General features: G+C 31.1%; 8 protein-coding genes across 12 annotated transcripts; 4 read left to right on the top strand and 4 right to left on the bottom strand.

Moving 5' to 3' along the window:
• Positions 1-19701: 19701 nt before the first annotated feature.
• Positions 19702-46328, top strand: LOC103498465 (inositol hexakisphosphate and diphosphoinositol-pentakisphosphate kinase VIP2-like). 2 transcript variants are annotated; one of them, XM_008461068.3, is made up of 31 exons: positions 19702-19934; positions 20098-20259; positions 20337-20396; positions 20710-20756; positions 21284-21367; positions 22460-22523; positions 24283-24436; positions 25701-25771; positions 26019-26123; positions 26375-26467; positions 30371-30445; positions 31656-31741; positions 34973-35179; positions 35268-35367; positions 35450-35520; positions 35891-35972; positions 37096-37251; positions 37360-37402; positions 37701-37783; positions 38144-38206; positions 38288-38362; positions 38473-38598; positions 38778-39019; positions 39248-39292; positions 39956-40022; positions 40728-40799; positions 43220-43464; positions 43561-43618; positions 44411-44578; positions 45236-45310; positions 45842-46328. In XM_008461068.3, exons 2-31 carry the CDS (start codon positions 20155-20157, stop codon positions 46103-46105), a joined length of 3186 nt encoding a protein of 1061 aa, XP_008459290.1. In that variant the 5' UTR covers positions 19702-19934; positions 20098-20154; the 3' UTR covers positions 46106-46328. The 2 variants fall into 2 exon arrangements, with proteins under 2 accessions (XP_008459290.1, XP_008459292.1); XM_008461070.3 differs by having other exon boundaries at positions 19703-19934; positions 20098-20232.
• Positions 46329-58969: 12641 nt separating this feature from the next.
• Positions 58970-65537, top strand: LOC103498467 (ATPase 11, plasma membrane-type-like). Its single transcript, XM_008461072.3, has 21 exons — positions 58970-59282; positions 59402-59521; positions 59771-59869; positions 60121-60258; positions 60422-60556; positions 60672-60851; positions 61032-61238; positions 61335-61454; positions 61548-61667; positions 61843-61965; positions 62055-62159; positions 62267-62411; positions 62572-62736; positions 62959-63197; positions 63327-63359; positions 63461-63542; positions 63681-63841; positions 64163-64348; positions 64432-64614; positions 64699-64877; positions 65123-65537. Exons 1-21 carry the CDS (start codon positions 59229-59231, stop codon positions 65217-65219), a joined length of 2871 nt encoding a protein of 956 aa, XP_008459294.2. The 5' UTR covers positions 58970-59228; the 3' UTR covers positions 65220-65537.
• Positions 65538-65552: 15 nt separating this feature from the next.
• LOC103498468 (uncharacterized) lies at positions 65553-69591 on the bottom strand. The gene is made up of 10 exons (XM_008461074.3): positions 69238-69591; positions 69101-69162; positions 68558-68701; positions 68313-68423; positions 67969-68173; positions 67401-67459; positions 66880-66932; positions 66572-66794; positions 66286-66394; positions 65553-66015 (listed from the first exon to the last, which is right to left on the bottom strand). The coding sequence occupies exons 1-10, from the start codon at positions 69500-69502 to the stop codon at positions 65753-65755; spliced, it is 1494 nt and encodes a 497-aa protein (XP_008459296.1). The 5' UTR covers positions 69503-69591; the 3' UTR covers positions 65553-65752.
• Positions 69592-69879: 288 nt separating this feature from the next.
• Positions 69880-74147, top strand: LOC103498469 (protein CLP1 homolog). The gene is made up of 11 exons (XM_008461075.3): positions 69880-70214; positions 70512-70860; positions 71067-71135; positions 71267-71362; positions 71499-71740; positions 71853-71991; positions 72107-72163; positions 72539-72673; positions 72882-73117; positions 73663-73707; positions 73813-74147. The coding sequence occupies exons 2-11, from the start codon at positions 70651-70653 to the stop codon at positions 73898-73900; spliced, it is 1317 nt and encodes a 438-aa protein (XP_008459297.1). The 5' UTR covers positions 69880-70214; positions 70512-70650; the 3' UTR covers positions 73901-74147.
• A 1091-nt stretch (positions 74148-75238) lies between these two features.
• LOC103498735 (probable polygalacturonase At1g80170) lies at positions 75239-78626 on the bottom strand. The gene is made up of 8 exons (XM_051090059.1): positions 78498-78626; positions 78161-78316; positions 77487-77657; positions 77338-77358; positions 77022-77229; positions 76732-76813; positions 76529-76637; positions 75239-75496 (listed from the first exon to the last, which is right to left on the bottom strand). Exons 1-8 carry the CDS (start codon positions 78624-78626, stop codon positions 75239-75241), a joined length of 1134 nt encoding a protein of 377 aa, XP_050946016.1.
• A 6094-nt stretch (positions 78627-84720) lies between these two features.
• On the top strand, positions 84721-89416 carry LOC103498470 (serine/threonine-protein kinase PBL34). Of its 2 annotated transcripts, none has more exons than XM_008461076.3 (6): positions 84721-85377; positions 86098-86432; positions 86530-86665; positions 87183-87322; positions 87406-87529; positions 88495-89416. In XM_008461076.3, the coding sequence occupies exons 1-6, from the start codon at positions 85152-85154 to the stop codon at positions 89004-89006; spliced, it is 1473 nt and encodes a 490-aa protein (XP_008459298.2). In that variant the 5' UTR covers positions 84721-85151; the 3' UTR covers positions 89007-89416. The 2 variants fall into 2 exon arrangements, with proteins under 2 accessions (XP_008459298.2, XP_008459299.2); XM_008461077.3 differs by having other exon boundaries at positions 84722-85377; positions 87186-87322.
• A 1566-nt stretch (positions 89417-90982) lies between these two features.
• On the bottom strand, positions 90983-98214 carry LOC103498472 (translation factor GUF1 homolog, mitochondrial). Of its 3 annotated transcripts, none has more exons than XM_008461078.3 (12): positions 97759-98214; positions 95168-95909; positions 94751-94907; positions 94584-94638; positions 94418-94485; positions 94231-94335; positions 94076-94147; positions 92672-92785; positions 92218-92358; positions 92080-92139; positions 91486-91692; positions 90983-91340 (listed from the first exon to the last, which is right to left on the bottom strand). In XM_008461078.3, the coding sequence occupies exons 1-11, from the start codon at positions 98083-98085 to the stop codon at positions 91527-91529; spliced, it is 2007 nt and encodes a 668-aa protein (XP_008459300.2). In that variant the 5' UTR covers positions 98086-98214; the 3' UTR covers positions 90983-91340; positions 91486-91526. The 3 variants fall into 3 exon arrangements, with proteins under 3 accessions (XP_008459300.2, XP_008459302.2, XP_008459303.1); XM_008461080.3 differs by having other exon boundaries at positions 90983-91308; XM_008461081.3 differs by having other exon boundaries at positions 95168-95922; positions 97759-97907.
• Positions 98215-106767: 8553 nt separating this feature from the next.
• Positions 106768-110598, bottom strand: LOC103498474 (homeobox-leucine zipper protein ATHB-20-like). The gene is made up of 3 exons (XM_008461082.3): positions 110149-110598; positions 109177-109559; positions 106768-107332 (listed from the first exon to the last, which is right to left on the bottom strand). The coding sequence occupies exons 1-3, from the start codon at positions 110276-110278 to the stop codon at positions 106931-106933; spliced, it is 915 nt and encodes a 304-aa protein (XP_008459304.2). The 5' UTR covers positions 110279-110598; the 3' UTR covers positions 106768-106930.
• Positions 110599-117014: the final 6416 nt, after the last annotated feature.

Genomic DNA, 117014 nt, shown 5'->3' with positions numbered 1-117014 from the left:
GTGTGCTTCAACTGCAACATATGAGAGTACTCCTTATTGCATGTCTATAGACTTCTCAGATGAGGATTTACTGTTGGGATCCAAACTTCATAATAGACCCTTATATGTTTCTAGATATGTTCGAGAACAGAGAGTTGACTGGATTCTCATCGATAATGAATCAACTGTCAACATAATGTCGAAGTCGACTATAAGGCAAGTAGGCATCTTGATGGATGAACTCTCAAATAACAAGTTGGTAATTTAAGGTTTCAACCAAGGCAGCCAAAAAGTAATAGGTATGATACGCTCAAAACTCACAATTGGTGACCTAAAGGCTAGTGCATTGTTTCATGTTATAGACTCGATGACCACTTATAAGTTGTTACTCGATAGTCCTTGGTTTCATGGAAATGGAGTTGTAACTTCGATATTGTATTAGTGCTTTCAATTTTATCTAGATGGCGTAAAGAAGGTTAAAGACGACTCTAACCCGTTTTTAGATGCTAAGACTCACTTTGCAAATACAAAGTTTTATTTAAAGAATGACAATAGCCCAGAAGCAATGCCGTAGAAATTCCTCTTGTAAACAGAGAAGATAATTTATAGTTGAAATCACTTGCAAGCAGGGAACCATATAAAAGTACAGAAACCTTTAACTCTAAAAAGGGTGAAGCATCCACGAGCACCATAAAAAGTATGATCTTGATGTATGAAAAGACTTCAAATCCACCGATTTTGCACTATGTCCCTTTATCAAGATGCAAGAAAGGCGAGTCACCATTTGTAGAGTTCCCAAAAGGCTTCAAGGTTGGTGACATTGAAGTTCTAAAAGAAAGCTTCACTACACCGCTACCAAAATATCTAAGTAAGAAATAAAGATAGACATGACAGAAGCAAACTTGCCTCAAAGGCGGATGAAAGATGGATTCGACCCTAAGGCTTACAAATTGATGGCAAAAGCAGGTTATGACTTCACAGCTCACACCAAGTTTAAGAGCTTGAAAATTCATGAACAACCTGAGCTCTCCTTAACTCAAAAGATGTTGTTACAGGAAGGACATGCTATAAGAAAAGGACTCGAATACAAGTTGTTAGAGTCAATCCGCATAACTAGAAAGAGGAAGGAAAAATTGGTTGACAGCAATCATATAACTATAGAGGAGGTTAATAGTATGGAAAAAAAAAGGGTGACAGTTAGAGGACCTCAGTATTTGACCGAATTAGACCGCATGTTTCACGCACCCCAGTATTTGAAAGACTAAGCATGACAGAGACAGAAAGAAAAGATCACCAGTCAACATCTAGTCTTAACCAACGATCGACCTTTCAAACGCTAACTCGACCTTTAGAAAAGAGAAAAGCACATATCAGGCCTCGACGACTACAAGACCATCAGCCTTTGAAAGGCTAAAAATGGCTAAAATGAAAAATGTACAAACACCCCGTGCTCCAATTTTTAATCGTCTTGAGGATGGAGGTCCACATGTCAAGACTGGTTCTAGCATAGTTACAAAAAAGAAGAAATCAACATCTCACGTGTCAATTTGGCACTAAAATTAAGCATATAGTCGTCAAGAATTGCCATGTAAGGAATTTCCTTGTGAGGCAAAGGGAGAGGGAGAAATTAATAGCAACGTTCCTTCCCGAATGAAAGAAAAACTTTTGTTACTCTCAATACAAGTCAAGGTTCGTTGAAGGTGAAAAGACATGATATTATACTAACTAATCCTGAAAAGGAAGGCTCATAACAAGAAGAAGGTGAAACCTTATGTCATCACATCATCATTATTGAGGAATCAGAGATTGAAACTCCTGAAGAAGATGCGGAAGATGTCCCACAGAGTTTAGAGGATGGTGGCCAATCTATCGTAGATGAGCTAAAAGAGGTAAACCTTGGTATAATAGAGGAACCACACCCAACTATCATTAATGCATCTCTCATTAGTGAAAATGAGGGTAAGTACATAAGTTTGCTTACAGAGTACAGAGACATTTTTGCTTGGTCGTACAAGGAGATGCCAGGACTTGATCCATTCATGATACATCCATTCATGAAGAAACACGAACAATAACCATTTATTCCAACAGTAATGTCATGCCGTCATGATATTAGCAAATAGGTATTATTTGAGAATTTTTTTCAAAAAATTAAGTCATTACATATTTTGGGCCAATAAAATGGATATTCTATACAATTAAGGTTGACCGTCACTTCATGCTCTAGTGATAGGCTTCACCCATAGTTATTTTGAAGAAAAACTTTGTTGCATGTATATCTATGATGGAATTTTGATTATGATTATACAAGTTAGCAAGGTTCTTTATTATATCATAGTTCTCGTGGTGAATTATTCCAAAAAAGTATATATCATATATGCAGGGGCAGATTTATTAAGGGGTCAGCGAGGGCACGTGCTCCCTTCACATTATCGATTATTGTATTTTAATATTAATTTTGAAGTGTTAGACTATAATATATATTAAACAATGCTTTTTTTTTTTTTGAAATTTTGGTTCTGGTGCAGTGGTTGTGCCCTCATTTTGTAACCTCTAAATTAGAGGTTTGAATTTTATGAATTGCACATCATTTTAATAATTTTTATTCCAAATATCAATATTTTTGTTTCCTAAATATCAAATTTGTTCCTAAATTTGACAAAATTTATTTTATTCCAAACATCATTAATTTCCTTTTCCCAAATATCAAGTATCTTTCCATTTTTTATTTCCTTTTTATCAAAGAATCATATAAATAATGGATTCTCGTGTGATACACTTTTAATCAAATTTGATGTTTGAATTTGAAATTTGTTCGAATTGAATCCTTTCAATTTGTATATCGAACCTATACTTACGAAGTAGTTTTAACTTATTGATTGACAGTAACCCTAGATCTCTGCCCTTGATAAATGAATCAATACTTTCTACTCGAGCTCCATCATGTACTATTTACATCAAAAACCCTAAAAAAAAAAAAGAAGAGCTCAAGTGCAACCGAACAAACTATGTCGAGTTAAGAGTATCTTCATTCCTATATAATATAAAATGGTGGGTGTAAGAATCCACAGTATATTTGTACTAGAATTGACAACTAACCACTACCAATATTAGTGTTTATTAGTGTTGAATATAAATGGGGCGTGGCCAAGTGGTAAGGCATGGGTTTTAGTCCCGTTATTCGGAGGGTTGAATCCTTCTGTCCCAGAGTATGCGTATTATATATAATAATAGTATATTATAAGATATATGGAAAAATATTCGATATCAGACTATAGATTGTCGTTTTAAACAACCTTATGCTTAAGAGTCTAGATATAGATCGAATGTGATTGTTCTTTATTATTTTCTTATAATGATGCATTTCAGAAATGTGAAAGCCTCTATTATTCTCTATCTTTTCTCAAATATCAAGTATCTTTCCAAAGTTCAATAATTTTATTTTTCAAATATCAAAATTTCTCCTAAATTGTCACAAAATATATTTTATTCCAAACATCATTAATTTTCTTTCCCTAAATATCTAATATCTTTCCAATTCTCAATAATTTTATTTCTCCAAATATCAATATTAATAAGAGGAAAAAAAACCTAACTAAGATAAAACCATAGCTTATTTTCTAGCCACCGTCATTTGTTATCTAACAAATATTTAGAAAAAAATACAACAAAATCAGTTATCTAAACTTTCACTCTGTCAACAATATTCCATGAAAAAGGTATTATTTTTTCTTTTTCTTTTCTTTTTTTTGATGTAATTTTTAAATTCACATTTACATTACTTATGTATATATTTATTTAATTTAATTTCAGAATTAAAGGCTAGAAGATAATTTTTTTCCGTTCATCGTTAGAATATATGTACCATATCAATTCACCAGTAAGTTCAAATTCTTCTTACTATTTTTAGTTTTAATACTTTTTCAATCTATGTGATAAATTATAATACTTGTATTGTTTAATACTAATTTTGTAGAGTTAACATATCAACATGGAGAGATATTTTAAAAGAAAAACAACCGTAGAAACTATAGAGTCACCATCCTAAAAAAAGATATATGTTCCTGATTTTAATAAATCTTATAAAGAAATCAATTTAGGAGAACTACCTGCAAATCCTGGTCTAAGAACTAGAATTTTTTTAATATAATTATAATATTCAAGATCAAGTTCGTAGAGCATATCTACAAAAAGGTCTTTGTCAACGTCGAAATCGTACTTTTCCATTCAAGAAGTTTGGGGCAAAGTCAAGACGATTTAATCCAGCTTGGTTTAAAGAATATCCCAATTGGTTAGAATATAGTATTTCTAAGGATGTTGCATTTTGTTTATGTTGCTACTTGTTCAAACTAGAAGTAAGTGAAGAATCAGGAGGGGAATGTTTTGTTAGTGAAGGATTTCCAATTTGAAGAAAAAAGAGAGATTGAAAACTCATGTTGGTGGTTCTAATAGTGCACACAATCAAGCTTGGGGAAAATGTGAGGCTCTTTTAAAACAAAAGCAACATATTGACACTTTTTTAAATAGGATATCTGACCAAGTAGGAGTTGAGTATCGGACTCGATTAGGTGCATCAATTGATTGTACTCAATTTTTATTACGTCAAGGTCTTGCATTTCGTGGACATGAGACTGATGATTCAAATAATCAAGGTAACTTTCTTGAACTATTGCGATGGTTGTGCAACCATAACAAGGATATTGAAGCCGCGACTTTGAAAAATACTCCAAATATTTGAAATTGATTACACTTGATATTCAAAAAGATATAATAAACTGCAATGCAACATAAATTGTTAATATAGTTATAAGAGATGCGAGTGACAAACAATTTTCTATCTTGATAGACGAATCAAAAGATATATCTTCAAAGGAGCAGATGTTAGTTGTATTACGATATATGGATGAAGGTCGTGTGATTGAATGATTTATTGGAATCATCCATGTCAATAATACAAGTGCCCTATCACTTAAGGGTTTTTTTCTCTCAACATGGGTTAAGTATTGCTAATTTGTGAGGACAATGATATGATGGAGCAAGTAATATGCAAGGTGAGTTCCATGGCTTGAAAGCACTTATTTTGAAAGAAAATGAACGTGTTTTTTACATTCATTGTTTTGCTTATCAACTTCAATTAGCTCTTGTAAATACTGCAAAAAATCATGTGGAGATTGTCGGTCTTTTTTTATTGCTATAAATGTAGTGAATGTTATTGGAGCATCAGCGAAACGTCGAGATATTCTACGAGAGAAACATAGCATGAAAATTTTTTAAGTTTTAAATAATGGTGAAATATCAAGTGGATGAGGATTAAATCAAGAGATAATGATTAAAAAACCAAGAGATACTCGATTGGGATCACATTACAACACTTTAACGAGTTTAGTTACAATGTTCTCTTCAGTAGTTGATGTGCTTGAGACAATTGTGGACAATGGATCAGATTCAGAACAAAAATATGAAGCACAGATTCTAATGACTTCAATTTTGTCATTGGACTTTGTTTTCAATGCGCATCTCATGAAAAATATTTTGGGAATCACAAATGACTTGTCTTAAGTCTTACAAAGAAAAGATCAGGATATTGTGAATGTAATGAATTTAGTCAACATTTGTAAAGGTAAACTGCAAGCAATGAGAGAATCTGGTTGGGATTCATTATTGGAAAGAGTTTTTTTATTTCTGCAATAGTCATGATATTGAAGTTCTTAAATGGATGCTATGTTTTTAGTTCGAGGACGAAAAAGTCAAAAATTTCAACCAATTACAAATTTGCATCATTATCGTGTTGAAGTCTTCTATACTATCATTGATATGCAACTTCAAGAGTTGAATAATCATTTTACTGAATCAAGTACTGAATTGCTTCTCTGTATGACTTGTTTGAATCCGAGTAATTCATTTGCTGCTTTTGATAGACAAAAACTTAGTCGACTTGCTCAGTTTTATCCAAGAGACTTTTCAGCTATTGAACTCTTCATGCTTGAGGATCAACTTCAAAATTACATTATTGATATGCGTTCAGAGTTTGTTGAACTAAAAAACATTGGTGATCTTGCAATGAAAATAGTCATTACGAAAAGAGATAAGGTCTACCCGTTAGTTTATCGGTTGCTCACATTGGTGTTGATTTTACCAGTTGCAACAGCTACTGTAGAGAGAACATTTTCTGCTGTGAATATTGTGAAGACTCGACTGCGCAATCGAATGAAAAATCCAATGGATGAATAATTGTCTTATAGCTTATATTGAGAAAGATTTATTGGATAAGTTAGATAATAAACTTATCATAGATCGATTTCAAAACATGAAAACTCATAGAGGACAATTGTAATACGTATTAAATTAATTAAACTTTGAAGCTATTAATATTTTTTTACATTTTTTAGTGTGTTTATTATACAGTGCCCTACAAAATTTCTGAATACGCCACTGCATATATGCATGTGTGTATGAATTATTTTGGAGAAAAGAGCTGATGATCACCAGAGAATAGTGCTTAGGATCAAATATTTTAATGTGTATATATATCCCTTTTCTTTTCCGTATACAAATAAAGAGCACACCTACTCCCCCTCTCTTTGATAATTGCATCAAATGAAAGTACAAAAAAGTGACTTATTACTAGTAGTAATGGTTCCAATAGCTTTAGTGGAAACAATAGGCATCTAAGAAGTTATGAATATATGACTCCAGAAATTATAGAAAATTTTCCTTTAAAGATGATGAATCCAGCCTCTAATCTTAAGATTATCATATATATATATATATATATATATATATATATATATATATATATATATATATATATATATATATATATACATATTGATGTTAAATAAGTTACATTTTTTTTGACATTTCAATGGATATTTAATTAACATGTATATGGAATCGGTGCTTTAGTGTATAATCAATATAGTCCTTCAACTCAAAAACTTATGTGTCTTACTTACCTTTGCAATGATAATACATCAATTATAGGTTTAGATCCGTGAGTTCTATTTTCTATTTTTTATTATTTCTAATCCTTTTTTGGGTTCAAAATTAGGTTTTCTCAGTAGTACAATTTTTTCTCTCAAATTTAATATTTAGTTATGTTTATATATATATACACATTAATGTAGTTTTTTAGGTTTAACAACAGTGAGGTGAGGTAGAAAGCCATCACAATGGCCATATAAAGAGGTTTTCAAATAAGGTACAAAAAGTCTTTCAAGCTACTTATTTCATTTTATAATAGAATTGAGATAAAGGAAAATTAAAAACTTGAAGAAATAATTAAAACAAAAATAATAAGTTGGGTCAACTAAATGGGCGAACCATTTTTATTAATGAAATATAAGTAGGGGGAATTTAGGTTTAGCACGTCCCCATATGATTAAAAGAGCAGAGTTAGCTTCTTAATTTATGCAGCACAATCATAGAAGCAATAACAAGAATAGTGAAAGGGAATTGGAGGAACTGCAACACATTCAGATGATGAATTTGGATATTTGGCTAAGCACTTTTGTTTGCAGTCATTAGGTAAGCATCCATCATACAACTTCTCCTCACATTTTGTTGCATTCACTCCTTCAGGCATCATCCATGCAGCTGCATATAACACATTCAATAATTTAATATATAGGTTACATAAATGTATATTTGTCTCATAAAATTTACTTAATTTTTTCAACGCTAATACGCTATTTCATTATTCGATCTCAATAAAGTTTCATGACCGAATTCTCTTTTTAACAACACAGTAAGCGAGAAAATTGAAAATTTAACCTTAAAGTTGATAATATAAGTTTAACAATACTAGTTGAGTTATATTGATATACTCTCATGTAACCTCATAGTCATATACTTTTAATTACACTATATTTGAATTATTATAATAGTATATATTTTTTAAGAAATAAACTAATTAACATTATTTAGTAAAGTTTGGTTGAACTCAGCTTTTTAAATATTAGAATGGTGAAAAATACGAGAACATTAAAACACATGAAAATTATAATTTCTGATTTTGAAAATTGATCCTACAAAAACTGCTTTCATTTATTATTGGTTTCTATGCTTTGGTTGGTTACATTTTAAAAGATTTTCCATAATCAAAGCCAAAAATTTTAAACAAATTAATTAAAAGATTCAATTATATGAAAATTTAGAAAATCTAATTAAGCATAATTCTCAATAACCTTGTAGACCAAACAACAAACCTGAGAGAAGGAAGAAAACAATGAAGAACAGTGAGAAAGAGAACTTTGCCATCTTCAAGGAATTGAATTAAATTTCTGTTTAACTTTAATTAAAAGGAAGATATATTTATTGGTAATTGAAGAGCAGGTATTTATATGCAAATATATGGTTTAAATTTATGGTAACCCAATAAAAGATAAGTTAATAATACTAAATATGGCAACTTACTCCATATTTTTTTGTAACTTATTAATATGAAATGATTTTATTTAGAAAGTAGGCAAAGTTATGGTAATTGGATTTGTTTTTGTTTTAATAAGTAACTCATTTCTATTTTTGTTTCAGATTGATATTATTTATATAAATGATTTGATACCATACCGTGATATACCCTATTGAATTTTCATTTTTAATGGCAAACACATTTGATTTTTGTGCAGCTGATACACATATGTATATAATGTTTACATTTGAACATTGCATATGTACATGGTACGAGATAATTTTATATATATTAACACACTAATTTATGCATGTAAGAGTCAAATGTTTGAAGTTGGCTCCATTATTTTGAATTCTCTATTTCTCATTTATGGATTATATACATGTAACTATGTAAATGATAGTTAAGTGTTGGAGGCATTCAAGGAAAATTATATTCGATCGTCTAGAGTTTATGGAAGGGAGTGAAAATTATGCAAAAATTCCTCTTATTGAATACTAATTAATGACTTAGGAAATTATTTTAAGAAAATCACATTGGATGACAAAAAGATATCTTTTTGCATATTGCAAATTCATCATCTGAATGTGAGGAGAAGCTGTATGATGGATGCTTACCTAAAGACTGCAAACAAAAGTGCTTAGCCAAATATCCAAATTCATCATCTGAACGTGTTGCAGTTCCTACGATTCCCTTCCACTATTCTTGTTATTGCTTCTATGATTGTGCTGCATAAATTAAGAAGCTAACTCTGCCCTTTTAATCATATGGGGATGTGCTAAATCTAAAGTTTAATAATACTAAATCGATTTAGAAAAAAATAGCTCATGACATCTCTTTTTTCATATTGCAAATATAATAAGTAATTAGATATATTGACTATCAAATAGTTATTAGAGGGTTGTCCGCTTTTTAATTTGTTACCTTTTCAATTTATAAAATGCAGTGATATGAGTCATATTATCATAAAAGTTTTTACTATTTTTGCAAACACCCCAATTTTATTAAAATTGTATAACCTTCCCATATTTCTATAAAGAAAATTATAAAAGGAAAAAAAAAACATTTGACAAAATATTTACACTTCAATGACTGTGTAATTAAATTTATTTTTTAATGATTTTGTTATGTGTTATGAAATAAAGAACAATGAAACAACTAAAGAGAGGAAGAAAAAAAGACAATTGAACTCAATTGTGGTGTATATATAAATGATTTTACAACCTCTATTTATAGGTTGGTGAGAATAATGGTTACAAAACCAAACATAAATAGGTGATAAGAAAATTATAGAAATTAATGTGGAGGTTATTGGATGAATTTGTAACCTAAGGAGATTATGGACATCTAATAATATTTGAATTTAATGTAGAATATCTATAACATTATGTAAATAATTTATCAATTTTTTTTACTTTCTAAAAAATCTCTTTTTAGAATGTATTTCTCTCAACAATTATCTTTTGTATATTCTAAAAAGATGACATATAAATAACTAAAAGACTAACGAGAAATTACAAATTACATTTAAAACGAAGAACATCAATCAATTCATTCACATGATAAAGGAAGTAAATTAGGGGTAAGTGGAATCTTAGAAGAAGAAGATGAATTATAATATGGCTGTGAGAGCTTGCAGTAATCAATGGCAAATTGAGAAAGAAGAATAAAAAGATATTTGATGATAATGGAACAAATCATTTTGCTTTGATACTATTTCAAAAGATTGTATCAAAGATAAAGAAAAGTTAGGAAATGATAGATATACTTCATTCTTTTTCTCTCACAATTTGTATGAATAGATGGGAACAAACATTTTTAAATATAACAAAATAAAATAAAATATTTATACAAAAATATAACAAAATATCATATTTACGATAATAAATAGGATACATTTCGCCTACAAATGATTTCGAATAAATATAAAGAATAAATAATATAAAATTTTTCTTTTTCTACATTTAAAAATGAAGATAACGAAGAAGTTGGTAAAAAAGATAAAAAAAAAAAAATTAAAGGAGTGAGAGAGTAAAAATAAAAATCTACCTCTTTGCATGGTGTAAATATGACAAATATGACAAGTAATAAGATATATCATACGAGAGCTATCAAAATGATCCATTTTTAAATTTTCTACTTTTACAATTTATAAAACATATTGACATAGACCCTATTATCATAAAACTTTTTGCTATTTTTGCAAACGTCCAATTATATTATTGTAAATAACAAAACCGTTGAAAATATTGACAAAATATAACAAAATTTCAAATTTTATCAAGATAAATTTGTAAATTTTGGTATAATTTCAAATTTAAGATCGTAGAAATTTTAGACAATCTTAAATCGAAGTGAGACATTTTAGCAATTATAATTTGTAGCAAATTTAGTGATAATATTCCAGAGTATAGCATCGTTATTTAAAAACATTCAAATATAGTAAAATTTATCCATGATATATTTCTACCACTGATATACTTTTATAGTTTATTATAATAAACTCTCACAAACTTTATTATATTTACAAATTTCTTAAAATTATTAGTGTATATACAAGTACTTATGATATACATAAATTTTCCTCACTTTTACTTTTAGTATGGGCCTCAGCCCAAAGTCATATTCACTATCATCTACCCTTAATATATTTTGTAGCACAATTTTTAACTAATTTTCATTTATGTTGTTTATTTAAGATTTTATAGCTACATACTATGAGTGACGGTTTTTTATTTTCTCCCAATTGTTATGAAAGTTGAAATAAATTGAAAATTGTGACTCTAATATTATATTCAAATGTGTTTAGTCTTAGTCTATGGTATGCTAAGTTTATGTATGGTCAAATTTATGCAAATAAAAAGAGGTGCAATTAAGTCTATGGACTTGAATTGAAGTTTCTTCTTCTCTTCTTCCATGAAAAAAAAATGTTACAACAGTACACAATATCTAGAATTTTAATGAAATTATATATATCTTTTCAATATTCAACCCACATGTTTTTTGAATATGAAGGCCACAAATTTCATTAGACCCTACGGCCATCATAATATTTTAAGGAAAAAATCAATTTTCAACTGCATCATTTACGGGTAAAACTCATTGAATTATATATATAATGTAATATGATATTTGGAGCTTTCTTTTCGATTTAGGAAATAAATTAAAATATTTATAAATATAGCAAAATACCGACATTAATAGACATTATTCACTAGTTATCATTAATAATAGATCGTAAAATTTTGTTATATAAAAAATGTTAACATTAATTTAAAACAATTATCCATATTCAGATATTATTTCGATAATATTTAAATTAATGCGTAAAAAATATGGTGTTCTTTTAATGAAAACGAAAACATAGTTTTTTCTATATGTTGTGATATTAATTTTATATTTATTTAATTGTTTCACGTTTAGAATTTATCAATAATTTAATATGATATGAAAATAAAAAATGATATATTCTACTTTTTATATTCTTAGACGAGTAAATACAACTAAAAGTCTTCTGACTTTAAGAAGTAAAAAATGTACTCCTCGTTACTATGCTAACATTGACATATGTTTCGACATTTCCTTGATCTGGGATTTGTGGTCAAATATTAAATAAATCAGACTAATTAATTAAATAAGCAAGAAGAATAGAAGAAGAATGGAAACTTAATTAGGCTACTAGAAGGATAAAAAAGGCAGGCATTCAATTGTATAATTAGTCAATCAATGATTAAGTGAAACTAATTTCATATTTTCCTTTCTTTTAGATAAAATATATATATTTTTAACAAATAAGAAAACCTCCTATAAGACAATTTTTTATTGACAGTTGTCTCTCTAAATAATATTGAAGGTATACATGGTGAAGAAATCGATATATATAAAAGGAAGAGATAATCTTTTTGGAATAAATAAACTACAAAAATATACATTTTTGAGATAATACGACGATTTCTTTGTTCAACAATTGATGACAAAAGTCTTATATTTATGGACACGAGATCCTTGAGATTAAATTAAAGATCAACTCTTGGATATAAACTATTCTAAATATTTCTATAAATAGGTTATCTTTTATTTTAAAGAATTCTCTAAAATGTTTTGACTATTTCTAGAACATTTCTTGTGAGATATTTATTATATTTACGCACTAAGTTAATTGTATACATATTTTGAGAACCGTCTGACACAGTTAGTATTTGCTTCAACGATCCATGGAAAAAAAAAGTTACGTTAGCATAGAAACTTGGAGTATTAAAACTTTTGCAGTCGGATTGATGGTGCCTAAATCAATTAATGCAAGATGGCAAGTTGAGAAGCTGTATGAATATACATACATGCGTGTAGCTGATGAGTGTCATAAAAATGTAAGGAGGAGTTTTGATGCCAATTTGTTATATCATGACTTCACTTTTTAGATCCTAAAGAGAGTGATGGAGATAAAAAAATTTATTAACAAGGGAAAAAATTGATCGACTATCTTCCCAAAGTGTAGAGTAGTGTATTGCCGCACATGCTTGGATGCTAAAGTTAGAAGAAAATTCAAAGCTTAGAATATAGATGTAATTAATGGATACTTAGTTCTTTCAAGGCTCCTAAGAGCCTTTTTATAGGGATTGATTTCCATTTGAGGAATTGATCTCCCTATTTGGTTCGAACTTTCCAAAGGGTTTTCTCGTCAGCGTGAATTAATCATCTAAGTGGAGTCATATGCTATTTAGTTATGGTTGATCTCAACTCAAGGGGTATTCATGTTTTAAGAGGAGTGAGGAGATAGACAAATGTGGATTTGTTGATATCTTCACATGCACGTTATTGTCGTTCGAAATGGACGAGGTGAGGTGAGGAATAATAATATTTTTTTATTAAATATTTATTTAATCATTTTTAAAATTATTTTTTTTATCATGAAGGCGTTGAAAAATGAAGCGATGGGTTCATGATGCATTGGGATTACTTGTAATGCAACAAGTTGAGACTAGCTATAAGGCAATGAGGCGCGACGCCCTGAGATTTTGCGGCACCGTAACACGTTCAGACTATGAGACATTGAGGTGTGACACTTTTGAAATGATCGTTAAAGCATTACATTTTGACTTTATCGTTACCGTTGAAGCGTTACATCCTATTGCTATATATGTAGTCCTCCCACTTCTCTCATTTCAATCATCCAAAAAAACTCATATCTTAAAAATCGATGTCTCAAAAAAAAATTTTATTTGCAATCAAAAGGCTGAAAAGTTTTTCAACTAGGTTCGATGCAACTCCAGTCGAGTTATTAATTATTGCTTTAATCTAAAATCACCCGACCCTAATTCATCATCCGAAGGTGTTCCAATCCTTCTGTTACCCTCAAACTATATGAAAATTTTTATCCTTTTTTTTTATATTTAATTTTCTAATTTCCTTCTTTTTCAAGTACCTGCTGGCTGTTGTATTGATTATTCCCTTATATATTTAGTCAATAAAGTGGGTTGAGAAGATTAGTATAACTTAACTTTGTTTATTTTTCAAATTTCGATCATTTTCATTTTTTATTTTTACTCTCTGTTTTTATCTATTCTGCTTTTTCCCTTTTGGGGTGGGACCTTACGTAGACTTTTGCAAGTTGAATAACAAAATATCAACACTAGATCTCATTTTTCAAGTTGTGTGACTTTTTCTTCTTCTTAAAGTTACAACAACACAACTAAAAAGCTAACGTTTCATGACAATATGTAATAGACAAGCTAGGCAGTATATCGAATTTACCTCAGTCAAATATAGTATTGTGAAATATATAGTAAAATAAATAAAAATTTACAAAATATAGCAAAATATCATAGTTTTTTGTGATGAATTGCGATAAACCAAGCTAGACTACTACTTATACTATCATAATATAGATAGATACAAATAGACACATACTTGGTCTATATATATCATAGTCTATCACAAATAAATTGTGATATTTTGCTATATTTGTAAATTTAGATAAAATCCTTGTATTAAAGAGAAAATATACCAATATATACAACAATATATAAAATGGCAACTATAATAGATACAAGTTTTGATAATAATAATTAAGTGTATAACAATATTTTAAAAAAATTGTAAATATAATGATAAACTTTTATCGTTGATAGACTCGTCTATCAGCAATCGACAATATTTAGCTACAGATTTTTATCAATTATAAATTTTACTATATTCACAGTTTTTTTAAAATGTTATTATGTATACAAATATTTTAAATCTAATTACCATATTTATGATTATTCTTATATAAGAAAAAGAACTTTAATGTGCCCTCTAAATAACACTAAAAATTTTCTATCATATTCCTATTTTGCACGTGAAATATTGGACTAAATAGTTAAAAGATACACAAATTCCATGCTGAAAGTGTGCCACAAAGTCCGATTTCTACGTGAATTAGATAAGAAAGAATCATAGGTATGATATGATCATAATATATCAATTAATTTCAAATTACTTCTTATCGGTATAAGAAAAAAACACTTATTATAGCGAAGATTTTTAAAAGTTTAAGTCATATTTTGGTTCATAAACTATCTTATTCTATTTTGGTCTCATGACCTTTTTTTAAAATAAGCTTATTTTAGTCATGTCGTTAAGATTAATCTCATGGTCTTTCTAACGGAATGATGAGGTGATTTCGATCTACACTTAGGCTGCCAAATAAGATAATCACTCTTAATAATCTAAAGTTTTAATTTTTATGGTAATTTGATGTATTTTATTAAAAAAACTAAAAAAATCCGATTTCAAGCTTTTGATTGTTACAATTTTGGCACATTGTCATTCTATTTCACCTTCTCAACTTATATGCCTAGATGACAATTCATTCACATGAAAAATTTTCAATTTCTCAAGTTTGAGATATTTTTTGTTTTGTTGAAGTGTTTTTTTCTCTTTCTTCCAATTCTTTCTTCTTCCTTGTTTTTTGGATTTGCGCTACCAATATTGTGGGAATATTTATATGTAATTTCATAGAGTTTATTCTATACATATGTTGTGATTACTTTATTTTAACTAATTTATTTTACCTTGTCTCCTATGTTAAGATCGATATGTTAGTTATATTTTTTTAATCTACTCAATGTTGTTGTTATGGTTTGCTTCAAGATTCTAGTTTGGGAAAAAATAAATACAGGGTGGGAAGTCGAAGAGGGGTTGCGAGATTTAAGCTAAGTTTTGGAGAAAAAAGAACACTTTTTTAAATTTGAGTTTATTTGACTCAAGTTTGTTGATTATGTTTTTGTGTTGGTATATAAAAGATTTATAGAATATATTAACAACATTTATTTTGTTATTTAAAAATGACAAATCTATAACACAAGGGAACAATATTTGAAAAAATGACAAATTTTTTACCAGCCATATGGTAATTTTTTTTAAAATGCTCATATGAAATAACATGTTATTGGTGATTCAAAGCTATTATCGATAGCATGCTAATCCGATCTCTTTTCTTTGTCTATTTATGCTAAAAACAAACAACCACAATATCACTCTAGAGTAATATTACATTGATATATAATAGCATATTTGGGATATTACTTATAGATGCTATCAATGATATCCTTCTGTTGCTATCACTTACAGTCTCTATTAGTGATAGAAGAATATCATTGATAAAAAATATCAATTGATAGCCTAATTAAACCTTATCAATTCAAAATCGATATGTTTAGCAAGGAAATATCATTTCTAGAAAATATCCCTGTAATGATATCATTGATAGATGATGTTAGTGACATCATTTTACATTGATATCAACATATAGAAAAACTACTTATAATAACTATTAAGAATATCAATCGATAGCAACATCGCTAATGAAATATATTAATAATAAGCAAATGGAAAATTATTCTAATTGATGGATCTAAAACCTCTGATAAAAAACAAAATCTATCGACATCAAAAGTCCCTTGACTTAATTACTATTAAACTTACGCATGATGATTTGTCATTTTATTAAATAATGATATATCATCAAGTAATTTATTTAAATTAGTTATTGCTAGTTGCTTTCTCTACTTTATCAAAAGTGTTTCTTGTGACATCAGTAGGCCCTCACATGCATGATCTAATAACCGTATATATTTAATACCTTACATTTGCAACTTGAAGGTTAAAATAATAACGTACTAACCAAACTTACTACATACATTCAAATAAAATAGAAAAATTACTTTTTTATTCTTCCAGTTTAGTTGAATGTTCTTTACGTTGGGTACCTCAATTTAAAAAATATACTTTTTTTTAGTCATTAAATTTATAAAATAAAAATAGTCTATCAATTTCTAAAAGGTCTATTTTTAATCCCGAATTTTTAGAAATAGGTTTAAAAGGTTCTTTAAGTATTTCGGTTTGATTTTTAAAAAATAATTATGATATTTAAAATTATTAAAATGTAGTTTTAGAGAGGATATGATTTCTAGAAATTACTCCTCTTCTAATTTAAAATGTCGAATCATTACTAAGATAAAAGTATAAAATTATTTGATGGACTTATCAAATCTATTTTTATTAATTCAAAGACTACAAAAAGATATATTTTAAAAACACAAAAAAGTAAATGAGTCTGTTATGATAACAGAAAAAACAAAGTAGAATTTAAATACGCTCAAGGACCTTTTGGATTGACTAAAGAAAAAAATGTTTTTGCAAAAAACTCATTTTTGTTTAAGTGGCTTCTAAAAACTTTAGTCTTTTTTCAAAATAAATTATTTTTTAAATTAAACACTTGAAAATGTAATTCAAACATGCTAATAATTTTCATAATTTGGATATTAGAATGATAATATTTTTTAAAAATAAATAATTAACATTAACCAACTAGGGCATTTATTTAACTCAAAATATTTATTTATTTATTTATTTTTCGAAAAGTAAGTTAAACCAAAAAGTATTTGAAATTTTAAACACAATTATCTACTCCACTAATATATATATATATATATATATATATATATATATATATATATATATATATATATATATATATATATATATATATTATAACATAACATGAAAAGGATCCAAGATGAAGCACTAAATAATATAAAAATTGCGCCCACACTAGATATGAAAAATAAAATTAAAAAATGATAAGGACTAGTTAGCAGTTTCACAATATTTTATTTAAGTGACTAAGAATATGGTTTTCTGACTAGAAATTTTGGTCAGATAGTCTCTATCTAATGACAAAAAGATCAAACAACAAATATTTATTAGGTCGATCCAGAATAACTATTAAATATTTCACATATTTAAGTCATATATATTTATATTAAACATTTAATGTGTTAATTCCACTCAGGTTTGAATTATTATAACATCATTTTTTTTATAATTTTAAATAATTTTCAGCTATATCGATTCTTTTAGACCACAAGGTTGTGTGTGTATGAAAAGAGTGAAATTACGTTTGTACAAGAGACACATTAATTGATTGAATTATTCTCTACCATTATTGTAACAAAATTAAAAGATTTACTAACATATTTATCTCTCTATTTTTCTTTTTTTTTTTTTTCAAATTGTTTTTTGATTTAAGATTGTATATTAAAAAATATTTTAAAAAATAAAAAAATGACCACTAAACAATCTAAATGAAGATCGTACAAAAAAATAAAGTAGTCAATCTAAACAAAATGTAAACGATAGCTAAATCTAAACGATTATATATCAAATATATTAACGGTGTTGTTGACATTTTTGTTAAAGGGGGCATTTTTTGGTATTTTTTATTATATACATGTGAGTTTTTTTTCGTTTTTAAAATTATTTTAAATATTTTGCGGTTATATTTTTTTAAAAGATCTCTTAATTTCATTATATATAATTACATAGGATAGCGTTGGACAAATTAACCTAACTAATTTACTATTTAGTTATGTTATGATTAGGATTAAAAAGACTAGTTTTTCAAAATATTGTTTACAATTATAAAATTTAAAAATAAGTTACGGTGTGAAATAAATCTATATTGATTAAATTCATTTTTTAAATTTGATTTTTGTGTAAATATTTTCTCAAATGTTTTATTTTTGATAATTTTTTAGATCATTATTATAGATATACAACAAAAACGTTTCATACTTTTTGGTTTATAATTTATATTCTTTAAAGAAAAATAATATATTTTGGAACGTTTGTGATTTATATTCTTAGATAACAAAGTTTTTTAAAATATTGTAAAATAATACAATTTATTCGTGATACACCACAATAGGTCAAGATAGTCTAGTGTGTTTATCGTAGTCTATCTTGATTTATTATAAATAGACGGTGATAATTTGCTATACTTTGATTTATTTTGTTATATTTAAAAATAAGTTAATAACTGTTATTAACTTTGTATTAGCATAAATTTAAGTAAAAAATTCATACCATAGACTTCATGTTATTAACACACTCATATATCGATTTCAATTTGATAAATACGTTATTTAATTGATAAAATTGTAGAAAATAATTATAAATATAACAAAAGAATTTGCTATCAATAATAATATACCCATAGAAAAAATATTTATAAATAAGTTAAGTATTTAAAAACGTATGAAATTTGTATTTGATTTAATATTTAGAATTAAAGATAAACCACAAAAAGAAAACCATATCTAATCCAGAGCTAAGTCCAAGGAGGTGTATGAGTATGACAAAGACACCTCATATAACAAGGATGTGTTTGAAAAGAGCCCTTCGCTTTACGCAAAACCCCAAGATAACACACCATATGGTATGGTGGCTGCCTGTTGGACTCCCCAGTCCCCACCTTTCCGGCCTCTTTTCACGTCCCTACCCATATGCACCAAATAAAAAAGATTATAAATATAATACGAGGATAATTCAATTTATAAGTTTTTTAAAATGTCAAGTTTCTCGTTATACATTTCTCAAATTGAAACTATTACTATAACATCTATTAATGATAACAACTATCAATTGCTATCATCAATAACAACTATTAATCATAATTTTAATTTGAGAATATTGAAGAAAGACTTCAATAACGTAGGAAAATAGAAAGTAAATCATGGGTAGTTGTTATTGACCGCGATAGTGTTATTATAGTGTTATTATGAATAATAACTTTTACTATATGGTTGGTTTTTTAATCCTTTACTGATATATTATTTTATCCATATATTTGTATAGTTTTTGGATGCAAGTGGTAAAAAAATCATATTAAAAGATATATATCAAAATAATAACAAACAATTTCCCACCAAAAAAAAAAAAAAAAAAAGAAAAGTCAGAGTGAGAGACCAAATCATCCCTTTCTATTTTATTTCGTTTGCATATTCCGGAATCCAAGTCCCAACCTCCGTATCAATAACACAAAAACTCTCACCGTCATCCTTCTCCATACATATCCATTTCTCTTCTCTCCGTTCTTCACATCAAACTTTTATAACTTTCTCTCTCCCATTTTACGATTTCCGTTTTATTCTCGGTCCTTAACCTTCTCCATCTTCTTCGCCAACTTTCTTCTTCATCTTTCCTCCTGTTTTTCTCCGCCTTGGTAGCTACTCATCTCTCTCTCTCTCTCTCTCTCTCTCTCTCTATTTATATCTGCTTTTTTTTTCATAGTGATTTCTTCTTTATGTGTTGGTGTTATAGTCGTGGATTTGTTTATGGTGCTGTCTTGCTGCTGATGTTGTTTTGTTTTTGTGTGTGGTTTGTAGTGGATTTTTTGGCATTGAAGGAAGGTGTGAATTGGATTTAGATTCTTTATTTCTGGAATGGGAGATATGGAGGTTGAAGAGAATGATTTTTACGAAAAGAAGATAAGGATTGGAGTGTGCGTTATGGTAAAGAAGGTGAAATGCGACGCAAAGCTTAATCATGTCCGCATCTAACTCTGTAACAGAACTTTTTTTTATTTGCTTTATCAACTTACTTCATCACCTTCTTCACTCCATAGGTGTCTTCTTCGCCAATGAGACAGATATTAGATAGATTGGAGGCCTTTGGTGAATTTGAGGTTCTTCATCATCCAACCTACTACCTCTCTTGTATTTAACAAGTTCTAATCTCCTCTAGTTGTTATTACTCTGGTTATTTATTGATTTATTTATTTTTAATTATTAATGAACTATAAATGGACATTGGAGATGTTTTTGTTTAAGATCATTTCTCTTTGGCAGATCTCATATCTTGAATAGGTTTGCGGATTTTAGATTTCATTGTTGTATTGAATTTTTGCGCAGATTAATTTTTCAGATTGTAATTATGTTTTTATGGATGTTTATTGCTCATTAGTTTTTTTATTTTTGTCATATGTGGATCGAGAGTAGATAGTAGTATTTGGGGACAAGGTCATTCTTGAAGAACCAATAGAGAGGTACAGTAGTATATGGTTACAATTAGAATATAACTATTCTGAGACAGCGTATTCAATTCCATTTGTTGTTGGTTCTGCATTATCGTATGTATTTCAAGGTTATCTGCTATTTTGCTCCTCTCCTCTCTAATTACCGTGAACAGACTTTTCATCATTTACTTGGTGCATTGATGCTATCTTGAATGAACTCTAGAGAAGTAGCTTTTTAGAAAGGAAAGGATCGACTAACAAAGTTTTAGCTACAATTTGGGGAGTTTGTACCAAAAGGGATAGATGTTTTGATTCTTTGAAGATTTATTTTGCAAATTATTTGTGCTAACCATCGAGTAGATTATTTGTTCCAAAAGGATGCTAGTTTTTCTATTCCCTGCTTCAAATATGCCATGGGCATGAAATTATAGAGTTTGAGGTTTGGATGTTATAGCTCAGGTAGTGTCATATGTTTGCTGGTGAATCTAGATCACTCTACTTTACAAACGATTAGATTCTTGTTGTCTATAAGTAATCAATCAGAATTCTTGTTTCAGATGGCCAGACTGTGATTGCTTGATTGCCTTTTACTCCAGTGGCTATCCATTGGAGAAGGTTGAACAATATGCTGCTCTTCGCAAGTAAGCTTTACTTCTCACTCATGTGTTCAAGTGCATTGTGTTTATTGGAACATTTTTTGTTGATGCTTCGGCCATGCTAGTTCTTGTGTGTATTGGCAGTCTTCCAAGGCCTTTTCCAGCTTAAGCAGGCATCTCCTTTTCCAGAATAATTTAGAAAATATTGGTTCTTTTCATTTAAATTTTTTCAGCCTTATTAATTACTCTACATTGAAGATTGAACCACTTGTAAAAATTTAGTCTTGATGTAAGTAAAAAACAGAAAGTTTCAATGTAACTACTTATTTTTTCTCTAGGAACTCCCGATGTAACACATCAACATAAAAAACCAGCTTGTAGTAAAAATACCAGAAAAACTAACTTGAACTCAGATTGAGAAGGTTACAGTAGGCAAAAGGAACAGAGTGAAAGATAATTGTTTTGAAGTTGGAACCTCAGAGAGGAATGGCAGAAAACCGCTCCATCTTAATCAAAAACAAAAAACCTTTAGTTAGGAGGGTGTACTTAGATAGATATCGACCTATTATCCTCCAAGATACCTTGTGAACACAATTTACTGCATGAACTTCAAAATGTTCGCAGTTGGCAGTATACAGCTCCATTTTCTGGATGTTGCTGTGATCTATGGGGATGAATATTTGTGACATGGAAAAATAATGACCAAAGCTCCTTGCTATTGGACATTAATAGTATATAATTTTAGATCGCCTAATAAGTGACCAATTGTTATAAATTTCACTTGGTATTTAAGTTAGTTGGGTATTTCTTTTTCTTTGTTATTGGACATTAATGGTATATAATTTTAGATCACCTAATAGATGACTAATTATTATCAATTTCACTTGGTATTTAGGTCAGTTGGGTCTCTCTCTGTTTTTTTTTTGGAGTTAGCTTCATTGAATGTTGAAGCTTGGCAGTCATTGCCATCACCCACAAATTTTCTTTGCGAGTGGAGAATATTTCTCTTAATTCGTTATCTATTTGTTGTCTTTGGCCACCTGAATTTTTAATTCTTGTGACATCTAGAAAGCTGTTTACTTCCTTATTATGCTTAACTCATCAATAGAATGATTGGTAATACACTTTCATCTTCAGGCCCTTTTTGGTAAATGAGTTGGAACCACAATATCTTCTTCACGACAGAAGAAAGGTTTACCAGGTATGCTTCTTTTTTATTTTATATATTGTAAACTCGCCAATTTTTTATGCAGTGGTTTTCAACCTAGTCAGGATATTTGGGTGCCTTGCTGATCCCTCTTCTTCTAGCTTACTTGGATTAATATATCTTATGAGTTATGCCTTATTGTACTTCGAGCATTAGTCTCTTTTCATTATATCAATGAAAAGTTTTGTTTCATTTAAAAAAATGTAGTGGTTTGTTCTACGTTATCTAGTATGTTGTTGATCATATAATCCGTTAATTTTTCTATTTGACTTTCTCATGATTACTGAATTTACGTGCTTAACCTTGACTGATTTAAGGAGCATGAATGTTTCTTCTTTAATAGAAAGTTAATTCATTAAGATGAGAAAAAATGCAGAAGAATGGAAACATGAGAAATATCCTCTCCTCTAAAGCCAGCTGAAAAGGTGTTTTAAAATTCTGTCCATTGCAAAATTATTCAAATAATTGAAGTTCCCAAAGACATAGTTCATTCTTTTATGGAAGAAATTAAGACTATTCATTAACTTGAGAACTATTGGCTATTGCTTGAAGCATTGAATAGAAAAGAAAAGTCTCTCCCCCAAACAGTTCAAAAGAACTCCCCCTCCATTTAGGGAAAAGGAAAAGCTTCAGGGGGTGTGTATTTTTATAGAGGTTTTGGAGGGAGAGGGACGTACTTTTGAGGGAAGGAGCTCGATCCTTTATGTTTGGTTCCCTGCTAGATCAATATTCAGGCCATGTATTCTTTCATTTTTTTTTCCTAAAAAAACAGTTCAAATGAACTCCAGCTAAAAGTAATTGGTTTCTTGATGAAATGGCTTTTTCAGGTAAAGTAGCTTGTTTTGGTGCAAAATATTTTGAAGATGATAAAATGATTTTCTTTTGTGAAACAAGAAAATCATTTTATTCTTTTGTTTTCGCCCTCTTGATTGCTTGACATTTTCCTTTTTTACACCCTTTGATTATGGAGCTTTTTGATGATAGGAGTAGATTAATTTTCAACTTTCTTTTGCTTTCAAAGCATATCTTTGAGGATGTGTGTGTGCGCGTGTGTTTTTGACCCATTTTATGTTAGTGGCAACATTGAGCAGATTATTACAAATAATTTTTTGTAGCTTTGTTGGGAAGGGGTTCCCTCAACCCTGGCCCCTAAGCTGTTACCTTTCCTCTTATGAATATATCTTTGTTTAATATCAAAAAACTTATTTTATTTTATTTTTATGATTTTAATTATGCATCTTGTGTCTTTTTTTCTTTGAATAAATAGGTTATGGAAATATTTTATGAATATATGACTGGCAAAATGATGAAAGTTCACACCCCGGAAGTGATAATATTTGAAGTTTATTTTTATTATAGATGTCACATAGTCTTAAGAATTAGATACGTAACATTGATAAAACACCCATACATAACAAGGTTGCTTTCTTTGCCATTCCGGGGTGTGTGCTATTTTGTGGGTTTTGTGAGGCGAGCGAAATAGTAGGATTTTTAGTGGCATGGGTAGGGTTTCTAGTGATATTTGGTCTCTTGTTCATTATCATGTGGATTTTGGTAACTGTTCTACCAGTGCTACTTTGCGTACTTGGAGTCCCGTTCTTTTAGAGGTTGCTCCTTTCTTGTGGGCCTTTTTTTATATTCCAGTCTGTCCATACACAATTTTTTGATGAAAAAACTATTATTGCACGAGTCTTTCGGTGGTTTGAAACTCAAATAATAAATATTAATTTTCATGTTTGCTTTTGGATGCAAGCGTCTCGAAATGTTTGGAATATCTGTTCCAAGCTATGCCCTTGTGAATCGAGAAGTGCCTTACCAAGACGTGGAATATTTTATAGAGGAAGAAGACTTCATTGAGGTTAATGGTAACCGTTTTTGGAAGCCTTTTGTGGAGAAGCCAGTTGATGGTGAGCTTGCTTATATTGTTTTCTTGTTTTCTTTTTCTCTCCATGAATCTTTTTGTAAGCATGTATTTTGCTCGTAACTTAGGATTTTGATGACGTAGATTTACTTCAATCTTAAATTTTGATTCAAAGAGAGCAAGAGCACAAAGTCTTACTTATGTTGGGAACTATGCAGTTTTAAACATTTTGTTACATTCTTCAATAATCTTTATAATAGCAGGTGGCTAAGAATTTGTGTAGGTCAGCTAATTTAATTAATTAATTAATTAGCTGTCTAACTACATTTAGTGGGAGAAAGGCATGCTATGTTCTTGGGGGGTGTGCTATTTTGTGGGACATTTTGGGGAAGAGGAATGATCAGGTGTTTCGTGGTAGGGAAAGGGAACATAACGGTCTTTGATTAGATTTCATGTTTCCCTTTGGACTTCGATTTCGAAATCCTTTTGTAAGTATTCCATTGGTGACATTCTTCTCAGTTGGTCCTCTTCTTTTAGTTGGGGTATTTTTGTGGGCTGGTTTTCTTGTATGCCCTTGTACTCTTTCATTTTTTCTCGTTGAAAGTTGTTTTTCTCATAAAAAATGCATGCAATATTCCTATGGAAAAAATAAAAAGACTATGAAAGTTCACATCATCGTTGGGTTGATAATAACGTCGTTTTTGTAATGAAAAAAACTTCCATTGGGAAAAAATGATAGATACATGGGCATACAAAAGGAAGCTTAAGAAAAGGAGCTCTTTCTACAAAAAGAGACTCAAACTATGTGAAATAACGCCTATAGTTACAAAAAGTTTTAGAAATCAAAGCCCATAAAGAAACACGAAAGTGAATGAGGGACCAAATTTTTCTAGGATTCATTTCCACTCCTCTAAACACCCTACTATTCCACTCACCCCACAAAACCCAAAAGATTGCACACCCCAACAAGCCATAAAAACAGCCTTTGCTCCTTTCGCACACCCTTGGACATCAACGGTCAAACTACGATACTGTTGAAGAAATTTTGTTTGTATATGCTATACAACTTAGGTTCCTTAAATATGCTGTATAACTTTACATTTTGACAATGAGAGCGTGTAGTAAAAATAATTTGCTATATTTTCATACACGATGCTCTCTAAAAAATATTTTCTTGAGTATCATTCTGCAAGGGTCTTATTCTCCTTCCATTAATTATATAGTATGTAACATGTACATTGTTTAATTTATTGCTTTGTTATCATGAAATTCTTCATTCGTAGTGATTTTTATCTTGTCACTATTTGAAGGGGATGATCACAGCATAATGATATATTACCCCAGTTCAGCTGGTGGGGGTATGAAGGAATTATTTAGGAAGGTAAGGTGATTTGTTGAAGCTAAAAGTTATGTTACATTCATATTGAGAGAACCTTGACAGAAAACAACTGTAATTTTCCTGTTGTGAATTGCAAATCTATTTTCCAAGATGAGTCACATGGAAGCTTATTGGAAAAATATTGTACACCAATAGCTCTACTTCTAGATTCTATTCTACAATTTTAAGAGGGACTGATTCAATATTTGGATGTTTCTTTTGTGGGTTGTTACTAATCATTTAACTTCAGGTTGGCAACCGATCGAGTGAGTTTCATCCGGAGGTTAGAAGAGTAAGGCGTGAGGGCTCATATATATATGAAGAATTTATGCCAACTGGAGGAACAGATGTCAAGGTTCTGTACACTCTCTTTCATCTGTTACCCTATTGAAAATCATTTCTTTCGTTACTTGCTTGCAAGATGAGTACATGTTATCCATGTTTGAAATTGTTGATTAGCTTCTAAACGAATTTCATCTAAAAATAAAACCTGTAGTCTCTTTGGGAATGTTTCTCAATTTCTGATGTTACAATTGTTTGTTCTTGCATTTCCCTTATTAATGGGGGAGCAGTATAATTATTGATTGTCTTGTCAAATGATTGTAGGTTTACACTGTTGGTCCAGAATATGCCCATGCTGAGGCACGTAAATCTCCCGTTGTTGATGGCGTTGTTATGAGAAATCCTGATGGCAAAGAAGTAGGTGGCTTCTATATGTCACATAATGTATATCATTCAATTTATAGGGGAAAAAAAGCCTATTTACTCTTTCCTAGACTTTCATGGGTCGTCTCCATCTTTTTTTTATTGTGGGTTTTTGTTGTGCTGCGTTTCCTTTTACAATTTTTATGGAAGAGGCTTTTATTTTTACTTTTATTCATTTTTTATTTTAATAATTACTTAAATTTTATTTTAAAATTTAAATTTCAAAATTTTTACTAATTAATTATCAGTATTATTAGTATAGTCTTCTATTGGGTGCTTGTGTTTGTTTTTAATTAATACATGAAAAATATTTTTTTTAATGTGCAATTCTAGCGGCAGTCTTGGAATTGTTAACATCGTCCGCAAATAGAGTTGGTTTTTCCTTCAGACCCAATGCCAAAGTAGCCCACAGCTTCCTCCTTTCCTGCTCCTTGGAATCATACAGTTAGGCTGATAGGTACCATCAAAACTAGAGTTAGCAACTAAGTTGAGAATGGAGAGATCACCACCTTTTGGAAAGAAGCTTAGCTGAAATATGAACCCCTTTGTGCTATTTATCATTCCAACATTCCCACAAGGTTGTAATGCTTCTTCTTCTGCTTACTTTTTATAAGAAACTTCAAGAGAGAATATTTTTGCATTTTTAGCCAGAAAATGACGCAAGTAAGAAACAACAGCAAATCCGATTCCCTGAAAATAGCCAATATACCAGGATAAGGAGATTTTTGGTCAATCGAGCTCAAAGGCCAACATTGATCACTAGGGAGCAATTCCTTACGCTTGGGACCTACCTCCAGAGGGCCCTCACTACTATTTACATTCCTAAAGGCTAAGATCAAAGGAAAATCGTACTTCTCAATTTTCTCTTTCCAAATCAAGATAGTCAAGTAAGTTATATTGTTAGAATTAGTGGGTTTTGGTCCAAGGAAAGATTCACCCTAATTTTCTTTTCTTTTTTATCATAAGCTTGTTGCCTATTTATTTTTCCCCTTTGTATCTTTTGTTCATAAGAAATAACTATAAGAAAGTCGGATTGTGGTTTTTCTCCCAGTACTTGGGTTTCTAAGTAACTTGGTGTCTATTTTCTTTTATTGCTTTTAATATGGTATCAGAGTGGGGCAAAGATGAAACCCTAGACACCAATCTTGATGAAACCCAAACTGACCACAAGACAAACTACTCCAACAGCTTCAGAAGCCGCTGATGAGTAGTTCTGTCTTACTCTTGGAGCCAGCCGCATTGCCTAGTGGAGGAAACTAGCTGCATGCGCCAGCCTTTCTGCCCAGGCACCACCGTTGCCTAGTGCGTACGACCATGTGTTGTTGTCCAACTCCTCCACTGTTTAACTGACCTACTCCCACTTGGTTTCCCCAAGTCCACACGTAGCGCCCTTTTGGTCAACAGTACATCCATGCGCCACGAATGCCCTCATTTCGTGTGTTGCGCCACACATCCGTGGTACCAAAATCGATCAACTCCATAATAAATCAGGGTTTGAAGTTGGTGAATCTTCGGCACAATCCAAACCAACCAACTTGCCGATGTATTTTAAGAACCCAGTAACTTTGTTCCTTACTTCGTTCTCAAATTATTAAACCAGTTCTCTGGCACCATCTACAGGTGTCTTTCCAAGAGAGAACTGAATGGCTAGAACTATTTTTCTTGGTCTCAATCGGTCTAAATGTTTCTTAAGAGACTTCTCCAATTCCGTTTTTTGATAAGGTAGACTCTTTGTCCCCCATGTCGTGATGCCTAGGAACGTTTTTGGAGAGGTGAGGACTCTCTTATTCGGTCCATGTTGATTAATAATATGGAACCACAAATTAGCAAGCCTTTACTTTATGCAGCAATTTCGAAGGATCTATGGGACACTACTTAGAAACTCCATTCGAAGCGATGATTCTCGTCTGTATACACTGAGGAAACAAGTCAATGTTTGCAAGCAAGGAACTTTGGATGTAACCCCTTACTTTAATAAACCTTCCTTACTCTAGCAAGAGATGGACCTATGCAAAGAGACAGAATGGGATACTTCGAATGATGACATATAGTATGCTAGGCTAGAAGAAGCAGATCGTATTTATGACTTTCTCAACCCCATGTTTGACATTGATTGTGGTCATATGCTTGGCCAAATACCTCTTTCCTTTTTAATAGAATTGTGCTATGAAGCCTGTCTTGAAAAAGACCGTACAAGTGCCATGAGTATTCTAACTACTCTTGTTACGGACTCCGCTACCTTCAGTGCTAGATCCTCTACCCATGATAGTGAGAGGAACAACAGGAAACCGATCCCTATCTGTGAGCATTGCAAGAAACAATAGCACACTAAGGATCAATGTTGAGAACTTCATGGTCATCCTCTAGGAGGTAAGAAACGTTCATCAAATGATAAATGTAATTCAGGGCGTGCTTATATGAGTGAGTCTGTTGGAACCTTTCAACCACCTGACCTCATTGTAAACCAGAATGATCCCAGTCCACCCTCCACTCTAGGTGCTAGTTGCTCAGTTAGGTATGCCTCAGTCCCTTAGTCTTATCAGTGTCGATGGGAAGAATCCCTGGATCCTAGACTCAGGTGCTATAGATCACTTGATAGGTTGCTCTGAGCACTTTGTTTCTTATATTATATGTGCTGGTAATGAAAAGATCCGAATAGCCGATGGTTCCTTAGCTCCAATTTGTAGGAAGGTGCAAACTTTTCCCTATGAAGGGCTATCCTTCCATAATGTGTTGCATGTGCCTAAGATTTCCTATAATTTGCTATCTATAAGCAAGATCACTCATGAACTGAACTGTAAAGCTACTTTCTTACCTCATGCTGTTTCTTTTAGGACTTGAGCTCGAGGAGGATGAATGGCACTGCTCGGCATAGTAGGGGACTCTCTCCTTGACAATGATACCTCCGCTAGTAGTAACTCAAGACTAGTTGACTATTTTCATATTTTACTATTTCGGAACAAGATTATATGGTGTGACATTTCCAACTGGGTCATCCAAACTTTCAATATATGAAGTTTTTATTTCCCAATCTCTTTTCTAAAGTTGATGTCTCCTCTTTATCTTGTGATGTGTGTATTAGCATCGGGTCCCTTTCCCTTATAGCCTTATTAGCCAATTCAACTGTTCACCCTTATCCATAGTGACGTTTAGGGTCCTTTAATGGTATCTCCTCTGAGAAATAGTGGTTTGTGACCTTTATTGATGATCATACTTGTTTTATCTGGGTCTTCCTTATCACTAATAATAAATCCGAGGTCTTCTCTGTATTTCAGAGCTTTTATCACATCGTAGAAACGTAGTTCCATGCAAAAATAGCTATTCTTTGGGGTGATAATGGTCATGAGTTTCAAAACCATACCCTTAATGAGTTTCTGTCCTCTAAAGGGATTGTTCAATGCTTACACCCCTCAGTAAAATGAGGTTGGCAAGTGAAAAAAGTCACCTTTTGGAAGTAGCCCATTCCCTTACATTGTTTACTACCCTTCCTTCTTATCAGTGGGATATTATCATTTTGATGCCTTCATCTTGAAGAGCTCTACATGTTGATATTAGCATTTATTGTGGTTACAGATCATTGTTGCCTTGCAGAGATTTTTCTATGATCTCTTTGGCTCCTCTGTACTTCGCTTTATCCTTTTTCTTTCCCTCTTAGGAGGTTGTTGGCTTTTTTCTTTATTATTATTACTCTTTTTGTTCGTGAACAGTTTTGTTATAAAATAAGAGGAAAAAACATTGTTGAGTCAAGTAGAAGTTGTATCAAGTTGATTGAAAGCATAAGAGGTGTTTAAGCTAGCATTTACATCGACGATCATTTAAGCTATAGCTATAGCTGTATTTATACTTGTGTGTTACTGAAGGAAAGGTTTTCTGTACCGTATATCTGTACTTTTTCAGGTGAGATATCCTGTACTATTGACTCCTGCTGAAAAGCAAATGGCTAGAGATGTTTGTCGTGCATTTAGGCAAGCGGTACGTTAAATAAATTTTGATCATGAAATAATCCATATTATCTCTCTTTTTGGCACTCTCTCTAAGTGCTTTATGTAATAAAAACTGTTCATATTGTTCAATGGCTCAACTCATTTGCTTGAACAACCCAAGTATATAGTAGTTTGTTTGTTGTTTCCTGATGGTCTTTTTCAAATATAGCAAAGCAAACCAAAGTATAGCAAAATTTTAGAATCTATCAACTATAGACATTGATAAATTTTGTATCAGTGTTTATCTATCATTGATAGATTCTAAAATTTTGCAATATTTGTAAATATTTTTTAGCAATTTTGCCATTTACAATACTTTCTCTTTCATGATTTTGTTAAATTAAATAATTTAGTAATAGTTTACTGGATAAATGTTTTTAAAATTGTGTAGAAATTTTGTAAGGAAAAGAACCATTTTTTTTGAAAAACAACAAACTAAAGCATTATTTTTCATTTTCTTCTAAAATATCTAAAAATAAATTCAATATAATTTGTTTTGTATATTTAATATTAAAAATTCAACTTCTTGAAAATTTATTCATTTTTAATTTCAAATTTTATGAGGACAAGGAACGATACAGTTTCTATTTTTTTATTTCAATAAAAAGGAAAAGAACAAGAAATTAAAGGATGTCTCCAGGTGTAGTTTTGCGATTTTTTTAATTAATAACAAGGAAACAAGAAATAAGAAACAATAAAAAGGAAACAAGAAATAAGAAACAATAAAAAGAAACAAGAAACAAAAAATTACCCCACAGGCACCAAATGTAGATTAATTTTTTAATTTTTTGATTTCATCTTCTTTTTATACTTTTTAAATGAATAAGCTGTGAAGTATGGATTGTTGAATCGCTTATTTGAGTAACTCATTTCATTCCTTAAGAAATGCCTATAGATGAGACTTATTTTGTACTTTTACAAAAACGAGCTCCTGTAGTTCCATACCTCACTTTTAGCTTCCGTTTGTAAGATCGTTTGGGGGTTGGTTTATACTTGCCCCTTGTACTCTTCTAATATATATATTTTTTTTCAATGAAAGCTGTGTTGTGATGGAAAAAAAAGATGAATTAGCTTCACTTACAATAAACTCGTATTACGTTGAGCTGCATGGCCACAATAGATGTTCATCTGTTCCTTTTCCTTAAATTACTTGTCGGTGTACATGTTAATACCTCATTCTTTTTTTACTTTATTTGCAGGTTTGTGGGTTTGATCTTCTACGGTGTGAAGGTCGCTCATATGTTTGTGATGTAAACGGCTGGAGTTTTGTTAAAAATTCTCACAAGTAATTCAACATTCATATACATTTCGTTGGTTTGTCTTGCTTCATGCTTTTCATATCTCATTTCAAGTAAATTTTGAGAATTAAAGTTATACTTCAACCTAATTTTCAATTGGTTTGGCTCTTTACTTCTATTTACAACCTGCCACACTGTTGCATTAATTTTTAAATCTTATAATAACCAGGGGAAAGGGCTAAAGATTATTCCGAGTTGTGATCTAACAGTTGAGCTTGTTTGAGAGAAGATTTTTTATGGTAAGGAATCGCTCTTGACCAAGTGCCCTTAAAAATGGCTCCTTGTTTTAAACGTGTCAGAAGTACAGAAATCTTAGAACATGGTACACCAACAGGGGGAAAAAATGTTGCTATGTTCCACCACTCATCCAATTAATTTTGAATTCTTTTCTCCCATATTTTTCCAAATAAAAGCGCTGAAGGAGTGCAACGACAGCTTACACCTTTCCTTGCACCTTACTTGAACAGGATCTGTTCTATAGGTTGTATTGTATCAGAGGTTATACCTTTGGAAAATCACTATATAGCACAGCAGTTGCATGGTATAGATCTTACAACATAAGTTAGTTTCATTGTTAGTATGCAACTAGGGGAGAAAAGACAAGCCTCAGGCCAAAGATAGAACTCTTTCAATTTTTTGCAAAAAGCTGGTAAGTACTAAAAGGGAGATTACAGTTACATAACATAGTCCAAGAAATAGCCAAGTGACTTTTCTTCTTTGTTGAAGACTTTGGTACTTTCAAGCCATAAATCTAATTAGGTCATGGGTTCAATCCATGTGGCCACCTCTTAGGAATTAATTTCCTATGAGTTTCCTAGATATCCAAATGTTGTAGAATCACCGGGTTGTCCCATGAGATTAGTTGAGGTGTGCGTAAGCTGTCTCGGACACTCATAGATATTAAAAAGCCACAAATCCATTATACGCCAAGGATATCATTATAGTTTCTTTCTCCTAGGGCAGACAGAGCATCATCCTGAATAAATGTAGCAAAAGGGAAGTCTTTCTTTAAATAAGGTTGCGCTGTTAATACCACCATAGGCAAATTCCCACAAAAATAAAATTTCCACCTTTGGAGTCTACTATTTCCATGCCAAATTGATTTGGAGAAATAGTGGTTAAGGTGTGTTATGCAAGTTTCTTTTTATGGCTAAGCTCATGACAATAGATTGGTACGGGAAGGCACTGTTTGTTCAACAACCATCTGTCTCATCCTTGAAATATAAAGTAGAAACCAACAAGGAATGAGAAATCCATTCTTCTAGTTTATCATCCAAAATATATTTCATTCATCAATGAATGAAATTATTACTTAAAAAAAGAAAAAGAAAAAGAATCCTCATCCAAAATATTTCTTCTCTGACCATGATCCCAAAATTTGGGTGGAAGAATTTCTCAAGTAGACGAGGCAAATGTGTTTGGGGAAGTTATAGAGGGAGAAGAGTTCACCAATCCATAAATCCTCCCAGAAGTTTGTGGTAGCTCTTGTGCCAACCATAAATCTAAGAGAAAATGTCTTTAATCTAATTCCCTCTTGTGGAATATCTTCTTCCGAATTAAATTGATGGTTTTTAGTCATTACTGGGATGTCTCTCTTCAATTCAGAGTGTGGGGGCCTTTTCAGGTGCAATTTCAGTAAGTCTTCAACTCATCATTTGTTATCACCTTCTCCTATAGATAAAGAATTTTATACAGCTCTCGGGAAGTCCGAAAGTCTCAGTAAGTTAGAAGCGTAATTTGTCCAACAAAAGTTCCTCTCTCACTATGTCCTCTTTGTTTATCGAATAAGTATGTTTTTCAATTTTATGTATTCTTGATTTTGTTGGAGCAAGCTCTTCTCGATTTTCCATCTTCTGTGGGTTTTCTCCAATTTTTTGAGGGATAATGTCTAGCAATTGCTTTTTGGTCCAACTTCGTCTTCAAAGGCTATCTTTAGTGGTTTAATGAGATCAAAACCTTCCTTTCTGATTTCTAGAGGATTTTCCATGGCCAACATATGTCATGGGTAAAGCATCTTGCCTGAAGGCTTCTTCCTGGTGTCCTCCCTATATATATTTTGCTGCCTTCTCTTTACAAACTTTAGTTTCATTGGTCTGTGACCGTTGCAGTTCCTGTCGAACCTTTTGTATTCTTCCCTTTGTCGTCGGGGCTTGTTGGTGGCTTGCTTTTGTCCTTGTAATTTTTCCTTTTGGTTGGCTGGCTAGTTGGTTTTAGGCCGTAGTATTTTGGTTTTTCTTTTTAGTGTTTTTGAGTCCGGTAAGTTTTGCTTTTGGTTTCTTTTTCTTGTTCTTGTTGGTGTTTTTATGGTTCTCTCTCTCTCTTAAAGGTTATAACCATGAACTGTTTCTTCCTTTTGATAGATAATTAAAATTTATTTCTTGTCAAAAAATATAACAAAATAAGGGTGGTGGGTTCTCTCTTAGAATAACATTGTTTCTCTGTTAAGGAGAATCCTTTTGGTAGAAGCTTGGACCTTGGTCATAAATTTTTCTTACATCAAAACAAATCTTATCAAGGGTAGAGAAAAATTGTGAACTGCAAATTGAATGTAATTTATGTCCTCAAAATTGCTCCTTGGAATAAAAAACATCCTCATTCAATAAACAAAGAGGATGTTTTAGGTCACCTTCGTATACGTATCTTACACACAAATTTATGCGTGCTACTTTATTTATTTGTTTGTAATTTCAGACATGGTACACGTTTAGGACACCTCCTGGGCACGTTTGGGATTTCTGTTTCAAGAGAATGGTCCAACCTTTTATGTTGGACCCAAATTTAAAGCCCAAATCAATTATATGTTAAACTAAGATAATAAAAGAGAAAAGAGAAGGTCATTTTTTTAACCAAAGATAACAAAGAAACATAAACATAAAAAACTGAAGTTAGAAACATAAACATTTCATCTCTTATAATCATCGCTTTTTGGTGGCGTTCATTTAGTTAAATTTGTATATATTCTGAAAAAAGAATCATAAAAAAGAGTGTATCCCCAACGTGTCCATGTTCTCATTTTCTTTTCAAATTGGCATATTGTCACGTCGTGTTTGTGTCCGTGCTTCTTAGGTGTTTAGTAATTTGGCTATAGGTGAAGCAGAATGCTCAAATAGTAAACTAACTAATATTTGGCAACTGTAGATGAATTGTAACTCCCCCCGCCCCCTACCGAAAATAATTTTTGTTTTTGCAAATAGTTAACTAATAAGTGGTAACCATAGGTATTACGATGATGCCGCTTGTCTTCTCCGAAAGATGTTTTTAGATGCAAAAGCTCCGCATCTTTCTTCGGCTATTCCTCCTACTTTGCCATGGAAAGTGAACGAACAAATTCAGGTCTCTGAAGGATTAACTCGTCAAGGAAGTGGTATTATTGGCACATTTGGCCAGTCTGAGGAATTACGATGTGTAATTGCTATCATACGGCAGTATGTTACATTACTTTGATTTCTCTCCATGTAATGTATCAGTTCTTTACCTCTTAACATTAACATAAGTTCCACTTTATATGGCCAGTGGAGATAGAACTCCCAAACAGAAGGTGAAGTTGAAGGTTACGGAGGAGAAGTTGCTCAACTTAATGTTGAAGTATAATGGGGGGCGCCCAAGATCTGAGGAAATTATACTTATATCTTCCATAATTCGCTTTTGTCCAACTAAACAAAACTTTTTGACACCAACTCTTTTTGTCTTTGCAGACAAAGTTAAAAAGTGCTGTGCAGTTGCAGGATCTCTTAGATGCAACCAGAATGCTTGTACCTCGTACTAGGTATCAGTCTGCAATCATTTAACTTCATCAGGACTTTATTTTAAAATTTAGCAAGTGTTTCTCTCTGTTTTATCATGAATCTATCCAACTGTTCTTCTCGATGTATCATATTATTCACTGAAATTGAGGGCTATTTTCCATTACCAATCATCTATTCAACATGATTCAAATATTGCAAACTGGAGACCTTTTCTATTTTGAGGTTTTATGTAATGGAACATGCATTATCCTGTAGTTTATTTTCTATCTATGTGTTTACCATTTTTGTAAGAAGGAAAATGTAAAACCAACACCATGATAAATTTACTTGTTAAGATAATGACGTTGATATAAATTCTTAGTTTATTTGTGGACTGTTTGTAAATTTTAGACCAGATCGAGAAAGTGATAGTGAGGCAGAGGACTTTGAACATGCAGAGAAGCTTCGTCAAGTTAAAGCAGTGCTTGAGGAGGTTTCGTTTTGTTTGTTTAATTTTATGCTTATAAGTTACCAGTACTTGTTTGTATACTATTAATGAGAAAATTCAATCTCTCGTTTAGGAGAAATCAAAGAATACTGTAAGGTATTCCTTACTACTATTGCTGTTGGTATAATGATGTAGCCCTAAGGCTTACAATCCCAGCCGATCATGGAGAGCTGGTTCTCTTCCTTCTTTTGATTAACTTCCCAATACAAAAAGCATAACCCTAAATACTCCTTAAACATTATTATATATACTGACCACCCTCCCATCACAAAAACTCTCAGTAACTCTCCCTGACTTCACTTTTTACCCCCTCCTTGCATATTTCAGACGGATTGGTGCCCTAACTAATACAAAGGGCATTAGTAGTATCACACACGTCTGTCAACTTTTGTTTGGGATGCCATCTTAATTTCAAAGCCCCTCTCCATCAAGTTGTTTTAGGATGCAACCATCATATGACTTATGTAGTTGTTATCTGTTGTACGAATGCAAAATTCAAAGAATCTTGTTGTTTACATCAGGCAGTGCAAATATTTGGTTACCAGCAGTAACTAAAATGGTCTGTAGAATGAAAATTATTCATTTGGACTACCCTCTCCAGCCACGAGTGTGATACACAAAAAATGTATTAACTTTTTCTATTTCTAAATTTCTAACACTTCACGTCCATCATGTCCGAATATTGGGGACATGTGGGCACATCAACCTAAAAAAATTGGTGAGAAGTGTTTGAAAAAATAAACCCATCTCATCACTTATCTTATTATGGTCAACCATAGGAACAGAGCCCCACAATTCAACTCAACCCTAGAAATCCATCAGAAAGATTGAAAGTTGTGAGGGGAGGTCCATTCCAATTGCTGTATTGTACAGCATTCACAATCCATTTTTATATGTTCTTTAAGAAAAAGTATCCTTTACAAACACGTTTCCTACATTTTTAGAATTTGCCATGCGTACTTTACTGCTTTACCTTCTCTATAGTACAAAATATCTATGGCATACCCCAACCCCCAACACATTTTTCAATTATTATTTTCTGTCATATTATACAAATCACATCTTCTCCCTCATTTTCATGCTCTGTTTTTTTTCCCTCTTTTCCCAGGGTGGACATTTCTCTGGTATCTATAGGAAGGTTCAGCTGAAGCCACTAAAATGGGTTAAAGTAACAAAAAATAATGGTGAAGAGGAAGAACGACCTGTGGAAGCTCTCATGGTTCTTAAATATGGGGGTGTTCTTACACACGCTGGTCGAAAACAGGTTTTGATTCTTGGTTTCGTACCTATGCATGCGATTTTACTTCCGTTCATGTAAAAAAAAAAATCTGGTTGTTGTTTCATCACTTCTGTGTGTTTCATTTCTTTTCAGGCTGAAGAACTTGGAAGATATTTTCGCAACAACATGTATCCAGGTTAGAATTATAAATCTTTATATACAGTGGAGTCAGTGGACCATGTCAGGAAAATTATTGTTGTTGATCTAAAGTAAACATATGAATTATGTTTATTTTGTTGAACTTATATCAATGATTATTGAAAACACTAAGAGCATTGTATTGGCTTGAGCCACCTTTTACTGCAATTTGTGTGATGATCTTGAGTTTTTACTCACCTCCGTTTTTCTTCTCTATTCGTCCCTAAATGACTGAAACTTGAAAGCAATAGCTTTTGTATTTATGCGGTCCTCTTAATTGTTTTCCTCTCATTCAGGTGAAGGTACAGGTTTGCTTCGCCTCCACAGCACATATAGGCATGATCTAAAAATATATAGCTCTGACGAGGGTCGGGTTCAGGTATATTACTAGTGAATGTTGTAAATTTTGTATGTATTTCTTTCAGTATCAGTGGATTTGTTTCTCTTGTTCTTTTTCTATTTTATTATGTATGTCTCATGAGATTAGTCAAGATGTGCATAAGCTGACTTTAACACTCATGAATATAAAAAATATTTATTGTTTGTGTGTATTTTATTATTTCTTCCAACAAAAACTCGATATTAATCTTTGATAAGAGATGGAAGTGCATCTTTAGTTTCTCCACAGAAACATTTATGTTATTTCATGTATTTTCAATCATTTTCCTGCATCCGAATTGTTTAGCTTTGACCAACCTGTTCTTCACATTTGGGTTATCTGAATAATATCCATTTGCAGATGTCTGCAGCTGCATTTGCCAAAGGTCTCCTCGACCTGGAAGGTCAATTAACACCAATTCTGGTTTGTAGCTTTCTCTCAGTGCAGTTTTGAATGGATATTACCATTTTGGAGTATCTAGCTCATAATGTCATCTCGTTGAAGGTTTCCCTTGTTAGTAAGGATTCCTCTATGTTGGACGGACTTGACAATGCCAGTACTGAGATGGAGGAAGCCAAGGTAATTGCTTAATATTTTGATTTGCTCATCAAAGAAAGGTACTGGTTTAGTCCCACATTTTAGTTTTTTGTGATTGTGATTTATATGGTTTTCTCCCATTTGTTACAAAGGCAAGGTTGAATGAGATCATTACATCACGTGGAAAGATAACTCTTAGCAATGGTTCGGCTGAATCACCATGGATGACTGATGGAGCAGGACTGCCGTCCAATGCCTTTGATCTTCTACCCAAACTGGTAATTATTATTTGAATGTAATACATGTTAGTTTCTATCCTCTTCTGTTAGCATTGTCCATTTTGTATAAAAAAGTGTGGTAAAACTTTTCAACAATAAGCAAGAACAACTATGCTTGCTGATTGTCCATGTTTTTAAGCTGTAAAATAGTAAGAACAACATTGCTTGCTGTCTTCTAGGTAAAATTGACTAAAAAGGTCACTGAACAAGTGAGATGCCTTGCTAAAGATGAAGATGAAGAGATTACCGAGAAAAGTTTGTACGACATAATTCTACCTTATGATCAAGCAAAGGCCCTTGGTAAGACCAATATTGATATCGATCGTATTGCTGCCGGATTACCTTGTGGCAGTGAGGGATTTCTTCTCATGTATGCTCGCTGGAGAAAACTTGAAAGAGACCTATATAATGAACGGAAAGAGTAAGAACTGACTTTAACCATTTGTTAATGTTAGATATCCTTATTAGTTGTGAAGCAAGAACATGGAGAAAAGAATAATGCAGTTTGAAATTATGCTGCCATTTTTTCTGTCTCATACTATTTTATGAACTTCACGAGGATAGCTTAGGTCAGAATTATTTAATATCATATGAAAATGTTGCTATTACGTGGATATCATTTTAACTACTGTTTCAAATTATCTTGCAGTCGCTTTGATATAACACAAATCCCCGATGTTTATGATTCTTGCAAGTAAGTTTCATTTCTGTTTCTTCCTATTTGCTTTGTTAAGTAGCAGCTACTGTACCTGCTTCTGTCGTGTATAGGTCGTTAAGAAATAGTGTGGCAGGAATATTTTTTTAGTAAATAACATCACCTTCAGGTTCTGTAGGAATTCAAGATATGTTTAGTTGATGAAGAGTTAAGTTTCGTAACAGTTTTTAGTGAAAGACTGAAAGTATACTTCTCATGATCTTTGGTGTATAGGAAGCAGATGACTTAATTTTCTTCCAACTCTTTTTTTTTTTTTTTTTTTGTTGGGTTGGGGGGGTAAAAAGCACAGCTGCATACTGTATATTTGTTAAAATCCAACACTTGGCAATTCATCTGTTTCATGTCATACTTCAATGCTTAGATTCTCAATCACATATATCACTATATCTTATAATGTAACAAGACAAGGTCTGCCGACTTGATAGTTGATATTTTTGGACAATTGATATGAACACTGAATAAAGTATGGGGAGATGAATTTGGTTCCTAATTTACATTCTTCCCTTTTCATATTACATACTCGTAGTATACAAATGTAAATAAAGATAAGATGAAGAAAATTGCATTAGGCTATTTACATGGAGTTTTTATTTCCAATTATACTGTATCTCCTTCTGAGTACGTTTCTTGTTTGACTGACAGATACGACCTCTTACATAATGCGCATCTTAATCTGGAAGGTTTGGATGAGCTCTTCCAAGTTGCTCAGGTACAGTTTCTGCAGACAGTACATTCAGTACTTCGGTTATCGAGTAAACCATTGACCACTTCAAAGCATTACAGCATGATCTAAAATTGTCATGATTTTAAAATCATTTAATCTTGTGCTAGACTTACTATTATTTTGGGTCTCGTATATATACAACTGTGTCTCGAGGAATGGGTATTGCATGTCAAACCAAACCAATAAATAGAAGTGAAACACGTCTCAAGGAGTTTGTTGATTTCATTTAATGTCAGACTAATTTTTTTTCCAGAAGTTTTGTTAATGAGTTTGTAGTTTTTGAATTGAACAACGAATGCAGGACCTTTAATTAGATAAAGGGGCTGGAAAACATAATTGACACCTGGACTAACTAATCTTGGAAGCTAGCAAAGAGATTGCAATTTTATACAAGACAAGCTACCAAACTAATGGCAAAAGCCACGGAGATAAAACTAAATACAAGAACCTTAAAGAATAACATAAAGCTACCAAGAACTTATAAAAAACATCAAGCAATCTCAACAAGAGATGTCCACATCAACATGTTGGGGTGGGAGATTTCAAACCTCTGATCTCTTGGTCAAGAGTATGATCGTTAGTTTTATCCAACACATTTTATTCCTTAATCATTGCTGCCTTACATTGTCTCAGTATTCACTTTTATGGTCCGACTACATTAGCTAAAGTAATCAATCCATTTGTTTGCAGTTACTTGCAGACGGGGTCATACCAAATGAGTATGGAATAAATCCAAAGCAGAAACTGAAGATTGGCTCAAAGGTTAGCTTCTGTTTCTTATGTTTCTGTGTGCTTTTTTTATTTGGGGACCATACGCTAACAATATTTGTATTGGTTAGAGAATGTTCCTGACAATTGTTAGCCGAGCTTAAATTAAAAATAACTCTAAATTTTCAAAAAGAAAAAAAGGAAAAAGAATTTAAAAATGCTTCTGTCGTCAATATGGAGATCAATTTGTTTGAAGTTTTCTTGAGTTCGGAAAAAATCAATTCTAAAAAACTTTATATAGATATCCTCATTTGTTTTTCCATGTAGATACTCTCTTCTACAGTTCTTAACACATGCCATGCACGTGACATTTGTGTTTCATTTTCATTTTATTGTGTAGCTTGATTTTTTCCTTATAACAACCTTTTTTTTTTGTTAAGTATCTTCATTTTCAATTGATTAATTTTCATCCCAATTAAACTCATAAATAGTTCTTAAAATAGAATGCTATGATGATTGCTTGACAATTCTACTTTGCATAACTATTAGAAAAATAAATTAACTACACTACATTGGTTTACCATTCTGAATTCTAGAAAATTTTAAAGAAGAGAGTTGATGAGTGAATAAAAAAATACAAATTAAGAGAGGATGGCAAACCCAAAGTTTTTTTCTTATATAAGTACATATAGATATTGTTAAAGATGTCAATTGATGAGATAATTTTTTTTTTTAAAAAAAGAACAATAGCTTCATAAATCGCATACTATCAATTAAGGATATACTTTTTCTATCAGTGGAAAGATCAAACCCAATAACTCTCGATTTGATCAACCTAGCCCCTAGGTTGGTAGATCGAACACTGAACTATTGGAGATGTTAAAGTGCATGTTTTATGTATCAACTTGAAACATTGATGAAATGTAAGATTTTCAAGAGATATATTTTTAAAATAAACACATCTAGAAAAGCATAAAAAAAAAAAAAAGAATAGTAAGGAAATGAACAACCCAGGACTGAAAACATGCAATGTAACTAAGATATTACTTCTTATCTGGAAGACTATCCAAATTGTGTGCAAACGCCAAGGTAGAAAAAGCAGTTTTATAGCCATTCATATTAAGAATTCCTAAAGGTTCATTTATTGTATTTTGTGTAAGAATTAATAATTAAATGGATTATTAGTTATTTCCATTTAGAAGATTAGTTACAACTTTTGGTTTTGAGCTATAAAGAAAGATTTTTGGTTTTTTTTGAGCTATTAGTTATTTATAAGTTACAATTAATTTGCCTGATCAATTCATAAAATCACCTCATTTCTTCCTCAATTAGCAAAAAAATAGGAAAGGAAAAATACCTTATTATAGAAGTTACTTCTAAAGAAAGGTCAAAATGGGAAAAAAATTTCTCCTAATCCAAGCTTTTATATATACAATAGATTTGTCTAATTCTTATACCAATTTTCTCCACAATCAACCGAAACAAAAACAAAAACATTAAGTTGAAACATATAATACCACAAAACCTCATAAAATTCAAAATTCAAAATCTCTTTCGAAAACATACTAAAATGATCACTAGACAAGTACACAAAAATGTATATTTGTCTGTTAACTCACATTCAACTACTAATGTAGAATCTTGTTATCACATTTAAACCCTACTATCCATTGGTGCTTCCATTATTATCTTCTCATTATGGCCTATATACATTAATGGGGGTGGGAAGTTCTATTTATTTAAATAAACAAATGTCGTGCAACTAACAAAAAAGGGAGTAAGAGGGTATTAACGATTTCTATTCATATACTAACGCTAGGTTATTTTTAACCTTGTTTTAGTTTAAGGGTATTTTTGTAACTTTTGAAAGTTCAAGTGTATTGTTGTAATAAAATAATAATGATTTTGATTGAAAACTAATGGTTACGGCATTTTTTGAACTTCTTTTAGAAATTCAAGGGTATTTTAAAAGTTCAAAGATATCTTTTGGCTCAAAGTACAAAGTTTATGGGTATTTTGTATCATTTAACTTCTATTTTTTTTAGAGAAAAAATTGATCAGAAGTGGGGAATTTTTCTGTAGCATAAACAGAACTCTTTGCTGTACAACTGAAGGGCTGCTTGCCAGTATTTTAAGCCAAGAACTTATTCAAAATGCTTAGATCCAAATCCAAGCTCTATATATTCATTAATTTATTTATTGACTAAATCAAATATGGGGTGTCACAATTTGAACCTGTGATCTCAACAGAAAACGAGAAAATGAGTATATGTACATTTTAATTACCTTTGAGCTATATTGATGTTAGGAACTAATATCCTAATATTTAGGAGTAGGATCAAATATTATTGGCAAAAAGCTGTGATTGAATATAAAATCAAAAGTTGTGATTGAATACAAAATCAAGTAGAGAACAGTAGTATCAAGAAATTCTAATTTTTTAATATCAAGAAATTTCTTATTTTTGCTGCTAGATTGCTCGCCGTTTGTTGGGCAAAATTTTGATTGATCTTCGGAATGCTCGTGAAGAAGCAATTGAAGTTGCGGATTCCAAGGGTAATCAAGATCATTCAAGGTTAACTGAAAGGAAAGATGCAGACAATCTATCAAAACCTTGCAGTAAAAATGACGACAATAGAAAATCCAACACGCCATGTGAAATGTCAATAGACCCAGATGATGATGATGATAAGGAGACCAAATATCGCTTGGATCCAAAGTAAAAATGGGACTTTGTTTCATATATTTATCTTTCTTTTTTTTTAACTCTTGCAGCTTGACGTAACTGTTTCATTTTCTTTCCTACATTTTTCAGTTATGCTAATGTAAAGACTCCTGAACGCCATGTTAGGACACGGCTTTATTTTACATCAGTAAGTATAGTAATTACAAATTACTAGTTGTTCATTTTGATTAAATCATGCATTAGTGGAAACTTTCATATATGGTCATCACTATTTTGATTCTTTTAATGATTCAAACAAGGGTAGACGTTTCATGGTACTGACTGAATTCTACTTTTTCCTTTTTGTGTCAACATACTAACAAGGACCCAAGGTGATTGTTTGAACTGTTGTTTTCTCCCCAAGTTATTGCTATAGGATCTTTGTCCAGGAATATACCTGTTAAGTTCTGATCAAATGACTTTGTAATTAGCTTCTTTGGTGGGAGGCGCCCTGCCCTCTGCCCTAGGTTGTCTGTTTTTGTCCTTAGTATACACGCACAGGTTTCTTATCCAAAATAATCATAGTAATAATAAATAAATAAACTATAAGAAAATAGAAAAATGATCTTTTTGTTAAAACTGTTGATTCTTGCTAATCATTCATCTTTACCTTTGGTATGAGTTATCCTTTTTGTAGAAGGAAATTAACTCCACCGAACACCCAACTTGACACCCTTTTGTTTTTGTTACTAACCCTTGTAATCTATTTTGTTGTTAAAGCTCATATCTTTTCATGTTCTCTTCGTTTGTAACACCTTTCTAGTAACGAACTTTTGCTTTCTAAATGTTGGGTTCAATTCTTGATATGTTACTTTTTTCTGTTTAATAGAAGGCTTGTTCTGAATTGTCATTTAGTGTTACATAGGTCATTATTCTCCACCACTTCGCCGTATGTGCATTTGATATTGCTCATATTTAACCTTATTTGTTCGAATGGCAGGAATCACATATCCATTCTTTGATGAACGTTATCCGTTACTGTAACCTTGATGAGTCTCTTCTTGACGAGGATAGTCTTGTCTGCCATAGTGCTTTGGAACGTTTGCATAAAACCAAGGAGCTTGATTATATGAGTTATATTGTACTCAGGATGTTTGAGAATACAGAGGTAATTGTGTAGTAAAATGTGAATTTTAATTCTTGTTTGGTTAGCCTCAGGGCTTTTCTGGGTGCTTGGTTCGAGAAACCGCATATCTTGACTGTAAAAGATACCATTTTGTGCAAGTTTTAGCTTATGAGATCTAGAGATTTATATAGTTTCCTAAATGCAAGGGTGCTGCACCTTTACGAGGTTTAATGGAGATGCTTAATGCAAGTGTAAAACCTACTCCAGACAATAACCTTACGTTTGGATGCGATCACACAAAAGTTTAACCCTCAACAACGTTGTTGTTGTTCTTAGGATTGGCATACAGTATTAGGTTAACCAGTAAAGAATGCTAGTTTGTTTGATTAGACTGTTTATGAAAACAGTGAGCTACATTCTTTGATTGGTTATTCATAGCAAGGAATGGAAATGTTGTTTACGAACTCATCAACTGTTTAGGGTCATAAAGGCGTCTAACCTTACAGGAGACTCTTATGGTCTGAGTCCATATCCATGTCCATTCAAGGCCGGACCTTCCTGTCCATCATGCACACTGAGAACCTCTTCACCTGACCCACCCCACATCAAACACTCTTCATCTCCGTGAATTTATGGTTTATGTTTCTTATTGAAAAAGAAAACTTCTTGTGAGGCTAATTTACTGATCTCAAATTGCAGGTGGCTTTAGAAGATCCTAAAAGGTTCCGCATAGAGATGACGTTCAGCCGTGGTGCAGACCTGTCTCCTCTAGAGGTACCATAACTTTGGTTTTGGTGCTAATAACAAACATCTAACTGTTAAGTTTTCATGAGGAGAAAAGCTTGTGCAATATATTTTTACTTCACTGCTTCTTACTTTCATTATGTCATGCCATACCTAGGTCTTTAAGATTGAAACACATTCAAATGTTATTTATTATTTTATAAACCAGGATAACTGAGTGGTATAAATGTCAACTTTAACTTGTGCAATTGAGATGACAGTATTTGACTATGAATGTCAAGTGTGTGATAATTTTACAACTCATTTAGATGGGTATAGAACTAAGGGTGCGTGGAAAAATTGAAGTGTACGACAACTACCCATAATAGCTTTTGAAATATTTTTGAAGTGTATTTTAAACAATTTTTATTGTAATATTTTAAACAAAACCGACTTTGAAAAAGAAAAATTGTTCTATAGCCAATCAAAATGAGCCCCAAGTGTTAACGGGTTTCAACGGTATTTCCTAAGGTGTTCTATTATTCAAATTGATCCTAATAATGTTCTAATCTTGGTTGACAGAAAAACGACAATGAAGCAACGTCATTACATCAGGAACATACACTGCCAATTATGGGTCCAGAGAGGTTGCAAGAAGTGGGATCGTGCCTAACGCTAGAAAAAATGGAAACAATGATGCGTCCTTTTGCAATGCCAGCAGAAGATTTTCCTCCTCCATCAGCTCCCGCTGGCTTCTCCGGCTACTTCTCCAAAAGTGCTGCAGTGCTTGAGCGCTTGGCGAACCTTTGGCCTTTTCATAAACATTCCTCTACTAACGGAAAGTAACCTGATTCTTTTATCCCAAAAAATAATTGCGGTTTCAAATAGCGAGCTATAGTCTGAGTTCTAGTCTTGGGGTTTCCCTTGGCGTTCAACAACGTAGGAAGCTTGTTGAACGCAACCACAGAAGCCAGGTAATCTAACCAATTTTCCTCTGCTCCCTTATATGTTAGTCACTGTAAATAATAATGTCTTCTTTTAAGTAAAACCTATATTTCTTGTCTTTTCATTTTCCCATCTTATAGACTATGTCTAGTATATGGTTTGAAATAACATTTTTCTTCTCCACGGGAGTTGTGGTTAGAATAAGTTTTTTATGATCATTCCTAATGTTATTCTTGCATCTAAAAAATATTTATTTGTAAAGTACGTCACACAAGTACACACATTTTGGTTAAGAAAAAAACGTCCTTGCTTTTCTCTTTTATAGGACACTATCTAGGACAGTCATTACCTATATCATCAAGTCACCTTTTATGATGTTTTTATACAATACAATATAGTGTTGGAGGATTCTCTATTATAGGAGCATTTATTTATGAAAAAGGTTGTAAAGAATACCTCAATAACAACAAATGTAGGAAAAGCATTGATAATTTTGAGTGGTTTTCATCGTATCAATCTTCCCTGTGGAGCTCTTGTTCATGGAAATCAAGAAAAGGTTCATCATAATTCTTAGGATAATTGTTTTGCGTGGTAAAATCGTTGGAAATATGCTGTCGCTGTTTGTTTGATTCAGCAATTCTTTTATAATTTTGATATGATAGTTAAATTTACATGTAAGCCTGGATTAAAATTCTTTAGGACTTCCATTTGCGTTTGGGAGTTAGTAACCTTTCCGTTTGTATTTTGGAGTGTTTTAAGCCAGAGCCGATTATTTGAGATATAAAGCACCCAAGTATCGAGAAAAGAGTTTTGTTTTTATTTCTTAAATTTTATCGTAGTACTATTATTTAAAAAAGAGATATAAAGTAGAAGCAAAGCACTTCAATATCGACTTTATTTTCTGAAGATTTTCTTCAAAAGCTCCACCTCGCCTTCTCTTTTAGCTATATTATTCTTTTACTTAAATTGGATAACTAACGACAACAAACAAGCACATAAGAAACTGAAGCAAAATTACGGCGGATGACTGCCAAAAAATGAAAACGTATCTAAAACGTGGCTTCATGAGTAGTTTGAGCTAGGTACCCTATTTTTGGGAGGTGGTCAATGTTTTCCACCTCTCCTAACATATTTCGGTATTTTCAATTTCAATCCAGCTCAACCGCTTATGTTTTAAACAACCAAAAGATTTATTTCTTTATTTTTAAATATCAGAAATAGGAAATTAAATTAAAGAAAAAAAAAACCCCTTCTAATATGTCAATGGAAGATTTCAACCAAGTCTTACCAGAAACTATGGTTTAACAACATAAATTTCAATTCTTAACTTCACTACTAGTCAATGCTTTCAATCTCTATCAAGTTGCTTTTCCTTTCCTTTTGTTTTGCCTTTAGAACATTTGGGAATTATTTTAAACAACAAAATACTTAAAAATATTTATAAATATAATAAAATATTATTATATATCAATGATAAATTGTTATATTGGTCTACTGTGACGATCTACTACAATATAGATAGTATTTTGAATTTTTATATTTTCATGATTGTGGATGATTGTATACTTAATTTGTAATATTTTTTTTTCTTATATTAAGAGGAAATGTTCCTTCCTTTTCAACTAGTTCGTGTACAAAAGGCTTCGAACTCTCTACGTTGTAGTTTATTTCGGTCATTGTGCTATGATTTATTCATTGAATACGTTTAGAAAACGAATGGTTTTTTGTGTTGTCAATCCAATTATTTTCAATTTCGAGTTAAGAAGATGTGGACACTGCTCAAGGGGAGGGAACGGACTGATCTTGTTTCTTTCTTTCTTTCTTTCTTTCTATATCCAATAATAGATTTAAGTTTTGGTCACTGCAACTTAGGCCAATTGTGTATTTTTTGTTTGGGTCAAGTTGGTGGCAGTTATTTAGCTAGAAATTTTTTGTCATATTTTGCCTTCTCATGAGATAAATATTCAATACTGCACCTAAGGAATTTGAATTTTTTAGTAGTCCATGTTGATTTCCAACATGATAGGAAAGAATTGAAGTTTTCAACTTGTATTTGGTGTAGAATTAGTTGGAAATTTGGATAGTTTCAATAACATTCCCCACCTTCAATCTTTACAAATGGTAACTTAGTTCTTCTTTTCTTTCGAAGAAAATTAACCATGAATTCACTTTTTTATTGACATATTTATTAGGTAAATTTTGGATATGCTTGCAGTTTGATGAACGACCTAGACATGTAATAATCAGGTTACATCTAATCTAGAGTGAGCATAATTCAACAATAGTTAACATACATTTTTTCGTGAAATAAATGTTTGAAAACCTCTGATTCTATTTAGGATGTACTTGATTTAACTTTTAAGAAACACTTATTTCTCTAGTGAATCCAAATTGATACAAAAAATCAAAAAAAAAATCACATATCACATCATATCAATATTTTATTAAGGTTAGATCATTTTGACCCTCATGCTTTTGAGTCTGTTTAGTACTTTTAAATATTCAATTTTTAGTCTTTAAGCTTTCAATAAATCTTAAATTTAGTTCTTACTACTAGTTTGTTGTAGATTTTTTCATTACTTTTTATGTTTATTTGCATTAAAATTATTGTGATTATTTAATTAATTTCAATAACAATTAACTTCAAAAAACTAAATTTAAGATTTGCTAAAAATATGACGACTAATATTGAATATTTGAAAGCACGGACTAAAATTGAACAAATTTCAAAATATAAAAACGAAAACACATGAATATTTTAATATTTTATTAATTGTGTTAGATTAAATTTTCTTTTGAGGTCATAATTAATCATATACAACTTAAAAACAACTCAATTGATTAAAATATATATTTTAGATGAAAAAGATCATACGTTTTAGTTAGCATATATCATAGAAAGAAAAAAAAAAAGACAAAATCTTAATCGATGTATCCATAGATTATCACTTTAATGATTCTCCAATACCCCAATATGTTCTCCTTTTATTCCACCTAATCTCTACTTTTGTTTTTACTTTTTGCCTTTTTCTTTTTCATGAATAAGAAACTTCTCTATCCTTTTAATTTTATTTCTTCTTAATGCAATATGACTCATTCTTTAATTATCCACAGCTAATTAGCACACGTGTTGCCTTAACTAAACACTTAATATGAAAACTATACATTAAATCATATTATGTTATGGAAACTTTATATTAAAGACATGAATCATATTATGTTCACTAACACATCGATACATCACTAATAATTAAAAAATTTCTCAATCTACTTTTTTACAAACAGGAATTAAGAAATTTTAAAGAGATCAAAATCGTGTTCTTTATAAATAATGTAGAAAATGTCATTGAATATAGTCTAATCAAATATATTCTTACTTTAATAATCTTAACTTTATAAAAAGTGAGAATTAGATTGAGGTTTCTTTTTCTTTTTTTTTTTAAATTATTAAAGTAAGAATATAGAAGGAATTTCTTTTATATACACATATAAGAATAATAAGTAAACTACAAATTAGGTGACGATAAACTTGTGCTATTAATTTTAATAAACTTTTGCTATTAATTTTAAAGTTGTAGGCTCCCATTCTCTTGTTCTACATATTGTCAAAAAGGAACTCTTCCAAAACTAAAAAGTAAATAAGGAAGAAAATTACAAAATTCTCTGTTGGCCAAAAATTTATTCCTTTACATTATTTTTCATTACTTAAATTTCACTCATATTAACTAGAAAAAAATATAGGAAACTTTTAATAAATATAACAAACTAGTAAAATATTTCAGATTTGTCTGTCTTTTTTCTCCAACGATTTTTTATCGTCTTTTTCTTTTCTCTTTTTTTTTTCCATTTCTTTACGATCTTTCTTCTTTTCTTCTTCTTTTTCTTTTTTATGTCATTTAGATCCAAATCTGATTTCTTTCTATCGTCTTTCTTCTTTTTTCTTTCTTTTTTTACTGCAATTTTTTTCATCGTCGTTCTATTTTTCCTCCTCTTTTTTAAGTCTGTTTAGATTAGGGTAACCAAATCTAAAAGATCGTGTATAAAGAATCTTGAAAAAAATCATTTAGATTGGAGTAGCAAAATCTAAGGGGGCGTTTGGGGGAAGGGTTGGGTTATGAGGGTTAGGGTTATGTAATCCAACCCTCGTTTGGGGGAAGGATTATGTAACCCTAGTTTTAGCCCCTTAACCCTTCTTCAACACTTCTTAACCCTTCTTCAACTTTTTCTCAATCATTCTTCAACACTTCTTCAACTTTTCCTTAACTCTTCTTCAACTCTTCCTTAATCTATCATAACCCTACCCACATAACATTTCTCCCAAACACATCTTATCAAAACATTATCATAACACTTCCTTCATAACCCTTCCCCCAAACACATTTTATCATAACACTTCCTCCATAACTCTTCCCCCAAACACATCTTATCATAATCCTAGGTTTATCATAACACTAGATTTATCATAACCCTAACCCTCCATAACCCAACCCTTCCCCCAAACGGCCCCTAAACAATTATGTACTAAAGAATCTTGAAAAAAATAAAGGATCATGTAAACAAATATAAACGATCCTGTACCAAAACAATTTTGAAAAAATTAGTGTAAACAAATTTAAACGACCGTGTACCAAATTTTGAGAAAAAAAACCATTTAGCGATCGTGTAGCCAAATCTAAACGTTGGTGTAATCAAATTAAACGATAAATTGAAAAAAAAAATCGTTAAACGATCGCATATCAAACAAGAGCCAAATCTAAATGATCTGTACCAAATATATTACGCGCGTTGTTGACGACGTGGTTGACGGAGTATTTTTGGTAATTTTCATTGTGGGTCTGTAAATATTTTGTCGCTTTGTTATATTTTTTAAAAGACTCTAAAAATATATTAAATGACCATTATATTTGAAAATACCTATAAATGTAGCAACTTATCAAATCTAATTATGATGGACCAAGATAGATCAAGATAGAGTACTTTGATTTATCGTAACAGACACAGGTAGTAGTCTATTGTGGTCTATCATAAATAGTTTATAATATTTTATTATAATTTATAAATATTTTGGTTCATTTTATTATATTTTAAAATAAATCTATCAATTAAAAATTAAATTAAATTAATGAGAGAGAAAAAAAAAAGAGAGAGAGAGATTGTCGTAGGGTGTAGTTTTCCTCTTATCGTTTGGTAAGAATATTAAATCATAAAGTTAATTTAAATCACATTTCCCTATGATATAGTTCTTATTCAATTATAAAATAACATGAAATTAATAACATAAAATTTATATCATTCACCTTGTTCAATTACTTTTCTATTATATTACACGTTATCTCTAGATTTTTTCAAGAAAAATGACTTTTCTTCACTTTTATATATCAATATGTTATTTTAATAGTTAGTTGTCACTAAAACTCCAATATAAGTTGGTACGATGTTGTCTAAAATCTAAATTTATAAATTAGGATGTGATGACTACGATGTAATGCAAGGACAAATTTATTAAAGGACAAGTGGGGACACGTGCTCCCTCTCATATTATTGATTTTTTTATTTTTAATATTAATTTTGAGCTATCAGAATACAATATATATTAAATAATGTTTTATATTTATTAAACTTTGGTTCTATAGTGGTTGTGTCCCCACTTTCCAACAATCAAGTCAATGATTCAAATCTTATATTTGGGAATTTTGCTTCCCAAATATCAAAGTTGTTCCTAAGTTGCACAAAATATCTTTTATTCCAAACATCATTAATTTTCTTTTCCCAAATATCTTTCCAAATTTCAATAATTTTATTCCTCCAAAAAATAGTTTTTATTTCAAAAATCAATAATTTTCTTTCCCCAAATATTAAATTTCTTCCTAAATTGTCACAAAATATATTTTATTCCAAACATCATTAATTTTCTTTTCAATATCAAATATCTTTCCAAATTTTAATAATTTTATTTATTCGAATGTCAATTTTTATTGACAAATTTCAATAATGTCATAAAAAAGAAGATAATTTATTAATAAGAGAAACAAACAAACCTAAGTAAGATAAAATTCTAACTTATTTTCTAGCCGCCGTCATTTGTTATCTAACAAATATTTAGAAAAAAATGCAACAAAGCCAGTAATCTAAAATTTCACTCTCTTAACAATATTCCATGAAAAAGGTATTATTATTATTATTATTATTATTATTATTATTATTATATAATTTTTATATTTACATTACTTATGTATATATTTATTTAATTTAATTTCAAAAATTAAAGGCTACAAAAAAGAAAAAATTCGTTTATCGTTAGAATATATGTACCATATCAATTCGTCAGTAAGTTCAAATTCTTCTTAATATTTTTAATTTAATACTTTTTCAATATATGTGATAAATCACAATACTTATATTGTTTAATAATACTGTAGAGTTAACATATCAATATGGAGAGATATTTTAAAAGAAAAACAACGATAGAGTCATCACCCTAAAAAAGATACATATTCCTGATTCTTATAGATCTTATACAGAAATCAATTTAGGAGAACTACCTGCGGATCCTTATCTAAGAACTAGAATTTTTGAATATAATTATAATATTTAAGATCAAGTTTGTAGAGCATATCTACAAAAAAGTCATTGTCAACTTCGAAATCATACTTTTCCATTCAAGAAATTTGAGGCAAAGTCAAGACAATTTAATCCATTTACTGCTTAATCGACTTGCTCAACTTTATTCAAGAGACTTTTCAGCTATTGAACTCTCTATGAGGATCAACTTCAAAATTACATTATTGATATACGTTCAGAGTTTGTTGAATTAAAAAGCACCGATGATCTTGCAGTGAAAATAGTTGTTACGAAAAAAGATAAGGTCTATCCATATTAGTTTAAGGATTGCTCACATTGGCATTGATTTTACCGGTTGCAACAACTACTGTGTAGAGAGAACATTTTCTGCTATGAATATTGTGAAGATTCGACTGCGCAATCGAATGGAAAATCAATTGGTAAATGATTGTCTTATAGCTTATATTGAGAAAGATTTATTGGATAAGTTAGATAATAAACTTATCATGAATCGATTTCAAAATATGAAAACTCGTAGAGGACAATTGTAATACATATTAAATTAATTAATCTTCGAAGTTATTAATATTTTCTTTTACATTTTTTTAGTGTCTTTAATATATATTGTCTCTATACAAATTTTTTGGATTCGCCACTGATTGAATGGTAATTCTTTCAAATTATTTTAATTTATCATTTATCCATTGAGAAATTATAGAAGAACCATGATAAAATATTGAAAATTTATTTTAAACAACAAAATATGTTAAAATAATTATAAATATAACAAAATAGATTGCATTCTATATGTGATAGGCCACGATAGACTTTTTTTTATCCATCATTACGTAAATAGACAAAAATAATAATTATCTATCGTCGTAGATAGTTAGATCGATGATGATATTTTGTTATATTTTATAAATATTTTTTGGTTCATTTTATTATAGTTAAAAATAGCTTTAAAATATTTTAGAGGAGAAAGGATAAGGTGGAATAAAAAATAGATAGAAAGACAAAATTAGAATTTGGATCCAATCTACTAAATCACAACTTTGGCATAAAGAGGAAAAAGAATTATATTATTCAAAGAAAAATTGTCTCAACCAAAAAAAGTTGAGTGATGTTCTACATACTCAACATCTCAGATTCTAATCTTCTACACAAAATATAGTCAAAAAGTAAACATATACAAGACAGCTTCATCATAATTACATTTCTTCTTATTTTCAAAAAGTAGAATAAATAAATATATTGTTTATCTTACCACATATATATATATATATTATGTATATATTATGTATATTATCATTTAAGATTTTTTAATCATTGATTCAAAATTTATACATTCAAACAAAGATTTGTTGACAAATCTTTTTCCACTGATGTAATTGTCATTCTATTTAATATATTATCAGGGGAAAGAAAATGACAAAGCCTATTTATTAAGGGTCAAGCTTTTTAAAAGGATATTTAATTACTTCTAAAACATAATAGATTTTTTCAAAATTAATAAATCCACCGATATTTTCAAATATTGCAAAAAAATTGAAACAATTTATATAAAATAGTAAAATCTACCAACTCTTTATAATTTACTTAAGTGTTTTTGGTACATACGTAAATATTTTTTTTTGTTATTTGTGACAATTTTTCATAAATTTAATACGTAGATCTTTTTATGTAAGAAATTGCTTTTGTTCAAAGTTTGTGACATCTTATATATATATATATAAATGCATTTGAATAGATAGACCATCCTTGAAAAAGTTCAAACACATGCACATTAAGCTTCCAATATCTCATTGGTTAAAGTAGAAAATGATATCATTGATTAGAGTTAAAGATTACAACATTTCTTTTAAGAACAATAAATATCACATAATCTATATGACTTTATTGACGATATATTCCTATGAAAAATAGACTCTAGTGTTAGATTCTTAGCAAACAAATAGGTGAAAAGCCATTATTGTCTACTTCATTTTCATTAAATCCTTGTATTTAAAAGAATTTTTAACACATATGAAAGTTATGCATTAACTCTTTTAAAATGAGTCTAAATTGATTTACTTATATAAAAGTTTAGAAATTATTGATTTAAATTAGTTTCAATTAATATAAACCCTAAAATTTAGAATATAAATTGATATTTCTTTATAAAAAAAAAAAGAATAAAAAGAATGAGTCGAGAACCATAAAAGGAGATATGTGAATGAAAGATAAAAGATAACAGTAGAGAAGAATCCTTGAAAATAGATGCGTTCAGATGGTAGATATGAGTAAAAAACAATATATAGTCAACAAGTTCTCTCATTTTTCTCCAATCTTAGTTTCTACCACCCAAGAAAAGAAAAACACAAATACGTCAAAAAGGAAGAAAAAAAGAACTTTCCACCCTTCTCAACATGATAACATATATTTATATATAATTAATATATTATTTGATGACGTGTTTATGAATGAAAATGATATATATAAATGTTAAATAAATTATTAAAAATAAATTAATATATTATTTAAATATTTTTTCCAATATATCAAACTAAAATCTAATGTCCCAATTTACCAAAAAAAAAAAAAAAAAAAAAGGGGGTCCCAAAAGATATATATAGCCTATTATTTAAATAAAATGGTTGAACAAATAGCTTAGAAATTCAGCAAATGAGACCCTTGTAATTAATTTCAACAAACTTGAATTCTTGGTATTATATGAAGGATATTTTGTCCCATTCATATGAAAAATTGGCCATTTTTGTTGCAATTAATTATGTGTCAAAGAAGTAAAGATTCATGGTAAAACTTGGTAGTCCAAAATATGAAAAAAAAAATGTTCTTTTCAACTCAGCTTTATTGACCAATGAATTGATCAACTTAGTGTATATATTCATAATTCATAACATAAGAAAAAATACATTTAGAATTTGATCGGCAGAAAATTAATGTTAAATAAGTTTGCAATATATTATATTGATGAAGTGAAATTAGGTGAAAAGGAAAATAATAATAATAATAATAATAATAATAATAATAATAAGAGTAGGTAGGGAGAAGTTGGGTTAAGAAAAACAAAACCACATACATTTAATTTAAGTCTCTGCTTAATATTATGACCTAATTATTTAGATTTATATATGAAAAATATTTGAATAAATAAATTGTGAAATTATTTTAGATATATATCTGACATATTTGTTCATTCTATTGATACATGTTTAGGTTGATAATACATATCATTATTTTTTAGTGCCATAAAAATGAATTGAGAAGTGAATTTTTCAAATGTTGTAGATAAAAGTAAAATAAGAATAAATTATTGACTATGAGGATCGTGTTTATATATAATTAGTATTTTCAAGTACATTTTATTAGTGATTTGATAATTTAAGATGTATGTATACGTTACTATCAATATCTCAAAGATAATGTTACAATTCAACTTTGATAAAGTTAAAGCAAATTTTTTTATCTCATTGTTATGAAAAAACAAGTGAAGAATTAAAAGTCTTTTTTACTCTTTTTACTTTTTTTTAAGTATTGTTTTAACTTTTTTTTTTCTAAAAAGAAAAAATTACAATAAATTGAATGAAGAAAAAACATGACACTTTTTTTATCATATACATATACATACATATACATATACATATACATACATATACATATACATATATATAGATATACATATATATATATACTCTCATTTCTACTATTGACTCTAAAATATATCTCTATCAAATTGAGCATAATTTTATTGACATATGAATGTATTGAGAACCACGAGGTGTGTAGTTCAATTTTCATGACTCTAATTATACTAAAGAAAAAGGAAAGCAAACTCTACTAACATATATCTATACTCTCACTCATTACTTGGAGATAATGTAAACCTACATTATTTGTATTTATAAATTCTAAGTAATTAAATTTTCTTTTGAAAATATACCAACAAATACATTCATAAAATTTATTACTAACTCTTTGTATGTGTGCCTAATTTAAAACATTTTTAGATTTCATAAGTTGAAAAGAGAATTAAAAATGAAATTTGAGACCAATAATTTAAACGATTTAATAAATTTGACAAATTAAAAAAATGTAAAAAATTAGAACTAAAAATTATTTATTTCTAAACTCAAGTCATAAGTTATAATTCTTTTTGCTTTTAATTATAAATAATGATTGAATTATAAAAATTTAACGTGACTTCATACGTTAACATTTCTGAGCGATAATATCATATTACGATTCAATTTTATTAGATCGTTTATTGAAATCATCGATACATATATATAAATTTTAAGATAAAAATTAATATTTAAAAAGCTAAAAAGGTAGTGTTCCATCGATCTTAAACGACTAAATTAATTTCTTTCAAAATAATTTAATGAGATGCATACCAAATGGGCATTGAATTGATTGTTAATAATGTGTAATATTTTAAAAATAAAACAATTACTATTATTATGTCAATGATTAAATGACATTTATAAAAGCTAAATTTATAGTTAGTACCTTTTAAAAGTGCTATATTCATAACCACAATTACATTTGTTAGAGAAAATTAAATGTTCAAAAAATCCAATTCAAGCTAAAACTATTTTTTTTCTTAATAAAAAATTTGTGGAATATAGTTTCGTAAAACTTTTCTTAAATATTTAATTAATATAATCAATGCTCTATTATCACCAAAACTAATATCATTCATTTGTGAAAAAAGAAAATTAATAATTGGTTCAAGATTTTAACATATATAGTAGCTAAAATAATAATTTTAAGATTTCTTCCATATTTGCTAAAATAAATTTTAAGAAATTAGGTCTATAACCAAACTTGTAAGTTCACAAAAATAGCAAAAGCAAGTACAACCCACGTCTTACCTTCTTCTTACTGATATACTCTTAATAAATTTGATATGCATTTAATACACTAATAATATACCTTTATACCCTTAATACATTACTAATATACAAAGTTGGTATACACTACTATTATACATTGGATATACTACTAATACATACTTTGATGCACTTTATATAACTATCGTTCAAATGACTAATTATTTAAGAATCAAGTTGTTAAATCCACTCTTTGTTTGACCAAAGAGATTATGAGTCCTATTTTTAAGAGCTTAAGTTACTTGACTTACATACTCATTACATTTAAATTTTGTCTAGCCAATACTTTTTTTACACAGAGATAGAAGACGAGCAAAGATCCTTCTCAACAAAACAAAGTATAGAATTCAGAAACTCGGACATTCATAATCAAGTTAGACTATTCCCCCAGCCTATTTAGCCAAACAATCAAATTCAATGATCACTCTCTCATTCTGGGTAACAATTAGTCAAAACAATCTATCTCATGCATCATCTTTCATTACATAGTAAAAAAATAAAAACATTAAATCAATTTTTTTAAAAAAATATTTGCCACATGACATATTTATTGTACAAGATACACCTAAGTTTTTCTTGTTATTACATTTTTTTACGTGAACATTTGAATTTTTAACCCATTTCTAAAAATAAAAAACTAAGTTTTTGAAAATTTTTCCTTCGAAATTTTGTTATGATGTTAAAAACAAGTAAACAAAAAATAAAAACTTACAGATGGAAATTATGTTAATAAACTTAATTTTCATTAATATAATAATAATAAGAACAGGAATATCAATTATGTGTGTAAATTCTTTTTTAAAAAAATAAAAAACTCAAACACCTAATTGTACCATTTTAAAAGGGATGTTTGGTCCACTAATTTAGAAGCTTGTGTTAAATACTTTCACTAACTTGAATGACATTCACCGTCGAAGCTTGCACACTAATATTAATAATAAAAAAAAATCATGTTTCCATCTTTCACTCTTTGCATGTTTATCAAAAACTTATCAACTTAACTCTACAATCCAAATACAGAAATTTTAGTTTTGTATCATCGACTTCGTCATTCAATCAAGAACTCTAAATATACCTAAAGATTAGTTAGATGCAAAACTTTCAGTTTCGGTAGGTTTAGACACCAAAATTATAATTAAATAGTTGTAATAGAGTGAGAGAAAGAGAAAGAGAAAGAGAAAGAGAAAGAGAGAGTTGTGAGATGACATAATTTACCAAAAGTAGGAGTGCAGTCACCAACATTGAAACACCTGTACAACAAACTTGTTCCACTGAATAATTTTTTCAAAAAAGTGGAATTTTTATGGAAACCAAATGTACCCGCAAGTACATAATCTTCTTAGAGCCTTCATTTCTATGCCACGCCAAAACAATTTGCCAGCTTTATACAGCCTTTGGGCAGAGTGATTAAGAGAAAAATTTTGAGATAATACCAAAAGAACTTCTCTTCTCTTTGTAAGAAAGAGAAGAAAACCACCAACCCTTTTCCCCTTTCCCCTGTTTTCTTTTTGCATTTGGAGTTATTTTCACTTCATCTTCTCAAGTTTTTCCTCTGTTAAACCTTCAAGATGGGGGACAAAGATGAAGTATTGGAAGCTGTTGTGAAGGAAGCTGTTGATTTGGTACCTTTAATTTGTTGTTATATGGATTTTTTTTTCTTTCCTTCTACATTTGTCCTGTTTTTCCTTGTGTTCTTGGTTATTTTTGTTTTGGGTTTTTATTGAGCTTCTTGAATTTTCAGGAGAACGTTCCACTTGAAGAGGTTTTTCAAACCTTGAGATGTAATAAAAATGGTTTGACAACAGAGGCTGCTCATGAGAGGTTGGCCATTTTTGGGCAAAACAAGCTTGAAGAAAAGAAGGTTTTTTTTTTCCTCTCTTCACTACTCAGTTTAATTGTTTCTTTGTTTAGTTTTGTGTGAAGCTGGAAAGAATAAGATGTAAAGTTTATCTTGCTTATAATGAAGTTTTCAATATTATACTTAGCTTAATCCTCTGTTTTTGGAAGATATATACTACAAGGAGAGTAAATTCTATCATATATTGGAATTCTCTGTTAATATTTAGTTCTTGTGATATCTTTGTTGATTCTGTGGTTATTTATGTTGCAGGAGAGTAAGGTTTTGAAGTTCTTGGGATTCATGTGGAACCCTCTCTCATGGGTCATGGAAGCTGCAGCTATAATGGCTATTGCTTTAGCTAATGGAGGAGTGAGTTTTTAGTCTCTTAATTTAATTTATTGATAATGAGAAATGGAAATATTTATGCTAACTTATGTTTTTAATTTTTATTTTCTATTTCTGATCAACTAGTCAACTGTTTTCCTTTAGAAACGAAGATGCAATTAAAATAAATCAGTTAGTGGTCACTGGTGATCATGTTGAATATTCTATTGAATTTGTCCAGTGATGTTTAGTTTTTGCCTGTAGTTTTTGATGGGCTAAGAGCATGTTTTTTGCAGGGGAAACCTCCAGATTGGCAGGATTTTGTTGGGATCATAACTTTGTTACTTATCAATTCAACCATTAGTTTTATAGAGGAGAACAATGCTGGAAATGCTGCAGCTGCTCTCATGGCTCATCTTGCTCCGAAAGCTAAGGTTCACTACGATCCCTATGCTTATAAATCATGAACTCTTTTAGATGAATATAGTGTATCTGAAATGTTCATTGTTCGATTGGTGTTTAGTTCATTATATAAAAGGTTTTTGTATTTCAAGTCCTGCATGTGTTTGTATCTTTATTATTTTTCACTATTTGTAGGTTCTTAGAGATGGGAAGTGGGTCGAGGAGGAAGCATCAGTCCTTGTTCCTGGTGATATAATTAGCGTCAAGCTCGGTGATATTATTCCTGCTGATGCTCGCCTCCTTGAAGGTGATCCATTAAAGATCGATCAAGTAATGTTATAACGATTTCTATTCTCCTTTTTACTTCCTTGTCTTCTGATAACTATTCAAACAACCTTTACTGTTCTTGAGGTTACTTACTTAAGTGTCTGGGTCGAGTTTGCAGTCTGCTCTCACAGGTGAGTCGCTTCCTGTGACTAAAGGCCCCGGTGACAGTGTCTATTCAGGTTCAACATGCAAACAGGGAGAAATTGAAGCAGTGGTTATTGCTACCGGTGTTCATACATTCTTTGGCAAAGCTGCTCATCTTGTAGACTCCACGAATCAAGTGGGTCACTTCCAAAAGGTAATAGATGGCCATGAAGTTGAAGGATCAAATGTACTTTAATGTAGGGGATGAAATTCCAGACTGGACCATTTTGCATCTGCTGTCCTATGAAGTCTGATAGTTTGATAAATTTTGAATTTGAATATCTTCCTAGTCATTGATATCATTGATTTTGTTGAGGGTTGTTTTGTTAAATAGGTCTTGACTGCGATTGGAAATTTTTGCATATGTTCCATTGTTGTGGGTATGATTGTTGAGATTATTGTCATGTACCCAATCCAACATCGGCCGTACCGACCAGGGATCGACAATCTCCTAGTTCTCCTAATTGGAGGAATTCCCATTGCAATGCCAACTGTTTTGTCGGTCACAATGGCGATTGGATCACACCGTCTATCTGAACAGGTAGCTAAATCTCAATGCTAAAACGTTTGCTGCTATATATTTGCTTAAATTTGATTGTTTATGGTGGATGTCAACTTATCTTGATGTCTTTCACAGGGAGCCATCACTAAACGAATGACTGCGATAGAAGAAATGGCTGGAATGGACGTGCTTTGTAGTGACAAAACAGGAACACTGACCTTAAATAAGCTTACTGTTGACAAGACTCTGATAGAGGTTATTTGAGGATTCCACTATCCATGTTTACATTTGTAACACTTTGATTCTTCTAGTTCATTGTCCTGCCTCACTAATGTTTGGTCTCATTAGGTTTTTGCTAAGGGAGTGGACGTGGATACTGTCGTTCTCATGGCAGCTCGAGCATCTCGAGTTGAAAATCAAGATGCAATTGATGCTGCTATAGTAGGGATGTTGAGTGATCCAAAAGAGGTAAGTTTGAAATAACTGTTCACCTTCAATAAAATCTAAGCTGGATATTTTCAATCTTCATTTTGAAAATTGTGTTATGAACAGAAAATAAAAGAGTGACTACTGCTATTTGAGTTCATGATTAACAAGTGTACCCTCCCCCCTCCTCTTTCTATTTCATATGTGATGAGAAAAGGCACGAGCAGGCATTCAAGAGATTCACTTCCTTCCGTTCAACCCAACCGATAAGCGAACTGCCCTGACATACATTGATACCGATGGTAAAATGCATCGAGTCAGCAAAGGTGCTCCAGAGCAGGTAGAAAAACATACGCATTTTTTCTATTTCTTTGTTGTTCCCACTTTCCAGGATGCTAATACTAAAAATGTTTGACATTTTGTCATTAGATCTTGAATCTTGCACACAACAAATCAGAGATAGAAAGAAGAGTTCACGCTGTGATCGATAAGTTCGCAGAGCGAGGATTGCGCTCTCTTGCATTGGCATACCAAGTAACTGCTTTGGTTCCATTTGTTCAATTTTCCGTTCAGTTCATATGAAATCAGTAGTCAGTTATCGTTTGAGTATTTGCTCACAGCATCATCAATACATTCTACAGGAAGTTCCAGATGGAAGAAAGGAGAGTCATGGTGGGCCATGGCAATTCATTGGTCTAATGCCTCTGTTTGACCCACCTAGACATGATAGTGCAGAGACAATCAGGAGGGCTTTAAATCTTGGTGTAAATGTTAAAATGATCACAGGTCTAGTTTTATAGTTCTAACACTTGAACACACCTGAGAAATTTGAAAATATCTACCACTAAATTGTTAATATCGTAGTGATTCCTGTAAACGTTTTGCTTCTAATCCACCACAAATTTTTCTTTAACTGAACTTGGTTCTAATTTTCTTGTCATTTTAGGTGATCAACTGGCTATAGGAAAGGAAACAGGACGTCGGCTTGGGATGGGAACAAATATGTACCCTTCATCTGCATTATTAGGACAGAACAAAGATGAATCAATTTCTGGATTGCCTGTTGATGAGTTAATTGAAAAAGCTGATGGATTTGCTGGTGTATTTCCTGGTAATTCTCTATTTTAAACTATAACTCAACATGTTAGTTTCATAACAAACTAAGACAAAATTAGCCCAAAATTGTCGGTCTAGCAACACATAGGGACATGACTTTTGTATACTTTACTGGTCAGTGCTAATATTTAAGTTACTTGTATTGTTATGTTATGTCATTCATAATGTTATCTACTATCGGTATTTGCTTGACTGCAATGCTTGCTACATTGTACAGAGCACAAATATGAGATTGTGAAACGTTTACAAGCTCGGAAACATATATGTGGAATGACTGGAGATGGTGTTAATGATGCCCCTGCTCTTAAGAAGGCCGATATTGGCATAGCAGTTGCAGATGCAACTGATGCAGCTCGTAGTGCTTCTGACATTGTTCTTACTGAGCCTGGTCTTAGTGTTATTATAAGTGCCGTTCTAACCAGCCGAGCCATCTTCCAGAGGATGAAAAATTACACGGTACACCTGCTTTCTCAATTTAGACACAAGGAGTTCCAAGTACAAAGTTAGTTATAATGCCGATTCCATTACTGATCGATTGAATTCATATTTAATTTAACAATGCACTTTATCAATTTACTGTTGCAGATTTATGCCGTTTCAATTACAATTCGTATTGTGGTATGTACAGAATCTTGTTGTCAAGAAAATAAATACAACCATGGCCCTGTATCACCCTCATCTAATTTTTTGGTTTTTCCTTTTTTTTTTTTTTTGGACAGCTTGGATTCATGTTGCTGGCCCTTATATATCAATTTGACTTCCCACCTTTCATGGTTCTAATCATTGCTATTCTTAATGATGGTATGCAATTGGTTCCTAAACTTAAGAGACATTAAGATTTCCTTCTTGTTCAGTAAACAGAGAGAAATATAACTTTGTATGTGTATTGATATTTTGTAGCTTAAGTATCTTTGCTTAAAATACATTTATGCTTGTCAGGTACCATAATGACAATATCGAAGGATAGAGTGAAACCGTCTCCTCTGCCTGATAGCTGGAAACTGGCAGAGATTTTTGGCACTGGAATTATACTTGGAGGTTATTTGGCTATGATGACCGTTATTTTCTTCTGGGCAGCTTACAAAACGGACTTCTTTCCTGTGAGTTTTAGTAATTTTGTCCACTCAGCAAAAGATTTAATTCCAGTGGTACGATGATTGGATTATACACTCATTGCCCACAAACCTGATAAGAATAAATCGAGCAATAATTAGATGCATCATGGGCTGAACCCATCTTAACTTTAAGATAGGTTCTTTTTTTTTAAAAAAAAAAGAATAAGAAAGAGATGGACACATGGAAGGCTACTATTTTGATCTTTCACAAACTTCAATGATCTTAACCTTTTTGAATCATTCCACATCAAAATCTTTAGAAAGAGTTTCATTATCACACGCATTGACCTTTCTGCCTAATTTCAGCGTACATTTGGGGTTTCTAGCCTTCAAAAGAAGGACGAGGATGATTTCAGAAAGCTAGCTTCAGCAATATACCTGCAAGTGAGTACAATTAGTCAGGCCCTCATCTTTGTGACAAGATCTCGAAGTTGGTCATTTGTGGAGCGTCCTGGCCTGTTATTGTTTGCAGCTTTTGTTATTGCTCAGCTAGTAAGTGAACTGTTAAATTCTAGCCACATCTTGACTTTCGACTTGGTATCTTTAATTTATTATTAATCATCATACACGAACAGATTGCTACACTGATTGCCGTCTACGCAAACTGGAGTTTTGCCGCAATTGAAGGAATTGGCTGGGGTTGGGCTGGTGTAGTTTGGCTTTACAACCTCGTCTTTTATTTCCCACTTGACATAATCAAGTTTGCAATCAGATATGCCATTAGTGGTAGGGCATGGGACCTTGTCATTGAACAAAGGGTATGTGCTTTTTTGCTTCTTAGACATCACATACTTGAGTTATAATTCTTCATTTCTCTGATTCCGAGTTTATTTCTCGTACAGATTGCCTTTACAAGGAAGAAAGATTTTGGAAAGGAAGAGCGCGAGCTCAAATGGGCACATGCACAAAGGACACTTCATGGCCTGCAGCCACCTGAGGCTAAGATGTTCTCTGAGCGCACAACTTATACAGAACTCAATCAAATGGCAGAGGAAGCAAAACGTCGAGCTGAAATTGCTAGGTAAAATCAATTGGAAACTCAAGTCTATGCATCTACTAGTCACTAAATGAATTCTTACCACTATGAACATTATTATAAAAGCCAAAAATGAAATGACATGAATAACTTCAGTTTAAGAGCATCCCACTGTATTATCGCAGCCTAATCCTGCAGCTACAACAAGTGCTGGATTCATTTTTAACACTTTAAAAGAAGGATTAAGTACAGCTGACTTTATATGGTTTATGTAACTTGTTTTGTTGCAGGCTGAGGGAGCTGCACACACTGAAAGGTCATGTCAAATCAGTGGTGAGGCTGAAAGGTCTTGACATCAACACGATTCAGCAGTCATACACAGTATAGAGAACAGAGGATTTCAAATCTGCATAGCTGCATAGTGTAGTTTACAAATCATAGAGAGGATCCATCCGTATTTCTTATTTGGTGTATAAAAGTCCTTACGAACATATAATTTTCCATACTAGAACAAGTGATTCCAAATACATAGAATGAATGTCTCATCACTGGTATGATTCCCTTTGTGTAGCTCCATGATTATTGCCCGGAAGTTGAAAAGTTATTCAAAGGGTGACAATATATTACTAGAAAGTGTCAGGTTCCAGGTGGTGAATATATATCCTTTCGTGGACGATTGAATAAACCTGAGGCAGTTTTGTTAAAGAGTTCCGTATGAGCTATTGGGAAAATAATGTACTCTTTATTGATGAAGATAAGGTGAAGTTCGTTCCCACATTGTACAAATTACAAACATAAACTTATAAACCCCGCTGCAGAAAACTAATCTACAAAGTATTGGTTTCTTTTGTCGGTAAGGAAACACTATTCTATCCAAGATGCATTAAAAATTCTCCATAATAAATATTTCAATTAGCTTTTCATAGAAAGGGCACCGGAGTGCCATGCTTCTTGTTTACAATGGCCATGGCCATATAACGGGTGCCCATTCCAATGGGTGCCTCTTCATCAGGCCCCTCCCAGAAGGGTGCCTCACCTTCACCTACCAACCGCCAATATCCAGTCCTCAGAGACTCGGCCTGCTCATCTGTGCAATTTTCCAAAAGTGCCTCGACTCGAAAGTTGATGCCAAGCGAACCTAAAAATTGAGACTGAGTCATGGGACCGTACACAGCAACATTGCCTGAGAGAGATAATAACAATCTGATTTGAATCCTCCTTTTAGAGAAAAATAAATATGTACAATGGAGAATACAAATTAAAACCAACAAAACTAGGATCTTTAAACATCCCAGAAACGGAGGAAGAATTTTTTAGGGGAAGAGTACTGTATTAATTGAAAGGATGAGAGTACAGCAGAGTTAACTAAAGATGAGCACCTGAAACTAAAAGTCAAGTTGATAATCATGTTAGATTGGATACTTTGATATTAAGAAATGCTAAAGACGAGCACCTGAAACTTCCTCAGCAGCATGCCTTATTGAAGGAAAATCAACGTATGCACTAAGATCAGCTGAACCAGGATTGTCGAGGATGTTAACGAATTTGTGTTTTCGAATTGCCTGCAAGTCCATAGGGAACCAAGCTATTTCAAGTTTATGATACATTATTGTCTATTTAAAACAAATAGAAACTCCACTTAGTTACGAGTAGCCACAATGCACGGTTGCTTAGCAGTATAATCATCTATTTGGTAAAAGAAAATTCACGACTGACAATAGCAATTTCCTGAACCTAACCTGCAAACTATCTGAAACAACTCCATTTAGGCCATAATCGATAATAAGCGCACCACCTCCATCAGAACTTATTTTCTCGGCAATAGTTTGAGTCAACTCCATTGCTTTGGGGCAAATCTCTATCTGATTGAGTTTAGCGATCTCTTCACTTGAAGACCATTTGCATCGTTTCATCAAATAGAGAGCTGCAGGTGTTGGTTGGGGAGAAAGAACAAATTTGAACCTATATGAAGCAGTTAAAAATTGTCAAATAAATTAGATTAGATTTGCAAAGAGACTAATCAGAAAACAAAACTATTAATCCTTACGTTGAATCTTCAGCTACATCTACCATTTTTTCACTCCAGCCACGAGAAGCTCTCTGGATAGCGTGAGATATCAAGTTCAATATTAAATAAATAGATAAATAAATGTTGAAGTGTCTTCTTCAATGAAAATGAATAATTTACTAGACTTGACTACAGAAGCATGGATATGCCAATGATCTATCCATCATGAAGTATCTACAACTTATGTGCGACAGTATAATCATTTACTCAGAAAATAGGCAACAAGATAGTAGAAAATAGGCAACAATTTCACTAAAAAGTCGGCAAGATTGTTTCTTTCCATTGATAGTAGAAAGGATACAAGAAATGAAGAACCAAAATCCAATAGTAAGTAAAATGTTGAATAACCAAGGCCGTCACAGTAGGGTGAAGTGTTGATTTGCAAGTATATCTTCTTGATGTCAATTTAGTTATAATCAATACAATGTAGCTAGTTCCCAAACCACCAGTTGTAATCAATACAATGTATCATTACCAAATCTAGGATATAGAATACGAACCTGAAATTGGTGTACTGGTAGGGCATCATAAAACTCATGAGCAATAATGATTGTGGGCACTGGAAAAGAGAGTCGTAAGCAGAGGAAGGAGAAAACGAAGTGAGACTACTAACAAGTGAAAGAGAAAAACATATGTGATCATTTAGCATTTAATAATTAAATATGAATCCACCCCAGCAGTTTGTCATCCTGATTCAGATTTCTAGAGCCACAAGAAATGCACAGAGTCAGACACAAGAGTATAAATGCTCCACGCAACAATATATATATATATATATCCATATATATACATATATCAGTTCACAGTAGGATGGTTGCAACTGCAGCTCGGATGAGATGGTAATGATATAAAGAAGTAATGGTATTTCGTTCCAGTAACCAATTAAAAAAAACGAAGAATCTCTTATAAATGCTCCTGACCATTCTTGGAATCTAATTTCTCAGTGCCTTGCTATGAAATAAAGATTGCGGAACTCAAATTCAGTTGCATCATGCTTTGTAGAATAAGTAAATTGAGAGAAAAAGAGAACCAAGAATATGGTAATGAGTAAAGAATCTAGATACACACATCCAGAGGGGACCTGCTCCAATGTGGGATGCCATGACACAGGGGTTCCAGCCAATGTGCTGACGCTGCTTTTTTCAACACCATCAGCTTTATTATCTTCATCGCTACATTTCAAGGTAGTGTGCTGAAGCTTCTGTAATGCTGGACTACACTCTACAAAGTGCACATGCAACGAATTGGTGAAGTTTTTAAGTTTGGAAGCACCCTGAATTGACAAAGGTGTTTCACTGATTAATGGAAACTAAATAAAGGTCCCTTATTTACTTTCACATAATAAATTAAAATAAAATAAAATAAAAGGGCAAATGCAAATAGAAATCAATTCTAAGAAGTATGATCCTTACACGTAGCAGATCAGCCATGAGAGTTCCTCTTCCTGGACCCAATTCTACCAAATTCACCTTTTCTGGTCGTCCCATTTGCTCCCAGAGACACATAGCCCAGACACCAACCATCTGACTTTGGTAAGCAGTATTGAGACAACATTGGTTTATATAAATATAGATAATTGCGTTCGACTCTGCAATATTCACTAGTGGAACATGAAAGACAATACAATACTGAGAACCTAAAATTCCTGATGAATTACCTCGCCAAACATCTGACTCACTTCAGGAGATGTTATAAAATCACCTTCTGCCCCAAAAACATCACGATTAATATAAAATCCTGCTTTAGGATTTGTCAAAACCTCTTCCATATATTCAGCAATTGAAATTGGTCCTCCACGAAACTGCCACATTTACAAGAAAGAGTTTATGGCATGGAATGAAAGATTATTCATTGAGGAAAACTAACAGAACCATCTAGAATTCGCGTTTCTTTAAAATCCTATCAACATGATAATTTTTAAAACATTGAATATTCAATACGATTGAGACACTCATCCTCATAGATGGCCCCTCATAGTCAGCATGAAACCGAAGACAGAATTCAGAATAATTTCATAAAAAGGAATCAATGAATGAACTTAACCCACAAAAACGAACAAGAAATTTCTTCATAGACCAGTATCCCAACCAAGCAGGAACTCACAGAGGCATTTTTATAAACACCGCATCTACAATTATAAAGCAGGAAAAACTCACAAGAAACACACGAAAGGAAAAGAAAAAGAAAAAAAAAATTAAACCTTGATAATGCCCTTGAGATGCTTGATAAGCTCAGTGTCCGAAGAAGGCTCATGAGAGTGCTCTGCCATTCACCACCAAAAAGACCGTCTCATTCATCTCGACATGTAAAAGAAAAACGTAAGCAAATGATAATTACCAGGTGGGTTACAGAGGCCAGAGCGATCAATGGAGATTGTGGATGTGGAAGGTTCAGAAGAGAAGGGTCGTTGATTAAGGACGTCTTCATTCTCCAGGTGCTGAACCACAGTACCGTCCGGAATCTGAGACGAAGAAGAGGAAGAAAAAAACAAACTTTGACGATGGAAAGAAGCAGTAGCGGAAGCGAAAATGGGAGAGGTAGAGTAGTGGGCACTGGCTGCAAAGCGGCGAGCGAGAGCCCGCGACAGTAGGTGTGTCAGCATTGTGTAGCGCAACTGAGCGGAGTAATTCCACAGGAAAGGGTGCACTATTTTTTTGAGGATTTCTTTCTTCCTTTTTTTTTTTTTTTTTTTTTTTTTTTTTTTTGAATTAGCGGAATCCGAATTCCAAATCCTTTAATTAAAACTATAGCTAATTTTTACATAAGAATATTATGAGACATAGTCAATGCAAACCACTCGAGATAAAATGTTGAAAGAATAAAAGACATTCAATTCTCCAAAATTTTACATATATACATTACGAGCACAAGTCTACAACAAACATAAAAATTTAGCTTTTAGGTAAATGCAAAAATGTATTGTGTTATACTATTATATAACATATGACCATAGTTCTAATTGACCATACATATATATAGTGCTTTTAGGTTACGGTGAAAAAAATCATCCATTCTCAAAATTTGGGAGCTAAAACGTTACCATTGATTGATTATTAAGAAGGCTTTCAATTTTTCGTAAATCCCAACTAGGAGTAACTAGTAATTACCCTCTCCTTCATTCTCAATTCAATTCTCAGCACCTCTCGTCGGACGCCGTCGCGCAGCTGTCGTCGGTCTCCATCTCCCGCCGCAAGCTCGCCCTTGCATATTCCCTCCCTCCCTCCCCCCATCGCCTCTCTTGCTCTTCCTCTCTCTTCATCTCCGATTTTGTGGCAGTGCCAGAGCTCAGAATCCACCCAGAATTTTATCTTCAGGTGAATACTTTCTTCATTACTTTGAAATCATCAGTATTAGTAGCAATATGAGCAAATGAAGACCATTCTAAATTCTGAAAGTACTCTTTTTTCTGCCTTTCGAATAATTTTCTAAACTTTCCCACTTCGAATTTTTAGTGTGAACTTATGTTAATGTATGAAATTTGGTAATGAATGTCAATTTTTCGAGCCTGTAACTGATTTCGTTTCAATTTATTCTTGTAATGACTGCGGCTTAAAACCCCTAAACCCGCCAACTAATTTCTTTAATTATAATCAATTTATTCAATAAATCAGTGACGCCTCGTACAACTCGACCGTTGTGTCGTTGGCGGAGGTGCAGAGGCGCTATTTATAGTCTCAGTGAGTGCAATCAGAAGGTCACCATTTGAAATTAGCTGATCTTGCTGGGGAAATTTTCGCTTTTGGGTTAGTCATGGCGTATGGTGGTCCAGCCACAGTGGCTGGCTCAGCTTCGACTTCGTCAATCAGACAGGTCAAGCTGGACAGAGAGAGCGAGCTTAGGATTGAAGTTGGAAGTGACTCGCCTCTCCGTTTGCGGCTGCTCTCCGGTAATGCTGAGATTTTCGGCACTGAGCTTCCTCCTGAAATATGGCTCACTTTGCCACCAAGGCTGAAAATTGCCGTAAGCATTATTGAACTAGGCTTTCCTGTTGCTCAATTTGATTTACTTAAGTTTTAGAACTATTTTGATTTCAAATTTCTTTTTGAGTTATTGTCTTTCTCAGTTAATCCTTTTTAGATACTTTTCAGTTTAAAATTGTATTTATGTAAGAGGATGGCTCTGCTTTGTCCTTCAACTCTTGTAAAGTTTTGAGTTTAATGTTAAAGGTCTTCACTTGGTATGGAGCCACACTTGAAATGGATGGGGCGACTGAAACTGATTATACAGCAGATGAGGTATAAATTTTGCCGGTTTGTGGTAGCTCTGGACTGCATTTATTATTGAAGTTTATGAAGTTGATGCTTCTTTCTGCACTAGCAAATCTTCTTTCAATGGCTAAGATTCAATTCTCTATTGTTTGTTAAAGACACCCATGATTGGTTATGTGAATGTTCATGCCATACTTGAGGGACGAAGAAGCCGTGCTAGAGCATCATCATCTGATGATCCTGGTTCTACTCAGGTTCTTATTTTCCTTTCCAATCAAATTGTTTTTGTCTCAGCTAGTTGTTGATCTGATGGGATAAAGTCAGTTTTGGCAGAATTCTTGTGTTTATGTGCTCTCATTGATATTAGTCTACTGTTTTCTATTTTATTAGGGTCCAAGGGTAATTGTTGTGGGGCCTACTGATTCGGGAAAGAGCACCTTGTCAAGGATGCTTCTTAGTTGGGCTGCAAAACAGGGTTGGAAGCCTACATTTGTCGACTTGGATATTGGCCAAGGTTCTATAACAATTCCTGGATGCATTGCTGCTACTCCTATTGAGTTGCCCATTGATCCCGTGGAAGGTATTCCACTCGAAATGCCGCTGGTTTACTTTTATGGACACACTACTCCAAGGTAAATAATTTGCTGAGTTAAGTTTCAGTATTTATTCTTCTTGACCCATCAGTTTTTATTTTTAAGCAATAGGAATATGTACTAATGCCCTAAGCTTGAGGTTCTTTAACAGCAATAATGTTGATCTGTACAAAGTACTTGTGAGGGAGCTTGCTCAAGTACTGGAGAGGCAATTAACTGGCAATGCAGAATCTCGAGCTGCTGGTATGGTTGTCAACACAATGGGATGGATTGAGGGAGTAGGATATGAGGTACTGAAGCTTCCGTACAAATTATGCAATTTTGTTTCACATCCTGTTTGCTAATTGTGATTACCATTATTGCTTTGCTTATGCATCATGGTTCCTGTGTATTGTCTTACCGCAGCTGCTTCTACATGCAATTGATACACTCAATGCAAATGTTGTCTTGGTTTTGGGTCAGGTAAGCTGCTGCTTTTTGTTTCCTTTCAGTTCTTATACTTGCTTTAACTGGAAATTGGAACTTGGTGCGATCTCTTCTTGTACTATGCTGTGTTTTCATTTATGTATTGGTTGCCTATAAACAAGCACTTTTTAATGTTATAATGACATACTACTCTCTCGATATTAAAGGTTAGAAAGAAGGAAATGAAGTACATTTTGTGATCAATCTAGAAAAGTTAAATCAAATGAATATAGTACTCCCTAAATTCAAATGAAAATGTTCTTACAGAAAAGATATTATACCGTCAAGAATCCAACCTCTTGAAGCAATATACTCGCTAGTAGTTTCTGGAATAATTTACTGTTACAATTTTCATATTCTACTATTTTGCAGGAGAAACTTTGGAGCATGCTCAAAGATGTACTAAAGAACAAGCCTAATGTAGATGTTGTGAAACTTCAGAAGTCAGGTGGAGTTGTATCCCGAAATGCTAAATTTCGTCAAAAGGCCAGGAGTTACAGAATAAGGGTAAGCGAGCAGTAAAAATGTTGGATGGTTGGTTTTGTTCTAACACTCTCTATTTCGACATTTCAAATGAAAATGGCGACAGAATTGGCTTCCTCAGTCTTGATGCAATGTGTCTGACCCACATACTAAAGTGTATTTTTGTCATGGAATTCCTCTTGTTTCATTTTCAAACTGACAAGATTATCATGAACTGTGGTGGTGTTCTCAGGAATATTTTTATGGACCTGCAAATGATCTCTCACCACACTCGAACATTGCAAACTTCAGTGATCTTTTTATTTATCGCATTGGAGGTGGGCCACAGGCCCCGCGTTCAGCTTTGCCTATTGGAGCAGAACCTACTGCTGACCCCACTAGATTAGTGCCTGTCAACATTAATCGGGATTTGCTCCATTTGGTTCTTGCTGTTTCATTTGCTAAAGAACCCGAAGAAATTATCTCAAGGTGAACCGATCTCTTTTGGAATATTTCTTTTCTTTTCTTCATTAAATTACTTTTCTATTCTCTCATCTTTTTTAAAGTTTGATTATCATCCTTTTCCTTTCCTTTGACGATAATGACAGCTTACCAAATATCAGATGTCTTTTTTCTTATTACTGATAAACACCAATGTCATGCTTTACTTGTGACTGAACTCCAAAAAGAGTAGAAGAAAGCCAACGGTCATCATTGGTTATGCACTAGAATAGAATCCAACTCTAACCCCTTTTACTTAATACCTAATTCAAATTCATATTGATTTCAATTTTACTATAACAAAACATCAGATTACATCATATGTTACATCTACAAGTAACTTTCCACATTGGATTACTTTACTGGCACTTCTCAAAATGGTGGGGCTGTTAATTTGAAGAGCTTTAGCCGAAGCATTGGGATATGATGATGAAACTTTTAAAAGTGAAGCTAAGGTTAAAGCATTGGAGACAAATTGTAATGCAACTCCTTCCTTTCCAAGTTTAATAATTCATTTCCTTATTTGGGTGCAGCAATGTTGCTGGATTTGTTTATATTACTGACATCGACATCCAAAGGTTTGAACTAAACAATATGCCAATGATTTGGTTTAAAAAGCGTATGAAAACTTGAAACTATAGCTTCTTTTGAATCTAACAATGAAGTTTGTTTGTGAATGACAGGAAGAAAATTACATATCTTGCACCATCGGCCGGGGAGCTTCCAGGCAAGTATTTGATCGTCGGAACCTTAACCTGGATTGAGACCTGAAATCCAATACCACAAGTTTGTTTGTTTTGTTTGTGACATTAGGGCAGAGGAAGTAAAAGAGGGAACCATAAATTTTCTGAGGTCAAAAATCATTGTAGGCATTAGATGTGAATAGATATAGTTCAGGAATTTGTGTTGTGATGCACTGTGCAATTTTAAATATGGGGGTGAATTTTTTAAACTTATGAGATGTTAGCCAAAGATGAGGTATCAATTGTCATGTCAATCTTAGTTTCAAATTCTTAAATTTTATTGTGGGTTAACATAGCTCAGGTGTAAAACTTATTTTGACTAAGTTGATAAAAATTTGAATTTTTCATTCGCATTTTGTTTTAATTAAAAAACCTCGTGATTCTATTAGTTTATGGTTAAAGAATTCTAAACTACACTCAAATTCTACCATGATTGTAAGCTAAAATAATTAAAAAAAAAACACACACACACACACAAAGGCGAATATTGTCTTAAACATGTTGGTTTGGTTTCAATATTTTTAGTTAAATATTACACACAAATTTAGAGTCAAGATCATTTCTTTTGTATTTGAATGGTGAGATTTTTTCAAGATGAAACAACAAAAAAAAAAAACATTAAATTAAAACAAGCTAAATGATCCAGTCACAAGTCACAAGCAAAGAAAATCACTCGGATAAGGGAAAGTTAGATGGGAAGTTGATGCTCTAAAGCTTTAGAGAATAGAGTGTGTTAGACTATTGTGACACTGACGGAAGAGAAAGAAATAACTTAGAACAATATCACAAGTCTTTGTCTCCTCAATAAAAGAAAGAGACCTTAATGATATCATCCAAAATGTTATTCAACAGATTGATCACTTTTAAACAATCAATAATATAGTCTAAAATGTCATTCTATAGTCTAAAATATCATTCTATATTTTCACTAGAAGATATATGAAAGCTAAGTTAACGATAAATTATAAAATTTAAATAGATGACTCTAAAATTTTAGAACTTCGTCGAATACATGAAATTGACAGTTTATGACTTAACCTAGAATGTATTTAACATTTGTGGAAGTAGATTATAATTTTGTGAATTAAGAATCTTCCGAGCCTTTTCCTTTCAATGACAAGTGTTTAATTTTGGGGGTTAATAATATTTTTCTAAATCAACAAAAAAAAAACAAACTTTTTACTTTACTAAATTATATTCAAATGAGTAACAATCCTTCTAAAAATGGAAAAGTGCCAATATCAACAAGCCATCAGCTAAAAATATAACTTCAAACTAAACTTATCATCCTAGGTCGACTATCCCATCATAACTCAATGATTCGATTTCTCACTTTCACAATTATACTAAACACCCGAGAAATTGACTAATTCATTTTCTTTAAGCAAGGAACATTCGGAATTACAGATCCAATCTTATGTCCATCAACAACATTTTCACATAAGGATGACGTGATATCTTCTTTTTCTTCTTCATCTTGAATGATAGATTCTAATTTAATATCTTTCATCAAGATATTTCTACATGGTTTTGTTTCACTACAAACAAGATTCACTGCAATCTTACTTCTTGACGTTCCCGATATTCTATTATATGATACATTGCTGATTTTTACCGCCGAAGTCTGCAATACAATAACAATAAATGACATTTTCAAATATAACAAAATGAACTAAAAATAAAAATGTAGAAAGGAAATAGAATTATTAAGTTTAGTCATTACATGGTTTTTGCATTTTTCATGGTCGCAATAAAATTGATCGATAATGATTGGATTGAATGAGCCACGAGAAACCATGCCTTCAAAGATGATATTTCTTGCATATCCACTTCCACCCTATTCTCATGACACAATTATTTTCAAAATCAATTACAAATTTTTTTTTACCATAAATTACATCAATTAGTAATAATAACAGACAACAGACAGAGAGAAAAAGAACAAAATACTTCCATATAGCCATGGATTCTTTAAAAAGAAAAAGAAGGAAGGAAAAGTTTGTCATGTAACAATCTTATGATCGGATACTACTTAAAATGGGTGTAAAATACAATCCATGTATTTTTCTTGAAAAATAATTCACGGTAGTACAAAGGTAGATAAATTTAGATTATAACATTGATTATTGTCGTTTTTTGAATTGATTAGTGGAAAAGAGGAGAGAAATTATCTATATTAGCAAAAACAATTCATTTTTAGAACTCATTTTAGAAAATTTGTTAGAATAGTTTTTTTTTTTTTTTTTTTTATTTTGATCCATCTTGGACGAAATGGACTACTATGATTTAGATTTAAAAAATTAAAGTTATAAAACATAGTGTGATTAACACCGAAATTCTATATAGTTAAACTCTGTTTATTAAATCTGTTTTGAAATTTTGGAAATTCAAATAATACTCATGATTTTAAAAATTAAGTAAGATTTGGTATAAGAATTTGATAAAAATAACAAAATTTGAAATAAATTTACACTGATATGAATATTTGGAAAATTAGTAGAATCTCGACATTAACTCCATGAAAGCCCAAAACCGATAAGATGAAAAAGTAAAATGAAAACATTTGAAAGTTATTTCTTCCTATTTTCCAAAAAAAATGTATCTTTTTTTATTTATTTTTTTCTTTTTATAATAAAAATATCATTTACATTATTACCTGCCATGTTTTAATTCTAAAACCATTAGTTGTGTCTGTAAAAGTTACATCTTTCACGTGAACAAACTCAACAGTTTCATGATCGCCATGTTTACCGAGGCTTCCAATGCTGACAAAGAAGACAAATTAACTTATAAACCTAAATAAGAAATTAATGTTAAATAATGTAACAAAATTAAGAATAATTAATCAAAGGTTATCACCTAATCCCGTGTCCAGGACCGCAGGCAATCTTGGAGATGTTGATTCTATATGAACCATCCCCAATTGAAATACAATCATCCCCTACAAAATTTAAAGCATGCTTACTTTTATAAAATTAATGCATTTCGGACTACATCAATAATATTTGTACATCTTACACAAAGATACACTTGTTAGACACAATGAAAATAATTAAGCAAAAGCAAAACTTCAAGTACAAAATTAGATGCAATCATATTTGAAATATTTAACATAAGATGATGTATAGAGAAAGAAAAAAACATGTTACCTGTGCGAATACTAGACCTACTAATGGAGACTTTTTTAGAACGTTGAATATGAATTCCGTCGGTGTTAGGACTATCACCTGGTGCTTCAATGTATAGGTTTTTAATATATACATATTTTGAACTTTCAATAGCCATATGCATTTGGGGACTATCCTTAAAAGCTAAATTCTTTATGTGAACTTTGTCCGAATCTTCCAAAATTAAACTCTGAAATTGCAATTACAAAACATAAATAAGTTTATTAATCACTAAGTTTGTTTTTGCAGAAATCCAATTTCATATATTAAAAGAAAAATGAAATCAAAGATTACTCACAGTTGGTCTTCTTGTACAAACCTGCCAAAAATAAAAAAAGATATATTTTCAAAAGAAAATTTGAAATGTATAATATTAATATGACTAATTTAACAAAAATAAGTAAAATAAATAATAATAGAATGAAAAAAAAAAAAAAAAGAATTTACTTTTTCTTCATTTGTGCATAGATCCCACCATGAATTTCCTTGAGCATTGATAGAGCCAGAACCTTTCACTACAAGACCTTTCATATGCTTTAATAAAATCCATTGTCGACATTCTTTTCCTTCGTATTTCCATGCCCATCGATCTTTTGGTGCAATTAATTCTCCATCAATCTAATTTGATTTAGAATCAATATTCAAAATTTCTAAATATTCCAAATAATATATTGAGTATCTATCCAATTTTCTAAATAATAATGATAATCATTAACTAATTTTGCATTATATTTTGGGTCATATCCTACAAATATATTTTTAAATTATAATTGAGTATCTAGGAAAACCCTAGAAGAATTTTTAAACTTCTACCATTAGATCAGTATCTAGGTCTAACAAAAATGATTAAATTAAACTATTTTTAGCTTGAAAAAAGTTTGATTATTTTAATTTAATTCTTAATTTCACCCTTTTGAAACAGACATATTATATTCATAACTAAGTATCACTACAATATCATTCTTTTTTTTTAAAAAAAAAAATAATGATAAAACTTAGAAAACGGTGATAAAAATTAAATAGAAAATTTGTAATAATCAAATGAAAATAAACAAAAATAAATAAATAAATAAATAAATAAATCCAATATTAACCTAAAATATATAAATAAGAATACGAACCACAATACTAATTATATTTGTTTTTGTAGACTTGCAATCGTGACCGTCCAAAGTGAAAGGTTGAAGTAAAAATGATTTGCCACCAGGAACCAACATTATTGGAGAAGTCTTTGAATTTGAAGATTTACAAGCAGCTTTCCATGCATCAAGAAAAGCCTATGGAAACATTTCATCTTGAAATGAAAAACATATATATATATATATATATATATATATATATATATATATATATATACATATATATATATATATATATATATATATACATATATATATATATATATATATATATACAAACGAAAACAAAAATAGAGATTGAAATTCTTCATATATTTACTTGAGTATCTTCAGTATTTCCATCTCCAACAGCTCCATAGTCAAGTACATTGAAAGTTTGTGATGATGCTGATGAATTAATTTGGAGAAATCGAAGAGAAGTGATCAAAATAAGAACAAAGAGTTTCATTTTTTGTTGTTTATTTTTTTAGCAATTTTGAGACTTTGGCTTCTGTTTGGGGTTTTATTGTGCTTATATAGATTTGTTAGGAGGTTAAAGAAAATGATACAAATTGAAAGATCTTTGATATACCATCATAACATACATATTTTTATTTCATAAATTGTACAATTATGGTTTTTTTTTTTTTTTTTCAATATTTATATAATTTAGATTTTTTTGTAGATTTATACATGGGTAGATAAATCTATAACCAACAACTATGTATATTTAATTTAAATTATTTTATAACTATAACTATAACTATAACTTTCAACAGAAATAATTTAGAAGTGTTTTTCAACTCAAGGTCGTTAAGATTTAAATTTTTATTTATTTCCAATTGGAAAACATTTTAAATTTCCATTCTCAAACGTTTGTTTTTCTTCTGATTATTTAGGTTAAGAAAGCTTCATAATTCACTAATAAGCACACCAATTATAAAGAAGCTTCACAAGTATACTATTTCCGTTGGTAAAAATATAACAACGGGCTTTGAGAGGTGTGCATATACATACGTACTCACCCATCAAATCGTAAAAACACTATAGAAAATCAAGTGTTTGAAATAGTATTTGTAATAACTAATTGTTAACTTTTAAATAATAAATCACGGTTGCAATAGGTAATTATTATAGTCCTAAATAACCCCTTAATTGCAAAGGGTCCTAAGTGGTTACTAATTCTAATTCGTTAGAAATTTCATATCATTTCATTCCAAAAGTATTAAAGAATTTTCAAAAGTTGCATTAATATTCTTAATCTTTTTTAAAAAATAAAATCTTTTTTTTTAAATAAAAATTTTTTTGAAATTTTTTTGAAGTTACCATGAATTGAAAATACCAATTTTAATATTAAACACACATAGATACTTTTTCTTTTTCTCCTATGAATACTCTCATTTTCGTTGTGTCCAATTCTTAAATCAATTATTTTCTCTTTAAATATAAATCAAAACTTAGTTCATAAACTTCCACAAAATCTCAAACTAAAAAAGTTTCCATACAATTAACACATGGAAAACTAAATAAATAAGGGTCAGTTTGGTAATGTTCCTATTCTCTGTTCCTTGTTTCTTGTTATTTGTTTCTTCTTTTTTAGAACAAAAATGTGTTTGATAACTATTTTTGTTTTTTGTTTTTTGAAAAAAAAAAAAAAGAAACATAAACAAAAAAATGTGCTTGATAGTTGTTTCTTGTTTCTTATAGATTTATTTTTTATTTTTCACATCTACTTCAATTAAACATTAAACAAAAATATAGGTCATCCATCAAATATAAAAAATAAAGTTTTCAAAAGTTTATTCATTTAATACGAAGAAGTACCGATGCACGAATAAAAATAAAAACATAAACATAAAATTGTATCTATCCTTTAAATGTTGCCAAATTTGATTGGCAATATCATCTCTCACCCGAGCCATTTTTCTTAGATGATGTTGACTCACTTCTTAATCCATCAATTTCAACATCCTCATCGATATTTTGTGACATCTATAATGTAATATTAATTTTAAATTTATTAAATCTTCAGGTATTCAGAATTGAAAGAAAAAAAATAAAATTTAACATTTAACTCTACTACCTATGATGCTTTAAAGAAAAACCCACAACAAAAACCCAGATCCGCACAAAGAGAAAGACGAAAACTATGGATTTGACGAAGAGGAAGAGCCAGACGAAAACTATGGATCCGACGAAGAGGAACAATCAGGCAAAAACTATAGATCCGATGAAGAGGAATAGTCTAGCGAAGAGAAAGAGTTCGGGTTGTAGAGGAAGACGATGAGAGGCGAAGAGGAAGACAGTATGCAGAGGAAGATGATGAGTGAAAGAGGAAGGGAATGATTATTTGGGAAAGACGATGGATATAAGAGAAAAAGGAAAGCAATAAAAATAATTAAGAAAAAGAAAAAAGGAAACAAATAATAATAATCGAGAAAGGAAATCAATAAAAATAATTAAAAAAAGAACCAATAAAAATAATTGTGAAAAGGAAAAGGAAACTAATAAAAATAATTGAGAAAAATGAAAAGGAATCCAATAAAAATAATTGAAAGAAAAGGGAAAGAAAATCAATAAAAATAATTGAGAAAAATGAGGAGGAAACCAACAAAAAATAATTGAGAAAAAGGAAAAGGGAAACAAATAGAAATAGATTGAGAAAAAGGAAACCAATAAAAATAATTGAGAAACGGAATAGAAGAAACTATATATATTTTTTTGTTCCCAATAATTTCTTATAAAATTATAAACGTTTCTATTTTTTTAGAACAAGAAACAAAAAAGGTTACCAATTTCTTTAAAAAAAAAAACAGAATAGGAAACAGACACGGAAACGTTACCAAACGGACCCTAAAGAACTGACAAAAAGAATATTATCTTTGGTTATGGGAAATCTTCTTAACTAATCACAATAAATAAAGTAATTTGAAAATTGCAAAAAGTATCAAAATAAATTTCATTTGTGCCTATATGTCATACTCACTTCGATGCTTAAGTTAGAAAACAACTCAAAACTTGAAGTGTATTTATAGGTTATAATGTCCTAATCCTCTAAAATTAGTGTTTTAAAATTTATCGAAAAGATTGCATAAGTTGATAGCAAGAAGGTCAATATAGACTCTAGCTCATATTTTAGCTTCCTCTCTCGTTGGACTAGCCATTTGCAAGTGTCATAATTTCCAAGCTTGTTCAACAAGCACAACATCGATTCAGGTCGAGGTTAAAGAGCTCGAAATGGGCTTCAACCCATTTTTCCTTCTTTCCCTCTCCTTTTGGATTTTGTGTGTTGTTTTAGGCTTTAGATATCCTTCTTCAATTTTGATTTAAGGTTTTCCAAGTATCTTCGGGACAATTTTGCCCATTGCTTCAAAATTAACCACACCATTGGTGTTGCATATGTTTATTTCTTTTGCCTCCTAACCACACCACAGTCTCTCTCTTTTGTGTATTAAACAACCAATGCTATGTACAAGGAAGGAGATCAAGAAAGAGAAAATAGAGAAGTGTTAGTGATAAGTAGAACTATAAGAGAGAGGAAAATGGAAGTCTAAGACGATCATAGGTGTTGTAAATCCATTATTTAATTTCTTTTTTAAAACAAAATATTCATGGTTTGAATAAAAAAAATAATAACTTGGGTAATTTTAAAAATTTTAAATAAATAATTCTTTACACAAAATACAAAATTCAACCAATTTTAATTAGAGAAAATGATGTTGTAGGGTTGAGGCCTTTTATGTGTGTTTGGGGCATGATAAATAGACACATAGATGTGAAGTGTGTCCATCCTTCTTAATCACTTACACCTTTTCCATCAAATCAATGTTATCACTAACTATAATATATTCTTAAACAAAGATTCTTTTTCCTTTTCCTAATATCCCACTTTTTCTTTTTTCTTTTTTCTTTTTTCTTTTCTTTTTCTAAAACAGAAAAGTAATCAAAATCCAAGATTCCACCTTACTAACATTTTTATGAACAATGATTAAATGTATTGTACATTATACATAATTTCAATACATTCTTTTATAGATATAAAAGAAAAAGATAACACTTTTTCTTCAAAATAATAATACTAAATCTTTTTATCTTAAAAAAATGTTTATACGTAATAAATTTTTATCATGTAAAATCTACGAGTTCTAATATTTTTCTAATCTTAAATTATAAAATTTTCACTTTCATTGATGATAAAAAACGTCGACCAACGTCCAAAAGACATTGGCATAAATTATGCCACCTCGACAAGAACGTACGTCATCGTATTCGTATCGAAAAAAGTTCTTTGCCAACGGAATTGAATTTCGTCGGCATAAGTACCGTTTCTCTGACGTATATTGTTGCGTTGGTATACAAGTTTTGTTGACGAAACGCAACTTCGTCAGCGTATAAATTTTATCGACATAACACAATTTTGTCGGTATAATGCATTTTTGCCAACAAAAAATATTGCGTTGGTATATAAGTTGTGCCAACGAATGCTAGAGTTCATTGAAAGTTAAATTTTTGTTTACAGATGCATAATTGAAAGTTATAAAAATTAATTTAATAGTTACTGGTAATCTTTTTTTTTTTTCTTTTATTGGTTACAAAAATGAATATTCCACTTTTTTTTTCATCTTTTTACACATATATTAAGAAATACAATCTTTTGACACATACTTGAGAAATACCATAAACTCTATTTACTCTATGACAACTTCTTATGATAAAATTATGTTTGTTAAAAAACCAATCAATTTTAATCCTTAATATTTTAAAAAGAAATCTTAGATTCAGTTGTTTGAGGTTAATTTTTATGAAACCGATTAAATAATATGCAAAAAAAATATAATATATAGGTTTATTTTTAAATTTACAGTATAGATGTTAATAAAAATAAAAAATAATGAAAAAATCTACGACAAACTAGTAGTAAGAACTAAATGTAAAATTTATATAAAGTGCATGGTCTAAAATTGAACATTTGAAAATAAAAAAGCTAAAATTGAACGAACTCTGAAGTATAGGAATCAAAATGATAACTTAATATTTTACTTATTCTATTATTTAAGCATTAGTTTCATCTCACATAAAATTATCTACATTCATTTCATTTTTTCTAATGATTTGCACATTTTAAAGTACTTTTTTTAGTTTTCAAACTTTAGTTGGATGGTTAAAAATAGTAACAAATAGATGATGAAATTAAAAGTTTAGACGTGGTTTGATAATCCTATTGTTTTTGTTTTGTTTTATCTTTTGAATTAAGTGTATATTTTGCTCTAACTATTAGTATAGTTGACATTTTTCATAATTACAAAGTTTGATTTTAACCAAATTTTTTTTCTAAAAAACACACATTTAAAAATTACTTTTTTTTCTTTTTCTAATTTAGTTTCAAAGCTTGATTTGGTATTTGAAAACATCTGTAATAAATACATATAACAAAACATAAACTTTTGATATTTGAAGGTATTTAAAAGTTTAATTAAAAAATAAAAAAATTACGGCATTAAATATTTTCAACATAAGAATCATTCTCTTCTTTATGCTTTAAATACTTTCCTTCCCAGCATTAGGAAACAAACATACACAAAACACTCTAAAATTAAAATGTCTTATGTTGCCACAAATTTAGCAAAAAATCAGACGTTTTTTAATTACTTTATTCCTATCAATCATACGTTCATACAATAATAATATTTTCTCTTCATTTAAATCTACATTTCCCTCCGTAATTTTTTTTAGATTATAATTGATATCTTAATTACTAATTATATTTGAATTTGGTTTGTAGTTGGTATATTAAATTAAGTTACATGTTATTTTTCCAAAAAAACGTTACTCATCAATAGTAATCTAAAAATTAAACCTCATTTCATTGTTTGTTGTTTATATCTATTCTATAAGTTGGGACCTATTAAAAAAATATTGTTACCGTTATAGATAATGCTAGCGACAAATAATATGACATAAGAAGACAATGACACGAGACAAGACAAAGTAATTAATAAATATAATTAAAAATAATGGAATAACATTTGCAATTGAAACTCATCCTGATTAATTTATCAATGAAAAATCACCTTCAATAATATCAATTACTTTAAGTAAGATGATGAATTTTCATGGTCTCTATGGTCTCATAAATTTGTTCCCAAGTCAATTTGGGAGGGTATGATTTAAGAGTGTATGAGCAATTAAATAGATAAAATAGTAAAAGGTATACATCATTTGATGTTTATATATCTCATTACTACTGCTATTATTATTGTTATTATTGTATTATATATAGTTTGAAATGAAAAAAATGAAGAAGAAATGGAAATAAAATACATTATCTGGATTAAGTTAGAAACTACGTAATGATTACGTATAGAAGATGTGGATAGCACCAATTTAATGCAACAACAAAAGAAAAACGGTATAGTGCTTCCTAGTATATCACTATAATGTATGTGGCGATTTCTTAGTGGCGAATTCACGAGTCTCAATGCTTTGCCAAAAATTCAATTTCTTTTTGTTTTGTTTTGTTTCTTTAAATTAGTACTTTGATTTGATGAAGAATATCCGATAGTTACTGTAACAATGGCTCTTTCTCTCTCTATGTTTCTCTCTCTTGCCCGACCAACTGCCACCCATTGTCATGACCTGCCCGACCTGCCCGTTGTTGGGGCGCTTTCCCTCTTTCAGAAGCGGCCTCCTTTTCACACTCATTTCTCTCTCTTTCCCCATCTTTGGCTCTTTTGACTAAGTTTCTTCTTTAGTGAGCTTGAGTTTTTCTTTTCTTTTCTTTTTTTTTTCTTTTCCCCCTTTCTTTGTTCTTCACAAATTTGCCTATGTGATCTCGATTCTGTTTTTGCTATTTTTGCGATTTGGGTAGTTGCTCGTTTGATTAATCGGTTGATATTTATTGTTAATGAGGTGATTTTTTCAAGTGGGGTTTCCATGAAAGGTAAGATTTCGGGGTTGAGGTGTTGAAAGTTTGTTTTTTAAGAGATTAGAGGATATGGGTTTGGCTCCTAATGATTCCAAGGTTGAGACATGGATTGAGGGGAAGTCAAGAACAGCTAGCGAGAAGAAGAAGAAGAAGGAGAATGAGTTGGAGGAGGAGACCGGGTGTTGGGTTAAGTTGAAGTTTATTGGGAGTTGCATTCCTTCTAGATCAAAGGTTGATAGTTCTCTGAGTGGATCAAAGGTTGATAGCTTCATCAGTGCCACTAGTACCCATTGCGGTAAACTTCTTCTTCTTTTGGTTTCTGTTGGTTTTTGTCAACATAATTTTGAAACGTATGTAACCGGTTTGAAGATTGGAAATTATCCCCATCTTTTTGTCTTTCTTAATTTGGGTTATTTTAAATTTGGAGCATTGGAAGCTAATAATTAAGTTCAACTAGGTGATTTGGGCGAGAGCTTTGGGAAAATTTACCTCTTTGGATATTCAATGGGTTTGTAAAATTTAGTTCCCTAGCTATGCAATTTTAAGTTTATCCTTATTTAAAGCTGGGTATTACTGTTTTCGAAGATTGTTGTTGTCTTAAAAAGTGATATAGATTGTTTCTTGAAAATGAAGCATTTGAAAGTTTTCTCGATTTGAAAAGCTTCTATATTCATGTTTCACTTTCTTTCCAATGTTCTTTTGGAAATGTTATACTTTGGTTTCAGTACATTTTACACTATAATGTGGTCTGTATTTTTTTCCTTTTTCTTTTTGAGTTTAACATGAGAGTGAGGATTTGAATTTCCGACCTTTGAGAAGTTAAGTAATGCCTCAGACCAATGGAGCTACACTCTGGTTAGCAATATGTTTTGCATACTTACATTGGCATTATCGATTGAAATATGCTGGTCATGTAAAACAAGGGGAATGAGCGATAGATGTTCTTGAAATCTGGTTAATTTTTATTCTTATTTATACGCTTATAAATTTGCTTATACTCATTTGCAATTAGCAGATAGTAAATCTAAACTGGACGAAAAAAGAGATATTCTGGCTACTGCATTGGGGTCATCAGCAACAACTGATAATGCTGAAAGTAGTTCGTCCACACCCAAGCTCAGTGCTGAGCTGAAGGTTGCTTCTCGGCTCCGTAAGTTCACTTTTAATGAGCTTAAGTTAGCCACAAGAAATTTTCGACCTGAGAGTCTCCTTGGCGAGGGAGGTTTTGGTTGTGTTTTCAAAGGATGGATTGAGGAAAATGGAACTGCTCCTGCTAAACCTGGAACTGGGCTTACAGTTGCAGTCAAGACTCTTAATCATGATGGCCTACAAGGTCACAAGGAGTGGATGGTATGGGCACTCTTCACCTCTGTCTCGCACAATCACAGTTACTTTTGGGGTATCTCCCTCTCTTCTATGTTAAAATTTACTCGGTTTTTCATTTCAGGCTGAAGTTAACTTCCTCGGTGACCTCAACCATTCTAATCTTGTAAGATTGATTGGTTGCTGCATTGAAGATGATCAAAGGTTGTTAGTTTATGAGTTTATGCCTCGTGGAAGTTTGGAGAACCACCTCTTCAGAAGTATGTGACGTAACCTTTTATAAACTCTACTTCTCCCTAGTCCCAACAAATATAACATTAAGTCACTATGTTTCATATGATCATTGAAAAGTGACTATTCCTCCAGGCTCTAAGTATGATAGAAAGTTAAAACTCACTACAATTCTTCTTAAATACCTTATTAATGAGCCCATGAAATATCGGGCATACAATTTGGCGTTTCTGTTTCTTATTTTCTCTGAAGTTTTTAAATGAAATGAAGTGTTTGTTAAACTTCTAGAATTTTTTCTGTTTGAGCTTATTGAAATTTAAGGGCTATATATTACGTAAATGTATATAATTTTGCTCTGTTTGAGCTTATTGAAATTAAGGGTTTATATATATATATATGGTGTGGTTTTGTGTTAAAGCACATTGTTCTCTATGTATAATGTGATTTTTTCCTATTAGTGATGTGATCTCTGGAATGTTAATGTTTATATTTCCTAGTTTATTTCATTTGCTTAATGTTCGATGGTAATTACCATATTTTGCACAGAAGGGCCCTTGCCACTTCCTTGGTCTATAAGATTGAAAATTGCGCTTGGTGCTGCTAAAGGCCTTGCTTTTCTTCATGAAGAAGCTGAAAGACCAGTGATATATCGTGATTTTAAAACGTCTAATATTCTATTAGATGCGGTATATCTACTAAATTATGTGCCTTTTTACTTTGTTATCCTCAAGCCCACCTTTCTTATAAAAGGTTGAAAATGTTGTTTTAGGACTACAATGCTAAACTCTCAGACTTTGGACTTGCAAAAGATGGCCCTGAGGGTGACAAAACTCATGTTTCAACTCGAGTTATGGGAACATATGGTTATGCAGCTCCAGAATATGTGATGACTGGTAGGTTTGACTTCTTTCACATTTTACATGAGCACTTCTAGCATTTCTATTTTTTTTTCTATGAAAGAACAAACTTTCATTTAGATAACTGAAAGAACACAAGGATAATATATAATATAGAAGCCCTTCACAAAAAGGAGCCTGTATTTCGAGGAAGTTCACACTTAATTGAATAAGAAATTATAATTCGTGAACACTACGAAGGAATCATAGTCAAGGGGTTACCATTTTTCCCAATAGTGTTGAAGTATATATTTGTTCTTCCTTCATTATTTATTGGCAATTAGTTATTATTCTTACTCTTATTTATTTTTTTCATTTCATCATGTATCCACACACACACACACAAACACATATATTGGTTGGTTTTTTTTTTTTTGGTTGTGGTGGGTCGATGTACAAATTAGGAGAAAAAGTACGTTACAAGGTCTTAAATTGGTGGTCCTTGTACATCGGAGGGTTGAACATTGATAATAAGGAAGGGGATTAACCAGTATATTTTATATTTACTCATTAAACATAAGAAAAAATATCATCTTTACAGAAATATCCATAGATATCGATGTTTTATCAATGCATATCGATGTTTTATCAATGCGTAAAATTGAAATATTGACATCTTGGACAGCATGTTTTGTTATCCATTAAGCAGTTTCTTTCTAGTACAACAGCCCTGCGAAGGGGGAGAAGTATATTGTTGAGAAAATTGTTACCATTGTAGCCCTCCCTATTACACCCTACAAATAGAACTCAATTCGCCGACAAGATTTTCTTGACGTTCACTAATAATGAAAAAGAAATTTTTGCAAAGTTCTTTAACTTTCTAGAAGATTTTCTAAGTTTGTATACTCTTGGGGTTTTATTGGAGATTACTCTTATTGGGATATAAACTTATACAATTGTTATAAAACAATGCACGTTTTATTACTCATCTATCTAACTTTTAATATTCTTGAACTCCATAGGGCATTTGACATCAAAAAGCGATGTCTACAGCTTTGGAGTTGTCTTGCTTGAAATGCTAACTGGTCGAAGATCGATGGATAAAAATAGACCAAATGGGGAACACAACCTTGTTGAATGGGCTAGACCCCTGCTTGGAGACAAGAGGAAGTTCTACCGGCTGATAGATCCTCGCCTCGAATGTCACTTCTCAATCAAAGGTGCACAAAAAGCTGCAGAGCTTGCAGCTCACTGCCTTAGTAGAGATCCTAAAGCCAGACCTCCGATGAGTGAAGTTGTCGAAATTTTAAAACCTTTGCCAAACCTCAAGGACATGGCAAGTTCTTCCTATTACTTCCAAACCATGCAAGCAGACCGTGCTAGGTCCACCCCCAATGCTAAAAGTGTTGTCCGCACGCAGTCAATGTTTGTGGCAAGGAACGGGCAACACATTAGAAGCTTATCAAGCCCAAATGGTCCTCATGCTTCTCCTTATAATCATCCCAATCAGTCACCAAAACCTGACAGGAGATAACCTTAATAACCAACTCAAGCAAGTTAGTACCTTGAAATCTAACACTTATTTGTTAAAGTATAATCAAAGTTCATTAGCACATAGGATGGTTTAGCCTCTTGTCTATACAGTTGACTTTATGTCCATATTAGAGCCTTGAAAAGACTTTTCCTTTTGTCCATTTATTCTTTCCTTTTCGTTTTTAGATTTCGGGTGGGATATGGAGGAGAGGGGATGAAGTGAAAAAGGAAGGTTGATTTGGACTGTGTTTTTATGCCATTGATTGAGATTTGAAGTTATGAAAGAAGTAGATAAGAAAATGAAAAATGATGGTAGATTTGAAGAAGGCTATTGTTATGAAGCTAATCTGTAAATCCTATTTGTTTGCTGTAACTATCATCAATGAGTTGTGTGTTTGTGCCTTCTCCACAGTCAACATCCTTTCTCCATCTGTATCCTCAGTTTTTTTTCTCTTTTTCCTATCAAATGATATGCTATATCGATTCGGAGGTGAAGTTCGATGCAGATAACATACATTGCAGTATGCTTCTTACTATATTTTTGCTCATGAATCATCTTTTTGAAGCTTAGGTTGGCATTTCTCTGCATTTTATATGATATCTAGGTTTATAAGTAAGAAGTTAGAGTTGGCTCTTTTGTTTTGGTTTTGGAAAAAGCACAGTGATATCAGAGGTTTAGACTAAAATGCTTCTTAGTTATATTTTGTAATCTCAACCTTGCATCTCCTTAACGTAGAGGGAACCGCACCTGATCGAAACATCAAGATAATGTCCCGTTTTCTCAAAAAAAAAAAGAAAAAAGAAAAAAAATATATATATATATATATATAAATTACCATAAAAACTTTATATAGGTAAGAGAACTAAGTTCAATGACTTTAGGGTGTCTTTCGTGCTTGAGTTTCATGAGTAATTGTTTCACGATAGAATAAATTGTCTTTCTTATGGAAGTAGAATTTTGTCTATAAAATCCGATTATATAAGAAAAATACTTATGAGAAAGTTTTCAAATGCAATTTGAAAATGTATATTTATAGACCTATTCGTGGTCATTCAACTATTTATGTTTCTTCTTTAAGTCGGTTAATTACAATAAGACTTATTTATCTATGAAACAATGTAATTCTACATAAATAGTTGAATACCATACTATTGGATTACATAAATAGTTGAATGCCACTTATTCCAATAATGTAATTTTTTTTGCGTAGTATTTTCCATTAACCCTTCTCTCTTTTTCCTCCTGTTTTACACAGTATTGGAAATTATAAATTGCAACATGGACAATGTATTTGCCTAGAGTAGAATGAATATTATTATTATTATTTATTGTTTTCATTGTCATGGGATAGTTGTATAAGAACTAAAAAAAGGGTGTTGCGATCAAGAAAACACTTGTAGTAAAAATTATTATTCAATGTGGGTGATCATCATTTTGGGCATCATTAGATGTGGATCTCAGAAATATTTTTTAATCTCTTTTACATATATACTCATGATTTAAAAAAAAAAGTTCGAAAAAAGGTGTTAAAGTTATGTAAATCATATTGAATAATTACTTCTCATGGTAGGAAAGATGAAAGAAAGATGCATCATGGCAATCATATTATATAATCATTCTTGTAATTGTTTTGGTAGTGTACAGGGAGCAAACGATGTAAATGAGTATCGTTAAATGGCTAGGGATTGAAAGAAAACGTAGAAAAGAAGCAAATCATTGTTCAAATCTCTCTCTAAGCATGGAATATTAGAACCGATAAGTTATTAGATTGGGTTGACCTCTTACATAGAATTAATAGAGTTAGGATTATAATCAACTCGAATTCTCGAATTGATCCTAATCTGGCTCAACCCAACACGTATTAATTGAAGTTGTATCTCAAAGTAATTTTGAATCTGACAAATTTGATTTTCAAACTTTAGAAGTCACATGCAAAAGCCAAAAGGGAGGAGGCATCTCACACACAAATACATGCATGCACAAAATCAAAGGATTATTGAAACAATCAATAAAAGCCAAATCCATGGCACACATTCTAATCGAGATATCTCAAAATTTCAGATATTGTATCAATCAATCAACTACAAGTACAGTACAAGGGAAAGGAAGAATAAATTATGGTAACAGCATCACCAAAACAGATCTCTAATTGAGACTAATCTTTCTAGTTTCTACCAGCAGTCTTCTGACCTTGGCATCTTGAGATTAAACGAGATGGCTGAGTATTTGCCAGGAAATATCAGTCTGCACTCTACTCTTCCTTGCATTTTTCGTTATTTTTCCAACCAATTTCTTGTCACAACTATAGGTAGAAGGGAGTTGTAAATGGTTAAACTGCATAATAGAATGCATCACTGAAATATTCTTGAACAAATTGCCATTCGAACATCTTAAACTTAAAACTTCATGATTATCATTGAATACAAAGTGAAAATGTATTCCATATGTGATTCATGTAGTTAAATGAGAAATACTGTACCTGTAATAAGTATGGTTCATTAATTTATTCGGCTTTTCCACCTATGAGACCTTCAGAATTTCATTAAATGCTTCCTGAGGAATATCAACAGATCCAACACGTTTCATTCGTTTTTTCCCTTCCTTTTGCTTCTCTAACAGCTTCCTCTTCCGTGTAACATCCCCACCATAACACTTTGCAAGAACGTTTTTCCTCATAGCCGAAATCCTAAAATCAACATAAATAGTTCAGCCTAACAATGAAAGTTGAAGAATATCAATGAGTAATCATACAACACTATCTCACAATCAAAATAGCTCGTCTACAAGGGGTTGAACACTATATATATATATATATATATATATATATGTATGTATGTATGTATGTATGTATGTATATGTATATATGTATGTATATGTATATATGTATGTATGTATGTATGTATATGTATATATGTATGTATGTATATGTATATGCATCCATGGTATTATAATAAGCATTACAGTTGTTTAGAAGGAAAGCGTAAGATTTTAGGCCACTCAAACTTTGAAATAGTAATAAAAATCTAAGTAAAAACCTTCTAGAGAAAACAAGTAAATAAAATAAAACCATTACGTTTCTCTTGCAATAATCTTAGATCCAATCGCAGCTTGTATTGTTATCTCAAACATTTGCCTGTCAGCATAAAAACAGCTCATGTCATAACACAAGAATAGGAAGAAGGAAAAAACAATAGAAAAGGTAAGCACATACCTGTCAATGAACTTCTTCAGTTTATCCACCAATTCACGGCCGACCCTTTGTGCCTTCAAATTATGAACAATGGTTGCCATTGCATCAACTGGCTGCCCATTCAATAGGATATCCAGTTTCACCAAATCTGCTTCCTGATACCTGGTAACCACATCCCTCATCAATACATCAGTATATGAATGAGGATGATGCAATCATTAAACCTAACTTTGAAAGACTCATCATATTAGCAGTCAACTACGAAGAGCCTATAATACTAGTATATCAGGTTTTCACGTCACTGAGGAAACATATTAAGCTACACGCATTGACTATGAATCAATGTTGAATAAGAAAATTATTTGACAAATTTCAATGATTAGTCATCTCTCATTATGCCCATGCAGAAAAGACCAGGGAGACTCGGGGTCAAGGGTTTATTAATGAAAATGAAAAGAGAGGGCAATAAACTTACTCCGAGTCCTCGTAATCGAATGATGCATACCCTGATGTTATACTCTTTAATTCATTGTAAAAGTCAACAACAACTTCCCTTAAAGGTAAGCGATACTTCATGAATGCCCTTTGACTGCAGCACAAAACTTAGAATTAATCTTTACAAAAGCCACACACAAAAAACAAGGTATTAAGTTCTTCGTAAAATAATTTTTTGGAAAGGAAGTTCTTAGTAAAATACAAGCAAGAACGACAGACTGTTAACAGATATGCAATAAAGGCACTTGAAGTTTCTAACTTCTAAGCTTTAAGAAGAAAAGAAAAGTCATGTCTATGGAGGAAGAAAAAAATAATTAAACAAGGATCTAGTTTATTTTTATTTCAAGTGAGATGTTATGCCTCAATTCAATTTGAGTTTTAGTTGAAGCTCATAGCAGGAATCACAAGATTGTCGATGCTACATGGTGAGCAGCTGATGCCACATTTCACGTGTCAAAGCTTCAAATAGAATATGCAGTCGAACTTCAGGCTTGAGACTATGAAAAATAACAGGCATGGGTACCGTGTATTAAATTTAAGCAACTTCAGACAGACAAAAAAACCTTTGGAACAAATTTTATTCCCATCAAATCAGACAAGTTGCAATGGAAATGGATGTGAACACATACAGTACTATTCAATACCTAACCAATTATTTTCTAAGATTACCGCCAAACTTGACATGATAGGGAAACTGCGAGAGGTTGCAAAAAAGATACCAGACTACTCCCAAATAATATAAAAAACTTCAGATCATCTTCAGATTATAATATAAAGTGATGTAAATATGAAATTGTTACACAGATTACAAACAAATTCAACAAAGACTAGTTCTTTATTATTATTTTTTTTATGCTAGCTTGTCTCCTTTTGGAAGTTGGTTCTTTGTATTCTCATACTCTTTCATTTATTTTCAATCAAAACTCAATTTATTATTAAAATAAAATAATTTCAACAAAGAATGCTTCTCAAACGTGAAATAAATAGATGAGATTGTTGGTATTACAGATATACTAAACTTGGGGCAATTTTTAATTAGGATCAAGGATTCAAGGCAAAAATTGAGGACGCAAATGTGGTTAGGAAGATGGAGCAACATTTTCTAATGTCACGAAAGCTTCTCAACAGATGCAACTTATAACTAGACTTCAAAATTTTTTGTAATATATAGAATGAATTAAATGAACATTTAGAGGCCAAACAAAAAATTTCGACCAGGTGCCTATGGCAGGTGCTGCCTGCTAGTAGCGTTAAATGAAAGTTTTTCTTTTTCTGAAGGTTTTCCAAATAACATATTATGTTTCTTTTAGTCCACTAACTTGGTGGAACCAGATATAAGGATAATTTATTGCACCAAAACATATACTATTTAGTTCTTTGTTACCTATCAATGAATGAGTACTCTAATTGTTGACCCCTCCGTTCAGAACAAAGTGTAATTACAGCCCCAACATATCTGCAATAAACAAGAAATAATTTTGAATGATTTAATGTGAAAATTTAAGGGGAAGAAGAATAGAAAAGAGTTTGAGAGCTTACTCACTAGGAATGATAATTGTAGCCAACACAGTAGGTTCCCAGCTAGCAATCACTCGCTTCTTGGGATTTGATGGCAAGGCAGCAGGATTCTGAACATGTGCTTTGCTTAAAAGGGAAAGAAAATACTAATTTAGATCTTGGAAACGAATGGGGAACATAGAGAAAAGGAATATGCCACTGAGATAACCTTCCATCAGAGTACTCAAATATATAAGGCACCGTTGGAACAGTAGAAATAACATGAGCTCCATACTCCTGTTAACCATCAGAAATAACATGAGTTCTCAATTTCTGATGACAAAAGTGGGCCTACATTTTATCTGCATACGTTGATAATGAATAAAAACCATCACCTGTTCAAGCCGCTGATGAAAAACATCCATGTGAAGTAATCCTAAGAAACCACACCTGTGTATGGGACTCGATTATCATGGGTTGGCATGTATGAATAATTAAGCTAAATTAAATCTATTTTAATAGCAAGAGGAATAACTTCAGTCAGTGGATGCGAATGCCAAACCTAAAACCAAGCCCTAATGCTGTGCTAGTCTCCTTAGTCACAGAGACACTGGCATCATTACATGTAAGTCTCTCTATTGCATGGTTAAGTGCATCAAAATCTGACCCATCAGCTGGAAATAGACCAGAGAAAACCATGTGCTTTACAGGCTTAAAACCTATAACAAGGGAAAATGTCACTAAGAGAAGCAAACACAACAGACAGGCCATTGCATACAACAACCTAGTAAAAAACAGAATGCTACATGCTACATTATCGAAATCTTATGTTCATAAAATATATCCCATCTGTTCACCTAAATAACTGCCATTCATTAATAGTAGAAAGAATCGCCTTGAAGCTCAACTTCTGACACATACCTCTCATTGGGACTGAAAAGAGATCTAAAACATTGTGAAAAAGAAAATGAAGAGTTACCAGGAAGGGGTTCAACAGCAGTTTTACTTTGATGAAGTGTATCCCCAATTCGTGCCTCTTTAGTAGAACGCATTCCACTCACAACATAACCCACTTGACCAGTAAGAAGAATTCCTGTACTGGTAAGTTCGGGATGCATGATCCCAACATCCAAGACTTCATAAGCTTGACCCGTGGCAGCAGAAGAAATCTTATCCCCCTTGCGCAGCACACCATCAACAACAGCAACATGGCAAATCACTCCCTTGTATTCATCATAGTACGAATCTAATAAAAGCATTCGCAATGGCGAAGTACTCTTTCCAGGAGGTGGAGGTATGCGCTCTATGATGGCTGGAAGGACCTGCTCAAGACCTTGCCCTGTTTTGGCAGATGTCAACAGAGCATGTGTAGGTTCAAGGTCAAACATTGATTTCAGTTGAGCTTTGACACGATCAGGGTCAGCAGTTGGCTGGTCAATTTTATTGATAACTGGTATAATTGTTAAATTAGATTCAAAAGCAAGATAAAAATTAGCCACCGTTTGAGCTTGAACACCTTGGGCAGCATCCACAACTAAAAGAGCACCCTGGCAAGCTGCTAAGGATCTAGATACTTCATAGCTGAAATCAACATGGCCAGGCGTGTCAATAAGGTTTATCAAGAAAGGAGGCTGTTCGCTAGTGTTGTCACCAACAAGATTACACTTGTGAAACATAGTTGCAGTCTGAGCCTTAACAGTAATTCCCCTCTCCCTCTCCACCTAAATAATTGGGCTTCATCAAGTTAAAAAATGAAAAACCAATAAGGCAATCAATTCTAGAGCATACGGTGACAGAAAAGTCAATGAAGGTAAATTACCCGCCTAAGAAAAGAAAATAGAAAGAAAATCCTCACGCCAAGTTAAACAAAGACCTCATGAAGAATAGAACAAGATCACTTTCAAGCAATCATAATATTCATACCTAATTGTTGGATATTTATAATGTAGAGAAAGACACTGAAACATTCTTGAATATTGAAATATAAAAAAATGGACTCAACTACGTAGATTAAATTCATGGTCAGAAACTTCAAATTGGATTGAAATCATCAAATTAAACGATGTTACATGTACAATTTAACATATATGAAAGTTAAATTTGCACCTTCTTCAATTCAAATGACTTTTATTTGAATTCGGTCAAGTAACAACTGAATTAAGTTAATATAGCAAATGTTCTAAATTTGTATTTATTTTATTTCACTTTGTATTTTGGAAGTTTCTCGTCTATACGAGTAAATTCATTTTTAGTTTGTTGTTGGATCCCTCCCCACCTAGGGAGTCGATTTTTAACATGGTTGGGAGGATTAAGGTTTCCAAGTAAGTCAGGTTCTTTATCTAGCAAGTTTTGCTTGATTGGGTTAACAGTGTTGACAGGTCTGTTAGGAGGACCTTCCTTGTAGGACTTTTTTGTTGGCTTTGTCAGCAGGTGGAGGAAGACCTTGATAATCTTTTTTGGGATTGCTAGTATGCGTGGGGTTTGTGGAGCTTTTTTCTGCAAGAGTTTGAAGTTAGCTATGTTGGTCATTGGAGTGTTTGGTGACAGTAAAGGACTTCCTCCTTCATCCACCCTTCAGAGAGAAATGGCTTTTTCTGTGCCTTGCTGGGGTGCGCTATTATCTGAGATGTTTGGGGGGAGAGGAACAATAGGGTGTTTTGTGGTAGGGAAAGGGATCCTAGTGTGGTCTAGTCTTTGTTTAGATTTCAGATTTTCCTTTGGTCTTCGATTTTGAAGACCTTCTGTAACTATTCCATTGGTAACATTTTACTTAGTTGGATCCCCTTCTCGTAGTTGGGTTGTTTTGTTGGGCGGGATTTTTTGTATCCCCTATTCTTTCATTTTTTCTCAATGAAAGTTGTTGTTTCAATAATAATAATAATAATAAAATTAAAAAAAAAAAAAGAAGAGTTTCTCATCTATCAATAGCAAACTTGTTTCTTCATTGGTCCATCCCATTACAAAAAGAATTCTCTTCTTTCTTTGTTTCACAAATATCCAGGAGTCCTACCAGATTCATATAGTTCAAGATTGCAGTTCCACCATAATTAATTGTTGTATTCTCTGAGATGATCACAATAGTTTTCTTGTAGCTTGTACGAAGCAAGTAATTGTCTTCAAAACAATGCTTATCAAAAGTGTGCATTGACTAAATTTTGAATCTCCACAAATTTTCGACGTTTTTATTGGTACAGAGTTGTTTCAAGTTATAAGCATCATGATACCATCAAACTTCTAAGTTTGAAACTTTGAACATTGTTTGCTAGTGTATTCCATACTTATATACATCATTTCCCCAACATTAATTACTCAACAGATTCAGCACTATGATGAAGAAAAGCAAGCAAATGACAACATTGGCAAACTTGGTTTCTCCAAGTAAATTTAACAATAGTCTTATTAAAGTAATTTAAGCTTCCATATTCAAATACCACCAATGTATGGTTTCTTTTCAATTTACACAACCAGTCTAAGACAAACACAATTGTCATCAACAAAAGTTGGCGACAATGCAAAAGAGTAAAAAGTAAACATAAATCCAATAATACTCACAAACCATAACCAACGAACCTGCAACTTGTCGAGGTATTGAGGCTGACCATGGCCTCGCTTAATAGTACCAGTGAGCTCCAAGAGACGATCAGCCAGAGTAGACTTGCCGTGATCCACATGGGCAATAATAGAAAAGTTTCTAATTCGTTCAGGAGGGTACTGCGTCAAATCAATACCAGCTTCTTTGAGGTTTTGGCGAGAAGGAGAACAAAACGATTGGGTCAAAGCGAAACGATAAGGAGAAAGCTTAGAATTTACAATACTGGCTCTAAGAAAAGAGGAAGTTCGCCACAGATGAAAGCATTTAGGATTCAGGTTTTGAGACGTTTTTCTCAGAAAACCCATTCTTGGGGTTTTGGAGCTTTCGAACCCGAAGGTCCTGAATAGGGAGCGAATTCTGCTTGGTCAGGACATGGACGATGAAGAAGAAGCTCGAGCTCGATAGTCTACACGACGTCGTACCGACGAGTTTAGGGCGGAGGAATTGGTTCAAGGGCTTAGTAGATTGGTCCGTTTTATAACCATGGCGGCCCACGGCCCATGGCCCAAGTCTCGGGTACTGGGCTGAGCCCATTGGAAACACTAGAGGTTGAAATCTTCCTAAACTACAAATTGTTCGAGGTAATTAGAATGGATAGCAATTGTTAGAATAATTATTAACTATGTAGCAACATTTTAAAAAAATTGCAAATATAGCAAAATCTATCAATGATAGGAGTCTATCACCGATAGACCATGTAGCAAATGTTGATCTATCACTGATAAACCATAAGGGCGTGTTTAGGGTGGGGTTTTAGAGGGAAAAGGATTAGTAAATTGGGCCAAACCGTGTTTGGCCCAAGGAATATGATAAATAATCATAATCCCTAAATAACCCTATCTTATCCTATTTTTACTTTCTTACAACCCTACATTACCCTACCTAAATAACTCAATCTAAATTCTATTATTATTTTTTAAATTACTATAATCATAATCCTTCCCCCAAACACATATTACTATAACACTACTATCATAATCTCTCCCCCAAACACATACTATTATAATACTACCTTTTATATTCTTTCCCCCAAACACATATTATCATAACACTAGGATTATCATAATCCTAGGATTATTATAATCCTTTTCCCCCATAACTCTTTCCCTCCCCCAAACGCACCCTAAGAGTCTATCAACGATAGAAGTGTATCACCGATAGATTTTGCTATATTTGTAATTTTTTAAAATATTGCTACATACTTAATAATTATTCTAAAAATTGCTACCTATTATAATTACCCTTATTTTAATTTATTTGTATTGCATAATATTTTACGACCGTTCTTTACAATAATTTGATATTAATAAAAATACTCTTAGTATATAACAAACCACAGACACATGAACATCTTTGTTTTGAACTTATAAATGAAAACGACTTCTCAAAAACAAATTCAAACATATCTCATTTTATCTATAAAATAATTGTAGTGTAAAGAAAGATCTATATAATATAGCCCTAGTAAGCTAGGATGGATCAATATATAGCTCAATCAGTTAAAAGACTTAAAGAGTAGTCGGTTGGTGTACCCCATGACAATATTGACCCATCAAGAAACCTTTTGGGCACGAAAATTATACTACAAGAGTTGGCATTCATATGAGGACATAAATGATCAAACTCAAACTATTGCAAAGGAAAATAGTTTCAATTATCATTTATTCCTCAATTATATAAGCAATATTTTAGGTAAGGTATGCGAAGTGACTTATAAAATAAAGAATATTCTATAAAAATATAAGTAGTTAGAATTTGTCACGTGTCAAATTATGATCGGTCATTTAAAAGTAATGTATGAAGATTGATCTAAATTGGGATGACTATAAAGTACTTTTCAACAATTATTGAAACCTCAAGCGATACTTTATGAAAGGGTCTTTAACATGCTGTTTTTCTTTTGGGTATCGATTAAAGCATTGTTTCTACGTTAGAATCACATCTAAAATATTATCCATTTTGTTTGCTAACGACTTTTTTTTTCTTCTTTTTTTCATTTCTTTTTTGTAATGTATATTATGAATTAGGATTAAAATATCCATCCAATGCGTCAAAATATTTTGTCATGTTTTATTTTATGACATATTAATTGTGAATATATTATTTGTTTACTTGTTATTTCTTTAGTTGGTCTTACTCAAATATCTGAAAATCTAAGTTCAATCCGTAAGTTGAATGGATTGAATTTCAAGATTTGGAAGGAAAACTTAGAGATTAACAAAATGCAAAAGGTTTCCTATGCATTGATTATTAGAAGCCTAATGTATGCTCAAATTTGCACGCATCCAAATAGTGTGTTCATAGTTTGAGTATTAGACATATATTTGAGTAACTTGAGATGGATCATAGGAGTTGTAGCCAAATGGGTTATAAGATATTTACAAAGAACAAAAGATTATATGCTCACTTATCGGAGATCAGAAACTTTAACCATCATTTGGTATTTTGATTTCGATTATGTTGGATACCAATACACTTTGTGATCCACTTCTTCATGTTGGTTGAAGGAGTTGTATTTTGGGAAAGTGTTAAATAAACACTTACGGCTTCTTCTACTATAGATATGAAGTTTATAGCATGTTATGAGACATCTAGTCATGAAATATGGTTGCGAAATTTTGTCACTAGGCTGCAAATAGTTGTTGACAAAGACCACTAAAATTATTATGTGACAATAACTCAGTAGTAATGTATTCCAATAACAAGAAGCAATACAAGGTCAAAACATGTAGATGTAAAGCTTCTAGTTGTGAAAGAAAGAGTTCAAAGTGGTCAAATTTTGATAGGACTCATAAAGAACAAACTCGATGGTGACAGATTCATTGACTAAAGGTTCACCATTAAAATTTTCCATGTGCATGTTGCTCATATTGGTGTTAATCAATTTTCTGATTCAATAGTTTAGTGGGAGTTTGTTATTAAGGATGTTCTTTGATCTTAATTTGTTTGTTTTCTATATATAATAAAGTTGATGAATTATGTTTTATTATTTGGACTTGTTTATCATGCATGCAATTTTGCAAATGCGGTTTAGCATAGAATTTTTTAAGAATGATCTCACTAAAGAATTTAGATTAGTTGGAAACTGGCATGATCTAGATCACTTTACATGTAATTTCCATGCTATCAAGGAAAGTTTGGTTCGTAGTTTGTAGTTAACACCACACACACACACACATTTCAATAAAGTGGTTATTGAGGATTTATTAGTGAAAATAGAATACTATAATCTTAAATCCAATAAACTAAGGTCCAGAAGCTATCTAGTGTAAACTTGAACTTTATGTAGTGACATAAACTTAGATCAAGTTTGAGTATATAGCCCAAATGGTCTATAGTGAATGAATAAGGTTGGACGCCTTATTATGAAAATGCTATGGATGTGACCCGCTTTGTAGTTAATACAAACGAAGTGATCCTAAATTGTTCATGTAGAGACATGGAAGTGAGGGCATCCTATGTAAAGAGTTTACATAAGACTGGAACCAAGAAATAGTCACTTTTAAGTTATAACACCGTTGACCATATAAACTAACTATTTAGGTAACTTAATCTTAATTCTGAGCTAAATATGAACTTTTGTTCAAATGGTATTATCCTTAGATCTGCATGGGTGAGGACAGCTAATTGGCGCAGACCCAACAAGCCTCCCATTTCAAGGGTAAGATCGGGTGAATGGCTAGGGACATAGGGTGCAAGATGGAATTCACTCCTACCCGCTTTAGGGTTAGTAGATAGGTTGTTTCCTTAAGGACTTAATCCAATTCTTGAACAAGGGATCCCACCCTCTCATTGGCTTGAGAGGGATTCGGTTTATAGGTTGGATCTTAAACCAAATGTTCAATAGTGGATCAGTGGGACTTAAGAAACAAGATGTAGTCTCAGGGGTAAAATAGTATTTTGACCCAGCCGAGGTTATGAACAACCTGTGAAGGATTAACTTACTGATCATGGTTATATCAAATGGACACAAATATATCTATAGTGAGGGGAGTGCAACTACGGAACTTTAGTGGAATGATCCGTTAGTTAATGAATGTTGATTAGCTCGGTCTAAAAGGGTTTAGCCAGTTAATCTCAGATCGTTGGAGCCCATGATCTATAAGTCCATTAGGTTCCCCTGCTAGCTCATACGGAATTAACTTAGAACAACATGTTGGAATAATTCGAATTGTTCGAATTAGGTAGAGAGAGAAACCGACAAATATATGTGATATAGCTGTCGGTTATAGGGCTTTATGTTTAAGTGTGATTTAAATGTTAAAAATATGAATATAGATTTATATCCGCAAGCTCGAAATTGATGGAAATGGTTGAAGTTGTGAAAAGTCAAAATGTTGACTTTTGACTTTGAAAAGTCAAACTTTGACTGGCTTTATATTCAAATGTGATTTGAATTTTTAAAAAAATGAATGTGGATTCATGCTTAGGAGGTCGAAATTAGTCAAGGTGGATAAAATGATAAAAAGTCAAAATGTTGACTTTTGACTTGAAAAGTCAAAGTTTGACTTTGACTAGAATGGTCAAATGACCATTTTGCCCCTTGACCAAAGTTAGTGGAAAAATCCAACATTTAGTTGGATAATTCCACTAACTCTTAGTGGGCTATGTGGAAGCTCATGGTGATAACACCAAGCCCACTAAGAGAAAATGGAATGGTGAATAAATCCACTAATGGTTAGTGGATTGTGAGGTGTTGGGCTTTGATGATTTAATTACATTCAAATTTTGCATGTAATTAGTCTATTTAAGGGGCAATTTTCATTTTGAAGAAGATTTTGCCATTTTTGAAATCTAGAATTACAAAAATAAACTTATTTCTCTCCCAAATCTCACACCAAAATTTACCTTCAAATTCAATCTCGTTTTCAAATTTCCTACTTTGAACGGGTCTCACAACCCGATTCTAAGTTCGGAGAATAGCGGGTTAACACTAGTGGTGGTCTGATTCGAGTTTGGGAAGCTACAAAGGTAAAGATTTTCTTTTAACCCTAACTAGTGTAATTAGGGTAGTCTTAATGTGTTAATCACTAAATTAAGTTTGGTTGCATATAGAGTTATTTTATCGATCCTGTTTTCCGTTGCGTTTGTATGCTATCCAACAGGTTCCATCCTGATATAAGAGATGGACTAGATTGAACTAAAGAGGAATTCTATTATTAAAATAACTTGTTTATGCGTACTTGAGGTTTATTTGATTTATTATATCAAGAATACAAACATAGCTCAAGTGGGAGATTGTTAAACGTGTTTAAATAATATGTATAATTAAAGTGTGAGCTATGTATGTAAATTAATAATTTATCACATTGAATTATTTTATTTAATTAGGTCTATTATGTGATTTATTTAATTAAGGTCCAGAATTCCTAATTTAGTATGAACTAAGTGGGTAGAAACCTATTCCTAGATTGATTAGGATTTTGATAAAACAAGAAAAACATCAACAATAGTAAACTTAATGAACCTTCGGTTAACCAATAGAGGATACACCTATTGAACATATAAAGATTTTAATAGAATAAACACGTAAGATTGTTAACCCAGTTTGATGACACAACATCTTCGATTGGGGGGGTCGTTGACCCAAAGCTAGTGGTTTTATTGATTTGATTTAGATCCTAACAACAATCATATGATCTCTAGTACAAAGTTTACACAGTCAATTTGAACACTATATAGTGTAAGTGAAACATTAACCTAGATCACTTAGAATAAATCAAATAAGATATGCTCCTCCTTTTTGAAGTAATTCTTGTAGCTTTGAAATAGAGAAAACTTAGCTTCATGAAGTTCTCCCCCTTAATTAAACATCTCTTAAATCTTCTTGAGCATTAGTACGAACTTCACACAATTCTATTTGGGCCAGTCGAGATTTACATAACACTCAATTTATTTGCTAACCAAACTTACTCAGATCTTCACTTTGTTCAGAGGTTTGCTGTAAACTATTAATCTTAAAATACTTGAATGTTGTCTTGTTTTGCTTGGATCAGAATGTATATATAAGGTTTTTACGCCACACAATATTTGGATGAACAAAATCTTTACCAAATAAAATCTTTCCTTAGCAAGTTTATTTTTGCAAAATAAAATAATCTTTTTGTAAGAGAATCTTCGTAAGGAAAACTTTCTTAATTCGACAAAATAATATTTTCTGAACAAATAAACATCTTTCACGAAGAAGGTCTCACCAAATAACCAACAGCTTTAACGAGGATCCTAATTGATAGGCACCATAATGAAAAAATTATATAATAATAATAATAATAATAATAATAATAATAATAATAATAATTAAAAATAAAAAACTTATAAATTGAATAAATAAATTAATAAAAGCAAGAAGAAAAAAAAATAGACAGAGTGGTGGCAGCAAGTAATAAAAAGTAGAAAAAAGAACTTATAGTTCAAATCCCGAAGGAAATTACTTATTGCATAAGGAACGGATCATTGAAAGTAAATTCCTACTTAATGCAATCTTTAATTATGTTTTTCATTTTTATTCGGTATGAGATTAAGTTGTTTAGGGTAAAGAAAAAAAAAGAGAAAAAATAAAAATAAAAGCAGTAAAGCTAATAATTAAGAGCCCATTTTTTTTTTTCTATCAATGATAAACATAAAATTTTTGTTATATTTTATAAATATTTTGATACATTCTCATCCGTTATCTTTATTATTCTCTCTTATAAAAAATATAAAAATAAAGATTAGTTGTGGATGTTGAGATTTAAAAAGAAATTTTAGTGACCCTAAACTAGGAATCATAAAGAAATTATATTATATTATGTCAAAAAGAAAAAAAAAAAAAGAAAGAAATTATATTAATTAATTATATCTTCCTTTTTCTTTCCTCCATTGGAGGATACGTATCTACTTCTATATTTCTCTCCCGTTAGAAGAAAAATTCATATTCTCTTTGCTCTTTTTTCTTAAGTAGGAGCAAAGTTGACCTTTTTTTTTTTTAATATTGCTCAAAGTTGACTAATAATTCACTAATCATGTGCTCTCAAATTAGTAATATGTAATTGATTAAACAATTCAAAACAATAATGGTTCATCAACTATATTTTATAATTACATTGCATATGCTTAAGCTTTTATATATATATATATTTTGTTGTAATCGTAATCACAAACAAATAACCCTTATTCGGATACTTAGTATCCAAATTTTCAATAAATTAAGTTTAGTTATAAAATACATCATGCTATAGGAAATGCATAGTTTGTAAAATAATCTAATTTGGGCGTGCGACTTCTAGTTTTTATTGAGTATGAGCTATTTTAATGCTATACATTATTCTTTTATAATGCATGGAGTGAATTTGCTTATTAATTCTATCTTAAGAGTAAGATTGATATGATGTGAAACGACGTACATAAATAGATACAAGTATAGTCACAAAAAATTTACTCTATCACACAATATAGTATACTAATTTTTGTATGGGATGTTTTTTTCAACTTCATAGTGTGACTATGGAAAAGTTCCCTATACTATTGGTAATATGGAAAGTTTTCTTTACAGAATCCACTAAAATTAATGTGAGGTATATAAATATTAGTGAATGTAAATGTACATAGTTTAAACAAAGAAGCGTATGATATTCATGTTCTCATAGTATTAAAAAATTCCCTTTAACTACCGACTATCGACCTGAAATCTAGGAGTCTATTTGAGAGTGATAGTTGGAATAGTAATTTTAGAATAAAAAATTTATGTACAATTAGTTTTTTAACAATTAAATTTATAGATCTTGATCATTGATGTACTTCACCAGGTATATTTAACAACTTTACCGTGAGTAAAATATTTTAACTGATAAGCACCGTAAATAAACTAACTACCATATTGATAATTATATCTAACAAAAGTAATTTTCAAATATACTTAAAAATGATCTTAAATTCTTATGTTTGCTTCTTAAATTGATTTTAAAATTTGAGAAAAAAAAGTTATTTTCAATTTTAAAAATCTCATCCACTATATCCTACACCACAAATTCCCTTATTTTTGTTTTGTATAAAAATCTAATATACATATTTTATTGTTAAGACCCTATATATTATATTTACCAGCATTTAATTAGGCCATCATGTGATATTTTTCAATTAAACGGTCCTTTTTTCGTGAAGAACTTATAAGAAAAGTATTATCGTTCATATTGGATGATATTAGTTGAACTATATATATGCTCATTTTCTTAAATATATATTTATGTACGTACATCTATAATATATATTGGTTACGTTTCTTCCTTACCATTGTTTTACTTCAAAAGGAAAAAAAAAATGTATTCAATCGTATTAGTATTTGTTTTATCTCTCATTTTTTTACTTTGAAAGATTTTTCTCTAGCTTCTTTTAACATTTTTTGTGGCAATGAATTTTTCCATTCGTGTGGGTCGGAGGTTGACGTGGGATGCTCAATTGTGTGTCAACCTAATTGAGACGATCGAGTTCTTGCACCTCCTGATCTCGATCCCCCACTTGTCACTTGTTTAAAAAATAGACGTTGATATAATATCAATATTTATAATTAATAAAATCTAAAATTTTGCTATATTTTAATTTATTTATTTAATATTTGAAAATGCTACGATAATATATTATAGCAATTTTTTAAAAAGTAAATTTATAATTGTCAAAGAACTAGTTGCATTTAAAATACTAAATCTTCATAGATGAAGAGAAGAAGATAAAAGAGAATCACAAAAACAAAAACAAAAACCTCCATAGCCCATCCCACATGCAGAGAGCTGGAAAGCCACTGAATAACCCACACGACACACATACACTAATTCACATGTTCTCTCTTTTACTATTATTCTTTTTTCTTTCTTTTTCTTTTTTTCATCAGATCCAACCCACCCAAATTTGTCACCTATTTTCCAAAAAAATAGTTTTCTTTTTTAAATATATACATATAGCGTATCAATTTTGAGATTAGAGTTTCGATTCTTCTAATAAAAATCAAAAAAAAAAAAAAAACTGATGCGTATCATTCCATTTAATTATATAATTCCAATCATTATAAATTAATCCAAATTCCCAATAACAATATTACAACTGAACTAATTCATTTAAAATTTTAGCTGTTTTATAAGAGGGAGAAAGAAAAAAAAAAAACTGTGTAGTGATGGATTTTTAATGAAAATGAGAATTTTGATCCGAACTCCATGGCCAAAACCCAGCTGCTGCTGCAGTTTGTTGTTGTTCTTCAATGCCATTGAACATTTGAGAGAAGCTTTCTTCTTGAATCACTTGAGGATGTTGATCCACCGTTGATCGGGATGACCCATGTTGAAGCAGCTGCGTTATGGCGGCGGATCGGAACGCCGCGGAGGGGAAAAGATCTTTGATCATTCCTGGTTGAGAACATGCTCTTCCGCCACTGCCGCCTATTGGTGTTTGTGTGTTCGAGATGTCGAGGTTGATGTCACAACTGTTGTCGCTGCTCCAACAACGTTCGTTTTCTTTCTTTAAGTTCATGGTGGCCCCGCCGCCCCCCACTGTCTCGCCGGAGTCTTTGGTTTTTAATGCTAATAACTACGAAAAAAATCATAGGTTATTATCAAAATTCCTATTACATCTTAATAAAGTCCACAAAACATACAAAAAATAACTATATATATATATATATTGAAATTGAAAATTACTCTCTCTATTTATGTCATACTAGAAAAATTTAACATGAATAATTAACATGTTTATCTAATTAAAAATCATAAATAAATAAAAAACTATTTACTATTATATATTTGAATATTTTTCATTTTTTTGTTTTCATAAATTAATTTTAAAAATATCTATGGACATTGATATTTCATCGATATTATTATCGACAATTTTGTAAAAACTAGGATCTCTAATTTTGTCGAGTTTAACATTTTTAAATTTTGGTTATCATTTAAATTAACCTACCATTTTCAAATTGGGTAAAAGATATGTTTGGATCAAAATAGAAGTGTGAAAACAACTCTTGCTAGTTCTAATTAATAGATTAGACATGATCACTAAATTAATTAAGAGAATAATTAATTTACATAAGATAATCCAAACAGATTATCTGGGTTTGAATGATATAAGATTGCTAATTAAAGTAACCCTATATATTTGACAAATAAATTAATTTACCTAACTCAAAATATTTTTTATCCTAAATTATATTAATTTACCAACTATTGAAATTATATTTAAATTCAACTTAATCAATATTTTCTCTAAATTATTTAAATTGAAAAGATTTCAAATCACTTGTTTTATAAACAATAAAATAAGAAAGCTGAAATTAAAAATTTTCAACGAATTTAAAATTAATGCGACTTCATAATTACTTGCCTACTTATATTTACTTAATAAATTTTCAATTCATAGTATATTTAAACAAATATAAATATATATTAATGCACACTCTCAATAAAATTAGGTTAATAAGGATCCCTTATACCGACTAGGGGTAAATAGAAAGAATTATTATTTTTCCTTGAGCCAATTTTAATAACCCACAAATTCAGGAATTTTGAACAGATAGCTAAATTCCACTTTCCCTTTTGAAATTTATTGCATTAATTATTCTTTGGATTTGTTAATTAAGGAATGGTTTTTTTAATAAAAAAAAAAATTGTATTTGGAATATGACTCTGAATTCAAAGGTGTTAATCAGATGAAAATATATAGTTGTAAATAGATAGTAAAAAAAAAAAAAGAAAAACAAGTTTAAAAAACTAAGCCCCATTCAATAATTATTTGATTTTCTGTTTTTTATTTTTGAAAAGTTAAAACACTCGGTTCCATTATTAACTCACATCGTTTATAAGTCAAGATCTTAAAATTTTTGGTTCGTACTAGTATTTTAAACTTGGATTATAATGAAAATAAACATTGATCAAGTGCAACATATATTACATTAATCCCATGCGGCGTTTTTCGTTCATAGTATTTAATTTTGAAAACTAAAATAATTAGTATTTTTATACAATTTGAGTAAGAACTCAATTTTTGTATTTAATAAATCTACAAAACATTCTTGAGAAATTTATAGAAAATAACTTTATTTTTCAAAAACTAAAAAAAAAAATGAAATGATTATCGATTTTGATTCTTTTTTAGAAAAATAATTCTATAAAACATTCTTTCCCCCTCTAAATTTATTCTTATGTGATTTTGGTTAATGTTATAAAAATACAAACCAAACTTTGATAAAAAATAGTTTTTGAAAAGTAATTTTTTTTTAAATTTCACTAAAAGTTTTTATTACTTAAAAGAAAAGATGAAAATGGTCGTAAAAAATACTAAGTAGAAATAAACTTAATTTCTTTTTAAAAAATTAAATGATTAGCAATGGAGGAAGATGACGGATTTGAATGTAATGTTATTTTGTTTTTTATTACCTCTGCATGGAGTTTGGTATTTTGAGCTTGAAGTACATCATTGTCAGCTTTAAGAGCTTCAAACTGTTTCTTCAACACCTCATAGTCTCTTTCCAATTGCTTAGTTTTCCATCTGGCTCTTCTGTTCTGAAACCAAATAGCAATTTGTCTTGGTTGCAACCCCAATGCTTTGGCTAATTGCATTTTCCTCTCTGGCTCAAGCTTATTCCCTACCTCAAAACTCTTCTCCAATGCCTTCACTTGCTCTAAATTTAATCTCTTCTTCTTCTCTCCCAACGCCAATCCGTCGTCCGACAACCCTTCGTCGCCGTTCACATCCTCGCACCCGTTCTCAACTCCCGAAAATGACATCGATCTCTTCATCATCACCGGAACAACCCCATCTATAAATTACACAATACTAATTAAATTAAACCACACAAACCATACTTCAAAATCAAATCTATTGTCATCTAAATTTGTATGGAAATGCATGCAAAGCAAAACAGTGTTAGATGAATCAACTCTAAGTTTAAACAGATGGGTTAATGCTGGACTTCCTAAGCCACGTGCTTTAGTATCATGCTGAACTATAAATTAACTTAAAAGTTTATGTTCGAAAAGTATTTTTAATATTATATCATCTAATGCAAAACAAAGAAAAAGAAGAAAGAAAGAGAACAACCAAAAGATAAGAGCGATAATGTTGTTACTTTTCCTTTTAACAGAAAAAAACTAATGAAAAAGAAAGTTCAATAGTGCACTCAAACCACTCAACTAGGATAACACAATCATAACATTCTCATTCTCAAACCCCAAATATCCTAGAAGAAAAATATGATCATATATATACAGTAATTCTCCTGGTCTAATTTATAAAAAAAAATCGAACTTTTTAGAATTGAGAAAGATAGAATGTCATTAGAGAAAAAAATTTATGGGTCTGCAACCGTAGGAAAACAAGAAAAGAGGAAGAAGGAAGAGTAGAAAGACCGTGAAAGTAGAGGTGAGGAGGGCAGGAAGGGATGGTGTTGAAGGAAGCGGAGGGGACGTATTCATGATGATCGGGAGCGGGACGGGATTGGAACATGAAACTATGGGAATGGTGATGAGGAGAAGCCATAGGAATGGCAATGCATGCTAGATCTCAATAGTATTTTGTGAGTTAGATTGAGATTGATCAAATTAGAGAGAAAGATAAGAAGAAGAAGAAGAAGAGGCTCTCACTCTCATGGTGAGAAGAGATGGATTTTGGAAGTGTGGAGGCAGAGAAGTCTGAAAGACAGCGAATTTTAGGTAAAAGAGAGAGAGATGAGAAAATAAAAATAAATAAATAAGAAGAAGAAGAAGAAGAAGAAAAGAAAAAAAAAAAAAGAAATTTTGCTGTATATTTTTGTCATGGAAGGGAGGTTTCGTGGACCCATCCCATGATATGGATCTCTCTCATTCTCTCTCCCTAACTTGGCTGTCACATGCATACCATATTATAAGGGTGTGTCTCATATTTTTATATTTCTTTTTCCGTCACCTATGACAAAATATTATCATTATTTTTATTATTAATATACGTAAATTCATATATATAACCAATAACAATAACGTCGGTCAAAATGGGCTTGGCTCGGTGGTATATTAGGTATGGTATATATTACTTTCTTAGAGATCGATGACTTAATCTCTCATTATCTTGTGGTTGTTGTAAAAAAATAATGACGTCCAAACGTAATACGATCTCTCTCACATGACCATGTAGTTCAACTAGTATACTTAATTTTAGAGTATATTATCGAAATGAGCACAACTCCATTGAGATTGTGAGTTAACTGATTATATGTTTATAGGTTACTTTGGTTGAACGCTTATCATAAAATTTAAAATTTTTTAAAAATATCTCTTTGAAAAGATATCATCAATCTAACTACCTTCTAAATGGTGTCTTAAATGTAATATTTTTTTTATACATATGATACTTTGTTAGCAATAATATTTTGTATTTACCCTTTAATATATAATGATGTTGTCTTAGTCTCAATTTTTTTAAAAGGAATAATTATGACATTGAATATTTTATACTTTACATATCAACAACATTTTCAATAGAACATTTGGGTTTGTGTGTGTGTTGTTGTTGTTTTTTTTTTTTTTTGGTTTGAAAACAAAATTTTATGTGGAGATGATGTAATAAATAAAGAATTCACAAATTTCTTATAGGAAATAGAGATGTTTTGGGCAATTTTTTACACTATAAAAAGATCTGAAAGTTTGAGTTTTTGGTAATTTTTATGGAGAAGAAAACATCATTATTTCCAAAATCTAATTTTATAAAGCCTATACTATAGGATTTTGAATTTACAATGAATATACAATAAAAAAAACACTATAATCAAAACCCTAGAACTCACCATCTCAATTCTAGGTTATCAAATGAAATCAAAATTCTCTTAATTAAATACTCAAAAAAATTCTAAAAACAAAAAATTCAAATAATTAGCCATGCCTTTTTGCTTTTATGTTTATTAAAAAGAATCAAAACAATAAATAAATAAAATACATATACATATCTTATATCAACATGGGAAGGATTAGAAAAATAGATGGTGGCCAGCAAAGGGTCCAGAAAGAAAACACATAAAATAATAAAAATCAATTTTTTAACCCTTCTGACAAATCATAGAAATATCTATCCAATTTGCACACAAATCAAAAAAAGAGAAGAAAAAAAAGTGTAAATTAAACCGCCCAACATTAAAAGTAAAAGAAGATCATCATCAAAAAAATAAAAGAAAATTTCAATTTTATTTTTTTTCTTTTAATCTTAATTTTTTTTTTTATGAGTTTCTTGCAAGAACACAATCATTTGGAGTCAAATAGTTTAAAGTTTCAAAGGGCCAAAGAAGAGAGAAAAAAAAAAAAAAGAAAAAAAAGAAGAAGAGGGGGCCATCCCCTTAAATCAATATAATCCAAAACACCAACATAATTACTTCTCTTTATTAATTTTATTTATTATATCATTACTATTCATTTTCTAATTTGGAATTTAATTGCTGCAAGAATTTTGGTTATATATAAACTCTCTTAAAGCTAGGGCTACGTACCTCGGGATCTACAAAATTAATACTTATATTATATGATTTCTCTAAACTAATCCTATGTTATGTTATTTAGGTTACCTAGACTATGAAGTTAGTGTGTTATAGCATTTGGGACCTATTTATAGCTAGAAAGATAATAATAATAATAATATAGCTTCGTTAGTTAAAATCTTTTAGGGGTTGAGGGTAGGAATATTAGAATGAGAAAAAAAATAATCTAAACCCTAATGTTAATTATATACCTCCAATATTATTTATATGAACAAGTATGTACAATAAAATGCCTTTTCTTTAAAACAAGATATTAAAAGAAAAGATTTGGAAGCATCCAACATCAAAACTTGAGATCTAATAGATGCATTCAATTCCTCCAAAATAAACCTAATGAGTTAGAGGAGAGCTCAAATATGTATACCATAACACGTTAAAATACTAACAATGAAGTTATTTGTTTTTCAAAAAGAGTGCTATATATATATATAATGAAAAAAAGGAAATGGTTATTTGAAACATGAACATGTGAGGATTTAAAATGTTTTATGTGTGTGTGTGTGTGTGTGTGTGTATTAGGGAGAGAAAGATAAGGGTTAGTGGGGAGATTACTTTTAAGGGGGAAAGGAAGAAGTTGGGGAGGGGGACACTTAAAAATGGAGTGTTTGTGGGAAATGGAGGGAGAGTGGGTCCTAGAAAAATGCCATATGGTGAAGCTGCTCACATGTGAAATTCAGCAAGATTTAGGGGATGCATGCCCCTAAGCGAAGGGAAGGATTAATTGTGTGGATTTCTCTCTTCTTCTTTCTTTTCTTTTGTTGCTATATACTAATTCTTCCTAAACCCTCCATTACCATCTCCTTCTCTCTCTCTCTCTCTCTCTCTCTCTCTCTTAAACTTTTTAGTTGAATTATAAATTCAATATATTTGATAAATTTGAGCTATATTTTATGCACTAACAAATGTCACCGTTTATCTATAATTGATTACAATATTAGATCTACATAGGTTACTATCCATGTCTATCTATCACATATGAATTAATTGTAGTATTTTATTATATTTGTAAATATTTATTTAAAATTTTATCATTTAAAATAATTTCTTTTGAAATTTGGTATCTATATTTTAGTTTTGAACTTTCAAAATTATTGATTTAGTTTATGACTACTTTTGAAGGTTTCAAAATTTACGAACCTATTGGTGTGTGATCATGTGCATTATTGGGATTCATTAGCACTCCGTAGATAAGCGTGTTAGCTTGGCCAAGGACAATAGTAAGTAGGATGACCGATTAGGAAAGTTGTCATATTGTACCCTTCAAAAAATACCACTTAAGAAAATTCACCAATCTATTTTGATACGAAATCAAAAGTTTAGGTTTCCTTCCTCATTGAAATTTAAATATATGTCTAATAGATTAATTAAATATATTAATTATTTAAAAATGTTTTTGAAAATCTTAAATTTAATAGGATCTTTATCTATGCTACTAATGTCATCTTTTACTTTAAGAAAGATCAAAATCAAAGTAAAGAAAGTGGGAGAAAATTATATGTTTAATTTAAAAAAAAAAAAACAAACTAAGATTGATTTAGTAACCATTTTGTTTTCAGATTCTAAATCCCGAAAACATGTTTATAAAAACCATTTTTTAAAATTTTGATTTGATTTTTTAAAATATCAATAAAATGAGTCTCTTGCAAGAACTTCATGCTTCTTGAAGAGATTATGAATGCGTTAGGTTCGTTCAACCTAGTTTGAGATGTTCTAGTGCACCTTCTAACCTTGTATTTCATAAAATATTTTTTGAAAAAAAAAATGAAAAACAAAATAATTAACAAAGAACAGAGTCTTGTAACCATTTTATTTTTGAAAATTAAATCTATAAAAACTACTTCCAACTTCAAATTTCTTTATTTGTTATCTACTTTTCATTTAAGTGTTAAAAAGTCAAGTTGTTTTTTGTTTTTGAAATGTAATTAAGAATTCAACCATTATACTTACAAAAGATAAAAATCAATACGGTAAAAAACGAGTAGAAAATTTTATTAATTTTCATAAAAGAAAAAAAAAAGATTACCAAAGGTAGAACAAATAACAAATAACAAACACATAAATATGAAAGTTAAAAGAGATTGAAAGTAGTAAAACTAAACCTAAATTTGTAAATGAAAGCTAAGGGAATTGATGAAGAGAGAAAGTGCTTTGAATCTTCTCCACTTGCTTTCCCTGTTCCCATGTGCTTTTGCCCTTTCTCTCTTTCTTTAGCTACAAACTTCTCTTCACACAACACAACGTGGTTCTTCTATTCTCCAACAGTTGTAATTGTTTATTATTTTAGGGGACCTCCCTCCTTTTTTTGTTTTTCAATACCAAACTCTTTTCTTTTTTTTTTTTTCAATTATTCTAATTTCTATATCTCTCTTTATTAATTTTCTTTACTAACCAATCAAAAACCCTAATTGGGTTTTCTGCTTTTCAATACCAACAACTTCCTTTCATATCATCTTGTCATGTTTTTTGTTGGAAACCAAAACCAAATCAAACAAACACACACAACTCAATTACTTTATATTTCATCATCATCCCAAAAGTTTGAGGTATGGTTTTGTAACATAAGATGAGAAAATTAAATTATTGATCATATATGGTTCGTCCAATTTGTGTAGTATTATTTAAAATATGCCCAAAAAACAAACATTATCATTAATATTGTCACTTGTTTTCATTTGCATGGTAGCAAAATAAAAGCAAGCATTAATTAATTAGTTTCAACTTTTACATACATTTAGATAAAGTGAAATTCAAACTCTCACTTTTGAAACTATCTTTATCAAAGTAGCTAGAAAGTTGAAAACACACAACCAATGACAATGCATGGGAAAAAGGAATTTTTTTTTTTGCTTATTATTATTATTATTATTTTATTTTAATAGTTATGTGAATGGAAGAAGTATTGATATAATTATTTTTAATATTGTAATCTATCCCATTAAATTTTTGAATTGATCAGTGGTTTAACATAGCATTAATATGTCTAATCTTCAAACTCCTGCAATAATATCCTTTTCTTCTCCAAATTATTCTTGATATATTTTTAGTTGGGTACTCTACGTATGTTTGAGTCCATAAGTGAGAGTGGTCTGCATAGGTGTGTGCGACTTGCGTTGTTGACTTGTTGTGATATCTTTGGAGGGAAATGATCAATAGAATAATTTTTGTTTTTTTGAACAAAATACATAGAAAAAAGGTCGTAAGTGCAACAGAATAACTCAATTGGGTTGACATATTTGTAACACTTTCATCGTCATCCTTCAATTAGCTAGATTCTATTGATCAATAAATATAGAAATACAAGCACGAGCTAGGAGAATAGCCAATTACAAAAAAACATAACAATGGAACAATATAATGTAATTTAGAGGATTGAATGTCCTTTGGCTTTGTTTTCCATTTTTTTTTCTTTTGTTATTATTCCCTAGGTAGGTAATACATATTACTTGGTTGAAAACTCTTTCTTTAGATAATTTTTTGTATGTCTTTGTATTCTTTAGTTTTTTTCTTTCTCAATAAAAGGTAGTTGATTATAATTATTAAAAAAACCAACGTATTACAAATTTTCATCAATATGTCGATATCTCCATTTGACATTTAACTTTTATATGCATATGTTGGTTCAACATTATATTGACATGTGTAAAGTGAATTCACATTTCTCTTGTATGTTTTCCTAAGAAAATGAAAAAAAAAAAACAATGAAATAGGAAAAATAAAAGCAACCTTGGATATATAACTAAATTGTGTTGATTTAACACTAAACTTGAAATACTAACAATTTTTGTCTAATCCAAAACTTTCTCCATACAAGGTTCTTTTCTTTTCTCATTAAACTTAGCTAGATTTTGTGAAATAGCAAAGAGAAACAATGTTCATCATTATATTAACCCAAAAGTTAATTATATATATTGAACTCTTCCCATCTCTACCAAGCTCCATAAAAGTTGTAAATTAAATATTATTCTTAAAACTTTCCCACTAATTATTAACAATGTTAATATATATAGGAAGAAGAATCCATATGTGTTGATAAAATGGAAGCATATCGAGAGATTGATGGAGAAGAATAAATATATAAAATTGAAGAAAGATTTTTCTTTAATTTTAAAAGATTATATATATATATATATATATATATATATATATATATATATATGGAGTTTTCAGCCTTTTATATTATACCTCTTTTTTGGGCAGTGAATATTTTTTACATATGCCATGTCTACAAATATTCGTTGTGGCCATACTATTTTTAATTGAAATGAATTGTTTAATACACATATTATAATGTAATAATTCTTTTATACGTTAACTTGAATATAACTCAATTAATATAAAATAGTTTTTTTCTTTATACTCAATGAATAAAATGTAAGTTTTGAGACCGTTTAATTAAATAAATAGGTAAAATTAATCATATGTCATTAATAGTCTATCTTTATTTAAGATATGTTTTAGTTTGAGTGTATGCCAAGGATGATACTATTTTATGGGTAACCATTTTAATGTTGTTTAGAGTGTGTATGGGATGATCTCAAGTTGAAATGTGTGAGGTTTTCTTTTTCTCCTTTTGACTTTGGTTTAAAGTAAGTCAACTTCTTTGATTTTTGTATTTAATTAGGTTGGCATTTTCTTTATTGGATTTGAAAATTTTTATGCATCTTGAAATATAAAGCAAATTACATTTTTTACCCTCTAGATCCGAATTTAATTTCT

The sequence above is a fragment of the Cucumis melo genome, chromosome 9 (assembly GCF_025177605.1).
Source record: "Cucumis melo cultivar AY chromosome 9, USDA_Cmelo_AY_1.0, whole genome shotgun sequence".
In the NCBI taxonomy this organism is placed as follows: domain Eukaryota; kingdom Viridiplantae; phylum Streptophyta; class Magnoliopsida; order Cucurbitales; family Cucurbitaceae; genus Cucumis; species Cucumis melo.
Note: the sequence above shows the minus strand (reverse complement) of the source record. Positions and strands in the feature narration are given on the sequence as shown.

What these genes read in the sequence shown, in the direction of transcription:
- LOC103498465 (XM_008461068.3), top strand. Translation starts at nt 20,155, where the DNA reads ATGGGAGATATGGAGGTTGAAGAGAATGATTTTTACGAAAAGAAGATA. An exon ending in TGTGGAGAAGCCAGTTGATG is followed by an intron (nt 24,437 to 25,700) that starts GTGAGCTTGCTT and finishes CACTATTTGAAG; the next exon opens with GGGATGATCACAGCATAATG. An exon ending in TTTGTTAAAAATTCTCACAA is followed by an intron (nt 31,742 to 34,972) that starts GTAATTCAACAT and finishes TGGTAACCATAG; the next exon opens with GTATTACGATGATGCCGCTT.
- LOC103498467 (XM_008461072.3), top strand. Translation starts at nt 59,229, where the DNA reads ATGGGGGACAAAGATGAAGTATTGGAAGCTGTTGTGAAGGAAGCTGTT. An exon ending in CATTGCTATTCTTAATGATG is followed by an intron (nt 63,543 to 63,680) that starts GTATGCAATTGG and finishes TATGCTTGTCAG; the next exon opens with GTACCATAATGACAATATCG. An exon ending in ACCTTGTCATTGAACAAAGG is followed by an intron (nt 64,615 to 64,698) that starts GTATGTGCTTTT and finishes TTTCTCGTACAG; the next exon opens with ATTGCCTTTACAAGGAAGAA.
- LOC103498468 (XM_008461074.3), bottom strand. Translation starts at nt 69,502, where the DNA reads ATGCTGACACACCTACTGTCGCGGGCTCTCGCTCGCCGCTTTGCAGCC. An exon ending in TGGCCTCTGTAACCCACCTG is followed by an intron (nt 69,163 to 69,237) that starts GTAATTATCATT and finishes GGTGAATGGCAG; the next exon opens with AGCACTCTCATGAGCCTTCT. An exon ending in TACCAGTACACCAATTTCAG is followed by an intron (nt 66,933 to 67,400) that starts GTTCGTATTCTA and finishes CACGCTATCCAG; the next exon opens with AGAGCTTCTCGTGGCTGGAG.
- LOC103498469 (XM_008461075.3), top strand. Translation starts at nt 70,651, where the DNA reads ATGGCGTATGGTGGTCCAGCCACAGTGGCTGGCTCAGCTTCGACTTCG. An exon ending in ATGATCCTGGTTCTACTCAG is followed by an intron (nt 71,363 to 71,498) that starts GTTCTTATTTTC and finishes CTATTTTATTAG; the next exon opens with GGTCCAAGGGTAATTGTTGT. An exon ending in TTGAGGGAGTAGGATATGAG is followed by an intron (nt 71,992 to 72,106) that starts GTACTGAAGCTT and finishes GTCTTACCGCAG; the next exon opens with CTGCTTCTACATGCAATTGA.
- LOC103498735 (XM_051090059.1), bottom strand. Translation starts at nt 78,626, where the DNA reads ATGAAACTCTTTGTTCTTATTTTGATCACTTCTCTTCGATTTCTCCAA. An exon ending in GGTCCTGGACACGGGATTAG is followed by an intron (nt 76,638 to 76,731) that starts GTGATAACCTTT and finishes CTTCTTTGTCAG; the next exon opens with CATTGGAAGCCTCGGTAAAC. An exon ending in TTAGAATTAAAACATGGCAG is followed by an intron (nt 75,497 to 76,528) that starts GTAATAATGTAA and finishes ATTGTATTGCAG; the next exon opens with ACTTCGGCGGTAAAAATCAG.
- LOC103498470 (XM_008461076.3), top strand. Translation starts at nt 85,152, where the DNA reads ATGGGTTTGGCTCCTAATGATTCCAAGGTTGAGACATGGATTGAGGGG. An exon ending in TGCCACTAGTACCCATTGCG is followed by an intron (nt 85,378 to 86,097) that starts GTAAACTTCTTC and finishes TGCAATTAGCAG; the next exon opens with ATAGTAAATCTAAACTGGAC. An exon ending in TCCAGAATATGTGATGACTG is followed by an intron (nt 87,530 to 88,494) that starts GTAGGTTTGACT and finishes TGAACTCCATAG; the next exon opens with GGCATTTGACATCAAAAAGC.
- LOC103498472 (XM_008461078.3), bottom strand. Translation starts at nt 98,085, where the DNA reads ATGGGTTTTCTGAGAAAAACGTCTCAAAACCTGAATCCTAAATGCTTT. An exon ending in ACAATTATCATTCCTAGTGA is followed by an intron (nt 94,148 to 94,230) that starts GTAAGCTCTCAA and finishes TGTTTATTGCAG; the next exon opens with ATATGTTGGGGCTGTAATTA. An exon ending in TTCGATTACGAGGACTCGGA is followed by an intron (nt 92,359 to 92,671) that starts GTAAGTTTATTG and finishes TGTGGTTACCAG; the next exon opens with GTATCAGGAAGCAGATTTGG.
- LOC103498474 (XM_008461082.3), bottom strand. Translation starts at nt 110,278, where the DNA reads ATGGCTTCTCCTCATCACCATTCCCATAGTTTCATGTTCCAATCCCGT. An exon ending in TCCTCACCTCTACTTTCACG is followed by an intron (nt 109,560 to 110,148) that starts GTCTTTCTACTC and finishes TGTAATTTATAG; the next exon opens with ATGGGGTTGTTCCGGTGATG. An exon ending in ATACCAAACTCCATGCAGAG is followed by an intron (nt 107,333 to 109,176) that starts GTAATAAAAAAC and finishes TTTTTTTCGTAG; the next exon opens with TTATTAGCATTAAAAACCAA.